This window comes from Anomalospiza imberbis, chromosome 12, assembly GCF_031753505.1.
Source record: "Anomalospiza imberbis isolate Cuckoo-Finch-1a 21T00152 chromosome 12, ASM3175350v1, whole genome shotgun sequence".
In the NCBI taxonomy this organism is placed as follows: Eukaryota; Metazoa; Chordata; class Aves; order Passeriformes; family Viduidae; genus Anomalospiza; species Anomalospiza imberbis.
In genome coordinates, this window is record NC_089692.1 from 4,653,356 (window position 1) to 4,795,488 (window position 142,133).

The window sequence follows — 142,133 nt, forward strand, 5'->3', positions numbered from 1 at the left end:
GCAGACCAGGGTATTGGGCTGAACATTAAGGTAAAGTGACATTAATATCCTGCCAGATACAGGAGACCAAACTGGCCCAGCTGCCCTAAATTCTGTGAATATTAAGAGTAGGGGGAGGTCAGTGCAATATCTATCCTTCATCTATTTTAATAAACCCTAAATACATTTTTTGTGCACCCACAGAACACTTTCTCAGTAGTCCAGTGTGAACCACAGTATGTTAATAATGGATTCAAAATTGAACCTTTGCTGAGTTTTCTCTTGTCTGTCCCCTGTCCATAGGCAGGTTTCTGCCATAGGGAAGAAACCATCTTAAATTGGAACATCTGATCAAACACATATTTAGTATTAAACTGTGTCAGCAGAGAAATATCTAAGCTCTACAAAAATGGCCCAGGTCCTGTGTTTGTTCACATTCCAGTTTATTTAATGACATGCTCTGGGAAATTTTTAGGAAATAACTACAGTATTTTCCTTTCCCATCTTAGGCATTTTTTCAGGTTGCAAAAAATAAGCTGTGTCCCCCTACTTCATGAAGTTTTGATGTTGTGTTTGTAAACATAAAATGACAGTTGTGGCATAAGATGTAGCCCCATTACCACGACTAATTGCTTATGGGTATCAACAGTGAGCACTCTTAAACAAGCACTCCAGAAGAGCTCAGGGCAATGTTAGATGAGAGAATCAAGAAGAAAAACTGAAGTAGAAGGTGTCCATTGCTTTTACTATGTGCTAGGAAAGAGGTTCTATTTATTGCTCAGGCAGTTAGGCTGACTGGCTTCACTTCTCTTATAAGATGACAAGTTCACAGCCTGAGGTAGAAAGTCTGCATCATACCCTTCTGTTTTGTCTTACCAGAATAGCCTCAATGACCTGGCATCCAGATCACACACATCCAACTCTCTCTTTACTCCTTTTAGTTCTCAGCAATTCGGGGGTCAGCAGTTATATAATCTGATGGGTGAATAAGCATCTGTGAAGGAATTTGATGCGTGTCATCCTTGGTGTGGCTGGAATCAATCTCTGCCAAATCTTTCCGGGACACTACAGTAGAATAATTCGGTAAATCGAAGTCACACCTGTGGCTAACAACTTTCAAAGTTGAAAGACACCCTGCTTTTTGTTTTCTGAAAACCTTGGGATGGCAGGGGAGGGAGAAATGATTGCCCTAGATGTGATAATGGCAATAATTTGATGGTGTCAGGTGTTACTTCTAAGCTGACAGATCTCTAGAAACATTGAGGTTAAGGCTTTGAAGGTGGTTCCATAAGAAAAAAAGGTACTTCAGTGATCTAGGGCTTTTATTGTCTTTACAAGATGAAATCCTGATGAAGTCCCAGATGAAGGCACATCATCGTGTTAATGTAATTACAGAGAAATAAGGACATGCAAGGGATTGTGTCAGAAGTATTAGAAATCACGCTGAAGGAGTGAGAACAGGAGAGGTTAACATTTCCTTGTGCTAGTCAACATGAAAACTCGACAGAATCAGAAAAAAGTGACACTATTTAGCATGCCAAGCAGTGTTATATCTCCACAGACATATCACTGCCAGATAAATCAGCAAAGCCAGGAGAATGGGTAAAAAAATATCAGTTCTCTGGAATTTTTTTAAAACTTGGCAAATTCTGTGCTTTGAAACTCTGTGTCATGAATAGGAATGTAATTCATAGTGTTTTCAGTGGTTTTTTTCTAACCTGTGTTTTGCAATCAGCTTCATTATTCTTGTTGTACAAATGAATTGACATTTATTACCTTTCAAGGGTTTCTTTTTTTTCCCCCTGATTGCAACTGATTTACTGAAAGGTCCTTGGAATATCACACCAGAAAGGAAGCTGGTTAAGTGCTGTTGTTACCAAAAGTATAAAACAGAGACATCAGCAGAGTCCAGTGCAAAAAGCTCACAGATCTTTTTGTCACTGAGAGTTCAAGGGAGCGTTTAGCCATGTATTTAACTCTGCAGATTTATATGTCTTAAGCACATGCTTCCTTAGGTGCCTGACATTTTTCTGGTGCCTATCAAAGCATCCAAGAGTGTTGGAGAAATACACACTCAGACAAGAATTTATATATATATATATATACATATATATATATATACACATATATATATACATATATATATGTATATGTATATATATACATACCAAAAATTAAAACCTTGCATAAATAGGCTAAGAAAGGCCTTACATGTTGAGAAACAAATGCAGATCACAGGATGAAGAGACAGACTTGGAGACTTTGCTAAATATATCTGGATTCAGCAGGAACCCATCTGATGTGAAATATTCCTTCCAGTTTAATATGAGATAAGGGTAGAATTGGGAATTTGCTTTGCTGAAGACAAAAGTCCTGCAGACTAAATGAAACTGGGAAGTTTGTTGAGAGGTTCTGACAGTGCAGTCAATCAGTTTGTAATGGGACAATACTGGGAGATCCTGGAGGGCTGTGGACAGAGATTGCAGCAGACTGGGTTTGAACCGGGGAGTGAAACTCTGAAGAGCTGCCAGCTAAAATAAATGAAAAGAAAGGGACAACTGGTTTTGTTGGAGCCTTTCATTAAAATATTGGCAGCTGCTGATGCATAACAAAAGCTCTGCTTGTGCTATGAGATATTAGAGTGGAAAACCAAGGAGGCAAATGTTCTCTTCAATTGCAGTGCAGGAGTAAATGGCTCCCAGCCAGCACAGAACACCTTAGAAAGGAAAAATTTCAACAATGTTCTCATCAAGTATTCTAATCTTTCTCCATTTTGTTAAGGAGCAGTGATTCTCCCTCATTAAATGTTTCTAGATTATTGGGGGAGGGCGGTTTTCTTTTAAAATTTCCTGTTTAGTTTTTATTCTAAAATTGTGTGTAGCTCCAGATAAACCTTGTAGGAAGCTTCCCTGATATAAAGATAACTTCCCATATGAAATTGGTCATGACTGCAGAGGCAAAATGGAGTGGGCTTGACACCTGCAGCAGGAATTTAAACTCTTTATTCTACTTGAAGTAGAGAGAAATGTTAATTTGATTTAATGAACTTTACTGTCCTTAGTATTTGCAGATGTCTTCTAATTGTAATCCGAGTGTTGGTAATCTTGCAGTGTATGGTTTAGGAAATTAACAATGACATTTTATATCCTGAAATGCCTGGTACACATGAATCTGAATTTTATCTCCATGTGATTATTCATAAGCAACCCAAGAATAAAATAAAATAAAATAAAATAAAATAAAATAAAATAAAATAAAATAAAATAAAATAATAAAATAAAATAAAATAAAATAAAATAAAATTTACCTTGGTTTTTTTTTCAAGATGAAAAATGATTGTTTTAATGAAATTATAAGAAAATATAACTTTAGAGAGGGAGAGGTTTTTTTTTATTTTAGACATTACTAATTCTTACGTTATGTTTTTGTGAGATCATTTCCTTGGTAAATTATTTTTCTCCATGCCCTGACCAGAAGGAAATAGGATGTGAAAGCCTGCTCATACAGATTCTCTGCTCACTTTGCTTCGGTCTCCAAATTACCAGGATAACTTATATTTCAAGCAGGCAGGGCTCTCCTCAGTGCCAGCAGCCTGAGATCCCACTGACTCTGTCCCATTCTGCAGCTGCTCCATGGGGATGGCAGAGATGCTCCAGGCTGGAGCAGTGCCAGCAGTGCCTGGGGCTGGGCAGGATGGGCTGGGAATGCCAACACGGGGAAGGATGGGCTGGGAATGCCAGCACGGGGCAGGATGGGCTGGGAATGCCAGCATGGACAGGATGGGCTGGGAATACCAGCATGGACAGGATGGGCTGGGAATGCCAACACGGGGCAGGATGGGCTGGGAATGCCAGCATGGACAGGATGGGCTGGGAATGCCAACACAGGCAGGATGGGCTGGGAATGCCAGCATGGACAGGATGGGTTGAGAATGCCAGCACAGGGCAGGATGGGCTGGGAATGCCAGCACAGGGCAGGATGGGCTGGGAATGCCAGCATGGACAGGATGGGCTCGGAATGCCAACACGGGGCAGGATGGGCTGGGAATGCCAGCACAGGGCAGGATGGGCTGGGAATGCCAGCATGGACAGGATGGGCTGGGAATGCCAACACGGGGCAGGATGGGCTGGGAATGCCAGCATGGGCAGGATGGGCTGGGAATGCCAACACAGGCAGGATGGGCTGGGAATGCCAGCATGGACAGGATGGGTTGAGAATGCCAGCACAGGGCAGGATGGGCTGGGAATGCCAGCACAGGGCAGGATGGGCTGGGAATGCCAGCATGGACAGGATGGGCTCGGAATGCCAACACGGGGCAGGATGGGCTGGGAATGCCAGCACGGGGCAGGGTGGGCTGGGAATGCCAGCAGTGGGCAGGATGGGTTGAGAATGCCAGCACAGGGCAGGATGGGCTGGGAATGCCAGCATGGACAGGATGGGCTGGGAATGCCAACACGGGGCAGGATGGGTTGAGAATGCCAGCACAGGGCAGGATGGGCTGGGAATGCCAGCATGGACAGGATGGGCTGGGAATGCCAGCATGGACAGGATGGGCTGGGAGGGTCAGCATGGACAGGATGGGCTGGGAATGCCAGCATGGACAGGATGGGCTGGGAATGCCAGCATGGACAGGATGGGCTGGGAGGGTCAGCAGAGGGGCTCTGGAGTGCATGGCATGGAGGAGCAGTGCCAGCACTACCTTGGGTTGTGCAGGATAGGCTGGGAATGCCAGCAGAGAGGCTCTGGTTGCATGGCACAGACAAGGTGCAGGACAGAGGTGAGCAGGAATGCTCTGCCCAGGGAGGGCTCTCAGGGCCCAGCTGCTCTCTGCCCTTCCTGGGGTCTGAAGGAGGCAGCCCCAGCTCGGAGCACTCCAGTTTGAAGTGTTCCCTAGGTTTTTTGGAAAGGAGAAGTGGCAGGCTGGGCAGAGTGCTAAAGTGGGGCTCCTTGTGGCTGCTGCTGCCAGGCTGGAGCAGCGAGGGGCGGCTGCCAGGGCTGGCAGGGAAGGTGGCCTGTCCCCAAATCTGTGTGTGGCACTGCAGCCTCTGCCAGAGCTGAGGCACTCCTGGAGTGCAGCAGACACCAGCAAAGGGGAGAGGCTGCTGCTCTCTCAGTCTGCCTTGCCTGCACCTTAAGCAGGGCTGGCATTCTGAGCCAGGATTGACAGCAGCTGCCAAGGGGCTCCAGTGCTGAATATCAGCTCTTGTTTCTCTTTAGCCTCACCAAAGTGTGCTGGAAGGCAAGTTCAGCTTGTTCTATTTAATGTCAGGTCATCCCTGTTTTCAATTTAGTTTTCAGTTTAAAAATTAAAAAAAAAAAATTAAAAAAAGAAGTAGTGAAAGTGGGATTATATAGAATTTAGAGAAAAATACCAGTTACATTATTCACCAGATATTACTAAAACATCAGCTAAGTTACTGAAATTATTATATTTTAATGTCATCTGCATCATCTACTTTGACATATGATGTCAGGAAACATCCTATAAATGATTCACAATTCCTTTTCCTTTTCCCCAGAAATCAAACAGTCCATTCCACAGGTTGCTGATCCTGAATGAATATTCTAATTCCTGATAACAAACATTTCATCCAAGCAGTTTCCATCCAACACTCCTGACAGGGTTTCTCATGGGACACCCTCATGGAAACTAAGCTATCAAAGTATAAGAGGAAAGGTCCTCTAAAGTATTAAAAACTGGTTAAAAGATAAGAAATAAAGGGTAGAAATACATGGACTGCTTTCTATTGAAGGGAAACACTCCAAGGCTTTCAGCTGGGATTTGTACTAATCAGCACATTAGCAGAGATCCTGGAGGTTCATGTGGAGTGGCAATAAAAAAATTATCAGGATAATCAAACTGCAAACTGAAAAGCTTGGACCTTAAACTCACAGAACTAATAAAATAGCAGATAAAATTTGGTACGGAGAAGTCCAAAGTAATGCTCAGGGCAGAATATTAAAACAGGAGGAAGGCAACAAGAATGCTCAAAATAGGAGGAAAGATCACAGATTTGGAGTCTTTGGCTTAGAAAACAAATGAAAGGGATGCACGTGATGGAAGAGATAACATCATAAACAATAAGAAGGAAAAGCATCAGGAATTATTGCTTTACTGTTTTTCAAGATGGGTGTGCAGGAACATAACCAGCAATCTTACTAGTGAGTACATTTAACAGAAAGAAGAGGGAGTTCTTTCTCACAAACTGTAAAATAATTTGTGAAACTCATCACTACAAGATTTTTGGAAAATAAAATTAAATATGGATTCAAAATGTGACTACACTCTTTAAGGAGAAGCATATCAGTGGCTGCTAAAAGCAAGTCTATTCAAATCTTTTGTCACAGAGTCTGAATTATTGAGCACAGCAGGGAAAGCATTTCCCTGTGCATTCCCATTGCTTGTGCTCCCTCCTTGGTCACTCAGAGTCCGAGAACAGAACAAGGTGGGCTTCTCGTGTGATGTCCTGCAGGAGTTTTTAGTGGCTGTGGAAAGGTGCAGCACAGAACAGCTGCTCATTGTTTTTCCTGTCAGGGCTTCTTTCCACATCTCAGGTACCAGGCTGGTGCTGATTCCATGTCTCTGCCAGGGGTGCTGGTTAGCAAGCAAGCAAAATCATTCACAAACATGTGCCACCAGCCAAAGACACAGCAATCACAGACATGGACACAGCTACAGGGCAGTGCCCTTTGTTTACTCTCTGAATTTATTGTTATCCCGTAGACTTGACCAAGAGAGATTAAATTTAAAAGACAAAACAAAATTAGTCACCTAAAATCAAGCACATGGGGGAAAAATCAAAAGTCCAGAATGGACTTTGCCTGTTTAGTTTTGTTTTGTTTTTATCTCTGGTAAAGGAAAAAGAGATTCAGTAGTATCAGAATGTGTGCCATTCAACTGTGATTATCACAACTGAGGTTTTTCTTTTCCCTTCTGCAGGAATATGTGACTGATCTTATTTTTAAACGGCCTTTCAGAAAGGCCATTTATATTTAGGGAGCAATATCTTTGACTGTGAATTAGGGATTAGCATAAGGGGATTTTTCTGTGGCTGGAAGATGATGCTGTGTTTCCCACTGCAGTGATTCCATGGTAAGTCTGTGCTTTGCAGTGCTCACCATCACTCACAGGTGAAGCAAACCCATCCACTGGCCCCAGAGCCCCTGACATGGAAAGGCATTTGGGAGTATTCTGGCAGGTGGGAGCAGTGAAGCTGAATGCTCATGACATGGCTCTGGAATAAGAAAAGCTGGAAAAGGAAAGGGCTCTGCTGACCTCCCTAATGGCTGCATATTTAGCCTGAATTTAGAGTTTTTCTGATGTAGGTTTGGGGTGTTTTTTTTTTTCTTTGTTTGATTATGATCTTTCCAGTCATTTTGTGTTTGTGGATTTGTGGATATGCAGCTGATTGTCTTCGCTTGGATTCCTCCTTTCCACACCCTGCTTTCCATGGCCACTCTGCTGATGCCCTTTGCAGACACAGTCGGGGCTGGGCAGACTCAGGGAGGGCACAGCCCTGTCAGGACTGGAAAGTCACACCATAGGAACGGGCTTCAAGGAGAGCAGGAGGTGCGGACAGCCCCTCACATCCCATCCCAGCCTCTATGCAAGATGGGTGTATTTTCCTCCTTTCTTTTGTTATGCAAAGTTTATCTCATTTTCTTCAGTTTAATTAAATCCTTTTCTTTGTGGAACTGTCAGAATCTGTCTCTGCATCTCCAACTTCAAGAGAATGAAAATCTCGTGCTAAGAAATCCTTTGTAGCTTCCAACTGTAAATAGATCAGCAGATCCTATTGTTGATTCCTCTCAGGTCTTGTGTTTGTTGCTGCCTCATATAAAGGTGGCCACTGCATGTTGAGGAGGTTCACAGACTGATATCTTGATTTCTCTGCTGATGATAATTGAACTAATATTAAGCATATCAGTACTTCAAATAAAATACCATCAGCCCAACCAGGCCTGTTTGCATCAGTCAGTTTAGCCACCTACTGCTTTTCAATATCCTAATTCTGTGGAATTAGGGGCCGCCATTGATTAAAATCAAGTGACCCTCTCTGCTGGTGAAGGTCAAGTGGGGGCTAATGCAGCAAAATGCATGTAAATGTCACAGTAACATTTATGGGGTTTTTTGCCTACTTCAGTTCAGGAACTGAGTATTATGCCTTCTGTGAATAATTTACATGAAAACAAAGGGAAGAAAAAGGCAATGACTCGCTGGTCCTGATGGGTCTTTTCCAATTTGTTGCATTCTCTGGTTCTGGGATGAAATGGCATGTCCAAAATCACTGGGCAGTGGCATGTCCAGGTTTCCTGATGCTCTGCCCTGAGCCACCTGCTTCTCCCTCAGTGCTAATGGTGTTATTACTGATGGTGGCATTAGAAGTGTGATTACTGCCATCATTATTTTTAGTCTATGAAACTGCATGCATGACCATGTTTCACTTGGAAAGAAAAGTAAATTATTTAAATAGCTATTTAATTGGGACTTCTGGTGACATAGAAACTCCAACAATTATCTACAGCATGTGAGAATACATGCAGCCCTCAGCAAAAGAGAATGGGCCCATCCCCAAATTATTCCATCTGGCAGAATCAGTACCTGCTGTAGTTCACACATGAATAGCATTAATTTGCATGTAAATAGAGGCCTACATGCTTCTGTGGAGCTAAAAGCTGTATTTCAACATTTCACAGTGGAATTAGGCAGTGGGCACATCACTACATGGTGGTTCAACCTTGCAGTGAGGTGCCAACTAAAATCATTTTAAATGCTCCTCTCCATATTTCCCGGTAGGATTATTTATTGAAGTAGTGTGTAAGAGCTCAGAAGAATCCTCAATTGAAATGCTGCCAGCTCCCAGCTACGTTTCTGACATTGATGTTGTCAGCTGAGATTAAGCATTGGTTTTAATGAATGCTGACAGTCGTGTTTCTTAGGTATGGTCCTGTACTTCCTTTCAGCACAGAACCAAAATAGAAAGGCTGGACATGCAGAGAAAGATGCAGTAGCAGGGATGTTTACCTGCTACTTGAGCTTTATTCTTTCTGCTTCTTTCCCTGAGAAGTGCAGCACTAACAGTTAACATTTTCATATCAAGATGTTGCAGCAAATGTTCCTGTATTGCTTTCAGGTAAAATAAATATATACAACATGTTCCTCCAGCAAAGCTTTAAGAAGAACTGGGACATTCCAGACTGACTACACAGAATGAAATCAGTCCTGCCACTATTGTTTGTCACCAAAACTGCGGGAAAAACAAAAACCCTCCAACAACATTTTTAATGTTGGACAGTCAAGGCATTACTTTATTCTCTGGCCAGGATGTTGTTCTGGCCAGGATGTACTACAGAAACCATCTCACCCACATACAGCCCAGGTGTGCCGAGAGAATCGTTCCATGACACGTGTTTCTGCAGGATGTTCTCCCAAACTTTATACAGTCAAAACCCATAGAGGTGCACTGTTTTAAAGTTTATTGGTCCAGAGCTGAGTAACTGTCAGGATTCAGTTTCCCATTGGATCTGAATCTCCTCACCTCCGATGTTATTTAAACCTTCATTCTTCGATTTCTTATCAGTCCTTTCCAGAGCAGATGTCTCCAACCCTGCCAGAAGCAGCATCTGAGCAGAGATGTTCAGTTGATGGCCGCTGGTGGCCCTTAATCTTTTGGGCTACTCCTAGTCCTGGTGATCTGTTGAGTTCATCAGACCCGCCTGGTGGAACAACGCCCTAGAAAGAAACTTAAAATTCTTTTTCCCAGGGCAAACAAAACACCTTGACTAAAGTTATACAAAAATTTTTAAACTGTTATGTTTTCCAACGTGTTGACACCTTTGACAGATTGGTTAGCATTTCCTTCTCCTTGCCCACAGAAACCCTAGGTTTGATCACATTGCCATTAAGTTTGTCTTTTGACCCTTTTCAAGCATTTATTTGATTGGTCTTTTCTGAGGGTCTGCACTGCAGTTAAGTCCCAGTGGTATTCAGACAGAGCAACTGAGGTTCCATTTCAGAGCCTCAAGCTTGATGTGGTTTTAAATTTGTTTAGCTCACTTATACCTAGTTCTTGGGACATGCACAGTCTAGAAAGCTCCTTGCCTGTGATTGCAGGGAACACTTTCCTCTGCTATTGTACAAATATGCTGTTTTCTTGCAAAAGGAAGGTGACACTGTTAAATTCAACAGCAACCCTTTCATGTTAAAACTCCCCTGAGCAAAATATTGGAATTAACTCCCCTAGTTACTAAATATGGAAGAGGCTTGCAGCTAGTTATGGGGACTGGTAGCTGCAGAGTACAAGGAGCTGTTGCCTGGGTAAAGACCAAGGTAAGTGTGTTATAGATACATATTATAACATTGGCTTTTTGCAAATATTACAGTGGATTTTATATGTGTAATGTTAATGTAACTTTGTTATAAAGATATAATTTTTATTTCTGCTGTTAATTAAGCTTAGACATAGCAGTGCAATAGCTGGTAGAAGTGTGCTTGTGTTAAAATGCCTGCTGGGATGGGATAACACCCAATGAACACAGGATGAGCACACCCGTACAGATCTGCCAGCCATCAGCACTCGCCCTCTGAAGGCAGTGTGCACCAAGGCCCACACTGGACCTGATAAAAAAGGACTAAAACCACAACCAAGCAATCTGCACGCTCTAAAAGGCAGACCCGAGGAGGAGCCAGGCTAAACAATTCTTAGAACATGTAAACCAGTTTGGGGAAAGGGTACTGCGCATGAGGGTCTATGAATGTGCTACAGGCTGATGGAAGGGAAAAGGTATTTAAGGGGTGTCCTCGAAGATAACAGGGTGCTCTTGGCCGAGTGCCCAGATGCACCCGGCTGCAATAACCTTTGCTCTGCGGTCCTTGGCTCCTGCTGTCAGGCTGGGGCCGGCAGGGAGGAGCGCTGCCCTCGGAGCACGCCGGGCAGGGCAGCGGAGAGCAGCAGCAGCAGCGCATCCTCGGGACTGAGCGGCCAGCAGGCACGGCGTGCACGGGGGGATCAGCCGCCAACAGCTCGGGCCGTGCTCCCACCTCCTCCTTCACCGGGAAATTCAAACAGAAATTGCCCTGAGGCACCAGGGGTGTGTCTCCTCGTGAATTTCTACTGCAGCTCAACTGCAATCAAGCAATTCAGTGATGGCAGGGCTGAAACCTGAGTGCATAATGTGTGCTTAATACTTCAACCCCGGAGCAGACATGCTCTGCAAGTGCATGGGACAGGCTTGGAGGTACATCCCTTTAAGTAAAACAAATAGATTTTGTTTTCCATTTTTGACACTTTTTCTGATGCACTATTTACAGGCTTGTGTATTGAAAAATCACAACGAAGGAGGGAAAAAAAAAAAAAAAAGTCGGCGCGGTCTTCCAGCAGGAAGGCAAATGTCTGGTGATGGGATAAAGCGGGCTTATCAGCGGTTACTGTGAGAGGTGCGATCCAGAGTCAGATAATGAGGTGGAAAAAGCAAACAAGCGAACAGGGTCGGTGTAAAGGACGAGGTCCTGCCTTCCACTTGACATTCAGGTGCAAATGGGTTGAATTTAAGCCTTTTCTTTGCTGCAGTGAAGGCAAGAGGACTTCTCTCCCTCTTCCCATGTCCTCTTTAAGGACAGGATGAAGAAGCTGCTTGGTAAAAGCTCGTGAAAGGGCCGGTCCATTTCCAGCTGGTGCCCCTTTCGTGGAGCCCAGGAGGAGCAGGGCAGCAGAGCAGGCCGGGCTGAGGAGAGTGAAGGGCTGCCTTAAACATTGCTGTCCATGAGCATCGTCCCCCAGACTGCAAGTGGGATAAAGTGACGTCCTCGGGAGCATCCCCGGAAACAAACGCCCCACCCACAAAGCTGCTTCTGCTGCTTATTGTGGTTGCCAATCTGTTTCAGAGGGTAAGTGGATGAATGAACACTCTTGACACTTCCTTTGTGGGAATGTTATCAGGTTTTCATATTAACAAAATTCCTTCAAATGCAGGGCAATTATTGACACTTTTTTAATATATATCTTGGAGGCAAGCTCCAAGTTCTTACTTTGTTTTCTTTCAATATATCACACTATTGCAGAGCCAGGCTATTTTCACAAAGAAATGAGTTGTATCTTTATACCAAGTGCTGTTAAAGAGGATTATAAATAGGCTTTAGACTACAGGCTATAGCTTTGCTTTGCAGTTGAAAAAAAACATCAATCACCTGGCTGAGACTAAATCCTAACATCTCACCTTCCTAACAGATTTTAAAGGTCACTGATGTATAGAAATGTTCAGCTTAATCTTAAATGCATTGACTAGTCTGGCAAAAGCATTTTAGGGTCTTTTCCTTTTTATTTTCTGCCAGCTATTTAAAATGTGAAAGAAGTGTCACTTATAACTAAAGAGTGGATCTTCAAGAGAAGGCAGAGTACCAGAGATCGGACTTGAATCTCAGAATGGTCTCTGCAGCTTCTGCTCTGCTTTTCAGTCAGTCTGATTCGTAATTTTGCAGATTGCACTGGTTCACCCCCACTCCCCCAAACAGGTTATCAGCAATCAGCTACATGCTGGGGACACAGAACAACCTCAAATGAGCTCCAGCCTAAAAATAGCCATTTTCACATTAAAAGCTTGAATCAGGCGGGAGAATGGGCTGCAGCTGGGACATCTTGTATTTGCTTATGTCACTAATGGCCAACACCTACAACAACAAAAATATCTCCTGCACCCTGGAGTTGTTGGGATTCTGCTTATTAAACATATTCCTTGTTGCAATTATGTAATAGATACACAAAATAAGCTACAAATTGATTTCAGATACCTGTCTGTAGAATAAATAGGACCATTTTCAGTCTGCATTCATCCAGACATAGCTATGATCAATGTTCAAATTTACCCCACAAAACCAGCACCAGGTAAGGAATTTACTGCTCTTCATGCTGCTGTTTGTTGGTAGACACAAAGAGGCATCCAAAGATGAGCCAGAGCCTGTTTGACTGAGTTCTGCTGTTTGGAGTGAAAGTGTTTGTCTTCCCAAGTCCCCGTTCCATGGGATGTGGCCCTGCTCTGCTGGGCATGGCTGAACACCTGCCTGCTCTTTGGAGGCAGGGAATGAATTCCTTGTTTTGCTGTGCTTGTGTGCACAGCTTTTGGGTTACTGTTAAACTGTCTTCATCTCAGCCCATGAGTTTTCTCACTTTCTCTCTTCTGACTCTCTCCCTCATCCTGCTGGGGACAGTGAGCCAGTGACTCTGTGCTTTAACCCACCACACACTCCTAATCTCTACGGGTTTATTTTCCAAAATTCCAGTGAGGGACACAAGATAAATCTGAGATATTTTCACATTCTTGCCCTGTATTATTTTGTCTTCACTTCTCCTTCCATTTTCTGTTTTACTTTTCAAATTCCTCCAAGTTTGCAAAAGAAATCAGGATAAGATCCAAACTGGAAGTACTTCTTTTGTAGAGTACAATCCTCTTGTTGACTCATTTCTTCCCACTGTCCCAGCCATCATTTCGGAAGAAACACTTATTTCCCTGAGTAAAGGTATAATTCTGGCACATGGTATATGGAAGTAATATTGACAACATAAGTTTACCTGCACATCATATCTGGATTAAGTTCCAGCACTAGGAAATGGGGAAGGAGATGGCTTGTTGGGCTCTGTGCCTAGCCTTGTAAGCATTATAGGATGGAAGGAAGCTGGATGCCCTCCTGCAAGATGTGCTATAATTCAGCCACAACTTACTGGATCTAAGGATTGCTTACATGGAAGGAAGCAATAATTCATTTGATAGTAGGATTTATTGGATGAAATTCTTTGGCCTGTGCAATGCAAATCAAGCTGGATAGTTACAGCTCTCCTTGCTTACTTTAAAATCCAAGAATGCTACAGGCTGATTTAGCTTGTGTTTGGTGAGATTGTGTTAAATTTCTTATCTTGCTGAAATAAGATGTTAGGAACTGGCATCTTGAGCTGCATGTGATTGTGCAGCATCTGTTTGGGAGCATAGATTTATCTCACTGGCTTCTCAGTTTTGTTTCCTTGATGTATCTGAAAGGTTTGGTAATTCTAACAATGTGTCAGGGAGTCTAATGCTGAGGGCCTAAATGAAAATATTCAGAGCCATACTATAGCCCATTTAAAGCCAAGTTACACAGAGTTAACAGCTGCAGAGCAGAGGCTGCTGACAAGGTTGGTCTGTCTATTTATCCAGCAGCAGAGTGGCTGTGGTGGGGCTCTCACAGTGCTGCTCCAAAATGGATTCAATTCCCTATCAGAAGTGGGCTATCACAGATATTCTTCCTACATATCTTTTAGCAAGCACGGGATCAGTTCACCCTCTAAATGGCAAACAATAGCAAAAGCATCCTTTGTATGGATAAATTTACTTAAATATAACTTAGAAGCTTATGATGAAAAAAAATACTGAAAATTAAAACTTGAAAAATTAGCAATGTGAAATGAACAAAATGTTTCAATTGATAAGGGAGGATTTTGTCATCTTGAGAAAAAGGCCCCACACCAACAATTTTGGACTAAACTGGAAAGGCATTCTCTCTGGATATTTCTATTTGGCTAGAATTTTGCCAGCTTTAAAAAATTAATGTTGGCCAAAAAAAAAAAAAAGACTGTGACTGAGCAGTATGAAAATGAGAGGAAAACTAAAATAAGATTTTTTTTTTTTTTTGAGTGAGTCCATCTTCCTTTTTGAAAGGAAATGCCAAGGTGTGGGAAATCTTCACTGGGACTGCTGCTAAGAACTCCCTGAGCTAAGAAAGGGAAAGGTGTGAGTTGAGTACAGTCTTCTCTAACTGCAAGGTAGTGTATATAACTAGTCATGCACTGAAGTGTATCATTAAATAAGAATAAGCATGTAAACAGACTGATTGCATTTGATTTTATTTCAATTTGCTTTTTTTTCCACTTTTTTTTTCTGCATTTGCTAATAATGTACTTGCTTAATAATTGCAGCATTGGAAACAGGATCCAGACGAGAGGAAAATACATATCTGGTTTAACCTTCACATAATGATCAATAAAACCCAGCACATATACAAATCCATACAAAAAAAGAGATATCCCTCCTAAAAGGGAATAGGTAGAGCCATGGAAGTCAGTAAGAGATGAGCAGAGTAATTAGGTCTATAACCCCAGTGCTTTACTGAAGGCATATTTAGAATATTTATGTAAACAAGTAATTGTTTAGATGCCCTCATTTTCCACAACCACCTCCCAGCACTACTAGCTCCTGGTACACTCATGGAATAAAAATGGATATAGCCTTAAGCTGCCATCAGTTGCCACTGCATTTGGAGAACTGGCATTTGCTTTGCAAAGCAAAAACAGCATTGCAGTGCCCTGAGTTTCAAAATTACCCTTACAACCACTGTACCATGCTTGGGTCCCAAAAGGTGGAAAGGCTCCTTTTGAAATTTTGTCTTCTCTTACTCTTATTGATTCTTCTCTGATTCATATTGATTTCCACACCTGGCAGCCTGGTGTGCAGGAGGTATTTGTATCAGGGCAGAAAGGCCTAATTTCCTGTCTGTGGAAGGGGAAAACCACTTGGATTGACTTAATCAGCTTAGTCTTCTGACCACGATGCAAGCCCTGCCATTATTGTTTGCTTGTTCCATGGCGTGTCCTGAACCAGCCATCCTGAACTAAGACATGAGACTTCTTACAGGAACCAAGTCTCTGAGCCTTGGAGGAAAATCACAAAAATAGATCTTCCTTCCCTTCAAATCCTGTTTGCATTATAGAATGATGACTGCTCTTGCTTGCTAGATCTCCCTCATGAAACAGAGCTTTGCTCTCTACTCTGGCTGGAGTGGTGACCTCAACACAAATCCTCTAGAGTGAAATATCCCATCTCCAAAGAGAGCAGGGTGGAAGATGGGGGTAGTGTTTAAGGAGTAGGTATGGAACTTTTTCCCTCATCCCTTCGGTTGTACTCGCTTCTGCTGCAAGAGGACTTTTGTATTCAGTCCAATACAAAATAGTCTGTCTGTTAGTTAAACAGGTAAACAGATCTGTCATCGTGGGGATCAGCTTTTCTAATTCCTTCCTCAAACCCATTTACACTTTTATTCTCCAAAATGTTCAATTGTACTGAACTCCAAAGAGTAATTGAAGATTCTGTGGAACAGTACTTTTATTTTGTCCAAGAACCTGCTGCCAGCTTGATGAAACACTGAGTATCTGACTCTAATTGTCTTTTCTGTTCCTGGCTTTCTCTCTGGTCTGCCAGAAGTGTTGTGAGTGGTCCTTTAGCAAATCACTGAGACTCACTCAGTTTCTCAAATGGAAATGGAGGTAATTGCAGATACACACTCAAAAGAAAGAATTTATTATTTACTAGGAGGGAAAATAAGCTAGGTGACTGCATGACTCTTTTGAGGGACTTTAACATATGCAAGGGATGTGCTCACTGATCCATTTAGTATAGCCAAATTGTATGACAATGGATTTGGAGTCAAATTTAAAGTGTTTTGGCATCTTATCGTTAAAAAATCTCTAATTCTTTCCTATGACTAGTGAGCAGGGTAGAAGAAGGGGGAGACAGAGCTGAGGGGAGAGCCCTCTGTTACCCTGTCCACATGCAAACCTCAACATCTGAGCCTGCCCTCCTAATCTTGCCATGAGGCAGCGAATTCCTGCAGAGAAGTGGCACAGCTGGCTGGAAGCTGTAGCTGCCTTGCTTGCCACTGGTTAATCTAGAGATGGCAGTGCTGCTGAGGTGGGTCTCTGTGCAGGTTGGCTGGCAGGAGTCAGCCAAAGGCTCTGAATCACTTGGTATGGAATTTCTGTGCCCTGCTGAGCAGATGCTGCCCTGAGTGTGTCTGTTGGAAGCATTTCCTCAGGAACTCAGCTCTGGCACTGCTTGGGGAGTGCAAACTGGGCATGCAAGACAGGTTTACTTAATGTGTGAGGAGTGGGAAACGTCCTTAACAAAGCAACCAGCTGAGTCAGCTGGGAAGAAGTGCAAAATATGAGAGAGATTAGTCAACACACACACAGCCTGAGAGGTCAACTCTGCATTAGAGAGTGGAGCTATACATGAGACTGTTGAAAAGACACAGCAAAATGGACATCTCTGTTGTGGGAAAGGAGATTTCTGCAAATCCTGATGCAGCTGGAGACAACAGCAGAAGTCTCACTCCCTGCAATAATTCTTGGGTCACACTGCACTGGGCTTTACCCAGTCTGCTCTCACTTTTCATTGCCATCGTGTCATATTGTGGAAGGGAAGAGGACGATCTCATTCGTGCACTTATGGAGGGGAATAGCTGCAGTTAATTGGTCTGTTAAACAGTTAATTCAGTGAGTGGGTGTTCTCTACCAGCACTCAAGTCATGTGAGGTAAATTGTCTCAAGCACAACCAGGAGCTGGGGTCCAAAAGGCGAGTTGGTGGCCAGGCCCTCCCAGAGCGTGGTGCCAGGGCGAGCACAGGCAGAGACAGACATCTAGTGGTGCCCTGGCAGCAGTGTGACAGTGCTGCTCTGCACAGCCACAGCCACAGCCGGGGAGCCCTCTCTCACCACCCATCCCCACGCTGGCTCCAGTACAATACAGCAAAAACCAGCCATACATTCTCTGTTAGTCAATTAGCAGCCCAAACTCCAATTCCTGCTCTCCCGCATAAACGGCACTGATGGTCTGAGCCTGTTTCATCTGAGAGCCCTGAAGAAGCCCCAAGGTAACAGAGAATCAGACATCCATCCTTTCAAGGATGATTCTTCCATTTAATGTGGGATCTTGACACGAATACATTATTATGTCTTGTTTCTTCTAGCAAGCCATCAAATTACTGCCTTGCTAGGTGTGGAGGTTTTCCAGTTCAAATAATTACAGTATCATATGGATTATAACAAACATTTATCAAGGCTTTTTATTTTTAAATGGTACCTTTGCATACTTTTAAACTGGCTAAAAGGCATAATCTTTGTATTCTCTGCAAACGTGAACAATTTTCTGTCTGAGGTTTATCTTGAGGCATTATCTACATAAGAAAACTTGAGTATTTAACATTACATGGGCTTGCATGGAGGCTACCAGGACCACCTTGCTCAGACTGACAATAATGAATGTCTGTGTTGGCACTTTTCACAATTAGTCCACCCCCTACAATGCCCTGGTGTAAATGAATGGCCTGACCGAGGTCCCAGTGTGGATCTCTGGGGGTGACACTCCCTCGTTTGCCTCAGCATGCAGTTCGGAGAACAGCTGCCCGGAAGAGAGCAGACCAGCTTTCCTAACTTCACAAACCTTGTCTTGGTATCTTCATATTGCCGAGGGTGATAAGAAAATGCATACCAAACCCCTTGGAGAACCGATAGAGAGGGAGGTGAGGAGTGTCTTTAAATCAAACAGCTCTCCAGGATCCTCTCTAGGACTGGCTGTTAGTTTTCAGCCCCAGTAGTCTCTGTTAATTCACTTGCTTCCACAGCTGAGCTTTCAGATTACTCAAAACCCCTTCGGGTCAGCAGAGGTCCTCTGCTAGTTGTATTCTCCAGTCTTGGACAAATGCTTGGTTGACCATCCCAGTTGACCATCCTCATTTTAGAATAAAGTCAGTTAATTCGATCTGAAGGTGAAAAATCCCCTTGTGCCCTAACTCCCTGCTTCTGTGAATACCCTGAGGATTTGTTCCTTATCCTTCAGAGATAACTGCATTTAAAAAAATCACTGAACAGGAATAAAATTTGCTTATGATGCAGTTCCAGGGGATTTTCTTAACCCACAGCAGACTGGCTGTTTTGCTTCCTTAGAAACATGCAAGTGTTGTAACAATTGAGAGATCTTCTATTACAAAGGGAACGTCATCCAGACATTTTCAGCAGGCAGCTGGCATGTCTTGGAAAGTGAACCTGCTTTTGCATTAGCTCAGTACTGATGCTACTGAAGAGGGGGCTGACTATTGCCCAGCTTCTAAAACCATTGAAGATCAGCTGAAAACAAAGTTGAAATATGAGAGAAATTGAGCTGTGATGTGAACTGACAACTGCAGAACAGTGAGGGGCTACTGCTACTCCTAAAATGAAATGTATTTAAGTAAATTTGGCTATTTGTGTTTCTAAGAATGTGGTTTGTTGAGGGCTAGGTTGGTTGCTTTTTTTTGGTCCGGAAATCTTTCCTCTTCCTGTTGCATTTATGTACTTTGTTCATTTTTTTTCTGCAAGTGTAGAATTTGTTAAGAAGTGTTCAGAGGTGAATAATGGTATATGGAAAAGAAGTGCTGTGGCATTTCCAAGCCAGGTATCTGCCATATCTGTCACATGCCTCAATAACTCCAGCCTTCTGCCTTTCCCTGCTTTTAAATATACCATTTTTAGTAAATGAACAAACAATCACAGAGATTGGAACTTTTTTTGGAAGAATGTGTTGAGGGCCTTTTCCTTTTCCTCTGTCAGATGTTTCTTGTGGGTTGATAACTCCATCTACAGTTCATCACTGAAATAGTTCCAGAATTACTGGAAAATATAAGCCTGAATCAGGTCACTAAGAAGATAAAACCCAGATTCTGTTCACATTTTAAGCAATGGGCAGTGAGGAGAATGCATCAGTGTGAGGGTAAGAGTGCACAATTTTGATGTGCTTTGCTGAAACTGCTTTTCAGTGGCACCGTGTAGGAGCTGTTCACACAGGGCTGGAGCTGTTCTGCAATGGGTGTAGGGCAGCCTGGCTTGGTTTTGGAGAGTACAGGCCCTTCAGGCCAGTGGGAAGCTGCTAATGGGCTTTCTCCAGCGAGGTATGAACTCCTTGAGACCCTACTCAGGATGGGCAAGAGGCATGGATTTTATCCCAGAGCCCGGGGCAAAGTTGGAGGGGAAAAAGAGCTCTGCTCAGCTGCAGACAGACACAGATCTGCTTTCTCCATTTCCTGAGGGGCCAGACAAGCTGGTTTCCCTCTGCAAGCCCTCCTTCACACCAACCAGCTCAGGACACACTGAAGGCACTTGTCTGAGCTTGAGGCATTGATAAAGCTCCAGGCACTGGGGTCCAGTGGAGGATGAACAGGGGGTCTGATAAGGGTCAGGGATGTTCCCATCCTACAAAGAAATCAATTTTCACTCATTATTCTTCTGATTCTGCTGGTCTTACTTGTGGCAATAGATCTGGGTAGCAGTAAACAAGCATGAAATCCTTGTACATGAGCTACAAAGACAGTCTGTGTTGAGTACTTTTACGTCAGCGTGCTCAGCTGTTTGAGGCCTGCTTTGCCCTGGACAAAGCAGGCATATTCAAAATTACTATTATCTATTAGTCTAAAATAAAGGGGCAATGGCAATGAACTCCAAAAAGGAGCTTAACTACCAATCAGTTACCATGACAGAGGTTATAAACTTTGTGGGCATCAGCTTTAATGTGCATGTCCACATGCGGGCAGAGGTATTGAAACAGCCATGCTTTCAGAGCTTTCACTTCTTCTTCGGAAGCTGTAGGGGTTCTGTGCTTCTGTGATCATTATTTTCTAGGAATCTAAAAAGGCATTCTGGTTTATTCATTCCTTCACATTCCCACATATTGTTTTTTAAAAAAAATTATCAGCCATAAATTTATTATCAACAGACTTAGCTGGTGAGTGGCTTTTAAAAGAAAGCAGCTAAAAATTAGGGACAGGAATAAAAAAAAAAAAAAATTCTAAGCCCAAAAAGCAAGTAGGAGAAAGAACCAGGATATCATGGTACTCACAGTATTTTTAGCATGTTACAAATATAAATGTATTTTCTGGCACAGTAGGACTCCGCTATATGAACCATATTGTAGGCGTGGAGGTTAGATTCCTGCAAAACCCATGAAGCAATGCCTTTCATCTTTGTCACTGGTGAATTCTGACTGTGGCACCATCTTATTCCTGTGTGATTGTCATTCCACACTGTTTGCTGGCACCTTTTACAAAATCTTCTGTCAAAATAACTCTAAAAACAGTACTTGAACTAGGCATTTAAGAAAATAATGTGGTTTATTCTCAATGATCATGATAGCTAAACATTTCTTTGTGAATCAATTTTTTCCTAGTGTTATTTGCTCTTGGAATCCTTGGAGATTATATTCTAGTGACATCTGTTAACACTGCTACACTTAACATGTAATTGGGAAGGGGAAAAAAAAGAGAAAACAGAAAACAAAAGCCCGTGCCAATCTAAATGTGCTTGAAAGGTGCCAGATTGATAACTCTGGAGAATTGAGTCCTCTGTTTATCCTCTGAATTAGTGCAGCAAAATCAATGGCAGCATAAACTTGCTGCTGTCACCCTGAAATGTCTCGTGCTCGCTCAGCTGTGAGGGCAGCCTGGCTCTGCTCCCCCACAGCATCCTGCTAGAAGGAGATGAAGGCTGCTGTCCCGTGGTGGATGGGCTGCCCTGAGAACCCCAAACTCATTTCAAACCAACCCCTGACCACCTCTCTGAGGTCAAACTTCAGGCTGCACTTCGCAGCTCCGGCATAGATCACAAATGGAGATTTTGAATTAAAAGGCTTTGTGGTGCATTTCCAATCTCTTAACTATGTAATCCCCTGGTGTGTTTTATTTAATGCATAAACTGCCTGTGACATGACAGAGCCAGAGGCATTACAATCTATCATGTCAAGCCTTCATACATTAGCAGCACTTGTTAGCACCCCCTGGCACAGTGCATGGAAGAGCTCTGAGTTATGCTAATGATCCACGGATAATGGGGCACGGGGAGAGTTCTGAACCTACCTTCCAACCAGTGCCACAGCGCTTTTAGGATGTGTCAGAGTGCACACAGGCTTGGCACTGGAACTCGCTTTAATGCATCTTCAGAGCACCTTATCTTGTACGTTCTGCTTTAATTGAGATTAAATGGCTTTGAAGGTCCAAACACAATTTCAAGGACAATGCAATATCTCATATCCTCAGTGAAAGGTTTTTAATGTATTTCCTTAAAGCCAAGACAAATATACCATACAAATACATTACACCAGGCTGATGTTAAAGGTCTGTCTCAAACTTAGAGAAGCCAATTCAATTTGAATTTAAAACACAGCGTAGTATTCCCAAGGCTGTGGCTGGGATGGGGTGAGGGAATTGCAGAGGAGCTTGGGGCCTGCAAGAGCACCAGTAGCAAACTAACAACAGAAGCAACATTTTTTAAAGGGACGTAGAAGAGCCTGGATCCTGTGGAAAGTCAGATAGGATTTGTTCCAGGGAAGGCTTGTGAGAGTATTCTTCTGGGGGCACATACTCTGAATTCTCTGTGCAGTGTCAAGGCACAAGCAAAACCATCCTGAAAATCTGGGTTCATTTGTCCCCCTTGTCTTTACAGCATTGCTGTAATAATGGTTTAAGAAAACTTAAATAGGTGCCATATGAAAAGAGAAATGACAAAACAGAGACTTAGCCCCCTGTCCTTTTTTTGTAGCTTCAATTTAATGCTTAGCATTTTCTTTAGTTGCAAACTTGTCCATTCTGCCTTGCTTCACTGATGATATAAAGGTGCTGCAGTACCTTGGAAGATGTTGCTGCATTCCAATAATGATAACTGTGTAGTTTCATGACCCTCCTGAGCTTACATTTGAGACCTCATTGGAAAATCTGCCATCATATCACAAGGATATGAAGTCTAATACTGCCAATTTTGTGAATTATTCATTAGTCTGAAGGAACAAGAAGCAACAAAGACACAGGCAGCTTCTTTTTATTTATGGTTTTACTATTCTTCATATTTTTTAAGTGAAGGAAATACAATTCTTCCATCTTTTCCACAACAACAACAACAGCAGAAAAGCAAATAAAATGTGTATGTTTGAAAAGTTGGGATTTCTGGGAATACATTTTCCTCTTTTAGCTAGCATTTTAACATAAGGTAAAACATTTTTTTGACAAGGTAAGTAGAGTAAACAAAGATCAGTGAGAAAGCAGAAATTATTGAAGTACTGGAAAAACTGCTGCAGGCTACTTTTTCACACATTGCTGCTCAAGTCAGGATTATGCTATGACAGTTCTAACTCTCCTGCTGACATCCTTATAGACTCTATTACATTATTTACTTCTTGTAAAATAACATTCTATTACAGCTCCTTCATGTCCTGCTGCTAGTCTAAGTTCAAGGGGAAGAAATTCTGCTCTCCTCACTTCCAGCTCGTTAATACAGCTCTGAGGAGATCATTATTAAACAGACTGATATGCAGCCCCTATTTCATGGCCCATTTTCTATTGCAGTAACAACTGTATTTCCAGACTGTTGGTCTTCATTTACATCAACAGCACAGGTAAAATGTGTCAGGCTGTGTCTGGAAGGAGCAGGTGAAACATCCCACCCTGTGCTGAGGATGTAATGTCATTTTTATGTCCCTAAGGGGGAAAGCTTTCAGATGTTTCCCTTGCTTTTCCATTGCAGGGAAAAGTGAAGCCAGGCATGCAGTCATCCCTGATTTCAAAAGGAAAAGAGTTGATTCTCAGTAGGGTTGCAGGAACATCTGTGGATAAACCAGGGCTAACAGCAGACAGGTTGCTCAAACGCTTTCTGAAAACTGGCTTTTTCAGTGTCAGGAGATATTCAAACACATATCACTGAGTCCCATGTCAGGATTCTGCTGAAACTTGTTTTCTGGTCCATACTTATTAGGACCTAGAAAATTAACTTACCTGTCTCTGAATTCTCAGTGTAAGCCCAGTTAAGTGTGCCACTAGCAAAAGATTCCCTCAGTCTGGCAGAATGCTCCCAAAGCACCAGCCTTTGAAAAGTCCTGCTTTCATCAGTGCCTGAAATCACCCTGGCAAGTCAATCACCAGCCTTGCTCCTTGCAGTGGGAATCTTGAAAGCAGCACTCAGTGCTTGAAGAACTGGCATCAAACCAGTCAGCAGTGACCACACGCTTTGAGATGGTCAGGGGACAGGCAACCCCTGGCACTGCTCACACAGCTCTGAGCAGTGCACTCCATCAGCCTGCCAAACCTGCTTGAACATCCCTATGAAATGGAGGTAGCATTTCAGCACTAATAATACAGGAAACGTGGTAATTATCTAATTATTCAGCCCTTGAGGAGAGATAGGTGCTAAAGCACCCAGCAAAAAGTGACTCACATTTGCTCTTTCTTGAAGGCAAACTGTGAAACTACTGGAAAATCAGCACTGGATGGAAAATAAATGAATGGAGCCCCATTCCTTCAACTTTCAAAACTGAGTGTACTTTCTTTAAAAAGCAGCAGTATCTCCTTATGGAGGTGGTGGGTCCTGGGTGGAGTAAAGCATTTGGCTGTTGATCTCTGAAGCTTGGCAGGGACTGTGTGGGAATTAAGGGTGACTTTTGCCACTTGCCCCTATGTGAACCAGGACTTGAGTCACTGTCTCCAGCATTTTCACAGTTTGCTGTTCAGCTATGGCACTGAAATCAGGAATAAATTTACACACCTGAGTGTGCTGTGGCAAAAGCTGCCGATTGTTAACTCTGTTTCATGGCAATGGATGTGGCTAATTAAATATATCATTCCTCAGGACAAGATCCTGTGGTATCTTCCACAGAGGCAAGAGGTGAAAGTGGCAGGAGGTCCAATTTAAAAGATTCAGTTACCAATTCTACCAGAGCAATTAACAGGATAGATAACTGATATTTCTTTCAGTTATGGGGATATTGGTCAATCTAAAAGAATTGATTCTTGGTACCCTTTGATATCCTGATATTTTGTTTTACAGCTTTCGTGGGTTGGTCTGTGGAGTCCCTGGGTGGAGGGCCCACAGGCACTGGGATCACCACACAGTTATGACTGGCAAAGGAAAAGCAAGTTGTTCACTAGTGCTGCAAAATTTCACTTCCCTTAGGCATGAAGGATGATACCCTTCTTCATCTTCCTACTCCTCTACCTACCCAGTCTGACCTTTTCTATAAGAAGTGTTTATTATTCCCCAGAAAACATGTTTTCAAGGAATTCCAATAAAAATACCATGAATATCTGACCGGCTGTTGAAGTCAAGTGCCTGTGGAATGTTTTTAAGACCCCGTGTCCTAGCTCAGTTTGTTAGGATTGCTATTTCAATCTTTGAACCAGGGAGTCATTATATTTATCTGTTTGCATTTGGTTTTTATAGACCACCAATTACTGTTATCAAAATATGTTAAATTAACTGTGTTGTAGGGAAGCAGATCATTTCTGTGTAGACTGGTAAATATCCGATTATAAATGAAGCTACCTTTTATTTACTGCAAAGGCTAGCACATTCATCAGCATGCCTAATTAAAATTTAACAATTAATAAGCAGTGGCAAACCCTGTACGAAGGTCAGTAGCAACCTAAGCAAACTTATCAAAAATGCAGAGGGGTTTAGAGTTTTTAGAAAGTTCATTCTGTCCTTAATTAACAGATCTAATTACAGCTCTGCCATAGCAAAATGCAAAATGATCTCTTCAAAAGACAAGGAGTCAAAGGTTTAATAGTGCAGATAACCTTCTTCTTCAGTACACACCGACCCAAGTGTAGAAGGGAATTTCACCAAGCAGTCAACAGAGTTGATTGGATGGCTTTGAGAGAAATTTAAGCTAAGCAATACACAGAAATCCCCAAACAACAAAGGAATTGAGAGGGAATAAAAACTCTCTTGTGTCTTGGGATTTGAAATAACACCAAGTCAAGACTTTGGGTAATCTCCTTTCTTAGCAAGTTGTCAATGTATTTATTTTATGACCTTTGCTGGTTAGTTTTGAATAACACTTTCTGTTCCATAGACTGCATGTGTTTCATTATCACCTCATTCAACAAAAATGGACAGTGCAAAAATCAAGGATAATCTAGCAGAGCAGGGCTAAAAACAATTCAGAAAAACACTTAAAATTCCTGCAGTCAGTAGTCAGCATTTAGGCACTGAAGGGCAATTTTCCAAGTTTTACTGAAGGGTTTAGTTGTGCACTACTTCTTCACGAAGTCCAGTTTTCTGAGTTTTCTGTTCTGAGTTTTGCAGGAAGAGGCTGGAAATGAACAGAACTGGGTTCATCAGTAAGCGAATTAAATCTTCCTGGCTGATTTATGTGGGCAAGGGTCATTACACGTGGGTAATAGAAAGTGGCTGATATAAAAACTAGACTGCTTAAAATTAATAATACATGGCTGAAATGAATTGTTCCTATTCATCTTTACGTTTGGATTAGCAGAAAGAGCACAGGTATGAGAGGCAAGATATCTTCAGGGAAGCCTGACCTGTGTGAATATCCTCAGTGCTCCCTTTCATACTCTGCCAGTGACAGAGGGAGTGCAGCCCCACGAACACAGGTATATCAAGGAGAAACAGTGGAATCACAATGATTGTCTTGGAGAGGTTCAAAAACACAGGAGCCATATGCATCTTGTGCTGGAATCGAAGCATAACAAATTTTTCAACCAAAAGGCTCATTAAATGCAACATGAAAATAGAGAGGCTGTTCTGAGCAATCTCCATGAATTGGCCTCTAGCTTTACCATGGCACTATCATGACCTGAATTAATTTGCTGTGGCATGATAATTTCCTCTTGGCTGTAGGAGGGGAAAAAAATGAAGCCTGCTCAGGCTGATGAGCATTTTAAGACTTCCTTCTAATTCTTTTTCTTAAAAAGAATATCACATTCTGTTTTTAAAGTGCCTGGCTTGAACTGATAGGTATCAGCCATCAAGAACATGCTGTAGCAAGGTGGTCTCGTGCCACTCCAGTGCTGCAGAGTTGAAAGCAGAAATGGTGAGGCTTTTAAATGTCACAAACACACTCCTTCCTACTCAAAGGAGCCAAACATCCTCTGTGGCCATGACATGACCCCCACCTCACCTTTAAAGAGGTGATCTGTCTAAAATGTGGGTGCTCAAGAACAGCTTTATCTGACATGTTGTCTTTCCCTGCCTCAGTACAGCAGAAGAAACCGGTCTTGATACTTTTCTTAAAAACACAGATAGCAGCAAACACCACATTATCACTTTCCTCTCTTCAATAACACTTGCTTTAAGATAAGAAATGAACATAATTACTTGTGTTCTGCTGATGGGAAGTGAGCTATCAGAGGCAGGCATTATTACTGTTACTGCTGTTATTATTACCCAAGTAGCAGGAAGTGCAGTGCTATAAAAACTCTTCTAAGCAGTCACTCCCTCTTACAGACCATTAAAGGTTCACTTCACACTTACATCTCTTTCTTCCAGACTCAATCCTGAACCATTAATTTTGCACTTGGCATTCCTAAAAAAAAGCTTTTTTTTTTTTTTTGAAGGAAAACCTTCTCTTGATGTCTGAGTGCACCCTGAAGATGGTAATCACCAGAGACATACACTCAAGACAAAACGCCGTCCAGGTTTCTTGCATTTATTGAGACTTGAAAGCAGCAAGATGCAAAGATTTTTGGTTTGTTTTCCAGCACCATACTGTGTCCAAGCTTTAAACAATATCCTTTTCTCACAGCAATCTGAGGAAGAGCAGTTGTTAAGAGTATGTGACCCAAGACATTCCAAAAGTGTGACAGATCAGATTGGAAATCAAACCCTTCCTCCCCTCCCCTGTCAAAGTGTCACTTTACAGGTCAACTGGCTCTAAAGAAAAAAACTTATGGGGAGACTCCACAGTAAGGGAAAGTACAATCTTTTTGTTCTGCAGGTAAGATACCTCTAATGGAGAGAGATTTTTTTATGCCACATATCTCTATAATGTTTTTTTTTTTCTTATCTTCTTTCTTTCCCTTTTTTGTTTTTTTCTGTTTTGCCTTTTCCCTCTCCTGTCTTTTCAAGAGATTTTTTGCTGTCAGTGATCCAGCAAAATTCAAAACAAATTCAGGGATTTTAAGATGTCCTTTAATATTTTGTTTGGAAGAGACACCCCTCCCCTTCATGCAGATCTCCTTCCCAAAAGGGTTCCTCACTTACTTTTAAGAGTACCACAACACCATGAAAGCAAGTGAGTGTTAATTTTTTGTGTGTCTGTGAAGCTTTTTCTTCTTTTCCTACCCCAGCACAAGTCCTTCTTTAATTAAAGCAAATACATGAAGCAAATGATGAATTAACAAATGGAAACCACCCTTGTCAGATATTCTAAGGCTCAGAAATCCTGAATATCTCATACATTATTGCCCTCTAGTGTTACTTCAGCATCTATGGCGAAGATTCTTCTGTAAAATTGAACAACAAATGCATGTTCCACAGAGACAGGGCCAGAGCTGACCCTGAGAAGAAGTGGCCATACATCCATGAGAAGAGGCATTTTGCAATCCCTTGATTTATCCAAGGGCTTTACTGACAACCAATGCTTGGAATATTCATTTCCATACAAAGGGAGTGGGGAGAGCAAAGGGATCTTTGCTCTCCACATCTCTATTTATATTCCAACAAGGATGCCCCTGGTGCCATATGGACATTTTGATCTAATCCCAGTTCTCCTGTGGCTGAAAGCTTCTCAGGGAGTTTAAAATGTTTGGTTTAGCACTGGAGCAATAAAAATAAAATATGTGACAGTGTAAGTTCAAAACAACATTGCTGTAGAATAGCATGAACAAATTTGAATGTGACCTGTTACAAAAAGGATTGATTATTAGATTTTTTTAATCCTCTCCAATCTCCTGTTAGCTGTTCAGAAAAGTTCTCTGAACTTCCTGAAAGTCTAGAACCCAGATCAGCAGGTAAATGCACTTTCCACATTCATTGCATTGCCACTTAGGCAGTGGTTGGAAGAAAAAATCCAGAGAACTCAAATCAAGAGTCCTGAAGTGACCCATGGAAAGTACAACATCCAGTCTGCTCTCTCACAGGTCCTCTCATCCTGCTCCCAAGCAGGAGCTCATCTGCACCTCTGGCAAAGATTTTGCTGGTAACATGCTGGTGAAAGCCAGCAAATAACTCTGCTCATTCCTTATTCAAACCCCTGGAATGCCCAACAAAAGGTGGATCATGGCATCCCAGCAAGTTTACAAACAAGAAATGTGACTATGGCTTTTACATATTTATGTTAGGCCTGATTTTTGTCTCATCCTGATTTCACAGCTGTATCCTGCAGTCAGCTTTGATCATATAATGTGATCTATCCTAATAATAGGAGCAGAGTCAGAGCAGTGCAAAATATCCCATTACACTGTGTGATCTATTTATCTATTGCTTTAAATCTGTAAGGGGTCTGTTCTGCATGTTCTTTTGCCACTCATTTACAGGCACTGATGATTAGACTTTTAAAGTCATTTGGGCATTTGCCATGCTCAGTAACTCCTGGAATTTTCAAAACAGCTGAGATGCTTCTAGGTTTTAAAGGACTTTGACAAGAGTGAAATTCAATAAAGTTTTTCAAAACTGTCATTAGGTATTTATATACATCTTTAAAAATAAAAGGCCTATCAAAGTGTGACCCTAATCCCCTTCTGAGAAGAGAAGACCACGACATGCCAGTGCTGGGTGTGTTACATCATACTTTTGAAACACATTTGCCAACATTTCTTCAAATCTACTTGACCTGCCTGCCAGAAGCTGGCATTCAGACAACTGAAAGAGGATGATTTAAAATCTGATCTTGAACAAGACACTATTTTTCTAAAAGATTGCAAATGTCTGTAACATTTCATGCTCTGAAGCTCCTTTTTTTAACGATCCTCATAACTAGATTTTTATGATGAATCTTTATGATTCAGAGAATTCAAATCCCAGAGTGATTTGCATCCCCCCGCCCTTAAATATGGATATAGCTTTATAGTAATCTTAGGATATGCACTGGCTGTTCTTTATATTGAAGGCCTTTTAAGGGACTTCTTTCTGAAGGTATTGGAATTTTTTCTCTGTTACATTAACAATAGAGTTTTAACTAAGACAGCACTTCAGGAGAGCAGCAATGAAAGGAGAATTCAGCTGTGACTTTCAGAGTTTGCAAGGATGTCAGCAAGAGAAAACGCATCTTTTCCTGTAAAGTAGGCAAATATATTCTGCAAGACTTTGAGAGAAAATAAATTTGGAACTTCACAATGCTATTTATTCAGAGTCACTTTTCAGCATAAAACCACTGCTGAAAGTTCTCATAATAGAGGGTAGGAATCTCATAAGCATCTCAATGCACCTTACACTCCTGCCTCTGTCAAGAGTCAGCAGCCAAGTTGATAACAAGACCTATCTCCTTTTATTTTGCTAGAGAGACTCTTAATCAGTCCACTGTAGCCTGGTATGTGTCTAATTTTCTGTAGCAAGGAAAAGGTGAGCATATCCACACTGACTTAGCAAGTCCAGAGGTATTTTGCTTTAGAATTGACAAACAGATAGGAACCATGACTGGAATTACAAATGTAGATAAGCATAAAAGATTTAGAATTGCATTTCTTTCCTCCTAAATTGTTTCCCTGCATTTTGTCCTTGTGTAACAGGGCAGCAGGCTCAGCACAGGCACAGCACCACGAGTGTCACAGGGTCACAGTCTGAGCAGGATGCAAACTCTGGTTTCATATATGCAAATACATATTTAAAGACTGTTCACATTTGAAAAGAATGCTGTGCATGAGGCATATGGGAGAATAACAAGAAACAAGAGAAGTTCAACTTTAAAAGCATTCTGACTGCTATGTCTGGAAAATCTTTGCTGAATTATGTGGAGTTTGAACTTGTACTGAGAGGAAAATTTGGCCCTGGAAATAGCACAGACCAGTGTGTAGGTTTAGCCAGGAGGATGCTGAGCTAGAAGAAGTATTGGGTCTTTGTGGTCTGAGATGATATTTCTGTGCCTTGAGTCCCATAAAGCAGAATGACAGAGAAAAGTCTATTTAAATGTCATTCTTTAGCTCAGCAGCTAATGTAAGGGTGGTGGTGGTATTATATATAACTCCAAGCAGATCGTTAGTACCTAATGCATTTCAATAGAAACAATTTGCTTCAGGACTTGAAATGTTAAATGATATCCAATATAGGACTTTGAAATAACTTAAACCTTTCTAGGTTTGGTACCTGGAGTCCAATTCCTCTTCATGCTCTCAGGGTTGTGTCTATTCTGGCAGCCTGCAAGGGCTGAGCACAAGTGTGAACTGATCTCCAGATGCTCTCACTGGAGAGCAAGGGCAGGCTCCACATGTAGGGCTGCTCCTCTCACAGCAGAGTCAGGGTTCACATCCTCTGAGGGACACAGCTTGCAGCTGGCAGGAGGTGCAATAGCTAATAGGCACTCAAGCTTATTTAGGATCTGGATCTCACATGTTGGCACTAATTAGCTCCTTAAATCACTGCTAAATGGAAGTGCAGAATAAAAAAAACATTTTCCCCTCAACGTGGTCCTTTCCAAATTAGGCTGAGGTGTTTGCTGAGGGTAGGTAACATCTTCACCATGCAGCAGTTGCACTGTACCTGTTCTTAGCTATGCAGAGAATGTGCAGCTCTGGCATCTCTCCCGGACTCTGCAGTATGTTCACTTTCATTTTCGACCACTTTAATAGTAAAAGATCCTTCCTTGGCAGTGGCTACAAATATCAGAATTCCCACTGTGAGGAAAAGTTTAAATATTCAGAATTCACCTTCAAAGCATTAGTTGAAAATCACTCTAAGAAATTCTGCTCTTGTCTTTGCCTTTTATCTTGTGAAGAAAAGCAAAACCATAAAACCTTAAGGAACAAAGCTTGTCTCCAACTTTGCCCTTGCATGGATCAGGTGTACACATGTGGAACAAGAGTTTTGTTTGTCAGCAGCTGAATGTGTTTGCAATTTAATGTGTCCAGCCTAGTCAATTACAGTACTACAGCTAATCACACTAATAACGAGCTCGTAGAGATCTGGGAGCCAGGGTCTGCTCACACTTGCTGCTTTTCTTTCTATCTCTTACAGTGTACGTGGACATCTGCTACCTTCGGCAAATTCGAGTTGACACTGTCTTAAAGGGGCAAGAGAAGAGCCCAGCTGCATGCCCTGCTGGTAATTACCTGAGAGCCTGAACTGGGCCAGCCATGGAACATTAAGTAAGTCCAGCACAAAAAGGAATCTGATAAGTGCTGTTCTAGTTGATTCTTTTTGTGATGTAGGAGAGGTTTTGGGGGAAAGTCTTTAGGCAAAAACACCATTAGAAAAATATTTCCAGGTATTTTCAAGCTCTGTGTTGTGATTCTCAATTACATTTCTTCAGTGGTCAGGCTGAAGAGAATTGTCCTTTTCTGTGAGTTTAGAATAAAGGAAATATTCTTGTCTTTCTAACAGGCTGTAACTGTAGGCTTGGAAACTGTAGTTGAAATGTTCTTGGCTTGCTGACTTTGTTTTGTCCTCTTAAAAGAATAAATGTTCTCATGTAATAACAAACCTGACAGATCTTCATAATTGATCCCTATCCTTGACATATGAAGGGCACAAGATGCAAAGAGAATGAAGCACTGTAAGTACCCTGCAATGGAAATATTGATTCTCTCAATTGCAGCACTGCCTTTCTCTGTAAGTGCCCACCTCAGCAAGAAGAAATTATGGGGGAAAATGGACAGGGGAAGTAAAATTAGACCTAAATTAAAAAAAAAAAAGTGTAACTGATAACTCAGTGAGAGCCTGCCAAGGAGTCTCATTGCCTAAGGGTTCAGTTTTACATAGAGCCCTTAACTAGATCAATAGATTCCTTTTGGACTACCGGAGGTTAAAACAAGTATAAGTGGAAGAGGGCTAATAAATCAACGCTGCTTGTACCAGACACAAGTTAGTAGTGTCCAAACCCCTTTATACGATTAGAATGATTCACACAGGAGTGATTGGCATGGGCTGAGAAGTGCTGGGCGTAATGGGTAAAGTGCTGTGAGGAGGGCTGCTCACACCTCTCACTGCCAGATTATAATCAAGCAAGTTGTTCTTTCAAAGCACGATGTCCTTGATAAACAAGGAATGGCAAGACTTATTAAAGTGCAGGCCAATCATTGTTATAGCCTGATACTGGAAGAGATAGGTGTCAGGTTCTGTTACTGCTGAAATTTTCACAGCACCCAAATGATCTCTTTGGAGGTGTGTGAGGAGGCACATTGGCACTTAATACATGCACACCTATATTCCCAAACCTGCAAAACCACTGCAGGAACCCTTTAACCTGTTCTCTCATCTTCTCTTATCCATCACTGTTGTCTCACAGTCTGCTCCCACTGAGTATGCTGCAGTTGTCTAACGAATTTCACATTCAGATGGTTGAGTCACATTACACTCCACAGGGTCATATAAATGCTCTGAAGCTGACAGTTGTGATTACAAGTTAGTTGGGTAAGAAGAGGACCCCTGGGCACAAATCTCTGATGTACCTGAAAATTTTTTTGGCAGCAGTGACTAAATCTGTCCCAAGCCTACAAGGTCAATTTGCAGCTCAGTTGCCATCCATATTTATCTGCCTCACACATTGAAATTTTGCTATGACAGTGATAAGATCTCTAGGAAACACCTCAAGTAGATTGTTTCCATGTATAGCTTGTAATGCTCATTCTTTTGAAACTATCTTCCAGGATATGTCATTCTCATGATGATGCCATCTTAAGTTAAAAAGAAAAAAAAAGAGGCACCAAGAAAGCCAAAGCCCAAAATAAAATATGCTCTTATAGCCATAGAATTTCCCTTCATTTCAAATCTGGCTCATAATGTGGCAAACTTTGTTTGCAGCAATGTCACCAAATGTAGGCACTGCTCTGATGAACAATAAAGGAAAAGATTGGCTGCTGGAAGGGACAAAGAATGCAGTGTAACTTAAATTTCTCATGTTACATTATGGAGGGACTTATGAATAGAAAAAAAAATGCCAAAGACATGGAAAATCCTGTTTGCATATAGAGCCTCTTGGCCCCTGAGCACCTCCAGTGCTTGATGATCTCTCAGTTGGAGTTCCTGCTCAGAACTAATGTATTTAATCACAGAACTGGTGTGACAAAACACCAGATCAGAAAACTGCAGTCACAAAAGGAATCGGTCCTACTTGTATCACGCCTATTTTAGAAGCAATAACAGTATTAGACACATGTCTTGGTGGTGGGAAATCAGATGAAACTGCTTTTAAAGTATTCAGCATTTAGCAAGTTTAAAGGTATTTAAAATTAGGTGATGTCTGGGACATTTTCAGCTGAATCCCTGGAGAGAAATGCTGCTCTTGGACCAGGATCAAGGCAGTGCATGGCCTTGTGTGATACAGGGACAAGTATTGATAGTTCCAAATGGAAACCGGTTTTAACTAGGATTTTGTCATTCACTAAATGAAATGGTTGGTTCTTTTCATCTCTCAACACAATCCACTTCTGAAGCACTAAGTGTTGGAAAAAATAAGGCAGTCCTTGTCTGAAGTAGCTGTTTAATATTGAGATGATGCAGCTGATAGTTTTTGTCTGGCTCTTTTTTTTTCCAGGAACAAAAGAATATTAAAGCAAGGAAGACTGCAAGGAGAACCTGGCGGGGGGTGTTTTGTCACAGATTGTAACATGAGCACATAAAGGGAGGGAAAATGTATTTTATGTGTTCCTTAAGTTGTGAAACATCCACATTGTTCAAGAACTTCAGCGTTCAAACACAGTCGCTGCCCCTCATTGCACCAAGGGCTGAATCCAGAGCATGCTGAGGTCAACAGGAGTCCTTCCATCAGCTGGAACGGGGCTGGATCAGGCTCAGCACAACACAGAAATGCAAACACTGCAGCTCTGGCATTCAGAGGAGCTCTTCACTATGGCACCTGAATAAACCCTGGCTGGGTTGGTCCTGGTTTGGATCCTGCCAAACAAGCCATGTGCTGAAGAGTGGCCATGGGCAGTAGATGCAGGTCAGGACATCTCTTCAGAAACACCATCCCTGTGCTGTAGAGGTGCTACAATGTGCTCTGTGCAAAGTTCCTGCTCAGCAGAATTAGTGCCTTCAGTATTTAATTTTGATATTAAATCAAAGGCCTTTTTCTAGTTACTGAACAGTGTTCCCTAGTATATGCACTGATCTCCCTTGAGACCCAAGGCAAAGTTGCTGTAGCTCCATCCATCATTATCCAATTGCTAAAATAGCCAGAAAGTGCTATCACTGTTCTCCTGCAAATGTGCCCCCTTGCCATTCACAACCTGCAATATTAGTTCTGCAAAATTTCCTTTTTATTTACAGCCCTCTAAGTACATTTCCACAGCTAGATGATACAGTCTTTGTCAGCAATACAAGCAATAAAATATTACTGTATAGCTGGCACCTCTGGAGCTGGAACACAACCCAATCAAACTGACATAACTGATAAAATTCAGTGCTGCAATTCTTGCAAAGACTGAAATGCTTGAGTGCAGAATGCTCTGGAAATCAGTATGGTTTTGCCATAAAAAACCTCTACGTCAGTGCCAGGGAATAATGTCCTTTGTTGCACTGATTTAGTGCTCCATGCCAACTCCATTCTCATTAAGAACTGCTCACCAGGGACAACTCAAAAGTGTTTTGCTGCTTTTAAGTAAGAAATCGAAATTAATGTGAGCTTGAAGTGGAGGTGTATGCTTTCTTTTGCTACCAGAAATCCCTCTGTCCTTTGCAAACCCATTGATTCTAAATTTGCTATTCCTGTTGGAAATGGTTTTCTCCTCCTCTCCCTGAGTCTGGTAAATGGGGATGGAAGGTGAGAGCTACAGTAGGTGCAGGGTGAGATGGAGAGGCAGAGCTCCTGAAGTACAGCATGTTGGGTCTGCTTGGCTTGGTAGAAACAATCCAGGGCTGCATTATAAATGTCCCTTCAGCCCTAAGGATGCTTTGTCTATCACTCTTTTCTTGAAAAACTAACTTCACATTAGGTTGCAAAGTATTTCTTGCTGTGCAGAGGAAGATAAAGTTTTGCTCTCATATTACCCCTGCACATTTGATAATAGAAGCAAATATTTCCCCTCTGTGTTTTTGCAATATCTGTGGTGATGAGGTACATAGAAAACCTGTAACAGAATTTCACTGACTCTTGCAGTCTGTTGAGCCTGGAAACTTATTCACTACCAAGCTTTTAACTACTTGGGGTGTTTTGTCCTCCCTTCTGCCCCTCAGGAGCAATTTAAATTTAAATGAAAGATGATTTACAAGGTTTCAAGATAACATAGTATATGTAAAAGTGTAAGTGTCAAATATCACCAGACCTGATGGGAAGGATGATAAAGCCTGTGCCATGCAAAAATGTACTCTTTGGAACTGAGACTTGCAGCCAAACTCCCTCCTCAGGACCTTCCCTACTGCTCCCCGCTATTGCTGCAGGGGATGCTGGAGAGTGGGACAAAAAGACATTTTACTGTTTCAAAGCTGCATCTTTCCTTCTTTCATCTCTTCTCTGCTTATCTCTCAATGTTCTTCAGACCCCCTCCTTTAAGGGGCAGATTAAAGAACAACATGGGAAAACAAAGAAAACAGAAGAATGTTTTATTTTAAAGAAGTATTTCTCAAGAGTGTCTGCTCTCAAATGCCTACCTTCCGATTTTCATTTTGTCATTTTGTAATTTTTGTGTATTTAAGCACATTCCCCCTGTCATAAACACTCCCTGTGCTATTTTCAGTGTCAGGAAGGGAGATCTGGTTCTGTAAAGGTACAGTTATAAGGAAGCAGATGGAAGATAAAACACTGGATGAGATTTTCTCTCTGTCTAGTCATTGGCTCATTTATTGTCCCTTTCCATCTGTCTTTGCCTGCCTTCCAAGACTGCATTGTGTACTTCTCTCACTGATGCTAAGTACCAGAGATTTAACTGAGCACCACACTCAGTTGCCTACAGAGCTTACATCAACAAGAAATAGTATTTAGTTAAACTGGATTGGGCTCGTGTTCAGTGTTTCCTATTGGATTTTTTTTTTTAAATATAGTTGTTCATGTGTCTGCAGAAAGCTTTTATGACAGGTTTACTGTGTAGTACATCTTAGCCAAAGATATGTTACCTACTGCCTTCAGTGTTCATATCTTAACGTTTTGCAAGTTTTTAATCCTTATTCTCACTTTTCAGCTGGCTTGCCTCTTGCTACTTTTTCATTATTTTCCTTAATAGGATTGTAGACAGGTTTTAAGGTGACTTTCCGAGTTCTAAGCAGATCTCATCCTGAAGTAGATGTTACCTCAGGAGGGACATCAACTTCTTGCCTCTGTCTGCCCAGCTGGGGCACAGAGATGCCAGTGCTCCCTTCCTGACTGAAAGTGGCTGGGGAAAAGGACAATTAGAGAGCAAGAGCTGCTGACTCCTTTACACACTATGCTGAGAATTTTAAAGTGCTGCAGCCTCAGAAAGGCATAGAAAACTGGTGGGTTTAAGCTCACTTGACTTTTTTTTTCTTCTTTCATTTAAGCACCAGCATTTTCCATGTAAGGGGAAAATCTGCATGGGTGTGTATAAATCAGAATGCAAAGTCTGTTGTTGGATTTACTGGCAGCCTTAGTTAAAGGACTGAAATGGCCCAAAGCAAAACCACTAAAATGTCCTAGAATGCTCTTAGAATAATGATGGAAGTGTCCAGTGAACTGCATGATGTGATGCTAACAATTCCTGCATATGGAAAACGAGGTGTGGCTACTGTAAAGGCAAGACAGCCTGAGGTGATGACCAGGTGCTGGTGTCAGGAGCTTTTAGGAGAGGCTATGGAGAATGACCAGGTCAGCTTTGCAACTTCGAGGAGATGTGTGTTTGGACAAAAGATTGGGAGATGGAGGTAAGGGTGCTTATATCCCCATCGTCAGGGCAAGATGGTCATTTTAAAGATTTAAAATACAAATCCCCAACATCTTTCAACACCTAGATGGGGTTGCTGGTTTGTTCTCAGTGTGGTTCTTTTTTAACTGTTCATCCATTCATTCAGCCTTTCTCTGATTTATTGTCCTGGTATAACAATTGTGTGAATTGGCTCCTCGAAGCTATATGAGATTTCAACAGATTTTCAGCCTTGGGGGGTGGAATCCTTCTTCCTCTCTATTTCCATCATCCTTGTCCTCTCTCCCGTCAAGGGCAGGTGCACTCATTTCCTCGGGCTTTATTCCTCTCTGAAATGGTGCAGAATTTTTCCAATAATGTTTACCACAAGCTGAAGTGTTTTTTCCACCAGTTCAAAACAGAAGTTGTTAATAATAGTGATAGTATCTACTAAAAGGAGCTATTGCTCACCTAAAGATAGTTTAATATTCAAGATTACTCTTTTCTTTGTTTTCCATCTCAAAAAGAGTTGAGCATGATGGGGCTTCTTGGTTTTACTTCCAACTTTCAGATGCAATTTTTAAAAGTCTTGCCAATGTGTTGCTGCAGCCCCCCCGCCAGGTAATAGTTAGCATTGACTCCATGATTGCAGAAGGCTGATCAATTGCTTTATTATATCAACTTATCCTATGTTATACTATCCTTATTAAGAAACTCAGTAACCCTTACAGCCAGTCCGATACAGCTTTGACCTAATTGGTCAATCCATCCAAACACCATCCAGTGTCCAATTACGAAATCACCCTTTGGTAAACAAATCTCCAGGACACATTCCACATGTGCACAACAATCGGCGGCGCAACAAATGGAGATAAGAATTGTTTCTCATTCTTTCTCTGATCTTCTCACAGCCTTCCCCAGGAAAATGCCTGGGAAAGTCTGTGCCTGCTCTCTGCAGCCAAAGAGCTGCTGCCACACCAATGTTTTCAATTATAGCAGGACTTTGACTTCTATTTCTCGTTCTGTGTCCATTCCCATCATGTTCCAAGGGACACGTGCTGATTTAAATATTGTATTAATTAACAAGAGAGGTACTTGGAAGTGGGGACTGTGGTATTATTTTCTAAATGAAAACAGTAGATGCACTTCTATTTCTAATTTATTTGACTGTGCTTACTGCTATGTGCAGGGGTGCTCAGCATATGCACCCAGCTTCAGCTGGACAGAATACAGTGTTAATTCAATGATTCTGGAAAAGCTGGTAGCTGTACTTTTGGGTTCCAATGTTCGTATTTTTTCTGTCTGATTTATATATTTGAGACAGTTTTGTGTTGTCCAAGTGGAAAATCTTAGGAGATTATGACTGCTGATTTTAAAGATCCCAATCCTGTAACAACTGATTTTGATGGCTCCTCAATACTAATTACTGCTCAAGCATTTGCTCTCTTTTATGAATCAGTAAAAAATAAACCATGAATAGAAGTAGTGTGATTTTCAGTTTCAGCTGAATGTACTCTCTCCTAAATGCAGATAAGTTTTTTCCCTTTTCTTAATGTAGTCTTGCCACTAAATGATGCAAATATATTCTGTCTCATAGAATCATTTAGGAGAGAAAAGACCCCTGAGATCTTCAGCCCAGGTATTAACATGGCACTGCTAAGCATATATATGTGTGGATATATTTATATATCTATATGCACACATGTATCTTTTATATAAATATAAAAGTGTGGGAAATGCTTATGGGGAGGACAGGGCCCGAATGCCTTGGGAGAACACCATTGTCTAACTCATGGTGAGGCACTGACCCAATTCCCCAACATCCTTTGCTGTGAATGCAAATGCTGTACTGTCAATCCCCAGTTGTGTACACTTCAGAAAAGTTCCAGAAAGTTCTGCTCCCTGTGTTTCCCCATTGGTTCTCCCTGAAACACCACTTCCTCCCCGCTTCCCCACTGGCTAAGTCTCAGTCACCCCACTCCAACTGCTCCCCTGGCTTTTCTCCTCATTGGTCATGTTGTACTCACACCCCTCCTACCCCTCCTCAGTTACATACCCCAGCCTCTCCCTTGCTCCTGGCTCCTTCCTCTTCTGGTGCCTTTCAGTAGAGGTTGTCAGCCTGTTCCCCCCGCTCCTGTGTCTACCCTGCCCACCTGCCACCTTCTACCCTACCTGAACCCTCCAAGTGCTCCTGAATAAACCCTACTGGACCCAACCGAACAAAGGACCCTCTCGTCTATCTGGTGCAGCGACAATTACGACATCCGGGCTCGGGCGTCTGGTGGGCTGGGGAAGTTGTCATCACGGATCACCGTGGGGTCGCTCCCAGTGCCGTAGGCACTCCAACGGCACCTGCCCAGGGAAGCCACCCAAGGCCACCCCCATAAAATTATATATATATATATATATATATATATATATATATATATATATGTATATATGTATGAGTTACTTATGAAAGGAACAGTGCATCTGGTGAGTTTTGGTTAATCCCTAATTTTAAGTTGCAAGCCTAGGACTGAAAAATCAGTTCTTCTAATTTAGGATATTTTTAACTTTTTCCTAAAAGGAATGCTACAGATTTTTTCTGTGTGAATGGAGAAAACTCATCAACAAAGAAGCACACAACACATACACACACTCCCCTCTGGCAAGATTAATGTCAAATGAAAATTGAGAAACTAAGTCACCCTGCAGATGTTTTGAGACGTGGATGTCCAGGGATATTTGCTGTAGACAAGGGGAATCATTGGACACTGAAAGTCTGGTTGAAATTACAGGCCACTTCAGGAATTCTTTGCAAAATTTCCATTTTATCTTTTGATTGTTGTTGAAGAAGAGATGTTCTAATGAGGCAAAACATTGGTCTTCTGACAACGTAGGCATTTTCACAGAAATCTCTTTTCCATTGCATTTTTTGAGGAGGATGCTTTGGGCTGAGTTCAGATGTACCTCTTGGCACTGCAATGGGGGAAAAGAAATATTGAGAATTATCTATTTCCTGGTTTCTGTTAATGAGGAAGGGGGAAAAAACTGGATGACCCAAATTTTGTTTGGTCTTTACTCACATGCTACTGCTCCCCTGAATAGTGCTTTGTTTATGTTAAAATGGTCCAATCCTCTTTTGTTCTGAAAAGCCAAAAGAGCAGCACCAAGTCCACAAGGATGGAGGCTTCCAAGCAGAGTGGACTACAAGGATTTAGCACTCATTTTTTAAAGTTTGGGGGTCCCTCTCTAAAGAGACAGTGCAGATAAAGCTTTCCTAGAGCTGGGGCAGGAAAAAAATATGGGTTTTTTGTGTTTGCCAGTGGGTGGAGAGGGACTTAGGTACGGATGTGACTTGGCACACCGTGTGACCAGAGTGATGCCATGGGAGTCATTCCTGGGAAGGAAGAATAAAAAACTCAGCATTAGAGGTGATACTTCTTCCCCAGCTCTGAAAGAAAGGATTTAAGCTTGACAGGGAAAAATTGCATGGCAATACTCACTATTTTCAGTACTTGACAGTTCTCATTGTTACCAGGAGTCCCATTTCATGTGTTATATAAATATTTCAAATCAAGGTCCCTTAGATGAAGATATTAAGATGCCATCATTTCACAGCAGAATGTCATTGGTGACATATAATTTTGAAATGTTCCAAACAGGCTTTCTTCTTCTTTATAATTTTTCTTGGTTTTCACTATTCCTAAATCCTCCCTGATTCCTTCCACACTTCTGTCTTTCCAGTCAGATTTCATGAAGAGGGTGGCAATGAAAATGCATATTAAAATGCTCTTGAAGTTTATGTATTAAACGAAATAGTGCTTGAGTATTTTATTGTGATTTTTTGATGTAATCTACTACTTTTCTGGAGTTTGTGATTTTTTTTTTCACTTGAGGATAAAGTCTTGATATATAAGGTGAAGAGAGAAAATAAATTCCATGACTGTAGGAAAGTTAAGGTAACATACCTTAATTTAGGGTAAGGTCTCACTAGATAGATATCTTGTAGTGGACTGTAAACTGCTTCAAAGTAATTTATCTTTTAATTTTCTAGAAGTTTTGGATTGTGACAAATTTAATTCTCATTTTTTCTTAAGTATGTAATTAGAACAATTTCACACATTTTAGGTTTGGTTTTCAAGAAGCTCGGATTTTGTTGTATAACTAGTGGCAGAGTGCAGTGGTTTCAGTTTGAAACCGGGCAGAAACACCAATTAAGTGCAGAGATTTTGGTTCGAATTTCCTGGCCAATGCACCAATGAACATAGTGGGTCTAATGCTGGCCAAATGCCAGTACACCTACTAGAACTGTTTACTCATTTTCTATTGCGAGGTAAGAATTGAGAGGAAAGCAAAGCAGGCTCAGCATTACACCAGGAAATGACTTCTGCTACTTGTGTGTCCCTAAGAAGAACGAGAAGCTAAATGTTAGCGCCCGGGACCTGCAGCCCGCTGATTGCCAATGGCTTTGCGCTCTACAGGAGCTGTTGAGAGCCGGGGTTTTCCGATGTGGAGGAGCAGCCCGGAGCTGGGGCCGAGGCTCTGGCGATATCGAGCGCTGCCGCCGGGGCCGTCCCGTTCCGGGCCCGGGAGCGAATTGCTCCCGCTGTGCCCGGGGACCGCGGGGGCACCAGGGCTGGAACAGGCGGGGACCGAGCGGGGACTCAGGCGGATCGAGGCGAGACCGAGGGTCACCGAGGCGGGATGGAGCGGGGACCGAGGGGGAATGGAGCGGGGACCGAGGGGGAATGGAGAGGGGACCGAGGGGGGATGGAGCGGGGACCGAGGCGGGATGGAGCGGGGACCGAGGTGGGATGGAGAGGGGACCGAGGCCGGATGGAGAGGGGACCGAGGGGGGATGGAGAGGGGACCGAGGGGGAATGGAGAGGGGACCGAGGGGGGATGGAGAGGGGACCGAGGGGGAATGGAGAGGGGACCGAGGCGGGATGGAGCGGGGACCGAGGGGGGATGGAGAGGGGACCGAGGCGGGATGGAGAGGGGACCGAGGGGGGATAGAGAGGGGACCGAGGCGGGATGGAGAGGGGACCGAGGGGGGATGGAGAGGGGACCGAGGGGGGATGGAGAGGGGACCGAGGCCCGCCCGGCGCCACCGCCCCGGCCCCGCCCGGCCGCAGCGTCCCGCCTCGGGCCCCGGCCCGGCCCGGCCCAGCCCAGCTCGGCCCCAGCCCCAGCCCCGGCCCGGCCCGGCCCAGCCCAGCTCGGCCCCAGCCCAGCCCAGCCCCGGCCCAGCCCAGCTCGGCCCCAGCCCCAGCCCCAGCCCCGGCCCGGCCCAGCCCAGCTCGGCCCCAGCCCCAGCCCCAGCCCCGGCCCGGCCCAGCTCGGCCCCAGCCCAGCCCAGCCCCGGCCCGGCCCGGCCCGGCCCAGCTCGGCCCCAGCCCCGGCCCGGCCCCCGGCGGTTGCCTGGTGACCAGAAACGCGGCCACAGCGTCTGTGGCGGCCATGAGGCCTCAGCTGCCCGGAGCTCGCTCCTGGCTGGCTGTTCGCAGCCCGGGCGCGGTCAGGCGGCCGCACTCGGCGATTCACCGAGAGAGTTGTTCGCGGAGCACTGGTCTCTGCGAGCGAGTCCTGAGAATTCACAGAGCACTGGTCTCTGCGAGCGAGTCCTGAGAATTCACAGAGCACTGGTCTCTGCGAGCGAGTCCTGAGAATTCACAGAGCACTGGTCTCTGCGAGCGAGTCCCGAACTCCGAAAGCACTGGTCTCTGCGAGCAAGTCCTGAACTCGCAAAGCACGAGTTTTCACGAGTCTTTGCACAGGATTTTTTCCTGAATTTCGTTTGAAGGTAAAGACTGACTCAAGCTGTGCTTTCTGGTTTTGTCACGTCTGTGCTCTAAAAGAGAATGCCAAAGGGAAATACAGGATGGGATAATGCCAGTCTTCAGTTCGGTGGCATGTCCAGCTGAGTGGATGAACAATATATAGTCTACTGATGGTGCTTTTTCCGCAACATTTCCAAAATATACTACTCTATACTTTTTTTTCCTATAATATTTACTTAAACTGTTTAAAGGTGAATGAGTTCTGTTCAAGTTTCAGTGGGTTGTTATGATCTTGTTATTAAAATTATTAGGGAGATGCCCCTGAATTAAGATGCAAACGAGACCATATATCAAAGTCGATAGTCTGGATTTTTTGTAACAGTAAATGTGAGGAAGACAGAAAGAGAAAGAAATAGAAAAAAAAGTGGGGGGGGGAGGGGGAGGTTTAGGAAGCAGGCTTGAATAGAGAGTGACAGAGAGAGATTTAGTAGAAAACATCACCATTCCATGGATCCCATCCCATCCCATTAAATCCTCTTCTGGTCTTCTCTGTGGTGAGGTCTCAAAAAAACATAAGACTCCAGTGTATTAATGCAGATTTGGGCAAGGTGGGACTGCCCAGGTACCTTCCTGGGGCGGGGCAAATTGGACTCTGTCTCTTGCTACTTTCCAATAATATCAAATCTTTAGCACCAATATATCCCTTGAGTCTGCCATGAATTGGGTTCTGGATTTTCAGAGTTCCATTGTTGCTCTTTCCAGTTTTGTTGAGGCTTTATCGCTCATCTGCGACATCCTCCTTCCAAAATGGCTTCTGGATTCCCGAGAAGGACACCGACACCTCGTCTTCTGCTCAGGGAAAGACTGAAGCCTGATACTGTGAGTACCCACTGGGGCTGTGTTAAGGCTGGAAACTGCCCTCGTGTCCCTCCTCTCCCTGCCCCTGCTGTCAGCAGCCTGTGAAGCTGCAGACCCCCTCCCCACCTCTTTGTGCCCTGCTCCTGTTGGTGGGGGCTGTCCTGGTGCCGTAGGGAACAATGTGTGATGTTTCAGGGACAGTCCAGCATCCTGCCTGGCTGTGCCACTGGAGCCATGTTAAGCCAATGTGCAGCTGAAGCCCTGAGCATGTGTTCTGTCCCTTTCCCTTTGCCACAGCAATTCCTCCTGTCAGGCTGGGTACTCACCTGTGCTGCTCTGACCAACCTGCCCTTGGGCACCTGGGCATGTGGGGGGGAAAGCTCAAACTCTGCCCAAAGCCTTGAGAGACACGGCTGGTCCCAGCTGGAAGAGCTTCCAAGCCAGCTGTTCTCTCTCATCTCCTGTGTGGGCACAGATCCAGCCCTGCAGGCAGCGCTGGAGTCAGGGCCACAAAGGTCCCTTGGTGTCTGGAGCTCACTTGACTGAAGATGCCCCACTGCTGAGGCTCTGTCAAGGAGATCCCTCTGTTTTCTTCTGTGGAGGGGCCTGTGAGCCCAGAGAGACAAAACAAATGCTAATGAACAGGGAGAACTAAAACTTGGGACACATTCCTGTGCACCTCACTCTTGGTACAACTTTGCTTTCTTGCTTCTCTTGGACTCACCCAGCAGTGCTATCTCCTCACTATGAGCTCTGAGTGTTGTGCAGGGATGGAGTTAGGGGAGTTCTGAGAGCTCCTCCCCACTCTCTGGAAAGGTCACTGCCTCAATCCAATGAGGAAACAAATGCCCAAAGAGCAGAAATCCCCAAACATGTCACATCAAATCACAGAGAGACTAATGGGACACAGCCATGTGGTTGGAGTATGTGTATTGCACTCTGTGTTATTAATTTATTGGTGCTAAGTATTTCAGCAGGTAACTTCCAGGGCTCCCAGAACTGTCCTAGTGCCTGTCTGCCCATTCCTGGCAGATTTTACAAATAAAACAGACAAAAGGGTAACAATTACAACCCTTATTCCCACAATAAACCCTGTAGTCGCTGGTAATTGGATAACCATGTCTTGCTATTTCACTGTGCCAGGTTTCTTGGATCACTTGCACTGAGTCCATTAAGTTTTCTTAAGGGTAACCCTTAAGTCTCCAGGCGGGCTGGTCACCTTCCAGGGTTTCTCGACTTCTGTCGTGATGGGCCCCTTCACTCAACTGGCATGAGTCTATCCCTTTTCAGCAGTTCTTATGGCTGTTTCTGTAGTGACCATTTCACCAAGCCCTCTTTGGGTAATTTATCATATAGAAATTTGACCCTTCTACTAAAGTTTTCAATCCACTGCCTGCAATATCCAAACAACCCCAATAATTGTCTCACCTGTCTTTTAGTTTTGGGGGCTGGGATTGGGAGTATTCCCTTCACTCTCTCAGGGTCCAGTTTCTTGGTCCCCTGGCTCAACCTGTGTCCCAAGTACTTCACCTCCTTTTCCACAAACTGCAATTTAGATTTGGAGACCTTTAGTCTTTTCAAACTTAAAAAGTTTAGCAACTTTATACTCTCCTGTCTAACTACTTCCTCACTCATCCCAGCTATTAATAAATCATCTACATACTGTATCAATGTTGTCCTTTCCCCCAAATGATAATCTCGCAAAATTTGTTCTAGGGCCTGCCCGAATAGGTTGGGGGATTCTGTAAAGCCCTGTGGGAGCACCATCTACCTCAACTGCTGCTTCCTGTGGGTGTCCAGGTCCACCCATTCGAAGGCAAAATAATCTCTGCAGGTCTCCTTAGAATTCACATATATATTTGGGGCCTGACCCTTAGAATTCACATATATATTTAGGGCCTGACAGATCCAATCCTCAAAAAATCCAAAGACTGGCCAATAAAGGTGATCTCCTCTGATCTGCTTTCCACCTCAAACTTCTATACAATAATGTATAATTTTTACTTTATCCTTCCCCTTTCTAGATGGACAGGCATGCCAATTTGCAACCATCAATCCCAATGGGCTATCTGGCAGTATATGGGGGAGCTTTACTTGGGTCCCCCACCCATGGGATCAGAGGGCCTGCTTTTCCTCTGTCCCATCTTCCGGAACGCCTTCTCACACACACACGTTCACTGCTCCCTGTTCGTGGCCCAGCCCCTCGCGGGGTATGGAAACCACACAACTTAGGGTCCGCACTTGCCTTGCCCTGACTTAGGGCGTCTCACACAGCACACTCCGGGATACCCAACCCTAATCAGACGGATTCACAACCTATACTTATGCACTCCTGTGCCTTCGTCCAGGGCTTCGTGCACAAAGATTACGGGATTGCTGGCTTTCTTTTGCTTGCTGCCAATTTAGGGTTCGTCAGTCAGGGTCCCGGAGGATAGCACCAAGAGAGGCCACTGCCTAAGCAGTGGGGTGCCTCCCCAAAAGGGGCTCCCACAAGGTTGCCCTGATCCGAGTCACGGCACCAAATTTGTTATAGGTTTGGAGTGATAATAATCGACCAAAATGCCAGTTGGATCAGGCTGATTTATTAAAGCAAGCAACAGCAAGCAAAACAGCCCTGGGCAGCCGGGGAGTCCCTGCTCCACCAACTGCTCACACCTCCCCCCCTCAGTCCCTGGGTCTTTATTGCTTCTCTGCTTCCTGCGGACATATCGGTTCCAGGGTACTTTGTGTCTGCGCCGCCTGTTGCTAGGGGGTCATCTTCCTGCCCTCGGGTGGTCGTCAGGAGGAAGGCTTCTCCTCATCCTCACAATTTTGCAGTGCGCTGAAAGTCAATCTTACATATATGGTTACACCAGTCTGCTTAAGTAAGGAGTATCTGCGCCATTCTGCAACTTGCCTTGTTAGGCCGCATGCCTCCAGTCTCTGTTTGCCTGAGGATTTCCTGTACCTTTTCGTGTTTCTCTTCCCTAGTTTGATGAACAAAGACTCACCCATTACAAACACAAAGAGGAGGCCAGCACTGGGGGGAGTATTCTGCCCAGAATTGGCAGCCCATTTCTAGACATGAGTGAAACTGGTCCAAAGGTAGCCTTTTCCTGCTCTTTTCCTTTGAGGAGGGTGTGTGCTTGTGACAGGCTTGCCTCCAGCAAAATACCTCAGTGTCCAGGTCCTGCTGTCATTGCAAACTGCTGGTAGTGGTGGACTGGGAGTCCTGATCTGCACTAAGCCAACACAAATAACCTCTGCTGAAGCTGCTGGGGTGTGCTGGACTGTAGCTGCCATTGCTAAGACAGTGGGGGGAAGGCTAGGGACACAAAGGCACAAAATTGCCATTTGCCATTCTCCTGCTGAAGGAGCCGCCTCTTACTTTGGTGTGGTCACCATCAAATGCTCGGGGTCATAGGATTCCCTCCAGACTGGCAGCGTTGGCCTTTGAAGGCTGAGGAGCTGCAGTAATTACTTCAGATTTAACAAAACAAATTGCATAATTGCATTCATGCTCTGGGTTTGAACAATGTGTTGGACCCTGACAGGGTGTTAGATTTTGCAGGCTGCCGGATGTACAGAGGACTCACCCTGGGCAGAGGGGAATGGATGTGCTTTATCTGGATCAGTGCCTACATAGAGGTGTGTTTAAAGCTGCTTTTCTGCCAGGACTGGCTCAGTATAAAGCACAGTCCAAACGGTTAGGTGACCGAGGTTGGCTGTTGAGCAGGAAATTGGCAGCAAGAGACATGTAACACGCTGGTTAAGGATTGGCCTGGAGAGGGGCATTGGGAACACCTCAGAGAAGGGCACAACTAAGGGACAGAGTGCTGCAGCCACTCCCTTCAGCAGACTGTGCCTCTCGTGAAGTCACACAGGAGAACTGCTTGTGTCTCTGGAGTGACAGCAGTGTGGCGGGAGAAGGCAGACAAAACAGGGGAGAGCTTTCTCAAAGCAATGCCCCTGCTCCAGAAGCATTTGCTGTTGTCATTCCAGACATGCCTCTACAATGGTATTAAATAAGATAGCAATAATTACAAGAAATCACCCATTTAAAGCACATGGAAAAAGGAGATACCAACTCTACCCAGGTTGCTGAGAAATTAACTGAACTTTATCCTCATTCAGCATTCACCTAATTTGTCTTTTTCTTGACTTCTGTGGTACTTTATTTTTGCCTTTACCTCTGTTAGAAAGACACTATTAAGTGCAATTAAAGGGGACAAAATCATCGAAGCAGAAGAAAACTGTTCATTAGTAACAATTCAGCTGAGCTGGGTGTGTCTCCCTCCCCATGGAGATGAGCAAACACACCATCCAACAAAATGGCAATCTTTCTATTCCCGTTATACCCAGCCAGGACAGTCCCTGTCCCTTTTCCCCTTGGATGGGTACTCGGGAACTTCCATTCTCTCCAATGCCAACTTTTCTGTCCCCTCCCCTCTCATCCTACTTCTTTTTGGTCAGGTCTTCAACCCTGTCCTTCTCCCAACTCACAGCAACACCCAACAAACCAACCTGAACAAATCCAAACCACAAACAACACATAGAAACAACAAATTCCATTCTTTCACTTAATAACCTTTTGGCCTCAGCCAAATATCACCTCATCTTTCACACCTCTTCTGGTGCTGTTCTCTTCTTACTCATGCCTAAGTTCTAGATCAAAAAAGATATTTGCAGTTGTGTGGGCCTTAGTTTCCCTGTCTCACAGTAAGGGACATCCCAGAATTGTTTCCCATATTGTCTGACATAAATTCTTGAGGTTTACTTACTCCATGAGTGCTCAGTCAGTGTCCCAGTAGGCACAGGGCTGTGCTTAAGGAAAGTGCTGCCTGGCACTCTGGAGAAGGAAACCTGGAAAAATACATGCCAAAAGAGCAGCTTGCCTTGAGCCTGCTCTGAGCTGATCAAGCAGCTCTCGATCAGCTCAGAGCAGAGGTGGGTGAGCTACTGTTCCCCCAGTGTGGGCTGGGCAGATGTGCTCACCCAGAGTCTGTTCTTCACTGGGGATCAGTGTAAGATTGTCCTTCATGAACCTTCCTCCCAGCAGCTGAACCTCTCCCTGCTCTCTCTCGCCTCTACAGCTGTCACCAGTTGCCCCAAAACAGAGCTTGTTTCGGGTGTCCCCACCAGAGGTGGTATTTCAGAACTTCATCGCCCCTGAGGTCTCTGAAATGGCACTGTCCTTCATGAATAAGGACAAGGTAAGTGCTGGCACCTGGAGCATAAACTCTGTGCTGGAAGAGGAGAGTGGTGTAATTCCCAGAGTGTACAGCAAAGCAAGTTATCTGCTGCAGCACATCCAGAAGAAAATGTCTCAGCACCTTTGTTCTGCAAGATGGTGGAAATCTTCCTGTGCTGGGAATTCTCCCCTGATTTTGGCCATGCGTTGATGGTATCTATCCCAAAGGAGTTTCATTCTCTTGAAAGCTCTGGATTGATAGGAATGTTGAGGGCTGTATAGCTCTTACCTGCTCTCAGACTTTGCCTTGAGTGTATACAACATCCTGTGTCTCCTTGGTTAATCTTGGTTCCTGGTAGGAATCTCAGCCTGTTTGGCTCCCTTTGTGCAACTCAGAGTCAAAGCTCAGGGGCTGAGTCTTCTCCTCTTTATGCTGCTGAATCACTTATCATTAATGGCATTGGCACTGCAGGAAGTGTGCTCTGAAACAGCCCTGGAATCAGGCTGATGTAGCAGAAGCAGTGGAAGCCTTTAGGTGCCACTTCAGGCTCCTGCTAAGCTTCATTTAGCTCTGCTCAGCTTTTCCAAAAGCAACATGGTGCTCTGCTTTCCCTTTGGAGAACCACAGCACATCCAAAGCCATGTGCTCCTGGAGGTTTTCACTTTCACTTGTGATTGTTTTGCAGTTTCCCAAGAGAGTTGAGAGAGGAAAAAGTTGAAAAATGTCACCAGTTGTGTTCCACTGTAAAGAGGAAAATGGATACCATTTGAATTTCAGTCAGGGAAACATTTTCTCAAATGAGCCTTGTGCCAAGAGTGGGCTGGTGGTGTTCACCTGGCTGTCCTTCAGGAATGACCACGGCCAGCAGGTTCCTGCCCACCTCAGTCCAGGGCTCCCTTCCCTTCCCAGCCCCTTTGTTGGCTCTGGGGCTTGGATGTACAACCTTTGAAAGACACATCTGGCATCCAAGCTGGTTTAAAATGGCCATCTCCAACCCTCTCCAAAATGCTGGGAGTGCCTCTTTTTCAGGGTACCTAACAGTGCCTCCTGGGGCAGGCAGGGTCCCAGTGGGGGTGCTCTGAGGGGTGTGTCCATGAGACATCCCTCTGCTGATCCACACCTAAAGCCTGACCTCCAAGGAGATGCTCTTGTCAAAAGCTCTTGCTTAATCTACACAACAATCAAGGGAAGAAGTTGGGCTTCCACTCACTACAGTTGGAGAGACTGTCCCAGAATAATCCCCAGTTCACTCTTTTCCAGCTGAAAGCCCACAGATATTTCCAGCTGCTGGCCCTGTGTGTGTTGCCCTGTGTGACTCCCTTGTTGTGTGTATGTTGCTTGCCAATACTTGCATGCCTTTTCTTCTGGAATGCCTCAGTGCTGTCTCTGTTTCTCCTGGCTGTTGGTGACCCCTCAGAGTGCAGAGGGCCTGTGTCCCTGGTTCATTTATTGCTGGCCCTCACATGGTTGTTACCACACCGCTGTGTGCTCCCAGAGCTCCCTGTGCAGGTGCCCTGTGCCTGGGGGTTCCCCAGGTTCCCAAGTGCTCATATCTCTTCTCTGTCCCTGCTCCCATGATGTGTCTGCTTCCAACCCCAGGAGAGAGGAAGGAGATTCCCAGCAGCAGGCCTGGGTCTGTAACTTCCTGCTCCTGTGCCTTCTCTCCAGATGTTTAATAAAATTGGTCACAGCACAGTCACCCTGGAGAACACTGGCAGGATTAAATTCAACTGGGTGCTAAACCCTAGCACTGCAGACCAGCATCTGCCTGGTGTGTTTCTGGTCAAGCCCACCACTGTAAGTAGCACAAGTGACTGACCCCAGCCCTGTGCCAGGTGGCCCAGGAGTGTGTTAAAGGAAAAAAAAAAAGGGGGGGGGGGGTGGAAGGGGGAAAACCCCAACCCAGCTATGACAGAGACAGGGCTGTAAGCAATTTCTGCTGGGGCCAGAGCAGGTCAAACAAGGGCTCTCCTGATCGACTCCCCCATGGCCTTGGCTGGTGGGTGGCTCTGCTGTCAGAGGCAGACACCGGCAGGAGGCACAAGTGTGTTGGTCGCTGTCCTGTCCTGCTGTAAGGGGAGAGAGAATTCTTTTTGATAGATTTCTCGGACGAAAATAAGGCACAAACGCAGCAAGTATTGTATCTGAAAACTGTTCATTGATAAAGAAAGGGCATGGTCCCGACCAGAGTGGGATAGAAAAGAGAGCAGAGAGACAAAATGAGAACCTGAGAGAATAAACAGAGGACAGGGATAGAGCGTTACTGCTGGAACGCTGGGCCGCTCTGTCGGGTCCTGCTCGGCAGGTGGAGCAAGTGTGCTGCCAGCCGCACCGAGCGTGCGTGCCCGCCGCGGCGGGCAGAGCTCCATCCGCCGGCAGCGGCGCGGCTGTCCCGCGGGCCGGGCTCCGTCCGCCGGCAGCGGGGCGGCTGTCCCGCGGGCAGAGCTCCATCCCTTGGCAGCGGGGCGGCTGTCCCGCGGCCGGGCTCCATCCCTTGGCAGCGGGGCCGGCTGTCCCGCAGGCCGGGCTCCGTCCGCCGGCAGCGGGGCCGGCTGTCCCGCGGGCCGGGCTCCGTCCGCCGGCAGCGGGGCGGCTGTCCCGCGGGCCGGGCTCCATCCCTTGGCAGCGGGGCCGGCTGTCCCGCGGGCCGGGCTCCATCCCTTGGCAGCGGGGCCGGCTGTCCCGCGGGCCGGGCTCCATCCCTTGGCAGCGGGGCGGCTGTCCCGCGGGCCGGGCTCCATCCCTTGGCAGCGGCGGGGCTGTCCCGCGGGCCGGGCTCCATCCCTTGGCAGCGGGGCGGCTGTCCCGCGGGCCGGGCTCCATCCCTTGGCAGCGGGGCCGGCTGTCCCGCGGGCCGGGCTCCGTCCGCCGGCAGCGGCGCGGCTGTCCCGCGGGCCGCGGCCGGTCGGGGCTCAGCAGCCGCGGCTTGTCACTTGTCACGGTCGGGGCGCGGCGGCTGCTCCCTCGGGGAGGCAGCGGAGCTCTGGGTTGCCGCGGCGAGCGGCGAAGCGGCGACAGCAGCGTAGACAGACAGGGAAGAAGTGGCTCTGCAGGGAGCCGGACCCTGCGGGTGCTCCAAGACCAACAAAAAACCAAAAATGGCTGGGAAAAACTGGCAGTGTTAACTGCTTGTATATGCTAAGATTCCTCCCATAACTGAGCCTTTTCAGGACTTTTTTGCTCAGATGGGCAAAATTTTCCCGGGCTTCGGGGTCTGCCCGCCTCCAAAGGGAGAGGTCTCCTGCAGCCCCCCAGACACGGAGCCTGCCTGCATTGTCTCCCAGCAATCTCCTTTACACTGGGATGCATTAGGCCTCCCAGCACATCTACAGCCCCTACAGTAATTTTTCACCCCATGTTAGAAAATGGATTTATAACGTACGTTGAGGCATAACTAAATATTTAATTGGTTGGTCACAGTCACTCTGGGGACCCCGACGGCTGAGATCTCAGGCTGTGCTGGCACTGGAACATTTCTGAGGGTCACCTTACCCCGCCTGTGTGATCACATATCTCTTACTTAGGCTTGCTGCTCCCTGCCTCCTCCAGCTTTGTTGCTGTGCAGCGGCTTTGTGGGGCAGTGAGGGGGCCTGGGAGCGGGGCTCGAAGAGCAAGGAGAAAAATTAGCAGCCTACCACCACTGCCCAAGCTTCTCAGTCCTGCCTGGATGTCTTTGAGCTGAAAAGCAGCACTCCTGCCTTCGTCCCTCCTTGCAGTGGGAAGAGGAAGCTAATTGGCTTTCCCATTTCTGCATGCCTGTCTCCTACAAGGGACGAGAGGAGCTGCTGGCCCTGCTCAGTGTGGGGACTTCCCTTCCCCAGCGGCAGCAAAAGAGCCTTTTTTTGATGAGGCGGGCTCTTGCTGGCAGAGGGCAAAGCCCGTTAGCAGCAGAGCTGTGCTCACATCAGGCTGTGCTGGGGCTGCAGCCTTATGAGCTCTGGGGAGGATACACGGCACCCCGGGGTTGGAGGCTCGACCTTTTGGTCACAAGGAAGGTAGAAGGTGTGAGAAACAAAGCCTGCCCCTGAATTAAATCTTAAAGAAAATTTAATAAGAGACAACAGGGTTGAATATTACAACTTTTCACTAACATTGGTATCACAACACAACATTCTGATTAAAAGAACTCTAGACTTTAGCAAAACTTCTTTTACAGAAGTCAACATTATAGAACACATAGTATTTAACAATTGTGAAAGCCAACACTGTAATATGTTTATCACAAAGGTGATGTGGTCTGATGGTTTCTTCTAGATGAGAACTTGTCTCCTCAGCCTGTCTGTCCCCTGAGCCATCCCCCATCAAACACTGATGCATTCCCTCCCTCTTCTCCTGTCCCTGCAGGGCTCCATTGCACCTGGCGAGAAGCAAGTGCTGAAATTCTCTTACATGCCAGGATTACCAGGAGCCTTCAGCAGGACTTGCCAGCTTAAAGTGGGTGACCTGGACCCAGAAAATATCTGCCTGAAAGGAGAAGCATCCTTTCCCATGATCAGTGTGAACCTGCCCTGGAACGCCAAAGGTGGGCACTGCCTGTCTGCCCCCAGAAAGGGCCCCTCTGGTTTTGTTCCCTACCATATGCCCATAGGGCAGCTCATGCCAACCTCCACCGAGCCTGGAGGGTTGCAGGACTCCCAGACCAAGTCAAGCCCCCTGGTTGCTTCATGAGTCTTGAGCAGAGGATCCCATGTGGGCCTTGTCCCAGGAACCATCCTGCAGAGCTTGCCAGCACATCTGGCAGGGTCCTGAAGGATGATGGCTAGACTGAAAGCTTGGGAAAGCTGTAAGAGAGGCTGGCAGGGCTTCTGGCAGGGTTGGATTTGTGTGACATTGCAGGGGATGAGATTCAGAGAGGAACAGCAGCATCCACTTTCCAGAGGGGGCTTGAGGGATTTCTTTCTGGAAGAAACCAGTGTTGGGAGGCGGGGACTTCCCAGCTGAAATGGGACTGGCACTTTGCTCACACTTCTCTTTGGGGATGTTTTCTTCCTTCAGGAAATGAAAAAGATGAGAAGCCACTGAAACAGCTCATAAATCCCCAGCAACTATACAATGAGAGGAATAAATCAATTGTTCAGAAGACGACTCAGAGCCCAAAGACCGAGACCTTGAAGTCTCAGACCTTGATGACTCAGACCCTGAAAACTCAGACCACAAAGACTCAGACTGTGAAAATTCAGACCCCAGCAACTCAGACCTTGAAGACTCGGAATCCGAAGACTCAGAACCCAAAGCCCCACATCCCTCACTCTGGCATTGTAGTAAGAACAGCTGCAGCCCCGTTTGGCACATGCCACCCTCCCCATGTCACCTGAGCCCCTTGCAGCCCACAGCAGCTTCCCAGAGCCCTGATGACATTTGGGACCTCCCTGCCCAACTACAACCTTGTGTCACCTCAGCCTTGCCCCTAGGGCTGCCACTCTGGTCATGGTCTCTTCTGGGGCTGCACCAGCTTCCTGGCTACCCTAGGGAGAGATCCTGAAGGCCGTGCTCCAGGGATGGAGTTGATGGGGCTTTCAAGGAGATACAGGTCATTGCTGGGGAGTTTGTTGGTCCCAACCCAAGCCCTGCCAGAGTTACAGACCTTAACAGCAGCTGCCTGATTGTGCCCTGGGGCTGTGCTGGCTGTGCTCATCTCCAAGAGGCACCAGCTTCATTCTGGTTCCCTTTCAAGACAGTTTTTGTCCAAGCTGCCTTGGTACTGGCTGGGGACAGGCCAGTGTCTGGAGCTCTGGAAGGTTCCTGGCTGGTCTGTCTGCCTGGCCAGAGCAGCTTTGCTAACAGTGTCTGGGCAGGCAAAGATGCTGGAGTTACTTCCCTGGAGATGAGGTCCTGCCTAAGAGAGCAGGAGGTGTCACAAACACTGAGCAGCCAGACAGGAGGACCCCACACCCCCTCTCAACGAGAGCAGGGTGGGATCCTTTCTCAGGTGCAAGCTGGGCCTTGGGAAGGACCTTTGCTAAGCAGCCACTGTCTTCCCTTTCCTCAGTCAAACACTCAGCTGCAGATAAAGATGATGAGGATGCTGATAGAGAAGCCTTCTCTGGAGCTGCAGAAAAAGCTCCCATCCCATCCCCTGAAGAGCAGGTTCCCTGATAAGGAGCTGTGCCAGAGTCTTGTCAAGTGAGTAGGGCCTTCCAGCCCCATCTCCAGGTGCCCCGTGGGGAACACCCAGCCATGTCCCCTTCTCCTGAGAGCTCCTTGTGTCTGCAGAGCTGGGAATAGCCTGGACTGCAGAAAGGGTCTGGTCCTGGTGGCTGTGACATGCTACATGGGAGCAGCAGAGTGTCCTCCCTTCCCCAGCACCACGCTGAGCTTTGGATTGCTCAGCTCCCCACAGGTGTGGGGTTCTGTCCCTGGAGCTGGGGGACCCAGTGCAGACCTTCAAGCCCTTCCAAACAGCATAAATTCTGTCCCTGCTGACTAGCTCTGAAAGAGACAGCTCCCTGCTGATGTCTTGGTTCCAAGTAACAGAACACACTAAACAAAAGGAGAAGGGAACTGCACATGTCAGAAAACCCTTTAAAACCCCAAATCAGATGGTTTGAATCCTGGTGGCGTGGCAGGGCTTATCTAGGTGACTTGGTCCATCCCTTTGCACCATCATGATGCAGCACAAGCACAGGAGGCTTCAATTCAGGAAGAAGATGCTCTGCAGAACAGATCATGTGATTTGGTTGCAGAGCAATGTAGATTTCCTGTGCAGGCAAACTTTATTCCTAGACCCCAAAGCAATTTCAGGCTCAGGCTGTACACCAAGCTAGGCAGTTCCACTGAGACCAGTGGAGGCCCAGTGGACTCGCCTATACTGGCTTTTCATGGCAGAGCAGCTGTGGCCAGTGTCCATTTTTAACTAGTTTTATTTTCAGGCACCATTAGTAGCTGATAAAACCTAGGACCTGCACTCCTCCAGACTTCCCAAAGTCATTGCCAGGTGGTCAGGCCATGGGTTTCATGGGCTTGAGCTGAGTTTTTACAGCAGTGAATAAAGAAATAGCCACTGCATTTGTATCCTCTGTCCACTTGGACATGTAGCCATGCTTAAGGACTGTGGTTTAAGGACTGTCCTTACTCCTCCTTGCAGAGTTGAGCTGCTCGAGTATGTCCTGGACATGGGCCCTGTCCTTAAGGGTTACACTGAGACACGCACTCTGGAGATCACCAACCCTGGGCAGATCTATGTGTCCTTCCAGGTCGATGTATCTGTCCTGCAGGACACAGGTAAGCAGCGCTGGAGACACTTCCTGTGGCCTTGAAGGAGGTGTCTCAGACAGATTAGCTTAAGCCACTGAACCTGGGGAGGTTTCTGAGCTTTTTCTTCTCACTGCCCCTGCTGGGAGCTTTAGAGGCAGAACTCTCCTGGCCAGCCGTGCCCAGGGACCTGGTCTGCCTGTGGCTGCCCTAATGCTCCTGTGCAGAGGCCAGATGGGCTCATCACCCTGGTCACCTCTCAGCATCTTCTGCCCTTGGCTCCCACGAGCAGCAAGTTTCTTTGGGCACTCTGAGGGTTTGTTTTGCCAACCAGTGGGGTCTGCTGTGTTTTGGAAGTGCTTTGTTTGGAGTTCACACTGTCACAGCACTTGTATTCAGCCTTTATTGAGGAAGCAGCCTGTGAGATCCTCAGGTGGATCAAAAGAGGCCTTGAGGAAAGGCTGTGCTTCCATCACACTGTGCTCACTGTGTCTGAGGGGTGTTCAGGTGCACTCTTAAGTTTTTGTCCAGGTCACAGCACGGTATGGGGCTTTCCCCAGACCTCTCAGCCAGGACACCTGTAAGGCCTTCACATGCTTATACACATTTTGTGTTTCGTGTGTATCTCAGCTGCTTTGTGTTCGTCTGTTCAAGGTTTCAGTGTGGACCTGGACCAGATGGAGGGCCTGCCCCCCAGCCACACCGTGGCGTTTGAAGTGCGCTTTGAAAGTGCCCACCAGCCACAGGGTGACGTGGATGTGCTGCTGCCCATAGAGGTACCACAGCTCTTGGGACAGGCAGCAGGCTGGGCACAGCAGCAGATGTCACCTGCACCCTCCACTGAATTCTCTGTCCTTCTCCAGGTGACAAAAGGCCCTACGTACTACATCCGCCTCCGTGCCTCTGTGTTGGCACTGTCGCTCGACCTCTCCAAGAACAGACTGCACTTCTCTGACATCCTCGTTGGGCAGTGCCAGATTGAGACCATCCGACTCTACAACTGGTTCCGAGTACCCTGCAAATGGTCCATCAAGCCTGTTCTGAAGGTAAAGCACAGGCAACATTGAGCATGTAACTTCTTGGTTGGGTTTTCTTTGTGACTCTTGCCCGTTCTGCTTCTGTGGCTGCCTGAGCACTTGGGTCTACAGCGTGTTTGAGGAAGCTTCTGAGGGTCTGGATCAAGGCTGGTTTGCCTGGGCCTGTTCCATTAGCTGATGCATTGCTTTTCTGCCATCTTCACCCATTCCTCCTCCTCTGAGGACAGTAGTTCCCTGTCTGGCTGCCCTTTCTACAGGGCTTCCTTCCAGCTCTGGGCTTTGGGGCCACACTTGGTTTGGCTGTGGGTGCTCTCAGCACCGTATCAGTGTCTCAGAGCACGAGGAGACCTCACACGATTGGTTTCTGTGCCCAGAACAATCACCTCAAATACATGACATCAGCCGTACAGCAGAAGCAGCAGGCGCTGGAGGATGAACCCTGTACCTTTGAAGTGACGCCCTCCAAAGGAACCCTTGATCCAGGAAAGTGGCAGAACTTGCAAATCCAGTTTACACCCAAGGAGGAGGTGAGATTGGCAGGTGTCAGCCCAGGAAGCCTGTCTGGCTATCTGGAAATGAGGGACTGAGAGTGTGGTGCAGAGGTGGTATGAGCTCTGCCTTCACAAGGAGCTTTCTGCAAGCCCCGTACTCTGCGTGGCTCAGTTCACCCCACAGAGCACTCCTGTGAGATGTGCTTGAAATGCCCACAGGGAGCTTGCACAGAGGGCACCAGGGCTCTGAGGCTGCCTCTCAGCATATGGGGGGGATGTGCCCAACTCCCCTCAGCCTCCCCCCTGCCTGGCTGTATTTGCAGCTGCGACACTCAGTGCAGAGCAGCTGCCCACTCGCAGAGGATAATCCTGGAATGGCCAGTCTAGGCTCATCCTGCTGCAGGACTGACAGACAAAACAGCCACCACACACCTTCCTGGGCATGGCAGGACAGTCTCCTGTAGTGGTGTGCTGCCAGCAGTCCCTGGGGCTCTGGCCTGCCTGCACATTGCCATGCAGCTGGAGATTCAACTTAAAGGATGGAGCATTCCCAAAAGTAGTTTGCCTGTGGCCGCTGGGTCTCAGAAATTGGCAGTGTGTACCAGCATGGACACAAGTGCTTCTGTGCCCACAAACAGTCCCAGGGATCTTTTAATTGCTCAAGAGATGTAACCATCTTGTGTCTGGCTTGGACCAGAGCCAAACACTAAGCAGAGGAGATGACCCTTATTTCTGGCCAGCGAGAGCTCATTTGCCTCTCTCCTGGAGCTGGTGTTTGCCTGATGCAGCAGTGCCAGGACAGTGTCTGGACACTGTAACCCCAAGGGCCCTTCCCATGAGCATTGCACTCCTGCATGACCAGGTGAAAACGCCTGACAGTCCATTGTACATCCATCTACTACCAAATACCCAGTTACAGTGCACACCAGGATTCATCCCAGTTACTCAGACCCAGACTACTACAGATGCTGTAGTCCCTAGCAGAAGTAAATATCTGGTTTCCATTCACCTTGGAGGGACTGATAACACCCTGACCTTGGGGCAAGCATTGTTGTACTTGGGGTCCTGTCACCTGGGACTTCATGGATGAGTTTTCTGCACTTTCCTCTTTTCAGAGGTCTTACAAGAATGAGCTGAAGCTTAACATTTGTGGGAGCAGCAATCACTTAAAGCTGCACCTCTCAGGACAAGGTCTGGAGCCACGTCTGGAGTTCAGCCCCCCAGCACTAAAGATGGGATCAATGCTGGTGGACAGTGATGGGCTGGAGGCCACAGTGGTGGTGAAGAACCCATGCAACTTCCCCATTGAGTTTTACTCACTGGATTTTGATGAGCAGTACCTTGAGGAGGAGAAGGTGAGAAGGCAGGTCTGGTCCCCACGTGCATGCTGCCCAAGCTTCACAGCACTCCAGCGTTCCCAGGCTTGTGCCAGGGAGATGGAGGCAATCCCCAGGGCAAAGCCAACTCTGCTGACATGCTGTGGGAGGACCTAAACTAAATAGTTCATGTTGTTGGGAGGAAGGGAGGAGACAGAAAATGGGTTTGTTGAGTCTGTGTGATGAAAGGCAAGAAAAGGAATCTTGCATATGGTTTCTCTTCCCTACACACACAGATCCTGCGGATGGCACTGGGGTCTGAGCACCAAAAGATTTTTTTTATGCCTCCACGTGCCGTGGGTGAGACGCTGCCCCCAGAGGTGCTGGAGGACTATGAAGCACAGAGGAGGCTGAAGGCTCAACAGGCAGAGCTCAAGGCCATGGCAGAGGCCAAGGCCAGGGCTGAGGCTGAGACTGAGGCCAAGGCCATGGGCAAGGCAGCACCAGGTCAGAAAAACAATGAGGGTTTGATGGTGTCTGTTTTGACTGTGGTCACAGCTGGGACTCCAGCCCATACACCCTGAACTCTCTGTCACCTTGCTCTCCAGGGCAAGCCCATGCTTTTAGCAGCTGCCTGTTCCCCACCTTGGTGGAGGAGCTCTGGGCTGAAGGGCTGTGGCATTCTCTACCAACCCTGAGTGTAGCCAAAGCAAGCTCCTATTTGCCTGCTATAGACTGGGGAAATAATCAGGATATTCCCTTGTGTCCCTTAGCCACAAAGACTAGGACTGGATCAGATCCTCAGCCAGCAGGACCAGGTCTAATATTACTGGCTCTTTGATATTTGCACCTTCCTAGCAACAAAAGAACGAGCTCATCTTGCTTTCACCAAGTCTCCTTTCCTGGGATCTGATGGGATGGGGAGGATGGTGAGGATCAAATGTAGGCAGTAGGCTGACTTTTCCCCCTGGTTTTGCACTGCAGCATATCACAGGACTGTCACATTCTGTCCTGAGTCCATGGTGAACGTGACTGGCAGTCCTGTCTCTCGGGCTGTCATGCGCCACCTGGGCACTGACCCATCTTCAGAGAGGCGTGAAGCGCAGCAGCACAGAGGGATTGTTGTCATCGTCCATGGGCCACCCCGGGCAGGTACGTCAGCTGCAGCCCAGGGCTGCAGGGAGAGGGGCAAGCAGGAGGAATGCATCCTGGTGGGCCATGGTGCTTAAGGCAAAGTCCTCAGCTGAACAGGACATGGAGATGATCCTCTTGGCTTTAGAATTCAGAGCTGGTACCCACGCTGCAGCTGTCTCCCTCATGCCCTCCCCTGGAGGGACACTTGCTTTCCCACTGCCCTTTTAACTTTGAAATCTTGTTGGAGATTTTTCCAGGGCCTGTCCCTGCAATGCCTCCTGTGCCAGTGTCACCAAGCATCCTCCTCTCTCTCTCAGGAAAGACAGAGATAGCAGCAGGCCTGTGTCAGTATTATGACGCTGCTTACGTGTCCATTGACACCGTGGTGAAAGAGGCCATGGCCAACGATGGGAGCCCAGCAGGGCTCTGTGCCCGGGAGCTCTGCACCAAGGCTTCCGTGGAGCCAAAAGGTAATGCTGGTAAGGACCCAGAGCCAGTGCTTGAGAAACCCACCATGACTGTCCACTTCTGCTTACTCAGAGCAGCAGTTTTTCAGTCCTTGGGTCTCTTAGGGAACATGGCTGAAGTGCATTTCTGGCTTGTCTTAAAAAAAAAAGGAAATCAATTTTAAGGACTCAGTCAGAGGTTCTTTTATAGCCCCCTTTGCTGCCATTCTGGGCACATGTTCGTTTTTCTAGGGGTGGTGAAGCACACCTGTCTCTTTCCCAAATATTTTATATTTCCTCATAGCTGAATTGAGCTTGCTCCTCATGAACAAGGGAAAAGCCTTTTGAAGTGGCTCATTAAGCACAAGAGGACTGCCTAGGAGTGTAACCTCGCAAACAAGAGGAAGGGAAGGACAGCCTCCCAGATGAATTTCCAATGAGAGACATGCTCCAGATGAGCTCTTTCCTCCAGAGATTTACCTATGCCCACTGTCAGGTTACACAGCTGCTGCATGTTGGGCTGTTCTCTATGTGAGACTGGAGACTTTTATGAAACTTCCTGGGCAGTTGGTACCCTGAGCTCCGCAGGGTGAGGCCAGACCTGGCTCGGTGCAGGGGGAAGTTTTGTATTGCTCAGTTTTGAACCTGGCTGGGTTGGGAGCTGGTGGAAGGGAGAAGAGTCTGGGTCCCAGCTGGGCTTTTCCCACAGGAGGATTTAGCTTCAGTGGAGACGGGTGATGCAAGTGGGGCAGGGCTGCAGGCCTCCACATGAGAATGCAGGATGGGTGCACTTGATGGAAACAGTGCTCCTGGAGGACAAATCTTTGGCTTGATCCTCAGGGGAACTGCTGTGCGAGCAGCGTCACCTGCGTGCACAGTTGTTAGGAGGGACACAGTGCTGACTTTAAAATCAAGTATGGGATGGTGTGCTTTACCATGCTGCTAAGAGAAGAAGGGAAGGAGCTGCTTCTGGGAAACAGTGCTCCCAGTGCCCAGCAGACTGGGGAAAAAAGTGTCATGTTCCTTCCAAAGGTTGTGCCCATTGCAGTGAAAGATACCTGCTGCTTTTCAAAGCTCCTCTGAACCATCTGTCCCCTGTGCAGGTAAAAAGTCTCAGACCAAGAATAAAGAAGCCTCTGGGGAAAAAAACAACAAGAAGGATGCCAAACGCAATACCCCTTCAGCACAAAAGAAGAAGGAGCCAGCCGGCAAACTCGACAAAAAGGACACCAAGGTAAACATGATCTGCCCTGGTTGATGCCTGGGACCTTTGCATTGTCTTTGAGATGGGCAGGGGCTGCTTACAGTGGAGGCTCTGTGCCAGCCAGGGCCTGGTATAGTGCCTGGTCCATAGTGCCGTGACTTGGGCTGGGAATGTGCTCTGGCAGACAGCTCCACTGGTTCTCAGTGGTTTGCTGGCAAAGTGCAGTCCTGGCTAGTGTGGCTGCAGGCAGTGAGCAAAGTGCTGGGAGGCTGCACTGGGGGCTTGCAAGCTTGGGTGTCTGCTGGCCAAGGGATGGGCCCTCCAGGACCATCCCCTGGAGCCCCCAGCCTGCACTGCAGGGTTGTTCTAGGTTCCACCAGGGAGGAACCCCAGCTCCAAGCCCAGCAGTGGGAGTTGTTCAGGGCTTTGCACCGTGGTTTCTTTTCCTTACAATCACTTTGCAGTTCACAGTTTTCACTGCTCCTGCACCGCAGCAGCTGAACATCATCAGCAGTCATGGGGAAGAGCTGAACTGCTTGAGCTGTGTGCTGCCCGAGGACCTGCTGGTGGACATCCTCTGTGAGAGGCTGAAGGTGTGTGGGTTGGGGGAAAAGGAGACATTCCTGCTTCGGAGAGACAGCACTGGGGTACAACCCGGAGAGGAGGAGGAGGAGGTCTGTGCATGCTGCTGGAGGATCCTGGACTGTGTGCAGGGAGCCCTGGGGGAAGCTGCAGCTGCCCTTAGTTGGCAGAGCCTAAGGACAGATCCAAGCTGCTCTTAGCTACTGCACCTGGAACAAGGATAGCTGGTGTCATCTGGGTTTACAGTGCAGCTGCAAGCCCCCTACGTGCAGTGGCTGACTTACTCTTCCCTTTATTCACAGTGTAAAGACTGCTACAAGGGAGTGGTCTTTGATGGCTTGGAAAGCCTCTTTGCAAGCAGCCTGGAATCTTCTCTGCTCTGTGTACTAAAAGCTGTCAAAAATCGTCGTCATATCTACACGGTGAACCTGAATCAGGATTATGCTTCTTGGAAAGCCAAGGATGAAGCTGAAAGAAAGAGGAAGGAAGCTGAAAGAGAGGAGGAAGGTGAGATATCTCCATCCCTCTCAAATCTTCTCTCTCAAGCCCTCAACCTTATTTCTGTGTATCTGGGTCTGCAGCAGAGCTTGTAAGAAATGTTTTTATTAATCTGTTTACCTTCTGCCTCAGTGTAACCAGCACTCATCTCAGAGTTGCAGGAGATCGGAGGTTTTAAGACTCGCCTTAATCTCTAACATTAAAGCTTGGGCACAAGTGCAAGCTACTGTAGCTCAGTGACAAACAACTCTCCTCAGCCTTGTTGCACTTAAGTCAGGCAAAGCCCAGGACCCCACTGCCTGACCATAGTTTTGGGGGATTGTCTGAATTTTGGAGCAGGAATATGAGCTCCCCAATATCTCCTGGTATGATAGGATGGGTCAGGAAAAGCTGTGAATCCTTGCAGCTGACCCAGAGCACCCAGCCCTGCTTGCACTGATGGTTTCTCCTCTGGTTTGTGATAAAGAACTGCAGCGGGAAAAAGCTATTGAGAAGAACATAGAACGTGTCTTGCAAATGGATGAGGATGAGTATGACGCCCTCCCTGAGGAGAAAAAAGCAGAAGTGGATAAAATATTACTGGAAAAGAAGCGCATACGGAGGGAGAGGTGAGAAAGCCTTCCACGGGTTACTGCTCTTCCAGGGGTTATTGTCCCTGGAGGGCTTCCCTGCTCTAAGGACTCTGAGCTCAGAGGTGTTGGATAGCAAAGGCCAGAAGCAACACAGGGATGGCCACTCTTAGCTCCCTGGCTCCCAAGAGAAGAAGGACCTTCTTCTGTTGAGAAGAAGTTCCTTCTTCTCTATTTTAGTGCTGAGCCCTCCTGGCTTAGATGCTGCCTGCAGGGAGCTGGGCTCTGGGCTTGCCTTGGCACTGCCTGTAGAAGTGTCTTTAAGTCCATGATGTTGGTTTGCACCTTCTTCATCATCTCCCTTCACCAGAACAGTGGGATTGTGGTATGGGCAGGTGTGGGGCACAGACCAAACCTTGGTTTGGGTCCTGGTCCTGCCACAGATGAAGTCCTTGCAATGCTGAGCTGCCAGGGTTCTCCTTATGGTGGGACACCACCCATAAAAGCTCATGTCCTTTAGGCTCCCCTTCAGCTGCAGCAGTAGGCAAGCACAGGAGAAGCTCTGCTCCAGCAAGGCAGCCCAGCTCAGGCAAAGTGTGGAGCTGGGAGTGGAGGCTGCCTAAAGCAAGCCTGTGTATCAGGACTTCCTTCAGCCCAGGCTGAAGTTGGTTTCATGGGAAGGAGATGGACTAGGCTGCTTCAAATAGCTTCCATGGCAGACAGCACTAGTTTGCTTGGTCACAGCTGGTTCCAGCAGGAAATCTGGCTGACAAGAGCTTGTCTTGCAGGAGAGGAGTTCCTGCAGCCTTTGCTTTCTGACTGATAGGATTATTCTCATTAAGGAGCAGGCTATGCCCAGGGAGAAGAGGGCTGAATGAGCTGAGAAAGAATTGTAGGAGAGATAAGCAGATCTTAGCAATTTGTGATCTGCTTTAAACTGGGAAATCAAGAGACAAAGGGCATTTTCAGGCATCAGCACAGAGAGCTGGTGGATCAGCCTTTGGCAGTGGGCTGGAGGTGTCTGGCTTTGCCTTAAGAGGGAGGTTGCACAGTCAAGACCTTATGATGGCAAGGCTTAGGTTTGGCTGGTCCTGGAGGTCCCCTTCCACCAATCCCCTCACTTGGGATGTTCCCAACCTCTGTGGGTTGAGGAAAATTCAGGGAAATGGTCTCACAGTTCTGCCTGGCCTCAGGGTCAAGGAATGAAGTGCAGGGCCAGTCAGGACTAATGAGCCCAAGTTTCTGGTGGTGACTCTCAGTGATGTTTTCTGTTTTATTTGCTGAAGGAAAATGAAGCAGCTGGCTCAAAAGCTTGAGGAGGAGGCAAAAGCCTTAGACAAGGAAGAGAGGTGGAAGGAAGAAAAGAAGTGGAAGAAGGAGAAGCAGCCTGCAAAACCAGAGAAGGGGAAAACCAAACCCGCAGAGAAGAACGAAATCAAACCCTCAGAGAAGAAAACCAAGCCTCCGGAGAAGAAGGAAATCAAATCCCCAGAGGGCAAGGAAACCAAAATCCCAGAGAAGAGGGAAACCAAAGCCCCAAAGAAGGGGGAGCCCAAAGCCCCAGAGAACGGGGAGCCCAAAGCCCCTGAGAACGGGGAAACCAAAGCCCCTGAGAACGGGGAAACCAAAGCCTCAGAGACGGGGGAAACCGAAATCCCAGAGGACCTATCTGAGATGGAGAACTTGATCCTGAGGTTTCAGATCTATGAATCATCACAGCAGAACGTTGCAGAGCTCTTCTCCTGCTGGGACAGGGTTCAGGGTACCATGCAGTTACCTGTGATCCAGAAGGGAAACAAGTCCCACTTTTCAGCTGAAAACAAAGGTCAGAAGACCAATAAGCTGCAGGAGAATGTGGAGAAGCCTGAACAAAAAAGTGGAGACCAAAGGAGTCTTCAGTCATCTCAGCTGGAGATGCAAAGTGAAGTTGCAGAGGGGGCAGTCAGACACGAGCATGTCGGGGTGCCGTGCCTGGACATCCAGGTCTCAGATCCGAAGGCCATGATCGGGGAGATCCTGAGGGATGGGAAGCTGCCAACGGAAGATGAGGTAACACCCTGCGAGGCTCAGATCTTGAGCTTGTCATGGTCTTGGGCCCTGGAGCATTGTGTGATAATGGCACAGAGCCTTGTCCAGGTCCCTGATGATGTTCCACGATGACTCCGTATCATCTGTGTGGATGGGGAAGTTATCACCACCCCTCAGATGGACAGGAAGTGGGAGTGCTCTGTGTACAAGTGTCCCATCTGTTCAGAGCTTCCCAGCCTGGAAATCATAAATGGCCCTAGGACAGGGCAGCTCATAGTCATTGTTTTCTTCAGCTGAGTCACTTGGGAGAGGTTTCTCTCCCAGTCCTGCTTGTAGCTCTTGACTCTGCTCTGGAGCTTGCTCACCCCACTGGGCATAACAAAGCACTTGTACTTCATGTAAATTAAAAACGCCGTTGTCAAAAGCTCAGTGCCCTTAAAGAAGGAGTTGCGAGGATGAAGGTGACAGAAGTATAAGCAGGGTTTTCTCTTCTGTTTTAGATGCTGAAACATGTGGGACTGCATCCCGACGGGCCTCCCCTTCCCCCTGCTGCTGTGCTCTCCATAGTCGAGTACCCAGAGGAGCGGCTGGGCTCTGCAGAGCGCATGGAGCCCTTCACCATTGTGGCACCGGGAGGTGCTGCTGTGGAAGACAACCTGGTGGGTGCTCTAGCTGTGCCAGGGCAGGGATCAGGCTACATGGGGACATGGGGGACAGGTTGGATGGAAAAGGATCATGGTGGAGAGGTAGTGAAGATGTGATGGGGCCCTGGGTCTGCAGGTCTCCTTTCTGTCAGGGATGGGACAAAAGAGGCAGCTCTGCTGGAGACAGAGCAGTTCTGTAAGACGAGAGGGGAAAAGAATCACTTAAAACCATCAACTTCCTTTGAGGAGAGGGTCTGAGTGAGAGGGAGTGTCCTAGGCAAAACAAACACCAATAAGGAAGACCAAGTCCATGGGCAGGTGGACTTATTTATTTATTCTCTTTTCCGTTGGTGAACAAACCCCCGTTTTGCTTTCCAGGATAGGGATGTCTCAGGGCTCACCTTTCCCTCCCTTTTCTCTCTCCCCTTAGGCCAAGGCCCCAGATGTGAAGGGCAGTTCTGCCGAGGGCCAACCAAAGACGGGTAAAATAGCCAGCAGAGACAGCTCTGCAAAGGAGAAGCAGATCTCCACGCAGAGAACAGAATGTCCCCGGGATTCCTCTGCAGCAAGATCCAAAAGTACACTGGAAAGTGCCTCAGTCCCCACAGAATTCCTCAGGTGAGCTGCATGGGAGGAGGTGATGAATCTGCTTCGTGGTCCTCTTGCCCTCTTGCCAAACAAGGTCCATCGTCCCCAGCTCCACAGCGACCCTGTGCCAGTGCCTCCATGGGATGGTGAGTGCACCCTCCTTTCATTTGCTCCTCAGCAACGTCTGAAGCCTCCTCTCTAATTGCCAGGCTGAAACGGTACCGGTGGATAGTGCCTGCCCACGGTGAGGTGGAACTGAAGGTCCACTTCTCTGCCAAAAAGCCAGGGAAGTTTGAGCAGACACTGAGGTTTGAGCTCGTGCAGTCGAAGCGCCAGTACGAGCTGCCCTGCAGTGGCACCGGCCTGTACCCCAGCATCAGCCAGGACCCACGGTAAGGCTGGCCCCTGGCAGCCTCCCACACCACAGCTGCTCCTGAACCACAGCCAGGGCTGCCCCTTGGGGCTTCTGGCCTGGGCAGATCGCGCTGCCTGAGGTCACCCAGCACCTCCTCCTGTGCTGGGAGCTGGGAAGGCAGATGGCTCCTCAGCCACCAAGAAGGGTTATGGCTTTCTGACTACATTTCCTACTCGGAGCATCTCATAGCTCCTCCTTCCCCACTTTCTCTGCCCAGGGTGGTGTTTCCACAGTGGAGGGAGACCATGGAGGAAGATGAAATCATCTTCAAGGAATATGTTGAGAGCACAAAGCAATTCCACTTTGGACCGCTGCTGTGTGGGAAATCAAGAGAGTGGTATGTGCTCCCTGCTGGGCCTTGTACTTTTGTGGGCACGCCTGGAGAGACAGGCTGTCCTGGTGGCACAACCCAGGGCAGTCCCCGGCAGAGTCCTGGGAGACTCATGGGTTTGAAGGACCACAGATGTGTGAACTTGAGCAGGTAAGAGGCAAATGAGCCTTGGAGGAACTGCTCTGCCTGCCCAGTGGGTGCCTTGGTGGCCAGAGCCGCATGCTGCTGCCAGTCCAAAGGTGACTTGGGGGACAACTCCTGTGTTCCCCCACATGTCAGCTTCAGCCAGTAGGAAATTAACTTTATGGTGGTTTTTCAAGTGCTTTGAGCTCTGCAGGTAGCCTGATCGAGCAATTATTCTGTAGATAGTTTTGTAAACCTTTCATTAATCTGTAATTATTAATAAGATTTTATGGTTGACCTGCCAGTGGGTGTCGGGGGGGACATACAGCAGGAATTAAATTTTCCTGTAATGACATTGCATCCTCACTGCTGGATAAAGTCTGCCTAAACACATTGCCATTGAAGCTATTGTGTACTTCTACTTTTACTGTCACTTAAAAAAACAAAAATAATATTTAACATTAAGTTCTTGTCTCCATGGGAGCTCTGGAGGGCTAGGTCTACTTTGACACCCCAAGGAAATGAAATTGAAATAGTTTAAAAAAACAGACAATCTTTAGCCAGGTTGATGGATGGTCTGGGATTTCTGTTTGCCTCTTTAACCCTTTCACTCCAAAGTCATTTCCACACCTGAGAGAAGGGTCATTTGTTATCTTTTTGCATTCCTCTTGGGAATTGATGCTTTATATTTCTTTCTCAGACTTTGAGCTAACCCATGAAATCCAAAGCAGTTTCATGACTTTTATGAAAGAGATTAGTTAAACTCTTTTTCCAAAAGCCTTTCTTTATACCCTGCAGGAAAGGCACCCCAAGGGAGAAGGGAAAAGAACTCATGTGCCTAGTGTACTGTTATTTTTCTAGGCACCTTTGAATTTACCTTGTATTAAAAACTCTTGAAGTGGCCTGAGCATCATCAGGCTTCTGGGCTGGAGGCACCAAGTCCAGGGGAAGGCATCAGAGTAAAGCAAGGATGAGCACACGCCCATGCCCCTGGCTGGGATCCATTTCCCTCACTTGTTTGTTAGGGCAGGGTCTTCCAGCACTGCTTCCTCAGGTGCACACGGTGCTCTCCTCGGTGTGTGGCAAAGGCAACAGTCTGCTCTGCAGCCTTTTCCCCTTTTGTGGACAGGTACAAGGCCCAGAACTGTCCTAGCAACTTGGAGAATATAACCATCCTCAACAACTCCCCCATGGACGTAGAGGTCCAGTTCTCCTTTGAGAATGATGGGGAAGCAGAGACGTTCCTTTTGGACCCTCCCAGCATGACACTGAAACCAAAGGAGAAGCAGGTAGGAGAAGGGCAGGCAGGGCAGGCACCGTAGAAGTGCCCAGGGGCTGCTACTCCTGCTCACACACCGAGCTCTTTGATTTCTTCCTGTGGGGCTGGGTCCAGGAGCTGACCATTTGGGCATACCCCACTTCCCCTGGCTTCCTGGAAGACAAACTCATCTGCTGCATTGGGAAGAACCCGGACCCAGTGGTCTTCAGCCTGTGCTGCCATGGGGTCCACGTGAAGCTGGACGTCAGCCCCCTGGAGCTGTCTTTTGACAAGCTGCTTCTGTACAGGTCAGTGATCCCACAAGCACACCAAAACTTGTGACAAAGAGAAAACGTTTGACTCTGGTTTCCAGGGCACGGATGGAGCTGCTCCAAGTTGCATTCAGTGGCGAGACTGGTGTGAGCATCCAGCAGCTGATGCCAAGTGCCTTCCTGTCTCTGCAGGACTGACAGCAGGACCTTGGTCCTGAGAAATGACACCCTGCTGCCCATGGCCTGGCAGCTCAGTGGGCTGGATGACCTTGTTGAGTACTTCTCCTTATCCCAAAGTAAAGGCACCATTGATCCCCGCTCAGAGTTTGAAGTGACAGTGCGTTTCAAGGCCGGGCAGACTGGCAGCATTAAGAAGACCCTCCGACTAGAGGTGAGAGGGGCTGTGCCCTGCCTGGCAGAGCAGGGCACAGTGAGCAGCCGTGTGCTCCTAGGGACAGGGTCAGGAAGAGCTGCACCTGACAGACACAAGGGTGCTGTGACCCCAACTTCTGCCTCTACACAGCGTTTGCCAGAACATGCAGTGCATCCACATCCCCCCAGATAACCAGACGCTGCATCCTGAGCCTGTACCACAACCACCTTGTCCCTGTGAATCGTTGAAGGTTGTTGTGTGGTTGTACAGACTGCAGTGTGTTCTCTACATTCCTCCTGGACTTTGTCTGAAGCTCTTGCATAGTGCAACAAACTCTCCCTGTGGGATTTTGTTCCCCAGGGTTTATGGGCTGCATTTCAGAGAGGGTGCTCGGTGATTGGAGAGGGTTGTCGATGCCACCTGCTCCGAGACACCTCACACTTCTTGTGGTTGTTCTCACACCCCTGTGCCTCCCAAGGATACTTTAGCAGCAGCATTCCCTGCTGTAGGAGTGCAGAGTTGGGCTGATAGGGTTTTTAACTGCAGTAGAATCCCACTGGGGCAGCCCATGAGAGGAACAGGTTAGCAAAGCTTGGGAGTCCTCCAACGCTTGTGAAGCCAGGGAGGCCACAGGGGAAGCAGCCAGCAGAGACAAGGACTTTCAGGCTGCCTACCAAAAGAATATTCTGAACAGTGTTTGTTTCTTGCTGCCTCAGGTTTCAGATACAGAAAACATCCTGGGGATTGTTCAGGCTGAAAACATCAAAATCTCTGCAGAGGTCTATGACGTTTCTCTGAGCCTTGATATGCCTGAAGGTCAGTGGATGCCTCCCAAACAAAGCAGTCCAGGTGCACTGCATTACCTTGGGAGGTGGGCAACCAAAGCACTTGGGATGGGATGGGATGGGATACAAGGATGGCATGGATACGTAAAGCACGTACCCTGCAACCTGCATGAAATAAAGCATTGTCAGGGAACTGACAGCCTTAAGTCTCTCCCCTCTGAACTTTGAAGTGTGCAGCTCCATGTGCAGATTGGATTTGGGGGCTTTGAAACAACAGTGATGTGAACAGGCAGTTGGCAACCCCCACAGGCTCAGCACAGCACATAAAGTAATTGGATTTGTGCTTGGAAGTGAGGAAATGGGAGCCGAGCTCATTAGCTACTAAGCCTGCAGATATTTTGAGTGAGAAGAAAGGGCAGACAAGTAGCTGGAAAACACTTTCAAGAATGGAAACTTGCTGGAAAGGGTTTTGCACCGAGACCTCCATGTAGCTTGTGGCCTGTTGTATTCTGCAGCAGCTCACAAATACCGTGTTTGACCTCGCTCTGTGGGTTATCTGCAGGTCCAGATGGAAGCTTGGAATTTGGAACCATTAATGTCCTGGATAATGTGAAGAAAGTCCTGAGTCTAAAGAACAAAGGGGTGTACAACATTGAGTACAGGTGAGTCCAGCTGCCTGGTAGTGAGCATTTCCTTGGGTTCCCAGGCCTGCATTCTCCCTGTCAGTGGCTAGAACCTGTTTCCATGCTGGCTACCTCATGGTAAATACAAACCCTGGGCTCTCTAATCTCAATTATTCTACTAGAGAATCCAGCCCCAAACCAGCAGTTCTTCACAGCTCAGCAGGAACCCAAAAGAGAACCCCAGAAATTTCAGCCACTGAAATGCTGAGATTCACTGACTTTCTTTGATGGTCACCTCCTTTGTCTTTCTGAGACTCTGTAAAGAAGTGAATGAAAAACTTCAGTGTCAAGGTTTCTTGCAGTAACGTTGTGAGATTGTCTGAACTCTCTGTCGAGATCCAGGATTCCCTGAGCAGAGCTGGATTCTCCCTTTTTTTCTGGTCCTATACAAAGTCCTGGCTGTGCTGGTGGCCCCTATATTTTTAACTGCAGAGATCTCCATTCCTTCTCTTTCTCCCCAGTTTCACGCTGAAGGGTGCAGGTCCGAGGATGCAAAACGTGGCATCCTACTTCACTGTTGAGCCTCAGTCAGGCGTGCTGTCTGCCTCCCAGCGTGGTGTGAATATTGAGATACTCTTCCACCCCACAAGTGAAATCCTCCTCAAGAACAAGCCCATCCTGTACTGCCAGGTGAGCTGCCTGGGCCAGGCTGTGTTATCACACGGTGTTCTGGGAGCATACACAGGATAGGTGTCTAACGGAAGGAGGGCTTTAACTGGAGAATCCTCTCTCCTACGTACACAAACAAAGGCTTTCAAAACCATTTGGGAGGCTTCCTAAGTGCAGCTGAGAATCTGACTCTGGAGGAGGTGCTTGAACAGGGAGGGGTAAACTGGAGGCCTGGGGTGGAGGCTGGGGACTGGGCTAGAGGCTGGCCTCTTTGCTTTGTTTACCACCCTTCCTGTGGACACAGGTGATAGATGCCAGCTCAGGTGAAGGAGGCCAGGTTGTCACCAACATCCCAGTGAGGATGTCAGCAAAAGCTGTGTACAGCAAGTACAGCATTGAGCCTGCCTCGCCCATCGACTTCGGAGCCATGTTCAAGGGCACCAAGAAGACCCAGACTGTTGTGCTGAAGAACAAAGGCATGCTCAACTTCAAATTCTGCATCCGCCAAGCACCCAAGGATGCATCTGCATTGGAAAGCAAAAGGTAGGAGAAGCCCTGCACCACCCTTCCTGTCTGAGGAGGCACCACCCCACGGCTGGTATGTGGCAGGCAGCCAGGAGACCTGGGCCATTGTCCATTTGCATCCCTGGCCTGGGGAGAGGGGGCAGAAAAAGGCCTCGGTATCTGCATGTGTAGTATGAAGCTGGCGATAGAGCTGCTCAGTCCAGCAATGGGAGCTGCAGGCTGCTCTCTGGGAGCCATCAGGAGCACAAAGCTTTCCTCTGTGAGGAGGAAGGCCAGATGTGGCCTCAGAGAAAGGCAGGGGAGTTCAGCATGACAGACACCTCTGCTTTCTCCTCTCAGTTCAAAGCAAGGGGAATCTGCTCCATTGGCTATGAAGTACTCAGCAAGGAAATCAAGCTCCTTGACACAGGTGGGTGACTCCTGCTTCCCAGCAGTGCTGCTGCACGGGATGTGAGAAGATGCTGCTGTGCCCGGGCTGGGGGCTCATCGCCACAGGGTGGGACATGGTCTGCAGGATGGAATCCAGTATCTGCTCAGTCCCCCTGGCAGTCCTGTACTCTGGCTCTGACCTGGAGTTGTGGGGTCAACAGAGGGGAGCAGGTCCTGTGTTTGGTAGCTGCGAGCCAGCATAGGTCTGTGAACACCACAGAAGCAAAAACACCCCCCACTGTACTCCCAGTCCACAGAGCTCAGACAACATTGCTTTTTCTTCTTCCCAGTCCTCTATCTCTGTCCCGTCGTTTCTCACAGTGATTTCTGCTCTCCTGTGTTACCTATGGAGATTGAAGGATCACAGCTACCACCTTCATTCTTTACACTAAAACTCCTTTCTCTCTGCCACTTGGGACAGGCTTGCAGCTCCTCTTGGCTTGTTGCTCTCAGCCTGGGGCTGCCTTTGGGCCATGGAGTCATCCTTCCCTTCCCTGGGACTGGGTGCTTGGACCCAGCTGGAAGCCAAGGCAGGACATACTCCTTGCTGGGGTGCTGAAGGCACAGCTATTAGCCATCAGCCTCTCCTGGAACTTTTTCTGCAGGGTCACCTCAATCTTGGCGTGTTCACGGTGTCCCCCTGCTTCGGCTCCATCGGCCCAATGGGCCAGCAGAAGATCACAGTAGAATGCCTCGCAGGGCAGGAGGGGACATGTGAGGAGCAGCTCTACATTGACATCCCGGGCAGAGACCCCGAGGACAATCCCCTCGGCATTCCCTTTACCCTGATTGCCAAGTCCTGCCTCCCAGGTACCTACTGCCCACAGTTCCCTTGGTCACACCTGCTGCTGATCAGCACCTAAACTTGCTGCTTGGATAGAGAGGCATGCTAGCCCTGGTGTCCCACCTTAAAATCCTCAGAGGTTCCAGCCCTCTTCAGGTCCACCAGTGGACTCATCCCTCCCAGGCTGAGAGGGATGCATGGAAGGATAAAAGGAAAACAATGCTCTCTAAGGCTGAGGTTGACTGAGCTCTATCCTCACAGTCAGCTCCCCCACCCAAGGCTGGGTTTAGCAGTCACCCAGGCAGAAAGGGCTTATCAAGCCTTCTGAGAGGCCATCAGGGTCCAGATAAACTCATCAGGGAGGCTTCTCTATGCTCATCCCTCTGGTGTGTCCACAGGACTCATTGAGGATGTCATGTTAATCTTCGAGCCATACCAGATCTGCAGCAGCACCGACCTCAGCCACAAGCTGCAGTCGGTGAAAGACACCGGCCTGTTCATCAGAGATGAGAACAGATTCATCTTCAACAAGGTTCTGGTTGGGCAGGAGGCTGTAGCTCATTTCAGTATCTACAGTGCAAGCAGTCTGCCATGTGACGTGGTCCTCTCCATCAAACCCCTGCCTGGAGAGGTAAGAACAGGAGGCCAAGGTGATAGTTCCCTCTAAAGGCTGTGTGAGAGCCTGCTTTGTTCTCCAGATGCTTCCAGATTGCTTCCTGTGGCCCAGACTAGGCTAGCTCAGTGCCGGTCAAACTGCAGGGGAGAGCAGCAGAGCCAGGGAACAGTTGTGTGGAATTCTGCATGTCTTGGGTTGTTCTCAGTAATGCATTTATGTATAAAACGGTCATGTTGAAAGGTGTTTTCTCCTAACACTGCTCTCTGTGTTCTCCCAAGGAACAAATCCCTATCAAAAACATTTTCAAGTTGGATCCAGTCAAGATGTCCATTCCTGGCTCATCCTATGCCATTGCTACAGTGACTTTCACCCCACCAGATGAGCAGAATTACAACTGCACTTTCAAGGCTTCCCTTGTCCTCCCAAAAGGGTAACTGACCCTATGAAATATTGGGGGAGGCCTCACTGATAGCTGTCTCTCCCCTGGGAAGGAATAGACCTCTTTTTAGCACTAATGCTTTCAGTAGCCTTAGGCAGAGTACTTGGCATGACATGATCTGGGAGGCAGTAACTCTTAGAAAAGAAAAATTAGGCTGAGGGTTTAGCCTGTAAACTATGAAGGAACTATGAAGACAGGCAAATATTAGGTAGCCAGCCAGAAGTTACTGAGATGTGCTGCAGCTGAACTGGGGGTTTCCAAGGACAAAGGCTTAGATGAAGCAGTTCCTGTACCAGCAAGTCAGCAGTCACAATTTCCTCTTTGTTTCTATAAAATTAGATGATCCTCTGTGATTACCTGGCATTCATTAAGCTGTTTTGGAGCGATTGGAGCTGGTATGAAAGAGAAGCCTAGTTCCTCTGCCCTGGGACCTGTGTACTGGGGCTTTGACTTGCCCTTCCTCAACTCTTTAGGGGCTGAATTGGAACAAGAAAGTCTAACTGATAACAAGCAACTGCTTTTTTACTGTTCTTGGAAATGATCTTTACTGATGCTGACGATGATGTATTTTTGCCTTCTTGCTTTCATGCTGGGCTTTTGCTTGTTGCATAAGCCTCATCTCACTGCAGCCAGGGGATTTGCCATATTTCATCTGGTGCTTCATTTACCTGCTGTACTGCATGATTCAATTAAGTGAAATTATTTTTAACTGTTATTGTGGAAGGCTCTGGCTCTTTGGAGCAGATTCCTCTTGTGAATGGCCCTGAGTGGATTGGGAAGAGGCTCGTGGGGGGGCTGTGTTGTGGGGTACAGAAGCACCAGGCAGGGAAAACACTCTGGCCCTTGCTGCTTCACTTGCCCAGTGAGAAATAGGTTAGTGCCAGCTGAAATTGTGTCTGTGCCTCTCCTGCAGCTCTGTGAAAATTAAACCCCAAATCCTGACCTTCACCATCAGCGGGAAGGGGCACGAGCCGCAGCTGACAGTCATGTGCCCGAGTGCTCTCAGCAAGAGGGGAAATGCCGTTCTGTGCTTCAAGAGCCTCCGGCTGGGGGATTCAGAGACACTGCCCCTGGTCGTCCGCAACAAAGGCATCATACCTGTCAAGGTGAGAAGGACCTGCTCAAGGAATGGTCTGGTTTGGGAACAAGTGCTTGTGGCACAGGGGAAGGGTCCCAGAAACCATGGCAGACCTGGGAAGAGGTGTCAGAAATTCATTTTAAGCAAGTGACTGACATCTGTTCTCCAAGAAGGGAGTTCCTGGAAATTTTCCATCCAGTCTTTCTTCTTTAAGTTGAACACAAGAAAGGTGATGGAGTATTTGATTGATATATATGTATCTCAGGTCACCTCTTCTTCTCATGGACACGTGTGATTTCCCAGTTCCATTAGATTGTATTTGATCCCAGTTTACTACATTTTAAGTAGACTTAGATGTGGTTTCATTACCTTCTGCTCATTACTTTGTGTCCTGTTTGGCTCTGTGTCAGTTCTATCCAGATGCCTCTGAACACCCTTTTTTCTAGGCTGGTTTGACTTAACTTTTGTGCTAAGTGCTGTTTGTAGTGGGAGAGGTGCTGGGTTCCCATGTGGGACCAGCAGCACTGCGGTGCCAGTCCCTGTGCCATCCTGTACTCACACCAGTGTCATTGTGCTCTGGGTTCCCTTTTCTCAGTTTATGTTACGCCTGGAGGATGAGCATGGGGCGTTCTTCTTGAAAGGCAGGGCCTCCACACTCAAGGTATTCCACACTGAAGATGTGGAAGAGGACTCTATTGGAAACGGTAAATTCATTAACCATTAAGTGTGATCATGCACAGAGGGAAAACATGTGCCCTGCTCTTGGCTTCTCTAAGCAGCAGCCAGATGTTAGGCACAGTGTAGTTCCTTGGGCTGTCTGTCCCCCAAGCTTTTCTTGGGGCTTTTCTTGCAGTGTTTCCTCCTAGCAAGTTGTAGCAAGTTCTTCTGTTCTTCTAGACATGGTGGGTTGAGTTGTGGGCGACTGTCACTACCTCAGTGGACCCTCTGAGGTATTTGCTGCCTGTGGGAAGGTACCAGCCTGAACAGACACAGCCCTTGAGCACACAGATAGCCACCAGAAGCCAAAAGCACTCTTTGGCTCAGCTTTGCATATGGCTGGAGCTGGCTGGAAGCAGATGGAATGAGGGCTGGGCATCAGCCTGAGGTTAAGCTGCTTAAGTGGTGCTGTGTCTGGAGGTGGCAGTCTTGTGAACACAGGAAGAGGGTCTGGAACCACTGGGGGTAGAACCTGTGCTTAGAAGGCAGCTGGTTTCAACCTCTTATTCCTCATCTATCCTATGGAAATATTTCCTCTGTACAGCTGTATCACTTAACTCTGATTTCCATTGCTGTGCAGAGAGCAAGCCCCCAAAGAAGCCTTTCTTCCTTCTGCGTCACGGGCAATCGACAGAGTTTGATGTCATTTTCAAACCCACCCTGGCTCAACGTCTGGAAGGGGAGATTCGTCTGTTCATGGGGGACTCTAACAAAACCCTAGTAGAGCTGGTGGGTGAAGGCCACAAGGATGAATTCACCCTCGATGGCCTAGAGGAAGACACAACGGAGAGGAATGCTAAGAGCGGTCTGAAGAAAGACATCATTGATGGTAAGAGAGGAGAGGCTGCCAAGGTGGAGCAAGGAAGAGGAAAATGTCTGATCATGTGTGTCTTCTCCCTAGCCAGGCCTGGGCTGTCACCCACGGGACTTGGGGGCCTGTGGGCATGGCAGCCATGCATGCAGAGCAGTGTGTGCTGTGCTGCACATCGCTGGCTTAGGGATGTGTCAGGATGTTTTCCTGAAGGTGGTGGGATGGGGAACTGCCTGGGGAACTCCCTCCCAGAGGGAGGAAGGCTTGGAACAAGGAAGCATTGAACATGCAGGTGTCTGTGCACGTGAGGGGGCAGGCAGAGCTCCCTGCATGCTGAGATCCCTTGCTCTCCTCCTTAACAGCTGTCAGAGTGAATCACCTCCAGTTTGGGAACCGTCCTGTCGGGAAGCGCTGCTGCAGGACCTTCACCATCACCAACCACACCCGTAACCAGTTCATGCGCTTTGAGTGGGAGGCAGACGCCCCATTCCAGTTCTCCCCCAAGGTGAGCGTGGACTGCTCTGCCTTTTCCCGTTGCTCAAGCCCTGCCCTGGTGTTCCCAGGAGCTGGCAGGGAGTCCTCACATACCACTGGTAGCCCATTCCAGTGCCACGTAGGAGATGGAGTCCCTGGCTTGGCTGGGCCAAGGCTGCCAGCCTTGCAGAAAAGACTTCATGTTATGGGAGGTGGCACCTTCTGTTCATACTTTTGTCTACCAAACTTCACATAAATCCCCTCTGAGGTGCAGATTCCTGGCACAGCTGCTCACCACATCAGTCCCTTTTGCTGTCAGTCCTACCCTTGGCAGTGCTTCCAGTTTGGTCTTGACTCCCTGATTCTCCCTAGGTGGGACACCTCCATCCTCACGGTGCCAAGGACATCACAGTGACTTTGAAATCAGATGTCCCAGCCACCTTCAGGAGGCACCTTGTGAAATGTAAGGTGACCAAGATCGACTTTGAGCTACCACAAAGGAAGGTTCCTGACTGGGATGACCAAAAGTTCATTGTCTCGTGGAAGAGTACCACCAGGAAAGACCCGGGAGACAAATTCCCTAAAATAGAGAAGGTAAGAAGCAAAATGGCAAAAAAAGCCAACCCAGCTTTTACAAAAAGAACCACCAGAACACCATCACTGCTGGCTGAGCAGCTCCTGCTTCCTGTGGACACTGGACAGCTGTGAGGTTCACCAGCAGTGCATTCCAGGGGAGAGGTGGCTGCACAGTGACTGGATACACTTACACGAGAGGGAGAAGCCTTTTGACAAGAGACCTTTAGCCACACACAAACCATCAGTCTGTGCCACAAGCACAAGTGTTGCAGCCCATGTTGAATGGGGGACAATGTTTTAATTTTATCCCATTTTATGGTGTCAGAAATTTCTTCATCTCATTTGGTGCCTTTTCACCAACAAGGAGTTAAGTCTGCTGCACTCTGTCTCTTCTTTTGAAGTGGAGAGAAATCCACTTCTCCTGCATATGCTGGTGAACCCCAAGTTTTGTCTGCATGGATACCAGAGATTTTGGTTTTGGTCTCTGTGTTGTGTTGGATATCTCATCATGGAGTAGCCCAGGCACCGGATGACAGTATGGAGGAGTCTGGAGAAGGATCATCTCGAGACTCTTGCTTTTATTGTCATTATTGCCATGCACACTCATCTTGGATGAAGGTTCTTTCTGAGTTTCTGGACCATTTTAAGGCCTCAAAACCATCCTCTTTTCTATCAGAATATCTGCAGTTGGAGACTTTCCAAGTGAGATCTTTCACATCCCAAAATGCCCATCCTCAGCTCCCAGCAGTGTGGCTGTTGCTCCACACAAGACATCTGGAGAGCACTTTCTCCTAAGACAAGAAGAAAAAGGTGCTTTCTGGAACTCTTCAGTCTTGGGGTTCTCCATCCACAGAGCTCCAGCAGGGGAACTTAAACCAAATTTTGAGACCTGCTGGATTTATAGAGGACCAGGAAAAGAGTCAGTTCCTCTACAAGGTTGAAGTACAGGGACTGGAACACAGCTAGAGTCTCCATGGGGATATTAACAGCTGTGGTAGTGACTGCTTTGATCAGTGGGTAGAAACAACTACTGTAGCAGAGCAGTCCCAATTTTGTCATCTTTCCAGGGAAGTTAAAGTGAATGATCCTTTCTAGTCCCTCTATGAGGCTGATCTTGGAGGCCAGAAGATCCCCTTCTCAGCCTGACCTTCTGGGCTCTGCTCAGTGATTCCTCCCTTCCCTGTTTGCAGGTGGTCGAGATAGCCCCAGAACCGGCTCACACTGTGGTGGAGGAGAGCAGCCAGGAGGTCGAGGTGTACCTCAGTGCCGTTGTTGCCTACACCCAGTTCAAGCTGAACACGATCATGGTTCAGTTCAAGGATACCTCGCCCTTCCAGACAAGGACAGCCATGTGAGTGCTGGAGGCCAAGCAGGGCCCTGCAAGCAGGAGCTGCCTTTGCCCAGGGCTGGCCCAGTGCCTGCTTCCCAGAACTCTGCCCCAGCCCAAAGCAGCACAGGCCCATTTATGTGCACACAAAGCCAAGTGGGAGATGGTGGGCAGGAGAGGTTCAATGCTGCCATACCTTTCTGCTGAGAACAGCCATGGGTTTGCTTTCACTGCATGTCACCTGTCCTCATCTGCTCAAGAATAAATTTGCAGTCAAACCAAGACCTAAAGTCCAGAGTAGCTTTGATGTCCTGGGCACCATGTTGGCCCTTTGCTCTGAAACATCCAGACATGGAAATACTGTTTTGGGCCACCCAGGACAGCAGTCTGAGCATGGCAGGGTTGCCTGGGGAAGAAGATGCTCCTCAGCAGAAAGTGGTACCAGGAGTCCCTCAGACAATGTTACTGTACTATTTGCTTTATATTTATTGGACTTTTTTTTTAATTCCTCCTTCCTGCTTTTCAGTTTCAAAATGCGCAACACAGGGAAGGTAGCCCTGGAATACTCCTGGGAGGAAGCTGCAGATAGAGAACCAGTGAACAAGCCATACTCATTCACTCTGATGCGTAAGGGCATTTCACCCCGAAATATGAATTGCTTTTTCATCCTTGTCCACACGTCCACTTTCATCAGCATCTTCCCAGCTGCAGCTGGAGAGTTTTCTCCTTGTCCCTCTCTGCCTTTCAGCCTTTTCTGTTCTTGCTCTGCCACTTTTGCTCTGCAAAGGACTGAGCCAGGCTCTGGGGAGTGCCACATGCTGGGTCAGGACTGGGAAGGGGGACATCAGGTCATCTCTTTGAGAAGTCTGAGACTGGGAAAAAACAGTTGTGTAACGAGTGAGCTGCCCTGCAGCCACTGTCTGTGTGCAGAGTTCCCCACTCCAGGGCAAATGCAAAGTCACTGTCTGAAAGCAACTCTCCTGCTTTGGCACAGGAGTGTGTGCTGCAGGCAGAGACCCTGCTCCCAGACGCTCTATTTCCTGCTGGAATAAAGTGCTTGGCCAGAGATGCTCCAAGTGCGTCCCAGCTCTCCCATCTACGTGCAGCAGGAGGCAGAGTTGCTGGGAGCATAAGTCTTTGAAAGGTGTCCTCTTCCTCCCTGCAGGTCGGTTCCTCTCTGATGAAACTGTAAAGCATCGCAGAGAGCTGCTGCGTAGTTACTGGTGGGAGCTGGAACATCCTGCTCAGATGTGTCCTAAAGTGCGGCGGCTGTGGCGGACTGAACGGAGGCAGCGGCGTTCCCAGTGGCGGCGGCGGCAGCAGCAGTGGGATTCCGAGCAGCAGCAGCAGGATTCCAAGCAGCAGAGCCCCTCCAAAGAACAGCAGCTCTCTGAGCAGCAGCAGCAGCCAAAGCAGCCAGACCCTTCCAAGAAGATATGCCACTCAAAGCAAAAGCATCTCTCTCTGCAGCCTGTCAGTTCCTCCCTGGAAATCTTCCCAGATTTCATCCATGACCTGCCACTGTTCTCCATCAACCCCTACCGTGGCATCCTTGCTCCTGGCCAGAAGGAGACGTTTCATGTGCAGTTCTCCCCGAAGTGTGTGGGGAAGTTTGAGGCCACCATGCTGTGCAGGTGGGAAACATCTCCACCAACTCATGCTACTGATGGGTATCACTGAATCACAGGGTGGGACAGGGTGGAAGGGACCACAGTAGGTCATCTGGTCCCACTTCCCTGCTCAGGTGGGGTCATCCCAGAGCACAGGGTTGTGTCCAGAGGGCTCTGGAATGATTCCAGTGAGGGACACTCCACACCCTCTCTGGGCAAGCTGTCACCTGCTCAGGCAAGAAGTTCTTCCTCAGGTTCAGGTGGAATTTCCTGTTCAGGTTCTGCCCATTGCCTCTCATCCTATTGCTGGGCATCACCAAGCACAGCCTGGTTTGTCTCCTAACACCCTCCCTTCAGTCCCTCTGACTGGGATGGGGAGGTGGGCCTGGAGACAGGCAGCCCCAGAGAGGCAGCAGAAACACCCACATGAGCACGGAAAGATCATCTGGCCTTGGTAGGGAGACACTGGGAAAAGACACTGTATGAAACATTAAGCTCCCGGAGGGCTGCAAAATCTGGAACGAGAGATCTGGGGACCAGCCAGTCCCTAGCTCTGCTTCCTTTTGGGACAAGCAAGGCCTGCTTCTCTACATGGAACCCCGTGTGCTGTAGTTGGTCCCCAGGCACTTAACTGGTCATGTTCCTGTCCTTGCACCTCTGCAGCCTCTATGCAGTGACTGCAGTTGTTTTATCTGCTGCTCACTGCTTGCACAGAGGGAGGATGCAACACTGTGCACTCTGCAAGGAGACAGAAAAGCGGCTGGCTGGGAATGTTCGACTGGCTAATACCAGTCCCCTTCTTCCTAGGATTCCTAACCTGAAGCCAACTCAGAAGAGGGTGCGGGTGATTTTGAAAGGCAGAGCCCGGGAGAAGAAGAGTCTTGGTAAACCGAAATGCTCTGCGTTATGGCAGACAGAGGAAGGCCAGAGACCCAAGAAGCAGGTGCACTGGAAACCAAAACCCGAGTTACAGCATTTGTGTCAGCTGGAGCATCCGGCAGGAGCCGGCAACATCATGTCTTCTGCTGCTGATGGTCTCCTGCCCTAAGTTAATTAATTACTTCTTAGTTAATTGGTAATTCTTAGTTAATTTAACACCAACCTAATAAAAAATGATTAATCTTATTTATAACTACTTCACAAAAGGAGCCAGTTTGTGCTGACCAGACAGAGTAATTAAATCAAGGGCTTCAGCAAAAAAAGGATAATAAAAGGAAAGGCTGGATTGTGAGAGATGAGGTGATATTTTGCTGAAGCCAAAAGGTTGTTAGGTTAAAGAATGAAAGGTGTTGGTTCTATGTGGTGTTGTTTGGATTGTTTGGATTTGTTCTGGTTGGTTTGTTGAGTGTTGCTGTGAGCTGGGAGAGGGGTGGGGTTGAAGACCTGACTAAAAAAGAAGTAGGAGGAGAGGGGAGGAGACCGTAAATTTGCAGATGTGACCAAGGTGGGAGCATGTGTCAATCTGCTGGAGGGTAGGAGGGCTCTGCAGAGGAACCTGGACAGGCTGGATAGATGGGCGGAGTCCAACAACATAAAGTTTAACAAGTGCCAAGTCCTGCTCGTTGGCCACAGCAACCCCTGCAGTGCTACAGACTGGGGATAGAGTGGCTGGACAGTGCCCAGACAGAAAGGGACCTGGGGTTACTGGTCAACAACCAGCTGAACATGAGCCAGCAGTGTGCCCAGGTGGCCAAGAAGGCCAATGGCTCCTGGCCTGGATCAGGAATGGTGTGGCCAGCAGGAGCAGGGAGGTCATTGGCACTGGTGAGGCCACACCTTGAGTGCTGTGTCCAGTTCTGGCCCCTCAGTTTGGGAAGAACATTGAGATGCTTGAACATGTCCAGAGGAGGCAACAAGGCTGGTGAGGGGCTGGGAACACAAGCCCTGTGAGGAACAGCTGAGGGAGCTGGGGATGCTCAGCCTGGAGAAAAGGAGACTCAGAGGTGACCTGATCACTCTCCACAGCTCCTGAAAGGTGCCTGTGCTCAGGTGGAGCTGGGCTCTTTCTCCAGGCAACAAGTGACAGAATGAGAGGACACAGTCTCAAGCTGTGCCAAGGGAAGTTTAGGTTAGACGTTAGAAAAAAATTCTTCACTGCAAGAGTAATTGCATGCTGGAATCTTCTGCCTGGGGAGGTGGTGGAGTCACCAACCTTGGACATGTTTAAAAAAAGACTGCACGAGGCACTCAGTGCCATGGTTTACTTGATGAGGAGGTGTTAGGTCATAGGTTGGACTAGATGATCTTAAAGGTCTTTTCCAACCTAATTCATTTTGTGATTTTGTGAAAAGTTGGCGGCTGGGAGAGAATGGAAGTTCCCGAGTATCCACCCAATGGGAAAGGGGACAGGGACCGCCCCGGCCAGGAAAAGGTATAAAAAGAAGCCATTTCCTCAGGGGCGGCGTGTGTTCGTCTCTCGGGCAAGGGAGCGGGGAAGGGAGGCACACCCCCTGGCTCAGCTCAATCGTTACTAATAAAGCGTTTTCCTTGCTTCAACGATTTGCGCCCGCTGAGTTGTATCTAAAAGTTAGTGCATTTCTAGCACCACGGAGGAGGAAAAAGGTGATCTTTAAGGTCCCTTCCCTGTTCTATGATTCTGTGACTGGGCACGGATGCAGCACTTTCACGGTCCTTCCCCCACTGCGAGCTGCTCCGGTCCCGGAGCTGAGGCGGGCCTGGACGGAATCGATGGAGCCGCTGCAGGTGTGGGGCAGCGGGCTCCGCGTGGGGCAGGGAGCGAGCGGCGCCGCGGCTCCGGGCCAGGGGCACGCCCGCAGCGGCACCGGGAACGATCGAGCGCCGACTGGCGGAGCCGGGCCGGGGGCCGGGCAGGGCGCAGCCGCTGGCGGTGCTGGAGATGGCGGCAGAGCGGCAAGAGGAGCCAGGCCCCGGTCCCGGTCCCGGTCCCTGCCCAGGGGTCACGGGGGATGAGCGGGGCACGGCCGGAGGGTGCCGGTGCTCCGCTCTGCCCGCTCCTAGGCAGGGGGTCATGGAGAAGGCCCGGCGCCGCCTGAGGCAGTTCGATGTCGGGGACAAGTTCTCCCGCTTGCCGCTGCCCAGAGCCGCCGTGCTGCTGCCGCTCGTGGTGCGAGGGGGGCGGCTGCACCTGCTGCTCACCGTCCGCTCCATGCAGGTACCGGGGGGGCTCCGAGCGGCGCGATCCTTCCCGGGGAACCAGCGGTGTGCGCCCTCCCGGCCCCTGCACACCCCCAGTCCCGCCCCTTGTTCCCAAGGGCACAGCCTGTTGTTTTTACACTCCTGTGATTCTGCTGTTCGCGTGCCAGCAACATGCCGGGATCCCGGAAACCCGTGACAGGAAATTGTAATTTCCACAGTCGGCAATGATTGCTTACTTATCTGCTTACTTAAGTAAGGAAACTGACTACGCAGTGCAGCTTTATTATGTGAGGTTTTTCAGTCTGCAATTAATAATACTATTTTCACCCTTTAATACATAAAAGGCAACAACCCAAGGCTCCCAGAACTCTTTCTCTAGCATTTTGTTTTCTTTTACAACTCTTGTTTTCCATCGCTGTGCACATCAACTGCCTGTATTCAGGAATTACTTTTTTCTGTTGCTGGGTCTTGCCTAAAAAACAAATAATCCCAGTTACACACCTGATACATTGATCGTAAATGTGTTTTTTACTGACCCTTGATGCACAAGCCTACTACTGGAATGTACTTAAAGCTTATAGGTATCTTAGAAATAACTTACTTTCTGATACAGTTAAGAGAAGACACAGACTTCGAAGCAATAACTCAGGAACTTAATTTGTAATGAGTTAGCTGCGTGTCTCCCTGCCGAGAGGCGAAAACACGCAAAAACACAAACACACACACACACACTTTGACAAAATGGCAATCTTTTATACCCTTTCCGTGGTCCCTGTCCCCTTTCCCATTGACTGGCTACTCAGGAACTTCAGCTCTGCCGACTGCCAACTCTCCTGTCCCTTCCTTTTTCATCCTTCTTCCCGTTTTGGTCATGTCTTCAACCCTGCCCCTCTCCTGGTTCTCAACACCACCCAACCAAATAAACAAAACACATCCTAACTATAGATAACAAATAGGAAACAGAACCAACCATTTTCATTCTTTTGCTGCATAACCTTTTTGGGCTGAAGCAAAATGTTATTTCCCTTTTCACAGGTACATTATTTAATTGTGTCTTTCAGAAGTTTTTGCTCTTAGAGTATTTTAATCTTGCTCTACAAGTTGTCTGTCTGGATTCACCTGTCAGTCATTTATGCAAATAAGATAATGCAAAATGTAAACTTTGACATACTAAAGCAGAAGTTCCACAGTTACACAATGCTGTACAGGTGCAGTGTATTTCTTATAGCAAGGGTTTATGGATTAGCAGGGGATAGCCTCAGCGTTTTCTTAGGTAGCTACTCTTGCTAAGGCAGGTTTCTTCTGTTCTGCAGAAACCTTAACCACCATTTCCACCTTCTTTGACTGGAAAGATAAACATAAAGGGATGCTGCAATACCAACATGCATCTGTGTGGATCCAATAAGAAACATAAACCTTGTTATATTTAACAGTAGCACTCCTTTACATTCTAGCTGAGAAGATCACCAGGGGAAGTGTGTTTTCCGGGAGGTAAAAGGGAAGCCACTGATAAAGATGACATTGACACTGCTCTCCGAGAAGCTAAAGAAGAAGTGGGTCTTCAGCCAGAGAAGGTGGAAGTCATCTGTAGGCTGATGCCTGGAATTGATAAAGTAAGTAGCATATCAATACAGAATAAGTTTGGGTGCTTTTGTGTGGTTGGCAGTGACCTTTTCAAACCTGTAACTTCCAAGAGGTGCTGCTTCTTCATGTGCACAGTCCGTGTGTCCAGCAGAGCCCAGGGAAAGGGCTCTTGCTCAGTGTTTGGTATTTGTGAGACCAGCTCTGGGGCACCAGTCAGTGACTCTGGAGTACCACACAGGCAGCGCTGCCCTGGCGAGAGTTTAGCAGAGAGCCATGAGCACAGTCACGGGGCTACAGCCAGTGGGTGATGAGCAGGCAGGCTGAGAGAGGTGGGCTTGCTCAGTTTGAAAGCTACCAGGGCTTTTGGCTGCTTTCTTCTCCTGGGGGGTCAGAGAGAGAACAATACCAGAACTCTTCTTGAGGCAGTGGAGACAGCAGCAGCATGGACATTTTGATAAGATGCAAGGAAAAAATCCTCTTCACCTGAGGTCAGCCCAAAACTGGAGCAGATGTTCCTGACAGGCTGTATAATCTCCGTCTCTGGAGCTGTGCAGAGCTCACTCACCCAGGCAGGGTCGCAGCAGGCTGCTGTAGCCTCACAGGTGTGTCGTTTGTTGTCTGCTGACTCCAGGGCAGTGCAGACAGAGGGAGCACTAGAGAGGATGTGCACCGGGATCGTGTGCATCATCTTCCTCTAGCAGGGAGACTCCAGAGGTGTCTTTGGAGTGTAGGTCACCATTTGTCAATTAACAGGTTCTCAATTTCTATAACAGTGTTCAGTATTACATAGGATCAGTTTTCCCACAGAACAGAGGAATTGCTGTTTATGAAGACTATTTTTGTTCACCACGTAACAGTTTATTACTATGCCTCCTGTTCTTCTATCTGTTAGCAATATGCTCTCCTCATTAAAAAAGGAAAGAACTACATTTGAAATTGTATTGAAAAAAGCTTTATTTAACTACTTAAATTATAATTTCTCTACAGATAGCCTTAACGCCACTTAGTTCAGAGGCAGTGTGTAAAAAGGAACAAATTTTCCCTGTTTTCCAGCCAGTTACTTCAGTCAGTAGGAGAGATAGTGTGGGTGTTGGACCATGAATATTGTACATGTCAGATGTACATGTACTCTGGCTCCTCAATATATACATTCCAGGTGCTTCTGAATTGGACGGGGTCTTTCCAGACTTGAATCAAATACCACAAACACTCTTTTGCTCTTCCTCCTTTTCAGGACAGTAGTCTTTGTTAGTGTGAATAAATAGAACTAGCAATGTATCCGAAAAAATTTTGGTGTTCCGTTGATGCAAACTATTAATTCAGTGTTTTTGTCTTCCCATGGAACTAGGGATTACATTTAGAATCAAAGTGTCCATAAATAAGGTTTTTCAAGAAGTGTTATATTTTATGGCTAAATATATTGCAATAATATTTCTGTACCTATAGAAAAATACTCCCATATTCTGGAAAATTCCTATATCCCAGGAAAACAATACAGAAATATGATGAAGGATAGGGAAAATCTGGATTAAAATCAGAATTAAAAAATGTAAATGAGAAAACATGTATGCTTTTTTACTTCTGTGACAAAGTGGCAGGCCTTTTTAACTGCTATATGATTATACAGGATGAAGAGATTATTTGTAAAGTCATTTTTGACAAATAGAAAAATATGATTTCAAATTCTCCAAGTCAAATTAAATAGCTCACCATTATGGGGACTAAATTGCATTGCAGTTAAAAATATTTCATAGGCTTCTTGTACCCATTTTGTAACAACGAAATGTTTTTTTAAGTAATGAACATTTTTACTTGGTACAAACATGTTTGAGGGTTTTGTTGATTTTTTAAAATTTACTTATTTATTGGGTTTTTTTTCTCTCTTTATAGATGAATAACTTGGTGACACCAGTTGTAGGATTTGTGGAGGATACATTCGAGGTCACTCCTAATCCAGATGAAGTGAGCGAGGTTTTTGTTGTGCCTTTGGAGTACTTTGTCAAGCCCTTAAATTACAAGACCTTCTCTTATAAAACCTCCTCAGGTTACTTAACTCGGATACACTGCTTTACATATGATGACCAGGAACACAGAAAGTCATTCAAGATATGGGGACTGACTGCCCACTTTGCTGTATTTCTTGCTCTTGTAATTTTTGGAGAGACACCTACCTTTGAAGTGGATTATGATCTTGACAACTTAATTTCATCCTCTGAGAATTACTTCATTAATTTGTACGCATCCGTACATGAAAGAAAGAAGAGTAATCTGTGACAACTTGGTCCGGCCATTAATTCATTTTGAAAGAGGAGAAAGGAGGTCTCTTTATTTCCCTTGTACCTATTTTTTCAAAGCTACACTTGAATTTCTTCTGAATTGGGAATAAAAGTAAGTGACTTAACTGCTTTCCTGAATGGGATTCTATATTATATTCTTTATCATTTTCTAGCAAAAAGTGCAAATTTTTCTGCACAGAATGATACAAACCAGACAAAGGGCCATTAAAGTCTCTCCTTGAAATTCAGTTGTAGTTTCACAAAACCTTTCCTTAGGCTGAACAGGACTTGGTTACAGATTTGATGCTTCTTTCAGGATCAAAAATCAGTCTGGGCACTACCAGGCTGTGACAAGGATGAAAGTAACAATGGCAGTTGTCTTGGTTTACAAGACAGGTGTCTGCTAGGGAAGGCAGAAAGAAAGCCTCCCTTGGAATGGACAATGAAAACCCCTTCCCTCTGGATTATTAGAATTGTGAAATCAAGGAGCTCTCAGGCACAGATATGGCAATAGGGATAACAGCTCTTTACCGGTGTATATAACAAAGCAAACAAACAACAGCAGCTATGGCACTGACCGCAAAGGGAACAGGAGCCCAGTCCCAAACAACAGCAGCAGAGGAAATTTTGGGTGTGTGGAGTCACCTCTGGTAAGAGGCAGTGGACACCCATCCTTCCTCACACAAACTGGCTCAGCTCTCAAACCCCCACCCCCAGAAGGCCACATCCAGGGCACATTCCCATGAGGGGCAGCTGAGGGGCTGTCATAACCCATCAAAGACCTCCAAAGTGCCCCCAGACCCATCCCTGAGGCCTTGCACCAGATGGCTGCATGGCATGCCACGTAACACAGCAGACCTGAAAATCCACAACCCAGTTCATGGCAGACTCCAGGGATATACTGGTGCTCAAGAGTTTACATTATTGAAAAGGAGCAAGAGACAGAGTCCAACTTGCCCCACCCCAGGGAGGTACCTGGGCAGTCCCACTTTGCCCAAATCTCCATTAATCCATTGGGGTCTTATGTGTTGTGAGACCTCACCACAGAGAAGACCAGAAGAGGATTTCATGGGATGGGATGTGATCCATGGAATGGTGATATTTTCTACTAAAATTCCATGTGATCCATGGAATGGTGATATTTTCTACTAAATCTGTCCCTGTCACTCTCTTTCTTCCCCTCTTCCCAGCCCCCCTCCCTCCCCCCCCCCCCTTTTTCTATTTCTTTCTGTTTCTCTTCCTCACATTTATTATTACATAAAACCCAGACTATCGACTTTGACATATGGTCTCATTTTGCACCTTAATTCAGGGGCATCTCCTTAATAATTTTAATAACCAGATCATAGCAACCCACCAAAACTTGAACAGAACTCATTCACCTTTAAACAGTTTAAGTAATATTATAGGAAGAAAAAAGTATAGACTAGTTTATTTATGAAATGTTGGGAGAAAAGCACCATCAGTGAAATGAACAGGGCCAATGCCTTTATTAATTTTCAGCTCTGTATTAAAAAGATCAGCTGGGCAGAGGTCCCGTACGGAGCTTGCCCCCGCTGTTGTAGCTTTCCCAGGTGGCCGAAAGGAAGGAGGCATGCAGAGTCTGTTGCTGAAGTCCAGAGCAGCAGCTGTCCCTTCTTTTTCCCTGTGGCACACCGGTGGCCAAAGGGTGAGGAGGCGTGGTGTGCAGAGTCTGTTGCTGAAGTCCAGAACAACAGCTGTCCCCACTCCCTGCCTGGTGGCAGCCGCAGGGAGCTCTGTCTTTTCCGTCTCCACCTCGCATAGCCTATTCTAGTCTAGTCTTTTTGTGATGATGACGGACGATGATGATGATGACGGACAAAAGTCGATCAGGGGATGTGTTTCCCTCTTCCTCAGCTAGGGCATTTGTCTATCCCCCTCTACTGTGTTTAGTTCTTTATTCAGGGGTGTCTTTATCCCCAAAAAATACTCCCATGATCCCAGTGGGTTTTCTTACTTGCATTTTAGTCCCAGAATGTCGGTGTGGTGGGGGGAGGCAGGTTATCTCCCGGTAGTTTAGAGAAAACAAACAGAGCAATTAGCTAATCAACATTTCAATATCAGTACTCAGCTAGAGCCAGCAGCCATTCCAGTGCTGCCACGGGAACTAGGAAGGCCCTTTCTGCCTCTCTGGGGAGCACCTGGAAACTTTGTTCATTACAATCAGTAGACTATATATTGTTCATCCACTCAGCTGGACATGCCACCGAACTGAAGAGTGGCATTATCCCATCCTGTATTTCCCTTTGGCATTCTCTTTTAGAGCACAGACGTGACAAAACCAGAAAGCACAGCTTGAGTCAGTCTTTACCTTCACCCGGAATTCAGGACTCGCTCGCAGAGACCAATGCTCTGTGAATTCTCAGGACTCGCTCGCAGAGACCAGTGCTCCGTGAACAACTCTCTTGGTGAATCGCCGAGTGCAGCCGCCTGAACGCGCCTGGGCTCCTTCACTCCTCGTTCCGCCTCATTCCGCCCTCGGTGCCCCCTCTGTCTCGCCTCGATCCGCCTGAGTCCCCGCTCGGTCCCCGCCTGTTCCAGCCCTGGTGCCCCCGCGGTCCCCGGGCACAGCGGGAGCAATTCGCTCCCAGGCCCGGAACGGGACGGCCCCGGCGGCAGCGCTCGATATCGCCAGAGCCTCGGCCCCAGCTCCGGGCTGCTCCTCCACATCGGAAAACCCCGGCTCTCAACAGCTCCTGTAGAGCGCAAAGCCCCGTGGCAATCAGCCAGCTGCAGGTCCCGGGCGCTAACATTTAGCTTCTCGTTCTTCTTAGGGACACACAAGTAGCAGAAGTCATTTCCTGGTGCAAGGGTTTGTCACCTAATCTGTAGCCAGGAATTAGTGCTGCAGAAGACTGACGTTACTACATCCTGTATTTTTCTTTGGCATTCTCTTTCACAATACAGATGTGCTAAAAGAAAAAAAAAAAAAAGTACAGTATTTATCAACCTCTATCTCCGAATGAAATGCAAGCCTGATTTTCAGTTGTATTCCCAGCATTGTAATAAAACCACACCAGAATCATAATTGTTGCAAGTTCCTTGCTTGCATTAAACCTGAGATTTTAATATTCTTTCCAAGTTTGTCTGTAATATATATGATGCCTTAGGTTTTAGGTTTTACACTTTTCAGATTCTGTACTGCTTTAGTATGTAGTTCTGAGCATCATATCAGGGGATGGTGAGCTCTCTTCACAGAGCAGACAGACAAAACAATTCCTTCTCTAGCTGGGGACCAAGGACAACTGATCCAGATCTCAGGCCCAAGAGCATAAACAATGTGGGCTGAAGAGAGAAAAGCAAGAAGGGTGGGACTTCATGGGCTAAAGTTGTAACTGGACAATGAACTCCAATATGCAGATGGGCCAGAACTTATCAAAGTGAGAGACCCTGTGACTGGTTGTGCGTTTTGCAACCATTTTGGTCCATCTTGGGTGTGACCCTGGCTGGGCTCTTGTGCTGCCCAAGGTGGATCCATTGAGGCTTTTTAATAAATCCCTACTTTATTCTTTAACTCCGTCTAGCCTCTGTTCTAAGCCAGCCTACACAAGGCATCATATAAAAACCCACATAGAAACCCAAGTTCTTTATATATCCTAAAGAACTTGGGTTTGTTAAATTACTGCATTTGCCTTCATGCTGCTGAGGAATAGCACAGATTGTTTGTGTCTTCAGCAGAATTGGTTTGTCTTAGTAAAAAGACTTAGAATGTGAAAAACTTTCCAATTTAACCAGAATTAAGGAAGTACATTTGAAAACCCTATTAGTTTGTGATGTTTCCAAGTCTATTACTCTGTGCAGCCTAAGGAACCTGTAATAGAATAAGGGAAGAGAGATCTTACAGACGTGTTATCTGTAAGTGTATGGAAAACCTTCACACAGAGCCCCTGCACAGCCACTTCAAAGACTCGGTGACAGAAGAGGAACGTAGGATTGAACTAAGAGAGACAAATGTCCAATTAAAGTCAAATTGCAAGTTATTTCCTTTTCAGATTGGGCCACAGATTGTATTCTGCTCACCATCCTGGGGGTTCAGAATGTCCTGCAGCATGGCTGAGACATGAGACTTGTGGAGTAGAATTATAAAAAGGTGAAGCACAAACATTTGTTATGCACTTACATTGCTTTACCAAGTTGGCACCTTAAAAATGGTTTTGCTCTTTTAATGGAAGTTTATAGCTGGAATTGAAGGTTTTTTAATTGTTGAGAAGCTCTGAGTAGAAGCAAGTATTCTTGCTGGGTACCTGTGGTAGGTAGGTACCTGATACCTGGCAGTGGAGGAATGTGCATGTACTTACATTTAAATCTCTGAAGTATTCATTATAGTCAAGAGCGTATCCAACCACAAATTTATCTGGAATTTCAAAGCCTGTATCTGTAAGAAAATACAGTTCTTTTTATACTTCAGTGGTGTAAGTAGCTTTTAAGTGCACAGCTGGTATTCAACACATACTTGAGCTAAGGGAAATAGGCGTCATCTCTTTCAGGGTGCTTCCTTAAGAATCCGAGCTGTAAATTGATGACAGATGTTAGAATCTAAACCATTCTCATCAGTCAGTAATATAATTAAGGTGTTAAGAGAATGACTTTTATTAAAAAAATAATTGTTTAAAACCTAGTTATGAGTTCGTCCTGGGAGAGGAGAAAAGGAGTGAGATTTTACTTGAGTGAAAGGAGATGAACTTTGATTCAGTAGGACTTTTCAGTTTGGAAACAAGACAAGTTTAATAATGCCAAATGTCAAAACAAATGCCCTCTGGGGTCAAAGCAGAGCAAAACACAATTAAGGTTTAATTCTCTTTTTGCTATCTGAATAGTTAAATTTGTATATCAGGTAGCTAAATTTGCACTCAGGAAAAAAAGAAGGTGGTCGTGAGGCCTCAGGATGGTGTAGCTAGTCATTAGATCACAAGCTTTTATGTAGTTTCTCCCCATTTCTCTTGGCCTTCATGAAACTTATGTGCCAGTTGTCAGATGTGCTGCCTGAAGTGAAATTGAAAGACTGTGTTTTGGAAAAAACAGGAAAAAAATACTAGAAAAACATGATACTTACAGTCTGGTCTGTAATCTGGACTCTGACATGTCCTTTTTACCAGCAGGCTGTAAGGTAGAGCAGAGAAGGTTGGTTTTAAAAATATGTCTTGCTCTAAGTTGTAGGCTTCCTTTCTGCCATGCCTCCCCATAAGGTTCTAAAATCATGCACTTAAATTAAAACAGTGAGATTATTGCACAGAAAGAAGTAGTGTTCAGCCTCATAGTGGAGGGAGAAGCAAAGGCTCTGATCTAGGTTCATTCTTTACATACAACTGGCTCGACTTTGTATTCAGTTCCCTTCAATCCTGTGTCTCTGATCTTTCCCCTTCCATCCTGCAATGTCTCAGGACACTAGAATAGCACAGAGGGGGAAGCATGTCCAAGTGGCTGGTAATGATTTTAGTGGGGTGGGAGGGAGAAAAGAAAGATTTCTTCTTCAAAATTACATCTATTCTTGGTTTGCCTGTACACTTCAGAAGAAATTGAGAACCTCCTGGACAGTCACTAGAAGGACTGTCTGAATAACTGATGCTTAAATCAACTGTTTTTATAAAGCATTGTGGTTACTTGACAGAAGAAGGGATATTCCACAAAATTTCCTTTTAGAGATCTACTAAAAGAAGATCTAGAATGCTACTTGAAGATATCTTCCAAGTGCTGTCAGACTCTTAGATTCTGGAAACTTCTATGGTTGAGGATATTAAGAAGTATTCTATGGTTGAGGATATTAAGAAATATTCTGTGTTGTCATTCTAGTATTGAAGCAGCTTGAGGTGGTGTTAGAAAACCTATGGAAAGAGATGAATTTCCTTCAAGCATGAAGTACGAAACAGAGAATTCATGAGACTTTATGGACTACATGGAAAGAACCATAAAACCTTTTTTTATTAATTTGAGCACTGAAGATGGTAGTGCACAGGAAAATTTCCCAGTTTAAAAAAACATTTAATTTTTCAACAGCTAGATAAGGATTACTTCCTGCATTTGCTTCCTCCCCCCCAAACTTCAAGCCAAACAAGCACCTGTCAGCATACACTGACTATTCACCAAATGATTTGAATATATTAGTTAGTGGCTATATCCTTGTACCTTACAACTTTTACCATCCTTGGTTTCTTTTCTTTTATTTTTGAAAGCAGTGCTTTCATTGTTCTACCAGTCTCAATAATGTCCTGAAAGAAATTAAAAAAAAAAATTATCCTTCAAGTTTGAAAGGAAAACCAGACTGTCAGTGGATTAAATTAGAGCATAACAACCTGGCTGCCCAGTAACATAATTAATTATTATTTTATATGTAATATGTATTAATTTGAAAAGAAAGGAAAAAAATCCATGTCATTCCACCCCTGGTTCAGTCATTACTTACCTCTACTACTAACACATTCTGGAAGAGATTACATAGGGAAAGAAGGAAGAAAAGAAAAGAAAATACTTAAATGCCAATTTTCAGCACATTATACAGACAAGAAAAGCACACTAAAACCCTCAGTTACAAGGAAGTTGCATTGATTTTCAGAGGAGATTGTCATTTTTACTACTGACTTTGGTGCTTTCCGAAGAGTCTTTCTGTAAGTATTTATGAAAGCTTAAAATGTGGTGATATAGGCACCTATGTCAGATCTAGATATTGCTCTGTGTAAAGCACTAGTATTCTAGAGCCACACTGCATGAATCAGTTTAGTATGGTTCATTTCTGGGCATTCTGGGATAAAATGGGGAATGGGATCTTTGGGAGCAGTCATCACTGCTCACTTCAAGTTCCACTGAGATCGGTGGGAATTATTCACTGTTTCAAAGCCCAACATTTTAAATCAGTGTTAAGTGGCTGGAGGTATGCAGTATCAAAATCTTAATAAAGATGGATTTCCTGGAAAATACACGAGACCAGTTGTTTCCCTTTAAAAGGTGAAAATGCTAATTCATACCTTCCCATTTAGTGTAGACAGTTCCTCTCCAACAAAACTGATTTTTTCTGCAGGTGAATCACTCTAGAAGGAGAAAGAAGAGATGGAAGTCACATAAAGCATGTCCAAAAGTGTTACCCTGTATTTGTTTGAAAGGTGTGCTGCTCTTGCATTTTGCAAGAGGAGGGAGTATGAGATCTGCCCCTGGCTTTGTCATGTTGAGTGTTCTGCTATATGTTTGTTTCAGTCATGTTGAGTGTTCTGCTATATGTTTGTTTCAGTGAATGTGTAATACCCACCCTTTGGGGAAGATCAGTAAATCAGTTCCTTTTTAGTATGTAATTTGAACAGAATGTATGGATAAACTCAATTTTTATATGCATAAACTCAAACTACCAGTATTTAGAATGCCAGTCTATGGAGAGAGTCAATTTTCCAAAGAAAAGAAAGTTGCTTACACAGTAGCTCTTTATTCTGACAAAATCCACTGTAACAGGCACAGATTTATCACCATTTTGGTTTAGTGCTTTTATATGATCCAGCAAATCAGCAAAGAATTTATAGCCTCCTTTAAGGACACATAGTGCAACAATGTGATGACTTCCCATGTCTTGCATGATATCTCTAGCCAAACGTTCTGTCCTGTGGGGAAAAACAAACAAAAAAGAAAAGAATTCTGGAAAGTGTTCTGTATATCTAGTTGTTTGTCCATATATTAAGCAATGTTCAAGTAAAAATTGTAAAAATTTTCATCTTGCTGTTATGTTTTTATAGCTAGCAAATTGTGACCACAGCAAGTCATAGGAAAGTTAGTTCCATATTTGCGCAGCACAAGCTGATTTAATCCATAAACCTTAATATTGCAGGATATGTAGTTTTAAAGATATTTGAGGGAACATGGAAGCTTAACTGGGCTTGTAGAGGAATCCTCTCCATAAACTCCCTCTTGCACTAGACTTTAGGACAGAAGTGTTATGCTGCAGGGTTTCCATTTTTCTCATGGGCTGCACAGGGCAAGAACCTCAGTCTTTTCATTTGAAGGGACAAAAATTGTCACCACTGTCCCTAATGTTTTCTGTTTACCCTCATACCTGTCCAGGATGAGTCCATGAGGAATGAAGACGCTTTCTAAATCTTCTTCATAATGCTTTGGAATGCAAAACAGATTTTTGTTGTAGCCGCTTTCCTCATCTCTTATCTGCAAGGGAAAGGGAAGTAAGTCTAAAACTAGCAACAAAGCCATACAAGGAAAAGCTTCCAGTCTCTGATAGTGTGAAGAAAAAATTCCTCCACCCCAATAATATGTCAAAATAAAAATACTTCTGAGAGTTTTTGATCTTTCTGCTAGAACTGTTCACAATCTGATAACTCAGGAGCTGGTGGCTGAGTTGTGAATGGAGTTGTGAATGGATAAACAAGTACTTTGCCCCAGTCATTATGAAATAAATTATTGGCCATAATCAACGCCTTTAAAAAGCCACCCAAAGCAATAACAACCCCCCCCCTTGTTCCATTTGCTGTTCTGCAGAGCTCAGTAGCTTGCTCATGTGGTAGATAAGTGAAAATTAAAATGTAAAGCAAGGAGATTGAGATTACAGGTCAAGCATGTGACTTTGAGATGCTGCTCTACCTTGATCATCATTTTCCACTGTGTAAAAGAGAAAACTCTGCCTCCTAAGCATGAATTCACAGCTGAACTTTTGACATTCCAACCTTTAGCTGTCTCAGAGGACAAGGGAGATGGCTCACCCCAAAGGAGAAGCTTTGGGATGGCAGTGGGAAGAGGGGAAGCTGCAGAGGGTGCCCACAGGTGGGAAGCAGTTATGCTGTTTGCCCTTGGAGCAGTGTTCTTCATCATGGCTGGGGACTGGCCAGGGCTACCTCCCACAGATCTGGACCTTAACCCTTTTGCCTCCAGGATTTCGGGTTACAGTTCTTTATTCAACATGCTGGTTTCAGGCTGTTGCACCCAGAGATGTCTGCATGTCTAAAAGAGCTATAATCTCCATTTGGGTTTCTCTTCTGGCCCCAAACAGATTGGTGTCTTTGGATTCTACCTCCCTTCAAGACCTTGATGGATGCTTTGTTCATTTATTAAGTGGTGGTACAAAACCAGGCAAGGAAACATATAAGGAAGTAGAAAGAATTGTGAGTAAGATTAATATATAAGTTTTAGAAATAAATTAGGAAAACACCCTCAAATTAATGAGATTTTGTCACACCTGATACTGCCCTGCTGTTGTTAAAAATACAGAACTAACTGAAAGAAAAATTCAGAGCTGGCTCAAAGTTTCAACAGTGAAAATTAGGTTATCTACACACCAGTTACCTTCCACAGAACTCAGTAAAGCATCTTGCTAAAAGCTCAGAGCTGTGGATTTGGCAGTAATAGCATAAAGTATTGCTAACAACAAGTTAAGACCTGCAAACTCTTTAGACAGATGAATTGTGTTTAATTCTCCTTTGCTTTGGCATAGGAGAGATAAGTGCTTAGGAAGAAAAGAAAATGGATGGTAGGAAACAGTAGTAGGTTATCACTTGCAAAACTCATGGCAGCCAAAAATGAAATAACCAATTGCTGCCATTTATTTTAAATTGGTCACAAATAGCTTCCTGCATTTAAAGATAAAACTAGAGACAGGTGTTAAGGAAATTTCAGAAAACAGATTGTAGTAGCACAAGGCAATGGATATAGAAGCTCATCCTGGCTGGACTAAGCACATTCTGCAAGTACTCAAAATTTATCAGCCCTGATGGTCTGAGAACATGCAGATTGACCTCGCAGCTGAGCCCTGGGTGGGTGGCAGCAGTTCTGTTCTGCCTGGTTTAGATACTATTTTCTTCATGGCTGAAGTCAGTGAAGCAAAAGCATAAGTACAGCATTGGTTTTGGATCGGGTTTGTCCGTGCCTCATTGATTGTGGAGAGACGTGGGCAGTGACACTGCGATTGGCTGGGTCGGGCTGTGCCAAGCATCAAGAGCAGCCTTAGTGAGTGCAGAGCTGCTCATAGCTTGATGTTCGATTGACCCAGCTCCACATCTCGAATTTCTCCCTCTGGGAGGCTGCTAGTGATGAATACACAGACAGAGTATGAGAGTCTGACTTAATTAGAAGCATTGATCAAAGACAATGATTATTTGAGACTAGTGGAACACATAAACATCATTATCACTTGAAGTATCAAAAAAAAGCACCTTTAAGGATAGTCACTGACACCAGTATAAAAAGTTCTGTTTGTTTTGTTGTTGGGTTTTGGTTTATTTTGTCTCCAAGATTCCCATGTCTATTGCATTCTACTTAACTGCAGCTTAAAAGCAGTGATAATGCCCCCTGCAATTTGAGCAGCTTCTTTTGCCTAATCGTGATACCGATTGCAGTATTTAATGGACTTCAGCTTTACAATCTGCTTTTGCATTTATAAATGCACAGCATTTCTTCTGCACAGCAAGTTAAAGATCAGCCTTTTGCCAAAGCTGAGCTTCCTACTGCACTTGATTAGTGACACCACAACTGCTTCAACTCAAGTGACGGATGAGTTTGTGTGGATGTAACTGTGAAATAAAGGTAATCTTGAGGCATATAGGTGTGCATAGTCATTACTGCTTAAAGCTACTCCAGCAGTGTACCTTTGTAGCTGTTACTTGGTTTAACAACTGTGTTCATTGAGAGTCTTGGGTACAAACAATATCTTCTACAACAATACCCTCTGTGTGAAGCATTTTTAAAGCCTAATGAAAAGTTCAAAACCAGAACTTTAAGGATTGCATCAGTTTGAGCACCTCATCACCACAGCAACCTCCCTTACAGACTCATTAAAGCCTTTGCATTGTTGAATATCGCCTTGGCATATACTGAATAATACAGAGGCAGCCCGTAATAATAATGCAATCTACTAAGCTATCATACAAAATCATTAAATTTTTAAATAATGAGCTTATAACTTGAGGAATTAGATGTTTAATTTAGTTTCATCTGTTCAATTATTGATGTAAGTTTCTGAGTTTAAGTGGAAAAAACAACAAAACTAAGTACAGCAATTTTGTACATTAGAGAAATTAATAACTATTGTTTCATTGGCAAAGAATGAAAGAATATGAATATAGGTATGTTAAAGTCAAATAATGTCATGCATTTGTAGAAAAGTGAGTCTATCCAGATGCCTCTGCTCTGAAAGCCATCTTTTCTGCTGAGTAAATATAAGAACCAAAGCCTTTCATTAGCCAGTATTTCTAATGTTCTGCTATTTTTGCTGAAGCTGACCTTTCCCCCCCAGCCAAAGCTCCTTTCAGGTAAATAACCAAACACAAGGACATTATGCTTTCTTACCTGCAGTCCATGAGCCATAATCCCTCTCTGAAGATGCTCTTGCAGAATGAGTTGGTGTTACTACTGCAGTTTGGCTTGCTCTATGTTAATCTTTCAGTCAGACCATGACTTGCTTCTAGAAGGTCAAAATTGCCATCTTCCCTGCAGGAAGCATTACGTCCTTCTGCTTATGTACTGACATCACAATCCCAGGTTCTTACCTAACCAGATTAACCAGAAATAAAATTAGCTTGAGCCCTGCTGTAACCAATGAGGATAAAGATGTGGGGAACGAGGGAGATGCAAAAGAGAAGCTCATGAGTCAAATTAATGGGAAGGACTAGGTAGAATCTGAGGTGGGGTTTTTAACTGAAAACACTCATCAGATATTTGGTTGTAGCAGGTGGTAAATCAGTGGTGTATGTGTAAAAGGTAAGGTTGTGTACCATTTTCTTACACAGTGTTTGTTTACACAATCCATTGTTGTGATAAAGTCCATGTCTTTTAAAAATTCATGTTATAACTTGCTGTCAGAAAATAAAGCAGACAAAGCCTATTTTTAAAAGGATCTTGAAGGAGAGGTCTGCAGCTGTTGAGATGTGGTGAACCCTGTCTATCATTCTTCCAGGTCATCCTTTCATAAAACGAGAGGGTGATAGTTCCAGTAACATGCTTCACATCATTTAAAATCAAATCACGGTGACATTTCCTGTAATCTGATTAATCTACAAAGCTGCACTATTATCTGGGATTAACACGAAAGCCTGAAAGTTCTAAAAATTAATCCTACTTGCAAAATGAGCTAAAACGCGCTTGCATGCAATATATTACAGGATGTTCTTACTAGATGGAGTATATTTTATTAATTCAACTAGTTTAGTGTTCTCTTGGTGAGGGAGCACAGAAGCTAATGAAAGGAGATCTTGTTTCTTTGTAGCCTCACAGTTTCTCTTCAGATGGTGGCTGGTGACACTTGGGATAATGTAGAAAATCTGTTCCAATGGATTAATGGGCATATCCACAACCTTAAGTGAGACATTAAATAGTGGTTCTCTTGGGAACTGTTAGTGCCTTGAGGCTACCTGACCCCTAATTGATGTAGTCAGCAGGAGCTTCCTTCTATGAATTCCCTACTGTATTTCCTATATGCCTGTAGGCTCCATATCCTGATAAAAGCCTTGCTTTTCTAATTCCTAGAGTAAGGTGAGCCTTTCTAGTTGACACATTTGTTGGTTGATTCTCATGTGGTTTTCCACATTTAAACAGAGTTTAGCCTAGTTTTGCTAAAATCAACAGCTTAAATGCAGCTATTTGTTTGAAGCTTCTTTCTAATCAAGGCATTAATTATTGGCACTACTCTCAGTTTACCGTTTTCAGCAGTCAAACTGAGCACAGTGTCTGAAATTATAGTGAAAAAATAAATACAGTATGCATATCTGATGTGAACTGTAGCTCCCAGCTTAGCTGTTCCCTGTTTCAAAATGCCTTGTTGTTCTCTGTATTACGGACTTTTTGGTGCATGTAATCTCTGTATAGGGAAACCTTGACTACAGATTACTCCTTCTTGGCATTACTCCTTCTTGGATTTCTCCTTCCTGCTCTCTGAACAGGCCACTTGAAAATATTCTCATGTGTAATATATTTGCTTTGGTTCTGGATATTAGAAGGCCAGGTTTGCTGTGTAAATTTTATAACTCCCTGAATTTTTTACTTGGGGCAAGTTTGATTCCATATTACTCACATTTCTAGAAACTGTACATTGGAGCTTGCAAAATCTTTGTGTCTCCTGTAGGCACTGTACTCTTAGATCTGACCTGAACTGAACCCAGTTCTAAAGTCCTGTTTAATTCTGTTTCAGAAAAGGGTTGTAGAAAATTCTTCTCACTGACTTACTTTTGTGTTTTGGCTGCGTGGGGAATATTAGCTTTTGTGTTTTGGCTGCATGGGGAATATTAGAGTGACAAATGAGCAGTGACGTTATTGATTAGAGCCCATGTTTACTCTTTCATTAAACTTTAAACTGGTTCAAGAAGTCTCTGCCTACTCTATTTGAAAACTACTTCCCAGATCATATTTGTTCAAACGAATTTAGGCTTCTCAGGAAATTCCACAGAACCATGATAGTAATCACACACCACAATCACCTGTTTTATTGTCACATTCTGAAGAAAAAAGTACTCACAGGTAAAATGTTCATGCTACAACAGCCGTTTGTCATTGATGAATAATGAAAATAGAATGTAGCCAGCTGGCATCCTTGGATGGTTTTTCTGTTGTAAGTTATGTGATCATACTCCCATAGGAAAGTACAAAAAAGTTTAGGTGTGTATGTATTTGTTCCATATGGGAACCCCAAGTACATCTTTTTAAAATTAAGTGTTCTGAGGAAACCAAATGGGGTTTCAATCTCTTGCCCTGCTCTAGATATTAGGATGCTGAAAGACCCAATAAGTGTAACCTACACAAACAGACTTGAAATTAATTAGATCAGCGCTGATAGCTTGGTAAACAGCAGCCAGTCCATACAGAACAGCGGTGCTCCTGGCCTTGCATCTATTCCCAGAACTATTGAATCAGTAACTACTTTTCTCAGGACACGATTCTGCTGTTTCCGTACCTGAGTTGTTAAACAGGTTTACATGCTATGACAGTTCGGAGTGACCGGCCTTGAGACTGCTGCGATCATTTTAAAGGTCCTCCAGAAACGCTGTATGACCGCTAGTAAAGCATTTAATCGAACTAAACGAATCCCGTGTTAGTCCTTTCGGCTGGGAAGCCGGCGCGGGCAGCGGGATGCGCTGCACGGCTGCGCTGCGGTCCCCGGGCGCTGCCGCGAGAGGGCAGCGCCGGCCAAGGGAGCGGCCCGGCCGTGCGAGCGCCCGGGCTCAGCCCGGGAGCCGGGCCAGGGGCTGCGTCCCCCGGACGGTGCTGGCACCGCCCAGGCTGCCCGGGAATGGCACGGCCCGAGGCTGCCACAGCGTTTGCACCGCGCTGCCGGGGATGCTCACGGGGGATTGCTGGGGCAGGGACAGGAGCTGGATGATCACACGGAGAGGGACTGTTTCCAAGGAAGGGCATGTAGTGTCAGGACATTAGCTCCGTTGGTTGGAACACGGTGTTAATAACGCCAAAGACGATGGTTTGGACCCTGCATGGGTCATTCGCTTCAGAGCTGGACTTACTGATCCTTGTGAGTCCCTTCCAGCTCAGAATGTTCTGTGATCCTGTGACATGGGGGAATGGATTCCTACTGGCAGAGCGTAGGTGTAAATGAGATATTGGGAAGAAATTCTTGACAACGAAGTTTGGTGAGACCCTGGCACAGGGTGGCCAGAGCAGCTGGGGCTGCCCCTGGATCCCTGGCAGTGCCCAAGGCCAGGTTGGACACTGGGGCTGGGAGCAGCCTGGGACAGTGGAAGGTGTCCCTGCCATGGCCCCTTCCAACCTTAACCATTCCATAATTCAGTGATTCTGTCATCTCTGCTGGTCCCTTCGACCTCTGAATATTCTGTGATTCTGTGAAATATTTACACCAGTTCTAAAGTTGTATAATTGTGGTTTACAGGAAAACTGCTCTGATTTGTACCACTGAAGACCTGATCCATAGGCTCCAACTTCCTAGTGGCTGCTAAAACCTTAAATTAAAACTTAGCACTTGTATTCAGTGGCTGATGGGTTATTAGGGAAACTGATCAATACATTTTGCAATGGCTAGCTTTCAGTAATCCCATGCCCATCCTAAATCTATTTTTTTTTTTTTTTTTTTTTTTTTTTTTTTTTTTTTTTTTTTGCTTGGCACTTTGAATTCTTTGATAAGACCAGCTGCTTAATTGGTTTGCAAAAAAATATGTTTGGAAAAACCACACTGCACATTCCATGGTAAAAATTGCATGTTTACAATTAAAGACTAAAAGCAGTTACACTAATTTCAGTCTCCTTATGTACTGCTTTAGATTGTGTGGGCTTTTTTATGTAGAAAATTTCACTAATATGAGCCTTCATACTTTCCTAATCTATTTTCTGTCTGGCCTCAGATTCTATTATTTTACTGAAATAGAAAAGTGATATTAATCTCATTCAGTATTGGATATTTATAAATGTTGTGCATGAAAATGTTTTGGTTTTACAACTCATCTGATAACCACAACAAACCATCAATAACCCTAGGAAACACAGACTGGTGGATGTCACAACTGTGGAAGATTACCTGGACATTAAATTAGAATAATTCTTGAAAATATCCTGACACCAATTCACAAGTAGATGAATGATAAATTTTTCAAGCTCAGAAAATCTGATGGCCAGTGTGGAGGAAAAGTGCAGTATTTATTAACAAAGTCTTTGAGGCCCTGACAGAAATGGTGGAGTGACTGTTTGAAGGGAAACCTTTATATACTTTTTGCTGCATTTGGTTTGTAAATAGGAGAAATGTTTCAGTCTCCTGGACTGTCTTATGTTAGAAAGTCATTTTGAGGGAGGATCTGATTAGGACTGGGACAGCAGAGCAGAGACAAGGAATCAGGACTTCTGGATTTTATTCCCAGCTCAGACACACAGTTTATTTACTGTATACCCGTGGCCAATTTATTTTCCTGACTGCTCCTGCTGTACCTCTGACCTCCCTCTGTGCCTGCTTTCCCCCTCTGCCTCTTGTAATCAGCTGACCTCAGTGTTTGAGTCTTCTCTGCCCTGGGTTGCACGGGTCCTTGTCAGTTTTGGGGACATGCCTTCCAAGAAGCCCCACTGATGCCATCACTGCGGTCAAATGCATGATTTGGTAGAAGATTGTGACCTGTTTCCTTGCATGTGAAGCTGCAGTTGTTGCAGTTCAATGTGTGTGTGAGCAAACAGGAGCTGCTCCATGCCTGCCATGGTGTGCAGTGTGTCTGATCCCGTTCCCCCACCCCCCTACAGCTGGATGGGCTCTTTCACCTCGGGAGCAATGGGTGGTCTGGGAAGCAGCCTGCTCTGCTCTTGGGGAGCTGGACTCATCTCCACTACAGAGATGTTTAATAAAAATATTTGTTAAACAATGGCTTTATCTGAGTGTGTGATCACAGCTGTTTTATTTTAGCAACGTAACAGCAATAACAATTAAATCCATATTTCTCCTTGGATATTTATTTTCCTGAATTCATTCTCAGTGCTGTGAAAGAATTCGGTGTGAATTGCTGAGTTAAAACAGAACTGCTTGCAGTGGATTTCAGACTGCTTGTATTACCTTAGTATGATTCTTCTATTACTTGAGACATTAAACCAGTATAAAAATACATACCACAGAGAGTCCATGTTTTGAAATGTTCTAAAACTCTTCTTCATAATCACTATTTTTAATTCTTAACATCGTTCTATTCTGTTTGACTCTTAGGAGAGCTAAGTGCCATTTTCCCATAACAGCATGTAAGAAAAATGTGGACTATGCATTTCAATAAGATTTTAAAAAAATTCCTTTTACAATACCATGCAACTACTGCATTCAAGTGAAGATAGCTCATCTCTAAATCTCAGTTTTATAAACCCATCTATTTCAGTGCTGCCAATGCCTTCTGTTGAGATGTTCAATATTGAAGATGACACTTTTGTAGGAACTGGCTTAGAAAGATTTTACTGCTGCTCTTGTGTTCCTTACAGGCTCTGGCTGTGGAACCTACCTCCAGTGCCATTGGCTGTGCAGGCTTGCCCACAATGTGAAAAGCCAATTCAGCACAGTTTCCTAAGACAGAGGAGGGAGCAAAGAGAAAGTTTCTGTAACTGATTCTTAAGATTTCAATTCCTTTGTCAAACACAAAATATTTACTTTCAACATAGATCACTTTTATCCCCATTAGAGATAATAAAAAGTGCTTCCTTAACTGAAATGAAGGGGTTATGCCCTGAATGCACATTTCTTTTGGAGTCCTCAGCAGCAAAATGTTCAGAAATGCAGAGCAGTGCACCACGTTTTTATCCTGCATATATAGCCAAATTAAGGTAACTGCTTTTTTTCAGTCTTACACAACTTATATCTCAGAATGGCAGATTTTATATCTTCTTAACACATATATTTTGTTAACATAAAACTAAACATGGCTGCTTCATGGCAGTTGACAGCTGTCACTGAAACAAGACAGGAAACTGGAAAGATGATGGAGTTTTCTTACTTTTGTCTTTGGATTACTCTCAAGTAAATCTTCCGGTGTTAATCAATAATAAAGATTTCTCATGAAGCCCCCTTAGGCAAATTTTTAAAAAATAAGTAATTCTGAAAAAGAGTAATAAGAGCTGATATTTCTGAAATGGACTTACTTGTCCTTTCAAAAATACTTTGAAAGTGTTTAGAAATACTTTGTTAGTGTTTAGAAAAGATGCAAACCCCAATCATCATTGTAACAAGTATGTTTGTCCCTGCTTTCCTTCTGAAGCCACCATTTTAATCTTGTGTAGGGGCAAATTTTGTTTATGTAAAATATATAAAGGGGTACAATTTAAATTTGCTGTTAAATTTGCTGTATTTCCCAGTCATATGGGAAATACAGATCTATCCTATGTAGAACCATACATTTAACATGGGACTACATATGGAATATTTGCTAGAAGCCATCTCATTGACGTCAGTTAGGTTTTTAAGGGATTTAAGCAAATAGAGCACACCTCTCAGCATTTCTGAATTAATTAGCCTTCCACTGAGAGCCTGCTCCTATTCTCCAGTCAGTATGCCCCAGCTTTTCAGGCCTAAGTATTGGAATTACTTGTATATCACCTTTACTCTGACCACAATTTGAAAAATGAGCATGTAGTTTTGTGATTATGCAGAGAGAAGTAGGTTATATAAAAGGTTCTCAATGAAACACATTTCTTCATGCTTCCCCTATGTCATGTAATGGTCTTGATCTGTGGGAAAAGTAATAAAACCCACATCTTAATGGCTGAAAATTAGTGCAGTTCTACTGTAGTTAATCTACATATACTTTAAGATGTGTATTCACTGATAGTTAAACTTAGGCAACAGTCTGTTTAAAGAGTAGAATTAATTTAATTAGTTATCTAAATTTTAACCCTCAAATGATACTAATATTTAAAATCTAATAGTTAAAGCTTGTGCTTGTTTATGTCAAATTGTTTTGCTTGAAAGAGATTTATAAAATCCACATTTTTAATTTATAAACAGTCTCGTTTCATCTAAAAATGTTTATCCCATTTTCCAGTCTGAAATACTGCTGTACTTGCACTGCTCTTGTGTGCCCCAAACTCAGCAAAATTAATTCCCTATTCACTCTGATGATGACAGTGAGTATATTATTCAATGAGAACAAGTTGGGTTTGTTTCCAGCTCTCCTTGAGGCACCTTGGCTCAGAGCAGAGACCTTGTGTGTCACCAAAAGGGTCTTCCAGGCCTATTAATCAGAGCCACGTAAGTTGTCACGGCACAGTGGACACAGCAACTGGCTTTCGCTCTGTTCAGCTCTTCACAAGAGCAGGTCATAATGAAGCTAAAAACCGTGGTTGAATATTAATGAAGGCAATTCATTCTTCACTCCTTATCTAGTCTTTTCCACGTTTCATTTGAGCGTATGCCAAAACTGACATAAAACTAATAACTCAGAGGGAGCCCCCTTACGTAACGCTGTGCGATGCCCTCGTGTGACATGGCAATTTACTTGTCTTTCTTTGTGCATTGCTGCTGCTGTAAACGTGCATTTCAGAAAGGGCCGTGCAGCACTGACTGGAAAAATCTGACTTTGTAGAAGATGTGATGTAGCGGTAATGAAGAGAAACCAGCATGGGAGGCTGTGGGTTCAGATGCTGGCTGAAGATCACTCAGTCTGTCCACAAATCTCAAAATGCAGCACTGTGTGGTAAAGCTGGAAAACCTTTAATATCTTGGCTTTTAAGGAAAGAAGAAACTTAAAGTCATGGAAGACAGCTGTGATAATTTTGGTCATTTTTAGACATGTTAAATTTTCATTATAGCAATTATTCTTTTAATTATCTTTTTAAACAGCTTCCATTGTAAAACATCACCCACCATGACTGGCTTTTCAAATATGCCTTATAATCAGTAGGGGTACAATTTGGGAAAGCACAGAACTCTGCATTAAGAACTATCCCTCTTGAAGGCAGCTGAAACTTCAGGCCTGTGTTAAAGTTTCAGTCCAGCTTCACTCATGATGCTGAAGAAGTTCAAATGATTGAGACACAGAGTAAACTGGAACTGAAAACCCCTCGTATGCAGCTTTGCTGCCTCTCATCTCCTAGCAGGAATTGTGTGAGAGTGGCAGAAGGGAGACCTGTCCAGGTGTCATAGCCAGAAACTGGGACATGGAGAACTTCCCTTTTCCAGTTCAAAAAATTCCACAGACATGCTGTCAGTAAGAGGCTGTAACAGCAGAGTTTTTGTACGGATAATATGGTGCATACAGTGAATCTGCTCAGGAAAAGCAAGACAAGCTCCTAAAAGAAAAATAAGTTTTGGACAGCTAGGGGGTATAATAGTCCCATCACAGCTGTGTCAAAGCAAAGGCTTTGCGATTTAAAACACACAGTATGTGGTTATGTTGAACTGTATTTAAAAAAAAAAAATCCATCATCTCAAGCTGTGTTTTCTATCTGGAAGCTAGAAAAGGTTGAGGAATTGGCTGCCAGAGAGCAGCAAGGGACAACTGCTGCCTAAAGGAGACCAGCAGGGTAACACATGGGCTGAGGTGAGTGAAACAGGTCTGGGGAGGGGACTGGGATCAACCAGGAGTCCAGAGCACCTGGAAGGGTCATGGTGATGCTGCAGGTCCAAGCTCAAGCTGGGAAGTCAATCCACAGATCAGGTCCAGTGCTTACCAGGCCAGCCCACAGCAACAAGAAAGATTCCTCCAAGCTGGGGACAGGTGCACATGGACAGGGCTCTGACAAGGATGGGAGCCCAGTCCTGAGCTTGAAAGGAGCCACTGCACCCCATGTGAGACCAGCCATGGCCAGTGGGGCTGGTGGGACACACAGGGGACCCAACTGCAGCAGGTTTTCTCTCTAAAGAAGCCCTGAAGAGTCAGACTTGTAGTCAATCAGAAGAGAAAATCACAAATAAACCTTTTATAGTTTTTTAACATAATACTTGTACATATCTGAAAGACTGAAAAAAATAGCAAAAAGTTACCAAGAGAGTTACGAGATCACACAAGATCTGTTCAAACCATAGAGGAAATAATAATTCCCAAAAACTGACATCTGATGACATTAACCATTCAGGTTTAGCATTGAGGCAGTGAGGTAATTAACAATCTTAATTTGTTTCTATCAAATACTTTGACAGCTATGCATCTTCAGAAGAAGTGAGCAGATAAATGCCATGATGTAGCACGGGGCAGCTGGTTTGGATCCTTGTCCCCATATATTCTGGAAGAGCAGTAGAGCATTTATTCCTGTGTAGGCATGTTCAGACAGCCCATCATCATAAACTTAACAGAAAGCAGATATAGCTCCCAAATATATGGAACTACATACCTCCCAAGCCTTGTCAGAGAAGTCATTTATATTTCTATGTGGACTTTTTTTTCCAGAAAGAAATTAAAAAGATCAACTTCATCTTTCATTTCCATGTCTTTCCCTGCTAATTTGGATCATGACAGGTCTTTTATGTGTACTTTTGCATCCTGCATCTGTGTACAACAACCTTTGAGAAGAGAGGGACCAGGTTTCCCATAGTTCCCAGGACTTAGTGGAACAGTGAAAACTTCAAAACTGAAATAGTCCTGTAAGAGGAACTTCATGTAAGCACCTTCCTGATAAATGGGAGATCATATCTGCAAAAGGGATTTTCAAAACTAGTATCTAAGAGACAGGAGTAACAACTGATATTCAACAAATAATTTATGTGGTGACCAATTTTTTGTCAGTTCTAGATGTAACTTGTATGTTGCATGGCATTGTATATATTGTCATATATTTTATGGCATTGATTTTTTTATTCCCTTTCTATGGTTTTCTTCAGTGCTATTTGAAAGTAATAAAAAGGTTTTTTTTTTCCTTTTTGAATAATATATCTGATTCCCAGATTTGCTTCATTGATAGTAATATGTGTGTTTTATTGAACATCTCTGGATAAACTTCCTTGCTTGCCATCCAAAGGGTGGACAAACCTGTCTGACAAAGCTGAACTGTGATACAAGGATTGACCTAATCCCTCTCAGTCATGGCTAGGGATAACTTTGGGCCATGTGATACCTTGCTGTAACTGACACTAGAGTTCCATTCACATGTCTCATTTAAGGAGTTCCTCTGCCTGTGTAACAACATGTGTGCATGGACTCAGAGCTGGGCTTACAGGACAGACTGAAAATCCCCTCTGAGGAACAGTCAGTGACTGTTAATAGAGACATGACTGTGCGGCAAAGGCAGATTGAATTTCTCTCTTATTTTAAAAGCAAAAAGAAGCAAATATTTTTCGATGTTTACTCTGTCTTATTTTTTTTATAGGAAGCCTCTTTTTTCTCCTCTCAGATGATAGTGAGCTTCTTAAGATGGGGACTGTCTTTGGCTAGTGAGCAGATGATCTTAATGTAAGGTGATCGATCTTGTGCCATAGTGATAAAACTGATGATAAAAGTGCTGCATTGGGTACAAGTCAAAGGAAGAAACTATTTGTCAAAGTATCAGGAAAAAATATGGAAGCTATTTTGTGCATATCCTTTCTTTTGTTTCAGTGCATGTAGAAGAAGAAAATTAAGCAATATAATTAAACAGTATTTTGTAGTGATAAAACTGTGAATGCAGTTAATTAGCACAGGGGAAATATGATCCTAAAAATAATGTTGGAAATGGAGTCTTGTTAAATAGATGATAATGCTTTTGCTGGCTGTGTGACAAACCCCAGTACAAGATGTCTAGTCTGTAGATTCCACCACTGAGTAACTCATTGCCATAATTCATGTAAAACAATACAATTTTATCTTTGTCCAAATAAAATTAGGTACAAAATGGATTTGTAGTGCAGCATTTATGCTGTCCTCTCTGCCCCAAAGGTCGGTGTATTGTCTGCATTTAATGGTCGAGTCATATTTGAAAGAAGAGTAACTGGATAAAAATGTCTGTGTTGGAAGTGTTTGCTTCCCAGGAGTGTAGGAGCTCAAGTGCTTAACCAGAGTTCTGCAGCAGATGGTGAGCAGCCAAGCCACTAGAATGGGATGAGAATCTCTAATGTCAACTTTGGCTTCAGGGATGAAAACCACTATTTTTTATAGGGAGGGGTCTTTCATCTGCAGTGCAGCAATACATGTTGTTCAGCTGCATTTTAATTAAATGGTTTTATTTCCTACAGCATATGAAGTGTCTGTTTTGGGATAATAAGAACTACCATTTTTATGCATACAAGTCTGGTTCTGCTGAAATCAGTGGCAAGATTATTTGATTTCAGTGGAATCAAGGCTTAGGCAGTCCATTTAAATGTCAAATCACAGTAGCAGGCATTTGTGCTTTGAGCAGTATCAACAGTGTATCATGCTGAATTATCAACAGTCTTCTGTATTTTTACAGCAAAATCACATCTTGTCTTAGTTTCTGAGGTGATGGAAAAAGGAATTCTGCTGGCTGCATGAAATCTGAAATGGTTTTGCTCTGAACCAGTTGGGAGTCACAGGCCTGGAATGACAGGGTCAGGAGAGCAGAAACCATCCTGGTTTGTCATGAAAGTGGAGAGACAGAGATGAGGGACACAGAAAACATCAAAATGTCAGAATAAACAAATGAGCTAGACTTTAGCTGGAGTAAATCTGAAAAGATGCAACAAACTCAGTGAAACCTACTCTGGTTTACTTCACAGACTTTCCAGGCTTTGACTGATCTATATCATACAGTGGTTCTTTTAAAGTTTATCCCATCACTAATTATTTATCCCATCACTAATATTTGTAATATCTTAGGGTCTGACATGCACTTTTTGAGGCCTTTTAAGAACTGATTTTACCAAGAAACCACAGGATTCAGGATAGTGTGTTTTAGACTCTTTGGTGTCAGTGGTGGTTTCGTCTCTTTGAGGTTTGCTTTGTTCCAAAGTTGTGGGTTCAGTGGGAAAAGTCTTCATGTAGCATCTGGTTTTTCACTGCCTGTTCCTTGCTGAAAAAAACCATAGCATTTCCAAGCTGCAAATGAAAAGTGTGTGCCCTGTCAGGAACCTTCCCCCATCCTTGCTAGAGTGCAGGTATGCTACCCAAATCCTACTCAGAGCTCTCTTGTTATAAATAGTAGCCAAAGTACAAAAGGCAAAACTTAAACAAAACTGAACATAAGTCTAAAAGCTATGAATCCAAACAGTCCATAAATCAAGTGATAAGATACCACAAGATGAAGAATTCATGAAAAACAAGTGTGTAAGTTTACTTGGTAGCATGTTGGAAATGTGCTGCCTCCTGCAATTGATAATCAAATCCACCTGAGCTAGTGGTTGATGACTAAAATAATGTGAAATATTTTCCATCTACTGTATTAGAAGCTAGATTAGAAAAATCAAAAAGAAAGATTTAACTACTCAAGAAAATAAGAAGAGAAAGTTGTGTTTTCACAGACATTTCCTGTGCAGTAAATCAACAATTTTCTCCTTTTCGTGTCCTCTTCACTTATGGAGGAGGAGGCTGCCTTTCATTTTTCAGAGGCAGCAAGATATTCCTGCTCTTGGAAATGTTGCCATAAACAAGACACGTCTCAAATGGAGTCTAATTTCTCATTACCTTTCCAACCTTCAGCCTTTGCTGATTCCAAAATGAGGAATTTTGAAAGGTAAGTGCAGAAAGAAACTGCATCTTTTCCACAGCCCTTTCTGTTTAGTCAGATAAGAACATCTGTGAAATTTTAGGGGAACCTTCAAAAGTGTTCATGATCCACTGACTTAAATTTAGTTGTAAAATTGACATAAATAAACCCAGGTCTGGACTCAAACACATGTTTTCTTGAGGCTTCATTTCTTTCTTTAGTTTTTGCTTGTTGGTGAGAGGTAAAAAAGTGTCTGTAGGCATAGCTCAGCTTTATCATCATATCAAATGAGATGAAGTGCCCCTAACATAACATAGAGGAGATGCTGAGCACAAGCAATTCATTACAGTTGAGAGAGAAGGCTGCAGTGTTATTCTTAAATTTCATTGCTTTTTCAAGTCTATTAATAAGATAACCATAAAGAAAGATGGTGTGGTGGGTATCTTTGTGTGGCAGCAACTGTGTCTTGCTGAATTTTTTGCTTGTAACTAACACAGTTTACTTAACTACTTATGCAAATAGTTTGATTTAAGGAAACCCTTTAGTTAGATTCAAGTCTGAATGAGTTTTAATGGCAGCATGTTTCCAGATGTTGGTTTTTCAGTGAACTGAATAGAAATACTGAATGGTATGGCTTAAATAAGACCAAGGCACAGGGTAGAAGTTTGCTCAGGATCCTTCAAAACTGCTCCATTTCACTTAATGAGAGGAGAAAGCATTATTCCCAATATGTAAAAAACTGACTACAGAATGTATTCTTTAGAAAATAATAAAAAAATTTCCTCCTGAAAGTTTTCCAAATAAGGAAAAGTAGTAACATGTCACAGTCTGTTTTAAATGTTGCTTGGCATTTTCTTAGAAGATTCTATAGGAGGAGATGAGAAAGGGTAAGTTGTCTAAAAACAGTAACTCTAGGTCTGAAATAATACTGAAATTGTGCAAAAGATCTGAAACACATTGGCTTTTTTAGCATTATATGGATCAGTGACTATCAGCTGTTTTTGGAAAGGGTTGTAATTCAGAGTAAATTGATCTAAGTTACTTTCTAATTAAAAAAACCCTACATGGAAACCAACCTCCTAGCAATGAAAATTAGTACAATCTCTGCCATACCAAATGCTCTATCCAAACCCAAGCTATTGTTTTAATTTGTTGGGGTCTGGAAACATATTTCCCAACCATTAATTTATATCATTGAGTACTGGATGCCATATAATGGCAGTACACAAATGTGTACTATTTAACAGAGACATAGTATCAGTTTCCCCTGCAATTTTTTATTTGAATTTCATGCCTTCTTCATGGTTTACTAGAAGACTGCTTCTGGGGGAGCAACAAAGGGACGAAGAAGTAAGACTGTCCCTCTACTCCTTTAATTACAAATATCAGTTGTAAAATGAAATAAAATAAAGAAAAGAGAAACAAACTCCTTTGTGTGGTGACTTGATGGGCTCAGATCAGGTCACACCACAAGTCCACTGGGCCTCATTTGCTTGTCTCCTATAGCACTTAATTTCTTTCTTCTGCTTTTTATACAAAGAAGTCCAGACCTGTTGACTTCATTTCCAGACCATTGTACTGGGAGTGGCTAGGCCAGGTAGCATCTATTGCCAGGCTTTCACACTATTTCAGTGAACATAAAATGATCATCTCCTGAGCATCTCCAGGAACTAGAGACCCAGAAATATCCTTGAGCTGAAAAAAAAACCTGTCAGCTCTTCTCCGGACCAAGCCCTTAATGACTGTCTTGTTTTTTTAGTCACAGTCTCCCAATGAACTGAGATTTTTCTTTTTCCTTTTCACAAAGTATCTTCAGCTCACAGTGAAAAAATCCCAGATACAATCGAATTTTCACTTCTAAATCTTTTTTTAGACATTAAAAGATACCCAACACCCAAAGATAGTTGCTTCTGGTAGATACTGAAGAACTGGGAAACACAGTGATACATTCCCAGAAAAATCAGCTCTCCAGATTATTTTACATTCAGGGACTTCCTGAGCTGGAGGAACACCTTTATTAGATTTCTTCAATGAATTTGTTTAGTCCCTTGCAAGCTTTTGTGATCTTCCAACACCCCCAGCATCCTGTAGCAAGAAATTCCCTGAGGTTGTCTGTTGGTCTGGGTTGTGCTGCTGTTGTGTTTCTACAAAGTGTGGGAATTCACAGCTCTCTTGTACCTTCCTGCCCATTATCCTAGCCCAGGAACTCACTCAGATGTTGCACAAGTACTGAACAAGGTTCTTGACTGATGCAAATGGAAATCAGTGGAATTAGAATGAATCATGAAATAGTGTTGCTATTGCTGCACAAAAGCAGTCTTGAGTTTGAGATTTAGGTCAAATTTTTCCATCTGTCCACCCAGTTTTCCTACAGAAGTTCCTTTAAGGCTGGCTTTGTGACAACCCTGCTGTAAAGTCCCAGAAGGGAATAATTGGGTGAATCCTCTACTGTAGAGACCTGTTGTCAGGGCTGTGCCTTGCCTGGTCATCTAATCTATCCTGCCTGACTTTGCAGTGTTCTCCCATGGCAAATATACAGGACATAAAGTGACACAAGATCTTTCTTAAAAAGACCAGAATTTTTCACCCTGAGGACATATGACACCTGATTTCTGGTTGCTTGACAGTGGGAAAAAGAACATGCAGAACGGAGTTCTGAGAGCTCTTCAGGGTAAAGTAGTCTTGGTATCTCTCAGGTCTCATAGATAAGTACAGAAATCCATCCCATTGCACAAAACTCCTCTTTTCTGCTCTGGTTTCCTTAGGATGAGACTTCTGTTTCATCCTCATTGCATAGATCTGGAATGTAACTTTATGTGCAGGAATCTTAAAGCCTTTAGAAGGTACTTGGTTGGAGCAGCTTCTGTGAGAAGCTTCTGGACAGCTGCTTTAGAAAGAACTTGTTCAGATCACCTTTCTAAATGGAGTTAGAAGTGGGAGGAGTTTGTCAGAGTGGATACAGCCCATACTTGCAGGAGTTCATGCAGAACTGCATCATTTATTCACACTTCACTGCCAGTAAGACTTTGCAGCAGAAATATGCTTAATGCTGGCTCCCTTCCCAAGGATGTAGCCTTCTTCTTTGGCAAATTTTGCAGCCTGCAGCCATGTCTTGCAGCCATGCTTCTGACCTGGATCTTGGCTGACTGAAAACTAAACTCAGCATGTACCCTTTATCCTGGAATTTCTGCCTTCTATCTTCCAGAAACTCAGCACATATGCCCCACCTAGCTTGCTCCCTTCCAGTTTTAATTGCTTTTAATTCTGAGTATCAGATCATCTTTTCCACTTATTTTTGCAGCAGACAGTTATTAATGGGAAAAAATGTTCCTGGTGTCTGGCTGTGGGGTGGATCGTGTTCCAAATACAAAGAATGACCTACTTTTGGTATGTGATGTGGCAGTTTTCCTCAGCTCCCACAGCATTTCAGTAGCACTTAGCACCCTCACCTAGCTCTTGCCACAGACTATTTACCACTACAGGAGTGCTCATTTTCAGTACAAAAATATCCCAAACAAAATGGCAGATTACCCACATTGCTGCTTTTTAATGAAGCAGACTCTCTAATATAAAGTAGTCACAGTGGGTTTTGGTTTGGCTCGGAGGTGGCTTGCAATAAAATATTGAGCAGTAAAATGCTAGGTTAGAGTAATGCTAGAGTAACACCAAATTGTGCATGCCTATCACATTTGATTCCTGCCTTTGAAGGGTTGCTCTGTTTTTATTTAGAGCAGGGGCTGTTTACGCCGTTGGAAAATGTCTCTGTCAGGTTCTGTGTGTGCTGACTTTTGGAGGACTGCAGTGATCACTTGGCTCTCATCTGTGATAGTAACTTGTACTTTGAGTTAAACAGGTCAGAAGTTCAACTCCAGACACCTTTGGTGATGCTTTCTGGGGCAGACAGGGTGGAGGCTTTGGGTGCCCTCCCTCACAGAGTGCTCGGTGACGTCGTGGAAGTGATGGAATGCCAGTCGTGGCTTACTTGTGCATAGGACTGTCGACTAAAGGAGTTTCAAGGAGATTATCCTTGTGCTGCACAATCGCAATAAAACTTGCCAAAATGCCCTTAAATGTCCTGGCCAACTCTCCCATCTGTTTCCAACTTAAAAACGTATTCTACTTCAAAAAGGGCCGGGTTGGACCTGAAAGCTACCACTGAGTGCTTCTGATCAGTGTCCAGATCTCCTCAGTTCTCTGCATGCTCATGCAGTTCAGAAATATACAGGACCAAGTCTGAGATGAGAGCCTCCCCTCATCAATTAATACCTGCTGGCAGCATCTTGAGGGTGGGTGTCATCTTTGGTAGGCAGCACTTGTTAAGGTCATCATAAATCCTGTTTCCCACTTGATCGGTTCCACTGCTGGAAGTGTCACCTTTCTGGAGCAAGAAGGTGTGACTCTCTCACTTTACATATCCATTAACAGGGACTCTTCTGTTGCTGCCAATAGTTTTACCTGTTCTAACTTCACTGACCTGGTCTAGATTAGTTGTGATGATAATGAGAAGCACACGTTTTGAAGATTACCATCCAGATGGCAGATTAGATTTTTGTTTATTACGAGCTAATAAATCAGCTATTATTCAATTGGCACAGAGCTGCAAGAATAATTACCTGGATATATTTAATAATTATGTCTAATGAAGGTGGATTTCTAATGATGGTTGCATCCTGAAGTTCTTACTCATCATGCAATAACAAGAGCTTTGAAAATCAGGAAAACTGTAGATGAACCATCTTGTGAAACCTTTCTTAAATTGTAAATTCTTCTTCAGATAGATGTGTTTAATTAAGTGGTGGATGGATAAAAATTAGGTGAAGTTGTCCATATGGGGACTAATATATTATGGGCATTCCTGAATTATGTAAATGCAAAACACAGTATGATTTTACTATTCAGATGCAAAGAAAGAAAAATACTTGGAGGAAAGTATCAGCATGGTAACAGAGGAGCTAAAATACAGGTACTTGGTGATGTGCAGAATGCTTCTCATGCTGTTTAACAATGTGGGGCATGGCCTCAGGTGTTCGTGAGCATTTTGTGTTCTCCCTCCATACCAGCAGACACATAGGCTGCATTGTTACTTCTTCCTCTGAAGGTCAGTAAGATTTCACCCCAGTGAAATACCATCTTCTGTGTCTTGCTGAGGATCACAGAGGTGGGAAGGGTAATGCCTAGAACACTGCATTCTGACCTTGCTCTTTGGAGGAATGATTAGAGAATCAAGGGGGCAGAGAGGAGTTGGGTCAGGAAAGTTGTCATGGGAATTAGGATAAAATATCTCTGGCAAGAGAGGGAAGGGAACATGAACATGGACCTGAGCTGTGAATGGATGAGACCATTTGGGTAAAGTGGGAGAGGGAGTAATAAGAAATCAAAGTACATACTTAGGTAGATCCAGTACTCATTTAGTTTGTAGAAACCTCAGAACTTGAGGTATTTAATATCTTATCCCTCTTTTATTTGCCTAAATAACAAATTCAGAGTGTAAAACACTGCAGACTTGCTACCTGAGCTACATAGCTGCAAAATCTTTCCTTTGGCTTCAGTGGAAGCAGAATTATCTCTGCCTACTTAGTCCCTAAGCACTGCAGAGCTGTGGTTATTGAAACAGTTCTATTTCCAGGCTGACTGGCACTGAGCCATTTCATTCTAGTCTGAGTTGTTTGTGCACAGGTTTGGATGATTAACTGACTCTTCTGTCTTTGCAGACTGTTTCATTGAAACTGTCTCACTGTAGGATATGAATATTTTTCTTTTAAGACATTATCTTTGCATTCCACCTTATGGCATTATGTCTGAGACCTTCTCAATTTTTAATAGTTTATGGCAGATGTGATTCTGTCACTTCATAAAACTTACAGTTAGTGTGATGTTCTGAACAGCAATGCTGCAGATCTCCAGCCCTTCTGGTGGGCAGCATCAGCCTCTGTAAGGACTTGAGCTGGTCATTTTGTGCAGCTCTTACTGGCCCAGAAATGCCAAAGAACTGGAGCAGAAGCAGAGTCTTCCTAGACTGAAGCTGAGGTTTGTAATTCTGTTCACTCCTAGCAAAGAGCAGCGATTGTTCACTGCTGTCAGTTTGGACAAACAGCTTTTTCCTTCTGCATTAATTTTGAGTACAAACTCCTACTGGGACTTTCAAAGGTCCAAATTCCATAAGTGTCTTTCCAGGCACAAGACAGTAAATGTCAGGGTGAGCTACAGTTTTACTTTTCTGCATGTCTCTAGTGCTGGTTTTTCATCAGTAATGACCACAAATGCATAGTAATGAACGGGTTTTTTTTTAATTCTATGGAATATTGAACAACCTGAGGTAGAATGGGGACACATCTTACAAACGACAGCACAAATAGAACACAACACAACAATCAGTAATCCTTGCTTCAGTTCAGGTCTCCATTTATTCTGAGGGATGAACTGGAAGGATATGCAGTTAGATAGATGGGACATTGAGCTGGGAAATCAAGGTTTATTTGCTTGTTTCAGCTCAACCTTAACTGTCAATATGACTTCATCCAGGACTTTTTATTCTGTTTTTTATGGTGCTTTAGGACTTAAAGATGTAGAAAAACACCATAGCATAATTTTTCTCTTGTGTTAAGAACCAATCTTCCTTTCTTTTTCCTAGTGATCTTAAGGTAATTTGATGTTTTTGGAAATGCATTACCTTAGACTGGATATATCTCAACAGATTTAAATACCAGAAAGTTAACTGGGGATGGATTGATTTCTGAAAGGTGATCAGCTAAGTCTTAACTAGACACAGAAACGCAGTTCTGTACTATTGTTCTTCACATGGTTTAGTGGACAAAGTGCTATTCACTTTGTGGGCATTGAGTCAAAAGTTGGTGGTTTTGGAGGTCTTTTCCAACCTTCATGTTTCTGTTACTCTAAAAATAGGCACCAGCAAGAGACAGGAGGGACTGCATGATGTTAAAAGGATGCAGGTTCCCACTTTAATATTTAACTTTTAGGCACAGAAAGGTTGAGACAATCCCAGCCTTTAGCCTGTGTGTCTCTTCCTGTGTTCCTGAGCACTGTTGGTCTCCACCCTTGCCAGCCACCCCATTTCTCCCTGCTTGCATAAATGTACATGCTTTGGTATATTTTTGACACATTGCTGGGGCTCTAAATGGTCCTGTACTGATTTTTAAGGCCTCATTTCTCAGTATGTTTTTGACATGAATGTCTGTTTGAACACGAGGCACCTCTGCTGAAATTTAAGTTATTCAAACTGTGACTAGCTAGTTATTCAAATGTGTCAGCTGACACATTTGCCATTTCTGTGCTGATTTCTCTTCATTTTCTAAAACCTGAAAGGTTCCACACTGTCTGTCCCTGCTGTCAGTTTATTATTTGTGACACTTTTACATCCATAGCTGCACTAGCACTCATCACTGGGACAGTTAAAATGGGCGTGTAATTCAGTAGGTTTTGTGATTTTGTTTTACTAGGCATAGTAGACACTTATTTTCCTTTTACACAAGGGGAAAATATATTTCCTGTATTAATGTTCATGTTTGCAGAGATGTATCACTTTAAAAATAAAGATTAATAGGTTTTGTTTGAAGGTTTTGGTACACATCCAATCTATATGCTAATAAAGCACAGCAGGCCATGATGGCTGCAGTGTACTTCTGTCTCTGTGGATGATGATTTTTAGAGACAGCATATTTCAAAAAGCTATTAAAATGCTTTGTTTGTAACTTGAAGAGTATATACCATGAAGTCATTAAAACCTCTTTCATCATTGTTCTCATTAAATTATCTTTGAAGGTCAGGCCGTGTTATCTGATGCAGTGACGTCAAGGAGAGCATTACGTGGCTGAGCAAGCAACACTTGGCTCTAAATCATCCCCACTAATGGGACAGATTGGTGTGAGAGCTGTGGAAAAAACCTTCTTCCACGTTGATTTCCCTGTGAGTTCAAGCCTGTGTTACTTGAGCTGCTGCTTACACAAAGTCCAGTGAATTTAATGATGAGGCTTCCAGTTGGGGCTGTTGAGCAGTCCTGGATTCCAAATATCGGAGAGGAATTCAGTGGCTTAAGTGAGCTTCTAGTATGCAAAATGTATATGTTGCAACCTATATTTGCCTACAGTTTTATTTCACCACATTTCATGTCTTTGCAAATTACAGATGGCAGATTTCCTTTCTTAGTCAAAAGCTTTTAAGAAAGTTCTGACTCCAAGTTCCTTCTTACAACAGCAGAGTGTTTGTTGTGTGAAAGAGACGACAGTGCAAATGTTTTGAGAGGTGAATAGAGTACATTCAATGTGAAAGATTATGCAGTTGTTCAGTAGAGAATATTTTCTGTGGATTCAGCCTAATGAAACATATGCTTCTTATTATATCAAATACATTTTTTACAATAACCATTTCAACATTATGAAAACGGTTAGATGTTTGCTCTACAATTTATGTCCTTCTTCAAATGTCACCTCTTTAAACTCATAATCATTTTATGAAAAAATATTTCAGCTCTTTTAACAATTATTGCACTCAGAAAACAAAGGAAAGCCAGTCATATGTATTCCATCCCAAACTAGGTTTGACCTCATTCAGAACTAATAGGATATTTTTTATAAGGTTTAAAGAAAAAAAATTCATAACATTAATCTACTATTCAATTCCATTAGTCTTCCTTAATTATCTTCTGCAGTTGCTCTGTCTCTTCTGGGTATCTCTCCCTGTGGAATACTCTGGGAGCCTCTAGAGCAGAGGAAGAACGAGGCTCGTGAAGCCTGCAGTGCACTCTGGCTTTCTCTTCCAGAGTGCTCTGCAGGGCAGGAGGGAGGCACAGGATGGAGTTGTGTGCTGGGCATCTTGCTTTGCTCTTTGGAAGAACAGTATAGAGGTAAAGTGTGCTTTAGGAATTAGGAGTTTCTCTTTGCTGGAATGCATCCTCTGGATTTCAGATCGGAGGTTCAGGAACACACATTTTGGACTTTATTTCTTTAATGTTATGGGGCCTAGTTCCTATTTTCCTCAAAGGACAATGAGTCAGGACTTCACAATTTCCTGTCTGCTTTGATTTCTATGTTCACTACAGTTGACTGCAAAACAGTTTTGAAGGGGGAAATTTTTTTTCATGAACAAGTTTAAAATAAAATCAATGATATTTTGTGAGTTATGCAGTTTTTTTTTCCTGACACCTTAATATTCTCCCATCAGTAAATCATGTATTTTTCATTTACTTACTTACTTTATCAAACTGCACAGGCTTTGAAAAAGACACAAACTACTGATACAAATTGCTGTATTGTGGGTGTGCATTGCCTGTGGGTAATGCGATGAGAAAGAACAGTGAGCAGCAGTTCTGTGCTGGAATGAGATGATTCCCAGAGGTCCCTTCCATTCTGAGGTTCCACCCAGCCATTCTGGGGTTCTGTGCAGACAGCTGGGAATTGCTTTTTGAGTGTATTAGGGAGAAGAGAGGAAAGGAGAATAACAGGATCATTCTCCTGCTAAGCAATGTTGCTTTACAACCAAATAGATCACTATGGATCTGTTCCTTTGTTAGTATTCCTTGTGTCAAAGCCTACTTCATACTTTGCAGAATAAAACAATCGCCTTTATACTTCTGATTTCCTTGAGATCCTTCTGGTTTCCTTGAGGTAGAGTAACACATAAATGAAAGATGCAGAACAAAGGGCAGCACAGTGTAGGTGGGCAAGCAAGCTGAGATAGAAGGTAGATTTAAGCCCTCTGAGCAGGCAAATCTCACCTATAAGAACAAAGGTGCAATAGCTGTAGGCCTGTTTGGCAGTACTGAACCAGTGAAGTGGGAAAGAAATAACTTGGTTTGCTAATGGAAGATTCAGCAGGACTGTTTACATCACACAGACTGCTTACCTGGGCAGAGTGTTCAGGAGGGAGTACATTAATTTTTCCTTTACCAAGTAAATGAAGCAGGAACTTACCTGAAATTAATTTTGGCTCAGTCCTCTGTTGCTACCCAGGCTTTCTATACTTGTCTGTACTCTGCCTGCAACTGTTGTGCATTTCGTATGTGTCCAGCACTGACACAGCTTCTCACTGAAAAATGCTACTGGTTTGTGGCTGACACTCAGCTCTGCTTTTACTTTACCCTGACACACTCACTGTGTATTTATCCAGCTAGATGGAACTAACATTTTTCATTTAGATTAGGAACCTGTGTCCATGTAGGGGCAGCTACAGATATGGGAATATGGGGATGGTTATATTTTTTTCAGCATGCTTTTACCTGATTTTAATTACACCTGCTCTCTGCTTACCTGCATTTGAAAGTCAAATTTTCTCCCTTAGTGGCTGTTGAAAGTGTTGAAAATTGTCTGCAGGGCATTCTTGAAACTGAGACCTAGACTGTGTAAGGATGTTCGTGATCAATCAAATTGCCAAATTTAATGAGTCTGTAAGCTGGAGTGATTTAAGCTCTCAAGTAGGATGACCAGGTGTACACATAGTGATGATCAGAGGCACATCCCAAGCTCCTGCAATCATCAGTGCACAACACAACAGTGGTACTTCAAGGTCATGCACATGTTGGAACAGACTTACATCTAGAACACTTTATTTTTTAACCACGGTAATTGCCACCAAATGATGATAAATTAGAAAAAAAACCCTCCAAATAAGCAAAACAACCCTTCCAGTTTCTGGTAAAAGTTAAAAAAAAAAGACCAAACCCCTGAATTGTGACCTTTAGTGGTTAGAAGGCATTATCACAGGATTAGTGTCTTTCTCAGTTTGCTATGTATGAAAATTGAGAATGTGATCTTACCCAGTTCTCACATTCGTAAATATTGATTGAATAACAAAGAATTTTAATCTCCAGGTACCTTGTTATGATTATATTTGGAATAGAATCACTTCAGTAATTTTCCTGCCTCAGGCAAATGTAAACCCTGACTATCCTACACCTTTTCTAGATATGACATGTGATGCTAAGATGTATTCCAGACTTCAGCAGTCTTTGAAGGCCAAAGCATTACAAAGCCCATATATATTTGCCTTCCTTCTCTGCTTTTAATTCCCAGACTTTAAAGCACTTGTTAGATTTTTTAATTTACTTCTCAAAATCTGTATTTGGTTGGTACTGCCCCAACCATTGTGTTTCTCTTATGGGATATTGGTATGCAGAGTGTAGGTGACTTGCTGTTGGGGACACAGGGATATTTAGTTGATATGATATATCTTTAATAGTGCCATATCTGAAGAATTTCCTTTTTCTTTGCCACCTCAGTTTGATCAAAAATCCTAGAAATCACGTTGATTACAGCAGAACTTGCGTCTGTGTAATCAAAAAAGTTCAAGACTATCTGCAATTTAATCAGAATTACTCAGATTCATAAGTGAAGTGCTGTTTAAATGAATTTTGGAAATCAGTAAAAGAAACTGGCCTTCAATCCCTTCATTATATGGTGTTTGATTCACCTTGCAGAAAGATGTTTGTGTTTTTAACCATTCAGCAGACAAGTATGCACATAATAGCAGGCTCAAAAGCACATAAAGAAAGATTGCCCCCTGAGTTTTAATTTAAAATTTGTAAAACAACCATAACAAGACAAAGGTCTGCATAGGTAAGTGCTGTACTGAGCTGTTCATAATTACCACATCAATGTTTCTGTGACTTCACCGGTCCATTTTAACAATTTAATACAGGTGGAACCCATTCTGTTATAACCATTTCTCACTGGTGTGACTGTTAAATTAGTGTGAAACTTGACAACCATAGAATTTATCTGCTGAAAAAAATGGTAAATCAGTCTCTGGATAAACCACTGCATTCTGTGCCTTATGTATTCTGTGTGAAAGTTGGTATGAAAAGTAATCAAGAATAACATGGAGTTTCATTCCACCTCTCACTGAAAGACTGTGACACGTTTGGCAGATATTAAGAATGGCTTCCAAGACTTTGTGAAAGAGGTGACAGCCACAGCCACCCATTATCCTGTTCCACATCATAAGCAAATATAAGTAAAAAGAACTTGGGACATTTCCAGACTTGCACAAAGCATGAACTGGAATCTTGAGACCAGATTTATCCTCCATTTGAATTACATCAGAATAAATTTGGCTTTCAGTTTGTTCTTGGTCTTAACTGGAAACTCTGAAAATGTTGAATTGCTGGAAATGTTTTCAAGTCCCAGACGCAGTAATCGCTTCTCTAATTGACACAACTGAGAGAGTTCTATACAAAGTCAGTTAAAATTCTTGCACAGATTAAATTTACATAGATTCAGTCCCAAACAAAACAAGCTGTTAACTTATCAGCTAATTATGACAATGTCAATTCCCATGCATAGACAATATACTTGCTAATATCTGCTCTAATGGGCATTGATGGGTCTTGTCATTTGGTTGAACAAAGATTGGAAAATCAATCCACATAAAGGCATTTCCTTCAACAATCTGTTCCTAACATGATCTTCATTTGTGAAATTCAATATCAGCACAAGAAAACAAGTCTGATATTTCTTTATATACATCCTATGGGCAGGGATTTATTGCTGTAGAGGGTAAAACTTGTACCAACAGACAATGTTACACAGCCAAACTGTTCATTATTTATCTGTGGCCTAACATCTAACATTTGATGAATGAATTTACAGCAAAATAAGGTTACTGGAGCTTGTTCAATTGTTTCATGTGGTTAGGACAGCTGTAGGCAATCTGTATGGACTCTTTGCTATTAGAAACCTATACATGTTTAGGCAGTATGTATTTCATTTATGATGTGCCAGAAAGTATATTAAAACTGAAGATCACTCTATGAATACTCCTCTATGAATGCTTACAGCAGAAGAGGAATTTCCCAAGACTAAAAGTAACCACAGTAATTCCATCTGAACATCTCCTGTAAATGAAGTCCGTCTGTCTTGAATGTGTCTTCTACAAGTGCACTGCATGACAAGAGAGGTCACTTGATATATATTGTGTCACTTGGCCTGACTTGCTCTTAAATTCAAAAAAATGTCTTTACATGGCTTGTGCCCACATATGTAGAATCTCTGGTTTTCTTAAGGCCTTGAATTTGAACCTTTTAACATTCAGGATTATTCAATCAGAACCAAATATCACAGTTCCAGCACTCCACATTATGTTAAGTGGAAATAAAACTAGTCTGAGGTTGAGTCATGTAACAATCAAATACATGTGAAATTAAGTCCCAGGAATCAAACTCTGTCTATTTTGCCCATCCTCCTCCAATCCCCATTAGAGATTTTCCAGACATTCACTGATTCCTTCAGTTCTGCCTCTCTTTGACTTTGCATCTGTGCTCAATTATTTTGTCTTTGTCAGCTGTTCAAACAGAATCTAAAAATACACTAAAACATCCACTTGCAAATGTTTCTGCCCAGAAGGAACCAGGAGGGTTTTGACAATGGTTAGCTCATCATTTATTCCAAACCAAGGAATGAACCTCCAGGTTTTTTTCCTGTCCAGGAATCCTTATAAATAACAAAATTAAGTGACAGACAGCCTCCAAGGTTTGAAGTGCATGAGAGCACAGAAGGTTCTGACTTACATGGATATATACAGGCAGAACAGACTTCATCACAGATAAAGATTAGATTTAGCCAAGTTGAACTTTCTTGGAATTTTAAGGATTTTCTAAGGATAGAAAAAGTTACTTGGGCCCATTTTTGGTGAGTTTCTAATTGAAGGAGAACATCATACTTGAGTGCCTGTTGCATTTCCACACGTCTCTGTGTCCTGTACTGACAACTAAATGAGTGGGGTTTTTTGTTTATATTTAGCTCTTGGTCATATATGAGTTTCTATAAGGTAGTAATTAGAAAACCATCCTGCTGCTGTTGTGCACTCACATTAAAATGTTGTGATTACTTCTTCTGTTGTGCAAAGCAATTGTAGTTATATACTTGCTCCCTTCTCTGCCAGTAAAACCAGGATTCACCTGACAAAGGAAGCCTCAGTGCAGCACACATTCAGGCTTTGGCAACCATGAAACCACTCATTTGTTTGCAATTAAGTGCATTCAAATACAGTGAGGACTTTGCAATGACTTCAGAACATACAAATTCACACAATGGCTGTGCTGTGCATAGCCTCTGATTCCCTGTGCTTGGTGGTGCAGTGCAAGTTTTCAACTGGAATACTCTTGAAACAAATAAACAGAACTTTTGTGGCATTTTCATATAATTAGAAGGAATGTCACACACACTGTGTAAGATTAAAGGTATTTATTTTCTTAAGTTTGAGATGTGGGGCAATTCCAGCAGCAGCTCAAGGTAAAACTTGCATCTTCATGGGTGGTATTGGTTTTGGATAACCGAACCAGCAGGAAAAGGGGAAGGTAAGATACCAGAGCGTAAAGCAAAACAAGGACACATATAATGATGATGAGGACATGTGGAATAAAGTGCTTTGCTTCCATAGAACCATAGATTGTGTTCATGCTGTATAATCAGATGAGGCAAGTCAGGAGCACTTCACTGCTGTGCATCAGACTCAGCTGAAGCCTGCAGGAGCAAAACACATTTTACTGATGTCAGTCACCAGAGCTGTAATTCTTATTTGAAAATACAGTGCACAGCGTATCAACACAGACAACATAAGAACCCCCAGGGCAATGACCCTGATGCCTTGTGAAGGCTGCCCTAGAACAGAGGCTGGACAGAGTTAAAGAATAAAGTAGGGATTTATTAGGAGGCCTCCATGGATCCACCTTGGGCAGCACAAGAGCCCAGCCAGGGTCACACCCAGCATGGACCCAAAACGGTCACAGAATGGACGACCGGTCACGGGGGCTCTCACTTTGATAAGTTCTGGCCCATCTGCATATTGGAGTTCATTGTCCAGTTACAGCTTTAGCCCATGAGGTCCCACCCTTCTTGTTTTTCTCTCTTCAGCCCACGTTGTTTGTGCTCTTGGGCCTGAGATCTGGATCAGTTGTCCTTGGTCCCCAGCTAGAGAAGGAATTGTTTTGTCTGCCTGCTCTGTGAAGAGAGCTCACCATCCCCTAATAGGAAGCCTAGATTTACACATTAGAGCAGAACAGAATCTGAAAAATATAAAAGTTAAAACCTGAGGCATCAACCCATCACCCATTCCCCTGCATGGCAGGATGTGCATGTCCCACATGAGGAAGAGATTCCACAACACTGGTGCCCCCTGTGTGTCATCTCAGGCTGTACCTGTGCCTGCGGCTTGAATTGATGTTCATTGCACAGCAGGGTTGCTCGCAGCTGACTTACAAAACAGGGAAGGAGCTGTCAGACACTGTCAAAAGGCAGAGTTTAGCCTCTAACTGTTCCATCTCATTTATTACCCTACTAAATTATGCTTGTATCCATGCTTGTATTCTTATTCTAATATTTCTGAAGTCAGCTGCATGCTTAGGAGAACAAAGTAATTGATTGTCATTATCACCAGTTCTTTTTAGTTTAAAAAATCCACATTGCCATGCTGATAGCTAGGGCAACATTTATTGTAAGCATTTGCCTTTCCAGCTTTGCACATATTAAATGTTTACATAGTTTGCTTCAAGAATTTCTTGTTTTGCAAGTTTGCACAAACCACCAGAAATGGCTCACTTAAAATATACATCAAAAGGAAAGCGGTGGTAATGGATGAATGCTTTCATAAAAGTAGCTGGGGACAAATTCAGCCAGCAGCAGCTCACAGCAGAGCAGATCGGCCCCCATGGGAGTGAAGTTCATGGATTACATCTGTGGGAGAGTAGCACAGTTTTGAAGGCCCAGCTTTTAGACTCACCTAAAATTGATGTTACAGGCTTACCAGGATTTTCAAAACCACCTAAGATACCCAATTTATAGTGAAAATTAGAAACCTCAGCAATTTTGAGAATCTTACTGCCTACATAACTACAATTTTAGGTACTTAGATTCCTTAACTATCTCTCCTTAGATGAACAAGGAACTAAAATGATACTGGCTTTCCCAAGAGCTTACACTCCAAGATCACTTTAAAAATGCCAGATGACCATGAAAAGGGTCGAAACCAGTTTTGCATGGTTTTAGCAGAACATATGCAGAACAGCCTAAAAAGCATGCAACTGTATTTCTACTGCGTTACTGTTTGGGTAAGTAATGTGGGGAAAAACTTGGATGGTGCATGCAACTTGAATTATCTGTATTTTCAGTTTACTGTCTTTTGCATTTTTTTGTGTTTTTTTTTCACTTTCACTCTTTTGTTTTACTTTGAAATTAATTTATGTACAATATTTATGCATTTTCAGTAGATTTCATCTTGAACTGGATGTTCAGTTGTCATGCATTGAACACATCTCTCAGATCATATGTTTCAAGAAGGTCTGGAGAGTCAAGCATTCTTTAGATCAGAGCAACGATCTTATCTAAACCTGAGTCCAGTGCAAATCAAGCGGAAACCAACATGAAGCTGAACTCCCTAATGGTACCAGTTCTTAGAGATGAATTAAATCCTGCTAAGTTGAAAAAACCCTTTCAGTTGGTACAAGAGTTCAAACCAAATACAAGCTGTTATCATTTGCAGTCATCTGGAAAGGAAAATGCTCTTAATGCAATGCCAGTAAAGGATATTCCCTTGAGTCTTCTTGCTCCAAGCTACTGTAGCTTGTTTACATTCCCAAAGAAACTGCATGAAATGTTTCACACACTAGTTCAAACCTTTAGAGAAGTTTAAGGTAGGACGTAGGTAGTTTGAATATTGCCTGTTTCATACAATGAAACATTTTAACCATAAGGACTCCTGGATCCTGCTTCCTCTTTTTCTTCCATGTACTAATCACTGCGGGAAGCATTCGACTTCTAAGGCATTTATACTGGGTAAGCCAAAAGAAAACTATCCAGCAAGTCCAGGCATGGAAAATAGTAACAAACACCTGCTGCTTCTACATATGGATAGATTTTTCACTTAAGTGGAAATCGCTTAGCTGAAAATCAAAGCACTGGTGGAAATCATATGAAAGCAGTCAAAGCCAGAAAAGCTTGTAGGAGTGTTTTATAAGAAAGCATGTAGATCCAAGTGTTAACTTCCCCAGATAAATGTGCAGAATTACTTAGCTATTTTGTCTCTTTCATTTGCTAATCAATTTTCCCCACTACCAGCCTATGACAACCAGTAGGTCTGCACATTTGTTTCATATGGTTAAAGAATGTTTAACCCCCTACTGACCCTCTAGTGTTTGCTCTCCTTCCCTCAAGGCACAGAAGACTTTAAAGTAGAACCCGATGAATGAAAAGAATTAATCTCTGGGGGGCTTTTGTCATGAAAGCTTGAAAGGGGATCAGAACATGACATGCTGACAGCTGAAGTCAAGAGGAAAATTATGATATAATACAGCGAGTCAAAAATGTTACATGCCATCGAATCCAAAAGACAAACAAAGTATACATATTGCCCTGGTTCTTTTTTGGCTGCTCTTGCTACTGGCAACAATAAAATCTATAGTGCAACCCTTTGAAAAGACAAAGGGTGTTCATGGCTTCTCTTCGAGAATAAAGCTGTTGAGCTTCTCAAAAATGGGTGCAACATGTAAATGAGCTTCTTCTGACCCTTATGTTTTATACCTTTTACAAGTCCATGATGGATCTCTGCTTGCTGTTACTGTTCTGGACAGTTTTGTTCAAGCTTTGTTTTCTAACTAGTTTAATTTATCTGGACATTCTGAGGCTTGGCCTTGATAGTTTCGAATTTTCCTGTTGTCTTCATTCTAAGCTCTTGAAATGGCCATTACATCAAACAGAAAGGTATGGATACATTGCAGCACAAATAACAAATTTTCAGTCCTCCTGTGCTTATTCCTTTTCACTGTTCTTGTCATAGACAGCCACAGCCACAGCTATGCTCAATAGCTACTGGATGGTGATCCCAAACCCAGACATATTTTCACAAGTGGTATTTTAAATCTGTGGCTGACTTTTTGGTTAGAATAGTTTTATGAGCCTCCCGAGCTCCTGGCCAGCCAGGACAGACCGAGAGGCAATGCTTTGAGTTTCCAAATTATATTACAATGAGCCAACAAGAATTTATTTTGTTTGTAATTCTAATCAAGAATTATCTATTAGAAGATGTGAGAATAGAGCCTGTATTGTGTGAGTATCCCAGCAGGACAGTCCGGTCACAGAGTGAGTGTGCGGCTCCACAGCCACACCGGCTGCTCAGAGCGGGACACGCGTGTGAGGGGCCGGGAGGGGCATAGGGACCTGTGAGCGCCTCGTCACACCTGCCCGTGGAGGGGACACCCTGTCCTTTCCTGCTGGGAGCCTGAGGAACCTTCCTTCTCCCTTTCCTTCTCCCTTTCTTTTCTCTTTCCTTTTCTCTTTTCTTTTACCTTTCCTTTTCTCTTTCCTTCTCCCTTTCCTTTTCTCTTTCCTTCTCCCTTTCCTTCTCCCTTTCTTTTCTCTTTCCTTCTTCCTTTCTTTTCTCTTTCCTTCTCCCTTTCCTTCTCCCTTTCCTTCTCCCTTTCCTTTTACCTTTCCTTCTCCCTTTCCTTCTCCCTTTCCTTCTCCCTTTCCTTCTTCCTTTCCTTCTCCCTTCTCCCTTTCCTTCTTCTTTTCCTTCTCCCTTTCCTTTTCTCTTTCCTTTTACTTTTCCTTTGCTCTTTCCTTCTCCCTTTCCTTTTCTTTTCCCTTCTCCCCTCTCCCCTTCCTTCCCTTTCCCGGCCGCGTCCGCTGCCGCGGGGCCGTTCTCCCCCTGGCCACGAGGGGGCCCCCTTGGCCCAGGCAAAGCGCGCGGCTCCGGCCGCGTCCCGGGAGTTAAACCCGGCCTAGGACCGGCATGGGAGCGGCTCCGGCCGCGTCCCCAGGAGTTAAACCCGGCCTGGGAGCGGGCCCGGCCGCGTCCCGGGGAGTTAAACCCGGCCTAGGACCGGCATGGGAGCGGCTCCGGCCGCGTCCCCAGGAGTTAAACCCGGCCTAGGACCGGCATGGGAGCGGCTCCGGCCGCGTCCCGGGAGTTAAACCCGGCCTAGGACCGGCATGGGAGCGGCTCCGGCCGCGTCCCGGGAGTTAAACCCGGCCTAGGACCGGCATGGGAGCGGCTCCGGCCGCGTCCCCAGGAGTTAAACCCGGCCTGGGAGCGGGCCTGGCCGCGTCCCGGGGAGTTAAACCCGGCCTAGGACCGGCATGGGAGCGGCTCCGGCCGCGTCCCGGGGAGTTAAACCCGGCCTAGGACCGGCATGGGAGCGGCTCCGGCCGCGTCCCCGGGAGTTAAACCCGGCCTAGGACCGGCATGGGAGCGGCTCCGGCCGCGTCCCGGGGAGTTAAACCCGGCCTAGGACCGGCATGGGAGCGGCTCCGGCCGCGTCCCGGGGAGTTAAGCCCGGCCTGGGAGCGGCTCCGGCCGCGTCCCGGGGAGTTAAGCCCGGCCTGGGAGCGGCTCCGGCCGCGTCCCGGGGAGTTAAGCCCGGCCTGGGAGCGGCCCGCCCCGCGGCTCACCCCCGGCTCGGCAATGCGGCCAGCGGGACGCGCTGCGGTGCGGGGTGAGGTGACGCTCCCAGGCTCCCGCCAAGCTGGACTGGGAGACTCCGACAGCCTTGGATGTGTGCATGCAGGTATATACTGCAGGGAAAAGTAACACCGTCAAGCAAAACAGGGCAAGCTTTTCAGTTTTCATTTCTCAGCCAAAAAGAGTCCAGGGTTCATCAGGACTTTGAAATCAGACCTTTGAATTTTCTGGGTGGAAATGGAAAAAAAAATTACATTCCAAAAGTTGTTGGAGAGATGATAGGTATCTTGTTTAGAAGTAAAATTTAACAACAGTTTTCCGATTTGAGTTTTTTTTTTTGAGAAGCAAACCATGTAACCCAAGGGACAGCCGAGCCTGTATTACCCTACCGGCTCAGCTCACAGCGACCTCTCAGTGTAGAGACTAATTACCTCCCCAATCAAAGTGTGCAGTGATGGAGGGAGCTCATACCATGCTGATTAAGACTGGTTTATAACCTCAGTTTTCATAGTGTGTGCTCACCATGCTTTCAACTGAGGTGTTAGACATTTACCAACAAAATTAACAGAAGTTTTAGGAGCTGTGAAACACTGTTTTCCCCAGTTTTTCTAAGAGAAATGTCCCCAGAAATGGAGCAGATGATATTAGCAAATTTGAGTTTGCGAAAATGAGTCCTAAAACTCCAGAACTTCTGTGAGTTTAAATATTTTGTGATAAAAATGCCGAGGTTTTGCCTTGCATGGGCCATTCACTCAAGAGCTGGGCTTGATGATCCTTGTGAGGTGCTTCCAAATATTCTGTGATTCTGTGGTTTTGAGATTCTTGACAAATGTGATATTCCCATATTTGAGATTGTGGCAGGTAAATGTGAATGAATCATAGAATACTGGACTGTAAAACAAACAAAAAAAAACAAACAAGCAATCAGAATTTTGCAGTGTGTGGAAGACTAAGAGAGCAGACTCAATATGATACTGTTTTAAAGAGTAGCAGAATGTCCCTGCTAGCTGCTAACTATGTGAAGACTTGTCAGATGTGTGGCAGTTTGTATAAACTCCCAGTGCACCAGACAGCATTTGCTGTAGTTGCAGCAAAATTGTTCACAGAGCTGTGTGGGACAAGTTGTGGGAACATCTGGCCCTTACTGAGTGAGCCTGAAAGAGTCCCCAAAAGCCCTGACCCCAAACCTGGTTTTGAGTGAGCCATCAGTCCCTTTTTCATTCTGGGAATGGTGCTGTGCTCTGCTCAGGATGCCCAAGGGCATGGGCAGTTTGATCTAGAGAGTCCAGCCACATCAAACGTGTTTTGGAAGCAGCTGAAGACTGGCACGTTGGGAAGCAAGGTGAACAGTGACTCCAGTCCAGCCCATCCCATGAAGGTTGGCTGATTAAATGCAGCTCTTAATCCATTAAGAGAGCAGTTTTAGCTGAGATGTAGAAGTGTTACAAAACAAACAAAAAAAGCCACACACAAGATTAATCAGTCATTCTTGACTTGAATACCTCCTTGCTCCATGGCTTTGGAAGCCATGCGACTCCTTTTCTTTCAGCTGAGAGCTGAGCTGTTTTCTGCAAGAGGATGACAACTTTTGGCTTCTTTCTACCCCTTTTTTGGAGCACAACTGAATGCTCAGTTGGGTCATATCCTATCTGTGGAATTCCACTGAGCTCAGTGAAAATAGCTCCCAAGGAGGGGCTGGAGGAGAAGAGCCTGAAATTTGGATTGAACTGAAGTTGATAAATTGAAAACTTAATATCCACAAAGTGTTGGTGGGTTCTGTTTGTGTATCCATAGTTACTCACCATGTATCATCCCAGTATCTGCATTCTAAGCGCAACAAGCAGTAAGAGGAAAAAAGTTGCTTTATCTGAATCTTTGTTGCTTAAGGATATAAAATTCTTTTGAAAAAGTCTCAAGTGGCTAATACAGTGTTTTATGTTAGTGCAAGAATTTTGTTCAGATCCCAGCTGTTTAAGAAGATGCTTCAGGAGATCTTTACAATGACAAAGCCTGAAGTTAGTGTGAAGTTAGTGAAGATGCAAAGAGCCAGATTCTGTTCTGTACTGTTCCTTTTAGCTTTATCTAAGTCTTATAACTATTCCAAGTTTTATCTGGGCTATAACACTGCCTAAAATCATTTCAAAACAAGCATTAAACTGTGAAAAACATCTACTCAGGGGAAAATAAGTGGGGAATAGGTACAATCATATGATTAAAGTTGATCCTTCAGACACATCCAAATCTTACCTTAATTAGTATCAGTCTTCCACTAACTGGGAGCTGTAGAGTGTGTGGAATGTTGAATTCTCATGTACTAGCAATATGGAAAATACCATCTTTAGTCTTTTAACACTTCCTTCAAATGCATTTTAAAATTGAATCTAGATATGCTGACTTGAGATTCTGAAGAGAGTTTCTTCCCTTTGTCACGCATTTCTTCTGTGGATTTGCAGATTCATGGTTTTTGCTGAATTGATGTCAAGGAAATGAATTTCAGTGGAATTGGTTTAAAGATCCATGTTAAGCTTAAGAATTTTGTTTGCAATTCAGAGGTCAAGGGCAGAATTTTTGACAAAATGAAAAATTATACTCTGAGTAGGTAACATGCTTAACATAAACATTTGTTAGGATGAAAGATCCCTAAAAACCTGAAGGTTCAGTGAAGTTCTTGAGGCTCACTGGAGCATAAATTTGTCTTCTAAAATGACACTATTTTACATGATTTTAAGTTTCCTTAATGTCTTAAAGTGGTTTATCTGTAGCTCAGATTTGATCACATGTAAAGATAAAAGCCTTAGGAATGAACAGATTCTAATATTTACACTTTATGTGCAAAGTTCATATAGTTGCAACTGGGTAAGAATGTTAGCATTTACCCCAATTGCAGGTAAAACCACTGTGATCAAACTGGAGTTATTGGGATCCAATAGTGGTCAATAATATTTATCTTCAGTATTTGTTGACAAGATTAAAATATAAATGTATTTATATTAGCTACAGCTAAGCCAGCTGGTTAAATATTAATTGAGTTGACACTTACTAATATGTTGGGATAGTTGGAGCATAGTTTAATCGTAACCAAATGCTAAATATATCTACAATTTTCTGGTCATGTTGCTGAAACTGTGCATCTAACTGCCTGAAAGGCATATCACACAAATTATGGTGCAGTTGTTTTAAGCAGAGCTATGGGTTTCTTGTATTAACACTAAAATGATACTGACAAGTGCTGCTTTCCTTCCAGAATTACTTAATATGTCTCTCCTTAACTAGTTGCAGTATATATGAATCACATACTTTGGTCTGTAACTTCTGCAGTTGAGGCCATCATCTGTTACATTATCCTTCCTGTTTGAGTGTATTTGGCAAAGAAAAGGAGCACTGCAAGGAAGAAAGCGATCCATTTTGGGTTTCCACTGCTCTGGCTGCTACTTCAGTTGTATCATTCCCCTTCTGTCAGGTGAGATCATTATTACATGTCCTGGACAGTAATTCCCATTCGGGGTGTGGAGGTTTTGAAGCAATCAGTCAGAGGTCAGATTTGGTCAGGGTGGGACCCTTTCCAAATTACTCCTGGAAAAGGTGGGACCAGTTCCTGAAGCAACATTCTGTGAGTGGAAAAAATTATTTGGTGAAAAGCTGTAACACTTCACGGCTCTTTTATAAGGCAGCACTATATAGGAAAGCCTGAGAACAGACTGACTGAAAGTGAACAAATGTCTTAATGAGAATTCATCCAAGTTAGCTCTTCATCTGGAATATTAACTTGAAGTACATCTGACTTGCTTCTCAATGCTATGATTTTCTGGTGTTGTAATCAGAATTATGATTCCACTATGGAGACTTAAATTATTCTTCACCAAATGAGACTAAATCACTGTCCCCAGTCCCTCATTGTGGAACTGTGACATCAGCTCAGCTCTGGATCTGCCTTTGCTCCTGAAAATCCATCTTAATCAGTAGCTCAAAGGTTAGTGAGAGTAAATATGAAATAAGTGGAAGCCATGTTAAAACAATTTATCTTGTTTTGTCTTTATTATTTGCAGGCCAAACTGCTGTACTTCAGCAGCAAACGCCACTGTGGATAATAAATGGGAGATGCTTACATTTCGAACAAGTGCAGAACTATAAATTAAGGAGGACACACTTGCCTGTATGAAAGCCCATTAGAAAGGTTTAAGACTGGTGCAAGAGGAGAATTACTGAAATAATAACTAGAGTGAGTGTGCTTTCAGCAGAGGCTGGTGGCTCTAAGTAATTGTGTTGTATGTACACTTCAGACATTGACCTCGTGTCTCAGACATTCACCGTGCCCAGAGCTTGGTTGCTTAGCACTGAATGCTAAGTGACATATTAAGTTCAACCAAATGTCAGTCATTGCAATGATGTCATGTTGTCCAAAACCCATTAATTACTTTGAAAATTCCCACAGTAACTGAAAATCTCAGATTATCTGCCTGAATTAATGAGAGCCCTGTAATTGAGTGGTGGAACCCATGCTGTTATTTTGTACCCTATGCACTTTACATTTTCAATGAAGGTGGCAAATACAGGTTTTGGTCATCTCTTCTAATCTTAGAATCACTGCCAATTTTAATATTGTCATTAAGAACAATCCCACTAATAAGAAGAAATGTCAGAGACCATATTCCCCACAGTTCACCTTAGAACACCCTTAGGAGTGATATGCAATTTGGTGGACTTACATGGCTGGGAGTTGCAGTCTGTGCCAAAACCTCTCATTCCTGTTTTAGTAATGTTCAAGATTCCAAGGGAAAGGATTTAATTTTTTTTTTTAATATCACCTACTAATTGGAGTGTCATTTTTCTTTTTTACACTTCAGATAGGGGTGTATAAAGAAAGGTAGTTTTGAAGGGTGTTGGTGCACCAAGTTACCAGGCTGTAGGTAAATTCCAGAGCAATGCATGCTCCATGCTTTTTTAAGCCAGGGCTGGAGGTGCAATTGCAGGATGCTGTGCTCATTGCAGACCCTCTTCAGGCTCCTGTTTGCTGCCCACATCCAGGCTCCCCTTCTCCACTTTCTCATAAGTTATCAGCAGTTATTGTATTTTTTGTGATCTGGTTTCAGTGCTGCTGTATTTTATAAGCTAACACCTATAGGAGAAGAAACAAACCCTCCAAATTAATATTAGGAGACTTGAAGAAATGTTTTCTGGTGGGTAATATTCCAGATGAAGCCTGTCTTTTTTCAAACATTTTGTAATTTTCTTGATTTTTCTGTAACATGGCCTTGGTGAGATTTTCCTTTCATTTTAATGGATTCATTGTGAGCAAGTTGCCATTGTGAACCATATTCAATATTAAGAATTAGGTTATGTTAGTTAAAGTTCTTCCCAATGTGGCTTGATATATTTGATTTGTAGGAAGCAGGTATGAGAAAGAAGGAAAGAAAGATTGGCTAAATTCTGTTCAGACTTTTTAGGATTAATGATCAGGCCAACATTCTGCTGGTAAAAAATTATGGAATTGTCTGGTCTCCCCAGATTGCACTAAAGAAAGATGTGTCTGAAGCTGCTGGAAAGGAAATAATGATTCACAGGATGATGAAATTAAACATACCTGCACTTACTTTTTAATAAAAAGATGCAGAGTCATAAAAGCATTTTTCTTGCTTTGCCACTGTACATGGTCGCAGCAAAAGATGACTTGATGCTCCTTTGGTTATGTTTTCAATTTGCCTTTGTTTCATTCTGTTATTCTTCACATGTGTACCAGACATGTTCAAACAGAAATCTCAGAAAGTGGCTAACTTCTGATGCAGTCAGCAGGCTTTGGAAGCAAATTTCTAGATAACTTATTCCTTGTGGTGCCCCTCATTAGGAATGTAGGACCAGATGGGGAAACAATACAAAGTATTTTTTTATTTATACTATCAACTTTTATCTTAAAAAGAATGATGAATTCAGCATTTTCCAGCATGTCTTTATGTATCTCCAAATACCACAATTGTGTATTCTGGGGAATGTTAGATCTCATTCAATTCAATCTCAATTTAAAATAGAATTTTTTTTTTTCAGTCTTTCCTTTGAGGAAGAGTGTGAGTCCTTGAAAAAAAAAAAAACAAACAAGAAGAGGAATGTTTATTGGGGTCAGACAGTCTTACATAGCTTCTATTGAGCTGAACCAAAATAGTGTATTGATCTAAAACATGTAACATAATCAATGTGAAAAAGAACTCTAAATCCTAGAATATACTGAATAAAAATGCAAGGACCAGCAGTGGTTGGCTGTCTAAAAAGTAGGACTACTGAACGTGCAGTGCTGCTCCTGAGGCATCATAAGACCCAAAGCTGAACTAAATCTTTTGGAATCCGTGGGGTGATTTGGGCTTTATTCCAGCCAAGGACTGGTCAGCAGGATCTATTTTGAGGATGAGGAATGCCCTGAAGTGCTGAATGCAGGACTCGGGGCCACTGGGGCATATCATTATCCATTCCAAGCTGCAGAAGGGACTGACTGTGTAATTGCCTTCCTAGACTGGGGAACCAACAGGCCTTGCAGAAACCTGGCTGTCCCAGCCCACTCCTGCTTTTAGCAAGCTCATTTATTTGCAGCGTTTTGCTAACGTTGCCGTTTAAACTGCCTAAGAACCAAACCCGCTGTGACTTGCCCTCCCCAGTGGGATATCTCCTTTCCTAGTGTGCTAACTCTGGAAATGCAGCAGAAGAATGCAATATCCTTGAAATTGCACTTCTCTGCCAGGAAAATCAGATTTCACTCCTGAATCTAAGAGTATCTCTTATTAATAGCTATCACGTATGTAGCAACTGTGTTTGCATTGCACTTTACCAAAAGGAACAAGAACTTCTCTTTGCCCTGATTAGAATGCAGGCTGGCTGAACCAAATGTGGCATAGCAAATCTATCTATTTTAAAATATAGTTAGCTTCCATTAGCAGAAATAGCTGTCAGTTTTATATTCTTGGTGTTTGTTTTCTTAAAAACAGGCCTGTGAGACAGGGTAATGCTGTTATTCCTACAGGCAACTAAAGCACAAGAAGCTGATGAGCTGGAGTTCGCACAAAAACATATATGGCAGATGAGGGATCTAAACTGACATATTCTGGCAACAGGCTCTATTCTGACACATTCTGTTGTCCTGGCTGATGTATTTCTCTTGAAATCAGGCAAAAGAAGGCAATGAGGAAAGAAACAGTTTTTACTTTAAATGGCTTGTCTTGTTGGACATCCTGCAAGCAGAGCCGGGGGGTTCTTTGCTCGCTTTTAGACCCTCAGGAAACACCTGCATTCAGGAGAAACCCCTCTAAAGCCACAACTCTCAGCTGGATATATCTGATTGTCAGGCTTCTCAGTCATGGAGTGGGTCTGTGTAGAAAGATAATGTTATCACTAATCACAGAAAGTAAAGGAAGCATTGCTTAAGGCACATTTTATAATGTTTTAGATGCTTGTTGGTATTTATTATTCAAGCTCAGCGAATTCTTTCCTCCACATCTTGGTAAATGGATTTTCAGGTTCATTTTCCTGAATACTGACATGTTCCACACAACCACATAACGGTTCAAAGTTACAGAACTTACTACCTCTAAAAGTAGCTGCTGCTGGGAGTCACTTTTACTAACTTTCCAGAAGCAAGCAAAAATAAAAAAAAAAACAATAAAAGATTGCCTTTCCTTTTGAATTACTGAGCACACAGACTCTTGCATTGTCTGAGCCTCTCCTACACTGACATCAGTAACATCACAGAGATGCAGGAACATGTTGTCAGCAACTGCCTGCTGCATCAAAGAGCAATTTTTCAAGTCCAGCTCTGTGGTATTGCAATAAAGAGCACATGTAACATTACCAACTAATCAAACGAATAATATTTTTGAAATACTAACTTATCTGAATACAAAAAGGACAAGACTGTTGTAAACTTACCTAGGGGAAAATAAGATGAGTGTCTCTAGGAAGTGCATATCAGGAGGATGAGGCTGCTTTTTGATGGTAGGAAATGTGCTGAACTGTAGTCAACACAGACTTTTCTTCCTCATGGTGTGGATATCTTAAAGCCAAAATGCAACTAATAATCCTTGTTCTTTTCTGTGGATTATCCTTTATCTGAATTAACACAAAGTATTTATTTTGGCTTGCAATTGTGAAGGCCTGTTAAGGCATTGGTTGCCATGAGGTACTTCAGATATGTTTCTGCTTCCATCCACTACTGGTTTGGTTGTGGTTTAGCCTGTGATTGCTTTCAAATGTGTCTCATAAGCAGACATTCTTTTGAGAAGTGTTATTTTAAAAGACTGAATTAATTTAAAAAGAAAGTCTCTTTCCCCAGAATGAGCATATGTTTTGGATGGCACAAAGTCATACTGCATGGAAGAATAATGCAATACAAGATTACTGCCTTAAATTAAAAATCAAATAAAGCCAGTGGAATTCCCTAATCTAATAAATTCCAGATATTTTGGATTGCTGAGGCCAAAGTACTTGCAAAGTCCCTAAATAGTGGCTAATCAGAAGAAAAATATTGACAAATTGCACTGAATGAAGACGAGACAGAGAAGGTAGATTTGGGAAGGAAATAGTATTGCATGAACCTTCAAAGGTACTCCTTGGTGAACATATAGCTTACATTATCCACTGCAATTTTTAAGTGATTAAATGTTTCTATCACAATAAAAAGAGCCAAGGGGTGATGGGTTGAATGAAACTAATGGTAAGAACATCAGTTGTTTAATTCAAACAATCTTGTTGCTGAATAAGAATCATTACATTCCATGTTTAATAACCTTGCACATGGTTTAAGCCAGACTTGCAAGCAGACTGGCTGTGTAATAGTTCCCAGTCAGGATCACAAGCCTTGTGCAGTTCCAGGTAAATGCAGGAAGCAAAGAAGAACCACCTTGGTGTGCAGGCTTTGTGTGCAGAACCACCTTGGTGTGCAGGCTTTGTGGGAATGGGAAAAAACCCTTTTCTTGCTGCAGGAAAGGGAAGTGTGTGAGTTACAGACTCAGTGTCACCAGTTCTCTTACCTCCTTCTGTACCTTCTCCTGTTCTCTCTCCTCCGTCTCTTACCTCCTCCTTTCAGCTATGCCAAAGTGTGGCAAGTTCCAAACCCAGAGAAGGCACAGTCCTTCCACTGTTTTAAGTAGCAGACAAAAGAATAGGAAAATAGGGAGTGTAGGAGCTCAGCAAGGGTGGAACCCACCCAAAGGACTCTGTCCACTAAACAGTTCCACAAGATTCTATGTCTGCTCTCATGAGTCACAAATTATTGATAGACATCACCAAATGTGAGTAGGTACTTTTTCACTTAGAGTGTCGGTTAGCTTTTATTTAACCTGATGATGTTTCAAATTTGGATTGTATGGTTTAAAACATATTTTATCACAGGACTGAACATAAGCCAATTTTATCTTGGCATTTACTGGAATGCTGTATTTTTTTTCTATTTTTTTTTAATTGAGGTTTCCTGAAATGTGGTTTATTTTGCAAATTTAAAAAGTGTAGAAAGCCACATTCTTGATCTTCTTTTTAAGAATCAGATCCTATCAAACTTGTTTTTCTACCATAAATTCCCATGGGTATGGAAAAGTGCTTTGTTTCATTCAAATATTTCTACTAAGCATTTTTTAAAAACACTTTAATGTAGAGAGTTTTTTGTGCATTTATTTAGTATTTCTAATAGATCTTGTCAGACAGAAGAAATCAATACATATCACATATTATACAAGCTGGTTTTAGCTTCTGAATAGCTCTGACTCAGCACAGATTTTAAAAGGCCAGTGGCTGTTGAAAATGGGTTGGTTCTGTTTGGTTGACTGAGGTGGTAAAATATGCCAAAATAAGCACAAACTCTACTGGCACTACTAAATAGTTTTCTGTTTCTATTTGTCTCAAAAATAACTAAACACTCCTCAGTTTTGCATCAAGAATTATTTGGATTGACTTCTGTTTCTTCAACTAGAAATACTTCCATGTTCATATTTTCATGTGAAATTGGGTGGTTTTTGGTGTGTCTTTTTAATATCACTTTATGTGTAATGAAATTTATGTAAAATTCAGAAAAAAAAGTGCCTCCCCAGATGTTTAAGTGGAAAAGATTCTAAACCTTGTGAGAATATAAGGAAAAAAATGAGATGGTGTTCTTAGGTGGTGCCTGACATCTTCACCAACTCTGACTATTACACTATTTTTATTCATTTCCACAAATTACATTTGTAATGTGACACACAAGGACTTGTGTGTCTTGTCCTTTTCCTGAAGTGGGAGGTGGGAGAGGGCTGGGTGAGCTCTCTTTTTATTAGGCTGAGTTTCCACATGTGTAGGATGCAAAGAGAGAAGGTCTCATGGTCTGTGGCCACAGGGAGGATAGCTGATGCACTGTCTTTGATGTGTTTGATGTTAGTTCATTTTACTCACTTGGATCAATTGTGTTTTATCAATCATCCTGAAATAGCTGCTTGCAAGATTATAACACCCTTGGCTGGAGCAGTGAATAATGCTGACTCCCACTGCTTGATTCCCTCCCTGCTCTCTCCAGGTTAAAAGTCATGTGTTGGTCTCCATTGCATTGCA

At 44.4% G+C, this 142,133-nt stretch overlaps 4 protein-coding genes and 2 long non-coding RNA genes across 11 annotated transcripts; 5 read left to right on the forward strand and 1 right to left on the reverse strand.

The window, feature by feature from the left end:
• The first annotated feature begins 50,837 nt into the window (after positions 1-50,837).
• On the forward strand, positions 50,838-54,396 carry LOC137480954 (uncharacterized). Of its 2 annotated transcripts, XR_011003207.1 has the most exons (3): positions 50,903-51,062; positions 53,610-53,787; positions 54,261-54,396. It is a non-coding gene; the product is annotated as an uncharacterized lncRNA (long non-coding RNA). The 2 variants fall into 2 exon arrangements; XR_011003208.1 differs by lacking the exon at positions 54,261-54,396 and having other exon boundaries at positions 50,838-51,062; positions 53,610-53,788.
• A 66-nt stretch (positions 54,397-54,462) lies between these two features.
• On the forward strand, positions 54,463-60,227 carry LOC137481066 (hydrocephalus-inducing protein-like). The gene is made up of 8 exons (XM_068202520.1): positions 54,463-54,526; positions 55,255-55,388; positions 56,350-56,486; positions 57,111-57,232; positions 57,320-57,502; positions 57,868-58,020; positions 59,100-59,339; positions 59,597-60,227. Exons 2-8 carry the CDS (start codon positions 55,279-55,281, stop codon positions 59,882-59,884), a joined length of 1,233 nt encoding a protein of 410 aa, XP_068058621.1. The 5' UTR covers positions 54,463-54,526; positions 55,255-55,278; the 3' UTR covers positions 59,885-60,227.
• Positions 60,228-65,413: 5,186 nt separating this feature from the next.
• LOC137481067 (hydrocephalus-inducing protein homolog) lies at positions 65,414-80,685 on the forward strand. Of its 2 annotated transcripts, none has more exons than XM_068202521.1 (23): positions 65,414-65,782; positions 66,262-66,420; positions 66,836-67,023; positions 67,203-67,385; positions 67,626-67,745; positions 68,992-69,151; positions 69,256-69,428; positions 69,585-69,783; positions 70,482-70,581; positions 71,113-71,212; positions 71,695-71,863; positions 72,147-72,385; positions 72,707-72,776; positions 73,402-73,606; positions 73,979-74,211; positions 74,475-74,626; positions 75,549-75,741; positions 76,309-76,417; positions 76,975-77,259; positions 77,604-77,746; positions 78,088-78,309; positions 79,482-79,642; positions 80,145-80,685. In XM_068202521.1, the coding sequence occupies exons 1-23, from the start codon at positions 65,501-65,503 to the stop codon at positions 80,668-80,670; spliced, it is 4,371 nt and encodes a 1,456-aa protein (XP_068058622.1). In that variant the 5' UTR covers positions 65,414-65,500; the 3' UTR covers positions 80,671-80,685. The 2 variants fall into 2 exon arrangements, with proteins under 2 accessions (XP_068058622.1, XP_068058623.1); XM_068202522.1 differs by having other exon boundaries at positions 77,011-77,259.
• A 3,436-nt stretch (positions 80,686-84,121) lies between these two features.
• On the forward strand, positions 84,122-88,307 carry NUDT7 (nudix hydrolase 7). Its single transcript, XM_068202523.1, has 3 exons — positions 84,122-84,361; positions 85,800-85,958; positions 87,820-88,307. Exons 1-3 carry the CDS (start codon positions 84,218-84,220, stop codon positions 88,201-88,203), a joined length of 687 nt encoding a protein of 228 aa, XP_068058624.1. The 5' UTR covers positions 84,122-84,217; the 3' UTR covers positions 88,204-88,307.
• Positions 88,308-93,359: 5,052 nt separating this feature from the next.
• Positions 93,360-99,640, reverse strand: LOC137481069 (hypoxanthine-guanine phosphoribosyltransferase-like). The gene is made up of 5 exons (XM_068202524.1): positions 99,492-99,640; positions 96,256-96,362; positions 95,623-95,806; positions 95,186-95,248; positions 93,360-94,432 (listed from the first exon to the last, which is right to left on the reverse strand). Exons 1-5 carry the CDS (start codon positions 99,507-99,509, stop codon positions 94,325-94,327), a joined length of 480 nt encoding a protein of 159 aa, XP_068058625.1. The 5' UTR covers positions 99,510-99,640; the 3' UTR covers positions 93,360-94,324.
• Positions 99,641-132,133: 32,493 nt separating this feature from the next.
• LOC137481070 (uncharacterized) lies at positions 132,134-139,416 on the forward strand. 4 transcript variants are annotated; one of them, XR_011003291.1, is made up of 4 exons: positions 132,134-132,275; positions 134,856-135,042; positions 135,629-135,801; positions 137,622-139,416. It is a non-coding gene; the product is annotated as an uncharacterized lncRNA (long non-coding RNA). The 4 variants fall into 4 exon arrangements; XR_011003293.1 differs by having other exon boundaries at positions 134,901-135,042; XR_011003292.1 differs by lacking the exons at positions 132,134-132,275; positions 137,622-139,416 and adding an exon at positions 137,088-137,612 and having other exon boundaries at positions 132,925-135,042.
• The last annotated feature ends 2,717 nt before the right edge of the window (positions 139,417-142,133 follow it).

Bases quoted from the DNA above. Each gene is read 5' to 3' on its own strand.
- NUDT7 (XM_068202523.1), top strand. From the start codon at position 84,218: ATGGAGAAGGCCCGGCGCCGCCTGAGGCAGTTCGATGTCGGGGACAAG. The intron at 84,362-85,799 runs GTACCGGGGGGG...TTTACATTCTAG, and splicing joins TCACCGTCCGCTCCATGCAG to CTGAGAAGATCACCAGGGGA. The intron at 85,959-87,819 runs GTAAGTAGCATA...CTCTCTTTATAG, and splicing joins TGATGCCTGGAATTGATAAA to ATGAATAACTTGGTGACACC.
- LOC137481069 (XM_068202524.1), bottom strand. The intron at 95,807-96,255 runs GTATGAGGGTAA...TTTTCCCCACAG, and splicing joins CATGGACTCATCCTGGACAG to GACAGAACGTTTGGCTAGAG. The intron at 94,433-95,185 runs GTATGAATTAGC...AATTTCTTTCAG, and splicing joins TGTCTACACTAAATGGGAAG to GACATTATTGAGACTGGTAG.
- LOC137481066 (XM_068202520.1), top strand. From the start codon at position 55,279: ATGATGAGGATGCTGATAGAGAAGCCTTCTCTGGAGCTGCAGAAAAAG. The intron at 56,487-57,110 runs GTAAGCAGCGCT...CGTCTGTTCAAG, and splicing joins ATCTGTCCTGCAGGACACAG to GTTTCAGTGTGGACCTGGAC. The intron at 58,021-59,099 runs GTGAGATTGGCA...TCCTCTTTTCAG, and splicing joins AGTTTACACCCAAGGAGGAG to AGGTCTTACAAGAATGAGCT.
- LOC137481067 (XM_068202521.1), top strand. From the start codon at position 65,501: ATGCAGTTACCTGTGATCCAGAAGGGAAACAAGTCCCACTTTTCAGCT. The intron at 74,212-74,474 runs GTAAGAACAGGA...TGTTCTCCCAAG, and splicing joins TCAAACCCCTGCCTGGAGAG to GAACAAATCCCTATCAAAAA. The intron at 77,747-78,087 runs GTGAGCGTGGAC...GATTCTCCCTAG, and splicing joins CATTCCAGTTCTCCCCCAAG to GTGGGACACCTCCATCCTCA.